This window comes from Bufo gargarizans, chromosome 4, assembly GCF_014858855.1.
Source record: "Bufo gargarizans isolate SCDJY-AF-19 chromosome 4, ASM1485885v1, whole genome shotgun sequence".
In the NCBI taxonomy this organism is placed as follows: domain Eukaryota; kingdom Metazoa; phylum Chordata; class Amphibia; order Anura; family Bufonidae; genus Bufo; species Bufo gargarizans.
The window spans coordinates 418081765-418215245 of record NC_058083.1 but is presented as its reverse complement, the minus strand read 5'-3'; the positions used below and the strand labels follow the sequence as shown (position 1 = coordinate 418215245).

At 44.6% G+C, this 133481-nt stretch overlaps 3 protein-coding genes and 2 non-coding genes across 6 annotated transcripts in view; 3 read left to right on the top strand and 2 right to left on the bottom strand.

The window, feature by feature from the left end:
- Positions 1 to 12595, top strand: part of TCP1 (t-complex 1) — a 15669-nt gene extending 3074 nt beyond the window's left edge. The window contains exons 3-12 of the mRNA XM_044291439.1: positions 1722 to 1850; positions 2605 to 2702; positions 5604 to 5714; positions 6335 to 6516; positions 6675 to 6801; positions 7454 to 7629; positions 7909 to 8032; positions 8535 to 8727; positions 10276 to 10439; positions 12244 to 12595. Of these exons, the coding sequence (XP_044147374.1) occupies positions 1722 to 1850; positions 2605 to 2702; positions 5604 to 5714; positions 6335 to 6516; positions 6675 to 6801; positions 7454 to 7629; positions 7909 to 8032; positions 8535 to 8727; positions 10276 to 10439; positions 12244 to 12457 (1518 nt within the window). The 3' untranslated portion in view covers positions 12458 to 12595. The remainder of the gene's footprint in view (positions 1 to 1721; positions 1851 to 2604; positions 2703 to 5603; positions 5715 to 6334; positions 6517 to 6674; positions 6802 to 7453; positions 7630 to 7908; positions 8033 to 8534; positions 8728 to 10275; positions 10440 to 12243) is intronic.
- LOC122937048 lies at positions 1228 to 1363 on the top strand. The gene has a single exon (XR_006389470.1). It is a non-coding gene; the product is annotated as a small nucleolar RNA SNORA29 (small nucleolar RNA).
- On the top strand, positions 2955 to 3088 carry LOC122937049. The gene has a single exon (XR_006389471.1). It is a non-coding gene; the product is annotated as a small nucleolar RNA SNORA29 (small nucleolar RNA).
- Positions 12596 to 13400: 805 nt separating the features above from the next.
- On the bottom strand, positions 13401 to 35274 carry ACAT2 (acetyl-CoA acetyltransferase 2). The gene is made up of 9 exons (XM_044289534.1): positions 35142 to 35274; positions 30138 to 30272; positions 29185 to 29366; positions 27219 to 27336; positions 26979 to 27122; positions 26048 to 26170; positions 24628 to 24782; positions 16731 to 16841; positions 13401 to 14858 (listed from the first exon to the last, which is right to left on the bottom strand). The coding sequence occupies exons 1-9, from the start codon at positions 35194 to 35196 to the stop codon at positions 14685 to 14687; spliced, it is 1197 nt and encodes a 398-aa protein (XP_044145469.1). The 5' UTR covers positions 35197 to 35274; the 3' UTR covers positions 13401 to 14684.
- A 35301-nt stretch (positions 35275 to 70575) lies between these two features.
- LOC122936329 (WT1 associated protein) lies at positions 70576 to 125908 on the bottom strand. Of its 2 annotated transcripts, XM_044292477.1 has the most exons (8): positions 125635 to 125908; positions 107043 to 107078; positions 106879 to 106934; positions 105065 to 105123; positions 94334 to 94461; positions 91053 to 91231; positions 75797 to 75951; positions 70576 to 71781 (listed from the first exon to the last, which is right to left on the bottom strand). In XM_044292477.1, exons 2-8 carry the CDS (start codon positions 107070 to 107072, stop codon positions 71207 to 71209), a joined length of 1182 nt encoding a protein of 393 aa, XP_044148412.1. In that variant the 5' UTR covers positions 107073 to 107078; positions 125635 to 125908; the 3' UTR covers positions 70576 to 71206. The 2 variants fall into 2 exon arrangements, 1 of the variants encoding a protein (XP_044148412.1); XR_006388915.1 differs by lacking the exon at positions 70576 to 71781 and having other exon boundaries at positions 75818 to 75951; positions 89810 to 91231; positions 125635 to 125893.
- Between the last annotated feature and the right edge of the window lie 7573 nt (positions 125909 to 133481).

Here is a 133481-nt window from a genome sequence, read left to right as displayed (position 1 = left end):
ACTCACCTTACCACCTGCTGAGGGTCCCATCTGCGCTGCTCCCAGTCCCCTGTCGACCAGAAATGTGACGTCCCATCCCTGGTTACAGTCACTGATGAAGCCATTCACTGGCCTCAGTGATGACATGTCCCAAAGGCCTCATGCACACGGCCGTTGCGTGTTTTGTGGATCCGCGTTTTGCGGACCGCAAAACACAGATGGCGTCCGTGTGCATTCTGCAATTTGTGGAACAGCGCGGACAGCCTTTGATATACCTTCCTATTCTTGTCCGCAAAGCGCGGACAAGAATAGGATGGGTTTTTTTTTTTTTTTTTTTTTTTTTTTTGCAGACCATGCAACGGATACTGACAGCACACAGAGTGCTGTCTGCATCTTTTGCGGCCCTTTTGAAGTGAATGGGTCCGCATCCAAGCCACCAAAACTGCAGCTCCGATGTGGACCAAAACGGCCGTGTGCATGAGGCCAAAGTAGAAGGTGACCACAGTCACGTTCTGATTGTAGACCTGTGGCTGCATTGGTGAATGTAACCACAGAGGTTAGTGACTGCAGTGGTCTTGTGACCAAAAATAGTTTCCCGTCCCTCTTGGCCCACAGGGGACCGATGGGAGCTGTGGTGCTTGAACGCAGGGCATCTGGAAAGGTGAGCGAGATTTTTGACAACAGCTTTTTTTTTTTTTTTTTTTTTTTTTTTTTTTTTCTGGCAAGACAACCCAATTGAATTTATTGGTTTTGTATTAAAGAGGACCTTCCATGGGTCCAGACATTATAAACTAAGTATCAGGATATGTAGGGGATAGTGCAGGGATCTAACTGCACTTACTATTTTTTCTGGGCACCTCTCCGTTCGCCTGCTGTGGCCCCCAGTTGTATTCTCCCGCCTGGTATGCTAATTTTAGCATCGGAGCAATGAGGAGGAGACTCAGACTTTCTCCATGGGCGTCTCCTTCTCCCTGGCTGTGACGCTCTCCGCTGCGATTGGTCAGCTGACATCCAGGGTGAAGGAGAAGCCCATTGAGAAACGGCGCCATCTCCTCCTCCCTGTACTGATGCTGAACTTAGCATACCAGGCGGGAGAATACAACGTGGGGCCACAGCGGGCGAATGGAGCGAAGCCCAGAAAAAATAGAAAAAAAAGTGCAGTTAGATCCCTACATATCCTGATACTTATTTCATGATGTCTGGACCCATGGAAGGTCCTCTTTAAAATCTTGCACTGTCAGTGTATGCAGCCCCATTTTAGTACCACGTCTTCTTTTCTCAGAATAAGTGGCTATGCTAATGGGGTAGAGAAGCAGCTGCTATTGTCTGAAGTGGGAATGTGTGTCGGTCACCTTCTCCTAATGAAATGGCAGAACATTCTTCTTTCTCTGACTTTTTTTATTTATTTTTGGTGGTTGCTGTCACACTAAAAAAAGTGTATGTAGGGCATTTTATAATTTCATCTGACCGCGGTGGGTTTAGCTACAAAATAAAAGCCAATAAAGTTTTTCTTTCAGAATATTGGCGCCGAAATTCTGCCAGCAACCGCATTGTTCCTGCCTCCTATTTTTTTTTTCAATGGAAGGCAGTGCTGAAGATCCCTTCTCGCCGTGGTCACAGCCGCTCAGCAATCTTCTGTGCTGCCTCCAATTGAATAGAATTGGATTATATTTCTGCAGGTTTTCTCCCTATTTGTCATGGGCTGTTCATACATTCTGTCATAGTTGCTTCCTTCATTCTAGGATGTGACTATAACAAACGATGGTGCGACCATCCTGAAGCTGTTAGAAGTGGAACATCCTGCAGCTAAAGTGCTGTGTGAACTCGCCGAACTGCAGGACAATGAAGTTGGAGATGGAACGACATCAGTTGTGAGTTTTTATTAGTTTAAAGGGGTTTCCCGGTATTTGTATATTGATGGCCTATCCACAGGAGCTCAGGCACTGGAAGTTGTCACCGGAACTCTGCACAGGTGCATCCATTGTTTAGTGCCTGCTATGCAAAAGCTTGGCATGGCTCATCTATGCCAGGCTTTAGGAAAAGCAGCACTGGTACAGAGAGGATCAGCAATGTGCAGCCACAGGGGAATCGGTACTTCTATGTGCGGTGGTGTGCTGGAGTATGGATTGAAAGCAATAGAGGCAACTGAACTTCCAGTTGCCTATATCGCATGGAAAACAACTGAAAAAAATATTTTTAGGGCATTTGCAGTAAGTTTGAACAAATTTTACAAGTTTAGGTACGATGCCCACTATGCAATGCTACAGAAGAAACGTCTAGCTGGTCTGGGTTACCCCTTAAGTCAGACCAGTTTGATGTTATGTTGATTAGCTGATCTGAAGAAGAGTTCTCCATGTCATTGGACCACATTTATCAAAATTGTCTATAAGGAAAGACTGTCCTTGCTATCGCCCAGAGACAACTCTGAACTCATGAGAAATGAAAGCCATAAATGGTTATGGGTGCCATTTAAAAAAAAAATATTTTATCTTCAAAAACCAATGCAGCAAACATGTCTCCTCCTTTTGTACTTGTGTGACGTAAGAACTTTCAGGTTTAGTTTTGCTTTCTCAGATGTTTGTGGATTCCTATAGTGAGTTTTAACCTAGTCATTTCTGTATATAGGTGATTATTGCTGCAGAGCTGCTGAAGAACGCTGATGAGCTGGTGAAGCAGAAGATCCACCCCACCTCCGTTATTGGTGGATATCGTCTGGCTTGCAAGTGGGTAGTAGCTTTACTGCCTTGACAATGCAGTGGAACATTTTCCTTAGTTCTTCAACTATTTCTGTTTTTCTGAATTCATTGTGAATGTATGAGGGGGTACATGTCGCTTGACAATTACAACAATGGTACACAGAACCCATGCTGTTTGTATGTAATGGAAACATAGATTTTTAACTAGTAACATAGGTGACCGCTTGGCTTTACATTTTATGTTTCACTTATCAGATGCTTTTATTGTAATTGAATGATGACCCCGTTTTAGTACCACTTCTTCTTTTTCTCAGAATAAGTGGCTATGCTAAGGGGGAAGAGCAGCATCTGCTATCACCTGAAGGGGAAGGCGTCTCCATCACCTTCTATATGAACTAGCAGGACAATGCTTTGTGATTTTGGACTTTTACAGATTTTCCTAAACCGGATTCGCACAGCGTGGTTTTGTCATTTGCAGGGTGGGGTGTATTTCCCCTGTAACTGGGGCTACTATGTCAGCCCCAGTTACAGGAGAAATGTATAGAGGGGGGAAAAAAGATGTTAAATGTGTATACCCAAAATCATATGTACCAATAAAAAGTTAACTCTTCCTGCAAAAAATGAGCCCCTGCACAAGATGATCGGCAGAAAAATAAGTGTTCAGAAAATAGACATATTTGATATCACTATATATAGTAGACATATTTGATATCACTGCGTCCGTAACAACCTGATCTACAAAAAATACCACATGATCTACCCTTTCAGATGAATGTTGTAAAAAAATAAAAACCGTGCCAAAACAGCCATTTTTTGGTTACCTTGCCTCACAAAAAACGTAAGAGAGCAATTAAAAATATGTACCCTGAAATAGTACCAATAAAACTGTCACCTTATCCCCTAGTTTCCAAAATGGAGTCACTTTTGGGAGTTTCTATTGTAAGGGTGCATCAAATGGGACATGGTGTCTAAAAACTAGAACAGAAAAATCTGCCCACCAAAAACCATACGTTGCTCCTTTTCTTCTGCGCCCTGCCGTGTGCCCTTACATCAGTTTACGACTACATGTGGGGTGTTTCTGTAAACCGCAGAATCGAGGTAATACATATTGAGTTTTGTTTGGCTGTTAACTAAGAAGAAATGAAAAATCTGCCAAAGTGAAATTTAGAAAGGTCATTGTCATTTCCCTTTTTTAATTCTTGTGGAACACCTAAAAGGATGTTAACAAAGTTTGTAAAATCAGTTTTGAGTAACTTGAGGGGTGTAATTTCTACAATGGGGTCCTTTATGGGTGGTTTATACTATGTAAGCCCCACAAAGTGACTTTAGACCTGGACTGGTCCTTTAAAAAGTGGTTTTTGGAAATTTTCTTAAACTTTAAGAATTGCTTCTAAAAATCTAAGCCTTCAAACGTTCTATAAAAATGACATTTACAAAATGCCAACATAAAGTAGACATATGGGCAATGTTAAGTAATAACTTTATGAGGTTTAACTTTCTGTGTTAAGAGCAGAGAAATAAAAATTTTGAAAATTGCTAACTTTTCCACTTTTGGTAAACTTGTTATTTTATAAATAAAGGTGAAAAATATTGACTCAAATTTACCACTTTCATGAAGTACAATGTGTCACGAGAAAACTGTCTCAGAATGGCTTGGATAAGTAAAAGCGTTCCAAAGTTATTGCCACATAAAGTGACACATGTCAGAATTGCAAAATTAGGCCTGGTCAGGAAGGAAGTAAATGGCCCGGATGTGAGGTGGTTAAATGCACAAATGCAAAGCCAAAAATGCCATGTAAAAACTTTTGTGAATTTGATCCACTATAGATTTTAAAGTAACATCTAGGCTAATGAAAAAATGTTTAACACCAACAGATCCTACTTGAATTTTGTGATTTTATTATTTATTTATTTTTGCTGCCAGAGGTTTTGAGTACTTTAAAGGGAACCTGTCACCGGGATTTTGGGTAAAGAGCTGAGGACATGGGTTTCTAGATGGCCGCTAGCACATCCGCAGTACCCAGTCCCCATAAGCTCTGTGTGCTTTTATTGGGGGGGGGGGGGGAAACCGATTTGATACATATGCAAATCAACATAAGAGTCATATCTTACTTGTGTGACCAGAGAAAAATTCATATTTTCAAGCTCTGACTCATCGCAGGTTAACTTGCATATGCATCAAATCGTTTTTTTTTGTTTTTACACAATAAAAGCACACGGAGCTATAGGGACTGGGTATTGCGGATGTGCTAGCGGCCATCTAGCAACCTATGTCCTCAGCTCTATACCCAAAATCCCGGTGACAGGTTCCCTTTAACAAAGCCAGAAGTGGATTTGAAAGGTATCAAAAGTATAAAGGAAGAACTTCTACTTCTCCTTCCTGCCTGATCCACTTTTGGCTTTCGCTGAAAAACCTGCAGGAAAACTGACCCAGGAAACCTACCCGACTATTAGGTCATAAAGAAAATGGTTTATAGTTAAATCCAGCCCATAATTTAAACAGTTTTTGTATTCGTGCTTTTTAAGGGGTTGCTGAGTTTTGGTAAGATATTTGATATGAGGTACAGATGTGTCAAGTTTTGCTCAGTGGGGGTCTGAGCGCTGAGTCTCTCTCGACTCGCGAGAGACCCATAGACTTCTATTGAAAGAGAGAGCATGCGATATGCAAGCACTTCTCATTCTAGTGATCCTAGGGGTCTCCGTGCTCAGAACCCCCACCAAGCGAGCGCCACCATATGGAAAGCCTTACCAAATCCAAGCGACCCTTTAAATACTTATTGAGAGATTTCAGGAATGTTAGTATAGCGCCACCTGCTTTTTCTGTGCCCACATCAGTAAATGTGCCAAGTACCTGCACATGTTCAGTCCTTGGGTATGTGAGGGATGTCATCATTTTATTAATCTAATGCTTTCTGTTCTCTCAAATAGAGAAGCTGTCCGATACATCAGTGAAAACCTCACAATTAACACGGATGAGCTTGGGAAGGACTGTCTTCTTAATGCTGCCAAGACTTCCATGTCCTCTAAAATAATTGGAGTGTATCCTTTTCCATTTGTTAGCCACGTCCTTGGATATTTGTGCTGCCTGCTTTCACAACATTCTATCTGAATGAATTTAGATGGCAGCTACGTGTAAAGTCTTGAGAAATAACTTTAGCGCTGGGGGGGTTTGATCTGAGGCTGAGAAAGGGACAAAGGTAGGGACAGTGGCAGAGTGAATGCTGGGTGGACCCCCTCTCTGGACCCTCTAGGATGAGCTTGGCTGCCATTAATGCTAAATAAAGAACTAAATATATAACATTCTTAACTTAAATATTAGACGGCTATGTGTTCAAAATAACGCCTGTACTATTTGTAATATATAGCGCAGGCTCCATTTTGTCCTGCAAAAATACAGCGCTCTAGATTATTTTTTTTAATTTAAGCGCACTTTCTGTAACTTACCCCTAAGTCACTTATATGTTTGACCAAATATAGCTATCAAATTTTTAAGTAGAAAATTTTGTATGGCCCTGAACGATGCTACAAATATCCAAATTTCCCCCAGCAGCAAATAGGTTCCTCACCCCTGCTCTAGACCGTTAACATGGCCTTGGGCTTTTGAGATGGTTTACTACTGTTGGTCTATTCATCTTCTTATCCTTGACTCCTTTGCTCAGTGACTGCGACTTCTTTGCTTCTCTAGTAGTTGATGCTGCACTTGCTGTAAAATTTGTGGATCAAAAGGGTCAAGCCCGTTACCCGATAAACTCTATTAACGTGCTGAAAGCTCATGGCCGGAGCCAGAAAGAGAGTATTCTTGTCAATGGTTACGCACTTAACTGCATTGTGGGCTCACAAGGTGAATATAGATCTATATAATCCCATGTTTACTGTTACTTTTTTATTTTTTATTTGTGCTGAATTGAATCATCTTGATTTTCGTTAATCCCTCTGTGGTCTCCCTGAATACGTTGAGAATGCAGTTTGCCTGAAACTACTTGCTTCTCTTTTTCCCAGGAATGAATAAAAGGATCACCAATGCAAAAATTGCCTGCCTGGACTTCAGCTTGCAGAAAACCAAAATGAAACTTGGCGTGCAAGTGATTATTTCAGACCCATCCAAACTGGACCAGATCAGGCAGAGGTATGCATCCCAATTTAGGATGTGTTCCTTACGATATTTTCACTCCTTTCCTTTTACAATGCCTTGTAATGTCCCATACGATTTATGCGACTAATTTGAGGTAAAGTCCTGTCTTCCCCATTTTATTTGCTGCCATACAGTATTTGTGGTGTGAGCAGTTATACGCGTGGGGTACATTATATTTGGAATTCTGCTTTAAAAGGTGACATACTATTTGGTCATCGTTGTCAGAAGGCCTACATTTATATAACTGAGAATCTGGCTACACAACGACTCAGTGTCAGGTAGGTGTGGGTCCCACCTCTGAGACCTGCTCTTGTCTCAAGAACGGGATCCCTGAGGTGAAAAGAAAGCAGCATGTGCGTGGCCACCCTCCATTCACTGCTATGGGAGTTATGAAAGTCCCATTGTGGTTTATGGAGAGCTGCGCATGCATGGTGTGCTCTCCTTCAGTCCAGGGACCCCCTTCTGGAGATGGGTGCAGGTCCCACCTCTGAGACGCACCATTATCTGACATTGATGGCATACTGCTAGGATTTACCATCAATGTTCCCAGATGGGAGTGCCCCTTTAAGGTGAATTCTAGAAGCCTAGTTAATCTTTAAAATAGAACAAAAAACAAAACGTTGAACATATTAATGTTTTGTGCTAGGGAGTCTGACATTACCAAGGAAAAGATCCAGAAGATCTTGGCGACGGGGGCCAATGTCGTCCTCACTACTGGTGGAATTGATGACATGTGTCTGAAGTATTTTGTGGATGCAGGCGCAATGGCTGTGCGAAGAGTACTGAAAAAGGATTTGAAACGTATTGCTAAAGCTACTGGTGGTGAGTGACTTCTAGATTTGAATGCCAATGGTTAACTCTAAAGTTATTTAACAGTATCTGGTGGGAGTCAGACACCTGGGACCCCCACTGATCAGCTGTTTGAGAAGGCACTGGCTCTCCTGTGAGTGCTGCGGCCTTCTCAAACATCTGATTGCTGAGCGTCCTGGGTATTGGACCCCTCCGATCAGGTACTGATGACCTAGGTCTCAGAAAACCCCTTTAAAGGCAAGTCATTGGCGTTTTTGTGGTTCCTGACTGTCCTGCACTTCCAATCAACAGCTACTGTTTGTTCAACCCTTGCAAACCTGGAGGGTGAGGAAAGCTTTGAGGCGACCATGTTGGGACAAGCTGAAGAGGTTGTACAAGAGAGGATATGTGACGATGAGCTGATTCTTGTTAAAAAGTAAGTGCCCTCTGCATTGACACGCATTCCCATTTAATTGCTGCCATGCTGTGCCATGCCATGTGCAGTTATACGCGTGGGATAAAGGAGAATCTGTCTCTGAGAAAAGGTTGAGGTTGCTCAGTGGCCTAAACCTATATAATATGGAGACTGTACATTCCTGTTTAGGTCACCGCAGAACCAGTGAGGGGTTATCTATACCAGGGATGGCCAACCTGAGGCTCTCCAGCTGTTGCAAAACTACAACTCCCAGCATGCAAAGACTGCCTACAGCTATGAGTCTACAGCAGGGCATGGTGGGAGTTGTAGTTTCACAACAGCTGGAGAGCTGCAGGTTGGCCATGCCTGAGCTATAGAAAGGATAGTATGGACCATTTGTGTATATGGACTTGAGAACTATGTTTCACATGGCTCCTCTTAGCTTTAGGGGAAATCTGAAGGAATACTTTTAGCTGTGGAAGTGATCTTTTCTCTATAAAATGTTCTAATAATTACATTATAGTACAAAGTCCCGAACATGTGCATCCATCATTCTTCGGGGTGCCAACGACTTCATGTGTGATGAGATGGAACGATCTGTCCATGATGCCCTCTGTGTAGTGAAGAGAGTTCTAGAATCAAAATCTGTGGTACCAGGAGGTGGTGCTGTGGAAGCGGCTCTATCCATTTATCTGGAGAATTATGCTACCAGCATGGTAAGGATGTATTTTTATAGAGACATTCATGCTTTAAGAATATTTTTAAATCATCTTGGCACAAATTTAGAATCCATTATCTGTATTGAAAAGTTTCTGTATGTTAATGCCGTGTTAAGGACCTCACTTTCCTGATAATTGAAGGAAAGTTTGATTGCTGCATGTAAATGAGGGGAGTTGATAGCTTCATTTACATGCAGCAATCACTTCCTCTGTATGGTGAAGAACTATCACTACGTTCCCATACAGAATCATTGTTTTGCCGGCAGCACATCCCATTTATGTAGGACGATGTGCTGACAGCAATGATTTTGTCCTGTATAATCGCCCGATGAACACTATTGCTCCTTGATCAGGTGATCAATGGCACCATTTACACAGGGCGGTTACCAGGGGACAAGGGTTCATCCCCAGTTGTTGGCGTGTGTCTGTGGAACTGTTCACAGCGCTATAGATAGAGATAATAGCAGTACACAGAAATATCACATCTATAGAAATAAACAGTATTGAACTTTCCACTTGAGAGCAAAGCAACCCATCCAATGTAACATTGTGTACAGCATATACAATAGGAATGGTCTTGCCAAGCGCTGCTGGTTGAAGTAATGTTCCAGTGATGGTACTTACCATGAAGGAGCCAACAAAAAGGACTGTCGCTATCCCTGTCAAACAGTCTCTTCCCACACCCCGAGTAACTCTGTATGGGAAGTTATGCAAGTCAATGTCCTAACAAAATTAACCTAGTCTGGCTTATAAACTTTTTTTTTTTTTTTTTTTTTTTTTTTTCTGCTGTCCTTTTGGGTTTGGATCAGGGGACTAGTTTGTATGTGTGTATAATGCTTGGAGTGCTATCATGCAGATGTGTATTGCAACATCTGGAGCTCTGTGTATGAACATGCCTATAGCAAACAGTACTGCATCTGGTGACCACTGGTTATGTGCTGCAAGATATCGGACAGACTGCTGAGACTTGTGTACTTGTGACCATTTAGTGCTGTGCTCAGAGAAGGACACTTTATTTTTTATTTTTTTATAAAAAAAAAATGAAAATTTAACTTTTCACCTTAAACAATAGAGGGTCTTGGCTTTAGTTCATATTTAGGTGAAATGCACATGTTTTAAAAGGCTACTTTCAGATCTGCGTTTTCAATTTCCGCTATTGAGATCCATCCCAGGATCTCAATAGCAGAGAAAAATGCTTGTTTTGTCCCCATTAATTGTCAGTGGGGACAGAACTGAATGGACTGCACCAGAATGCCTTCTGCTCCGTTTGGTTGTGTTCCCATGACGCACACAAGCGCAGCAAGCAGCATTTGAGTGCATCCTGGGATGCAGAGAAAGACGGATCCGTCATGGCTCACAGTGTAAGTCAATGGGGACAGATCCATTTTCTATGGCACAATGGAGTTCATGACAGATCAGTCTTGGCTGTTATAGATAATACAACCGGGTCCGTTCATAACAGATGTAAAAACGCTGGGGTGAAACTTGCTTTAACTTGACACTTTTCTGTGAATTAAACACTTGTTTTTCTACAAATATTTCCAGGGCTCCAGGGAACAATTGGCAATTGCAGAGTTTGCAAGAGCACTTCTGGTTATTCCAAAAACCCTGGCTGTGAATGCTGCACAAGACTCCACTGACCTGGTTGCCAAGCTGAGAGCGTTCCATAACGAGGCTCAAGTCAACCCAGAGCGCAAAAACCTTAAGTGGTAAGAAAAGCCATTTTCTATCATTTGTTCTGTGCAACTTTCCTGTATCCAGTCTGCAACCACTAGAAGCTGAGCCCTGTTCTCTACAGCAGGGGTAGGCAACCTCCAGCACTTCAGCTGTTGTGAAACTACAACTCCTAGCATGCATACTTGCTCTTCTAAGAATTCTCATAGAAATTAATCATGCAGCTGAAGTGCCGAAGGTTGGACCCTATGGTTTTATCCACTGCATGTGACTTTTTTATGGATGTTGTGACTGAAGGTGCATACAAAAACTTGTAGTGTTGGGTAACTTAAAATTTTTGGAAGAAACCTAAATCTGCTGTTATGTTGACTGTGGAAGATGTACTACTGTTGGCTATATTCAATAACTGTGTAGATTAATATGATGACATTTGCCCAGTTTCTCAGTTATCAGCCACTACGGGTAAGCTGAATTGGTGATCAACCTTAGCATGGCTTTTGGGCATGCAGGAATCTAGTGCAGATACTGTGGGGGGAATTTATCATAAGGGGAATATTTTAAGTCTGTTTTAGCATCCGCACTACAATAGAGATCATTTTGTATACGCTTATAAGGGTTTTCTGATACTTTTCAGAGGATAGCTCATCAGTATTAAAATATCTGATCGGTGGGGGTCCGATACCTGGGATCCCTGCTGATCAGCTGTTTGATACTGCACTCATGTGAGCGTCGTGGCCTTCATTCTGCTCGCTACGTTGTATAGCGGCTGTGTTTGGTATCGCAGCTCAGCCACATTCACTGATATTGGACTAAGCTGTAACTAGGCCATGTGACCGATGGCCTAGGAAAAGCTGGAGAAGGCCATGTTGCACACAGGAACGCCTTTTTTTTATGGTATGGACATTTTTGGTCACGGTGATACCCAAGTTGTTCTTTTTACATTCTAGGGGGGGGGGGGGGGGGTGAATTAACTTTTTTTTTTTAAGCTTATTTGAGCCTACAAAATCCACTTTTTTTTTTTTTTTATCCATTATTTGTATAGAATTGCTTATTTATGTTGGCCTGCCGACTGCTGGCCAAAATAAGAATTGCAGCTTTAATGCCCTGGGTCTCAGCGACCCAGTGCATTGAAATCAATTACCAGCATCCTCCTCGGCCACAGAAGATGCAGAGAAGTTCAGAAGCGTGAGCTTCCGGGCATTTCCCTCTTTACATGCCGTGAACAAGTGAGATCACTGCATCTAAAGGCTTCAATGGCTACGATCGACAATATTGGCGGTCGTGGTCATTAGCTGCTGGCCATGACGCCCACTGCATGCGTGAGTGGGCCCTATGTTAAAACTTTGCTCCAGCGCCGTACATGTATGGCACTGGTAGCAAAGGGGTTAAGGATCTACACCCACTCGAGACCCAGTATAAGTGTTATCCCCTTTTGTATAGTCTAAATAATGGGACCCCACTACAGATGCCAGGTATTGAGCTTATGTTTGCTCATGGTTCACCTCTGCTGCAATCATGGATAATTACCTGCAGAAGTGGGTGAGCAGGACATTAAAGCTGGGTTTACATTTTTTCTGGAGCTAAACCCAGAGTAAATTAAAGTGACAAGGTAGTAAGTACATGTCATTTTATACTTACCCTTCAGGATCCAAATCTGGTTTTGCCTCAAAAACAAATGGGGGAAACCCAGCCTGTTTTGTGTCTATCACATAAAACAAAACTGCAGTTTTTCTGCTCTGCCAATGCTGCCCTTGGCATGAAAAACCCAGCACAAGTGTTGGGTGGCCCTCGGTTTATGTCAGTAAAGTGAAGGGTTGATTTTTTTTTTTTTTTTTGCAGGATTGGTCTCGATTTGGTGAATGGAAAGCCAAGGGATAACAAACAAGCTGGGGTCTTTGAACCCACTGTTGTAAAGACAAAAAGCCTGAAGTTTGCAACAGAAGCTGCAATTACAATCCTGCGAATTGATGATCTCATCAAATTGCATCCAGAGAGTAAAGAGGAGAAGGGCAAATATCACGAAGCAGTGCAATCTGGATCAATTGAATGCTAATGTGTCACAGAAACTGTGTTTTTTTTTTTTTGTATTACTGTAACTTATAACTAGTAACTCATTGTTTATCTTGCACTTTTTGGTCTTGTACCAAAACCCATCACCGAAACACTTAATAAAAGTAAAGTGTGAGCTCTTTTCCTGACTTCCATTATTGAATAGAAACCTAAGGCAATTGTGCTGAGAACAACTGGCTTAAGACTCTGCTCCCATGATAGTGTTTTTTACATGTGAAAATGAAACTGCTCTGTGGCTGCAATGACTAATCTTTTAGAGCAGGCATGCTCAACCTGCGGCCCTCCAGCTGTTGCAAAACTACAACTCCCGGCATGCCTTAGGCTACTTTTCACACCTGCGTATAGGTGTGGATCCGTCTGGTGTCTGCACATACAGATCCGCACCTATAATGTAAATGCTAGTATCTGTTCAGAATGGATCTGTTTGCATTACTCTGTAAAAAAATAAAAATAAGTCAGCCTTTTGGTGTCCGCCTCCAGAGCGGAACGGAGCCAAACTGATGCATTCTGAATGGATCCTTATCCATTTAGAATGCATTGGGGCTAAACTGATCTGTTTTGGGCCGCTTGTGAGAGCCTTGAAACGGATCTCACAGGCGGACCCTGAAACGCCAGTGTGAAAGTAGCCTACAGCCATCAGCAGGGCATGGTGGGAGTTGTAGTTATAAGACAGCTGGAGGGCTGCAGGTTGAGCATCCCTGTTTTAGAGTATAGTCAGTGGGCACCCAGTATGGTAGTTGTGTAGAATTGCTCTATTTGGGTTGGCATGTGACAAGTGTAGAATTCTACAGATTTTTGCATTTGATGACATAAAATTCAGAGAGCCAATAATAAGTACAACATATACTTCTCCCTAGCTTAAAAAAAAAAGCCACATGAAGGAATCTTGAGTCTTGCACCAGTAAACACAGATTGAACAGAAGACGTTGGTGTAACACTTTTTATTAAAACAAAAATTAATACAAAGACACTGAGCTGTGAAACCTACAAATGTAGGAGATTTGTGCGTTTGGCTTTACTCAGACGGCCATAATGTGGGCACATTTTTGGAATCCATGTTATAGCTTTAAATCCCGACTGAACCACAGGTCTTACGGCCCACACTACCTGCATCATAAGGGATGCTGTACGTTCAGTTCTTTTGGAACCTTGGTCGGGCAAGACTTGTGGCTGTAATATGGACACTAAAATGCGCCCGCTTCATTGCCGTCTGAATGAGGAGTTAATCTGCTATCTCTGTTCATCATTTGAGACCCTGTTTACAGCACGTTGTGGATCTTCCCTTGGCATTTATGCCTTAAACAGCTCCTGGCATACACTCCACTGTATCCATATAGGGTTCCTTCACCGAACATAGAATTACTTTCAGACAGGCCAGCAGATATGGGTATAATAGACTATGCTAAACAGACACTTATGCTGTATAAATGTACACCTTTATGGTATGTTTTTTCCTATGGGTGATTTTATCCCACTTTGCCTATACCTGCACTATACTGTCAAGTATACACCAAAGAGGGTGAAAAACAGGGTCTTAAGTGAAAATGCCCTAGATAACTGAACATGTCACCCATACATTTAGACTTGTAATCTGAATGCTATGTGCGCCTTTTATGTTTTGTCAGCATTCTCAGTGTAAGGCTGGGTTCACAAGAGTCTGATGCAGATTTTCTGCATTGTACAGTACCAGTAAAATAAGTGAGATTTTAGCAATTTTTATTCTCATGGCAGAAAAAAATCTGCAACAGAAACTGATCTATAGTGCAGTTCTTAAATCTGCAGCATGTCCGTTCACACTGCGGATTACAAGCAGAAATGCTGTGGAAAGTTTGCAGCGACTTGTGAACTCAGCCTAAGGCCCCCATGGTCGTGCGATCTTTTTGCAGAACGGAAGTACGGGACAGAAGCGCACTGTAGGGTTCCATTCCGGATTTGCTCACGGAACAGCACCCGTGTATTGGGATGGGGGGGTACAAATGAGGTGATCACTTGTGCTAAAACATCTTACACCGATGGTGCAGTTCATTAGGTAAACTATTAAATGTAGTACTGATTCAAAATTAAAAAGGAAACTGCATGAAATAAGTGGAGGCTAAAAGCTGATAATCTGAGGAATGTATTTTTTTCTTTAGTCACTTATGTTCCATAGGAACAAGTGCTTTCTGAAGGGTCTATAATGAGCACTCTGTGACCCAGAATATTGAAATTAACTAACTTGTCCTTTCCACACACATTGCTATTCCCATACCACCACCAATACACAAGGAAGCAACTCCTTTCTTCCCACCAGTTCTTTCTAGAGCATAAAGAAGAGTGACCAGAATACGACAGCCGGACATTCCAAGAGGGTGGCCGAGTGCTATAGCTCCTCCTTGGATGTTAACCTGTAAATGAAACAAAATCATGTAACTGAAGGGTACAGGGCTACATACTGTATCTTGAAGTACTTAGTTATTACCCCAACATTGCAACTAGATCTGAATGCAGAGTTTTATTAAAAACAGGTTAATTCCTATCAGTAGAAAAAGTTTTTCTACTTTGACATAGGGTGTAAATAAAAGGTGGTTGTCAGTGTGCGCATTGAGGACCCACCCAAGCTTGTATAAATGTGGGTCTTTATGCAGAAGATATGGTCCTATTTCTTGCTGATCCAGACCTTTCATTGCAAAGAGCACTGTATATAATTTGAACAATTTAACCTCAAGATTAGTTTGGGGGGGGAATAAAATAAAAATCACATACCCTTAAGCTGGCCATACATTTGAGATTATGATCGCTCAGTTGTCCATGGCATGCGCAGCCGCCCTCCATTCATGTTCTATGGGGCCAGCAAAAAGCGCTGGCTCTGCCATTTCCGTTGGCCCCATAGAAATGAATGGGAGCTGGGGGCTGCGCATGTGCGGTACACTCCCATTCACTTCTATGGGGAGCAAGCTTGGTGGTGGCCAGACTGGAGTCCTCCAGCCACCACCTTACTGGGACCCGCCCGGATAAGACAATGGAGGCATAGCCTAGTGATATGCCCCCATTGTCCATGATGAGACAACCCCCTTTAAAGGGAAGAGTATCCTCGCTACCTTTTAAATCTAACTTTATACTACAGCAAGCTAGACAATTCACCCTTCCTAACTATATGCTGTTCCAATATATTCAGTTGTGACATGCTTATCAATCAGTTTGGTTCCCATGCCATTTCATGCCAAGAGTAGAATCTCACATATATGCTGACACTAGACAGCATATGTGAGATTGACAGTGCTGACATAGTCGCTTTCGCTCCTGAATCAAAGCAATAACTGCATTAAAGAAGAAGGGCTAATGGAAGACCCTGAGGTATACTCAGCAAGCGAAAAGGAATACAACCCGGCAAGCAGAACCCTGAACTGTCCCAGACTTAAAATTGTCATGACCGTGGTGAACCCGTAAGTGGAGCCCAGGAGCGTATGTCAGGACAAAGGGGTAACCAAAGAAGCTCTGGTGAGCTGGACATATTGAGATATGGAATAGCGACCCCTTCTACCGCAGGCCAGGTGGAGTAAGATGAAGCCCTCTAGGAGCAGTAGTTAGTAGATGGTAATCCCATTCTCCTCAGCAAAACCTGTAGAAAATAAGGCAGGTCTTGTCTGCCTCCTACAACCACTAGACTAAGGCCCCATGCACACGGCCGTGTGCGGGCCGTGGAACCGCGGCCTGGATCCCTCCTGAGAGCAGGAGCGCACGGCGTCACTGGTTGCTATGACGCCGTGCGCTCCCTGCTGCCACCGCAATACAGTAATGCACTGGTATGATCTATACCAGTGTATTACTGTACTGTGCCGGCAGCAGGGAGCGCACGGCGTCATAGCAACCAGTGACGCCGTGCGCTCCTGCTCTCAGGAGGGATCCAGGCCGCGGTTCCACGGCCGTGTGCATGGGGCCTAAAGCCGATAAAGCTAGTGTCTGTGGAGAGGGTATAGCCCACCTGGAGCCAACTTCTTTTTTATTTCTAGTGTCAACCTCCTATGGGCATAATCCCCAATTATATTAACAAGAAATGTTCTTTACTGTATATTCTCGTGCAGTTTGTTCCACAAAAATATTTTCCAGAATAAAAAAAAAGTGGTTTTCAAGGGCTTCTATTGAGATTTGTTAATAGAAATGTGACAGCATATAAATCAATGGTATTTTGATAGGAATGTGGTCTGTACGTATTAAGACTACACTGCATTTCTACCTTTAGATATTAAAATGCTTTCCATTATATATAAAAGACTAACCTTTTCGGGGTTCAGTCCTAGCTCTTTAACAATTGCTAAGGCTTGAGCTGCAAAAGCTTCATTTATTTCGAATACATCCACCTCATCGAGGCTCCATCCTGCCTTTTCAACCTGCAAGATACAACATGAAAGTCTGTCAATTTGATGAATGTCAAGAATATACCGTAATCTTGACAGCTATGGGTACAATCGTAAAACCACAAGTTGTTGCACAAGGCTGGGACACAGATTCCATCAAAAACACCAAAGTAATGCTACAAGCCAGGAGCCGTGCTGAGCAGGGAAGAGCAGTTCTGTGGCCACTTCTGGGTCAATAGAGGTCAGACCCCCACTGATATAAAGTGGTGTCATATCACTAGTATAAGCCAACACTTTATGATGATGGGAATACCCCTTTAATGAGAACCTGTCGCCATGAAAACTCAAGGCAGGATGAGCTGAGCAGATTGTAATTGATACGTTTGAATCTCTGTGCTTTTTGAGATCTGTTGCCCAAGTGAGCTATGTTTATCAGTGACTGACATCTATATATGTATACACACTTAAAAGGGGCTGGCCCATCTTACATATCCTAGCAACATGCCATCGATATGCCACCAATGTCAGATAAGTACGGGGCCTTACAAAGTGATTGAGAACGCAACTCTCAAGCGCAGCATGCTTTCTATTCACTTCTATAGAAGTCTTGAAAAGGCCCAGTTCGAGAGATAGCTGTGTGTCTCACTGGACCTCCACCTGTCTGACAAAGGTGGCACATCCTAACAACATGCCATCGATGTGTGAGATGGGCCAAGCCCTAAACAATGGCCAACAATCAGGGCAATTATCTGGATGGAGCATACCTAGGATCACCAGCACTCATTTACGATAATTGCCCTGTGTAAAGGTGCCACCAATCACCCAGTGAAAAGAGTAAAAGCTAGTTCATTGGGTCAGGTCATCGCTGATGTGGTCACCTAAATAAATGTTTCAGTTCAGCCGACTTTGCTGTGTAAACAGGCATCTGCTGTCCAGAAACAATGATCCTCTATGGGGACTAGCAATCTCTAGATTGCTGCGTGTATATGCAGCTCTCACCTCCTCTGAAGAGCAGGTGATTATCTGGAAGAAACCATTCTTTCCTGATAATTGCCTGTTGCGTCGGCCCATGTAAGAGAACCTTAAAGGGGTTGTCTCACCTCAGCATATGACATTTATCATGTAGAGAAAATTAATACTAATGTATAGCGATTGTCCATATTGCCTTCTTTGCTGGCTGGATTCATTTTTCCATCACGTTATACACTGCTCGTTTCCATGGTTATGACCACTGTGCAATCCAGCAGTGGTGGCCGTGCTTGCACAGTATAGAAAAAAGCTCTGGCTTATGTGCTCTCCCACGATCCCAGCCACCAGAGAGGCCATGGCTTTTTCCTATAGCGTGCAAGCACAACCACCACTGATGGATTGCAGGGTGGTCTGTAACCATGGAAACCAGCAGTGTATAACAGTGATGGAAAAATGAATCCAGCCAGCAAAGGAGGCAATATGGACAATAACATTATATTAGTAAGTGCCTTGTATTAACTTTCTCTACTTGATAAATGCCGTTTGCTGAAGTGAGACAAGCGCTAACACAGCGAGTGCTATCGATCACTAATCAGGCTGCCCACGTGGGCAACAGAACAGAGATTTGAATATATGAATTACAGGTTTTGCTGAAACTTTTCCCACAAAACTAGATAGAAATCTGCTCAGCTCCGCCTGCTCTGCGACAGGTTCTCTTTAACAGTAATGTACTCAAACGGGTGACATTGTGGCTCATTGACTCATTTGCTGTACACATATGCACGACAGAGCTGAATTTTTGCTCCTGAAGTTACAAGAAGTTTTTAACTCTCAATATCAGAATAAGGGTCCATTCACACGTCCGTTTTTTCTTTCCTGATCTGTTCCGTTTTTTGCGGAACAGATCAGGACCTATTCATTTTAAACGTTCCGCATGTCCGTTTAAATATAAAACATGTCCTATTATGTTCCTGAAAAATCGGATCCTGGTACAATGCAAAGTCAATGGTTCCGCAAAAAACGGAAGACATTCGGATGTGATTCCGTATGTCTTCCGTTTTTTGCGGAATCCGTTCCTGGAAACACATAGCAAATATTTTTTATTTTTTTTATTTTTTCAAAGAAATCCAAACAACTTTATTTGATTATTGAAATGTATACATGTTTCAGTTTTTTGCGGATCCGCAAAAAACGGATGACATACGGAAACATTTTCAGGAACAACGGATCCGCAAAAAAACGGACCGAAATTCGGATTATAGAAAAATACTGACGTGTGAATGTAGCCTTAAGGTGACTGCGTGGAGCCTCCATGACCAGTTTTATCACAGGCCAATTATTAGAGCATTATCAGGAAGGAGTGTTCCTAGGAATGTTTGTTCCGGATAACAGCCCTGTGTTAAAGTGCCACAGATGAATGAGCAAACACTCATTAAATCGGGTGAAAGTACTGTTCATGCTGCACTGCACCCTAAATCACTGGGTAACATATTGTCCTGTGTGAACGTTGGTCTGCTGCCCAGAAACAATGAGGATGATGGGGATGAACAACAGCAGAGCCCCATAGAGCAGAGGTGATTGCTGCATGTAAATGCAGCTCTCATCTCCTCTCATGATCAGGCAATTATTAGAAACAAATTATTCACTCACAACAATTGCCTGGTCATTAAACCTATGTAAAGGGACATTAAGCCGCAGCACGGACAAATGTTGATTTTGATAAACCCCTGTAAACATTCCCTTTAAATCAACAATTTGATTACAGAAATCTCACGCCTTTCAGCTTTCGGCGCAGGTGCGGTGAGGGAAAGACACTCGCAGGCTGCCAGCTTCCTCATCGCGCCTATGCCAAATACTGAACGGCGCAAGATTTCACCAGAGCACATGGCTGGCAGACAGATGTGAGCGCTGCCTGGCCCTGTCAATCAGGACTTGGAGGGAGGCGACAAAGGTGGGAGAACGGAGCCTCTAGGAGCAGGAACCCCCCCCCCCCCCCTTCTCCTAGAGGCTAATTAGCATATTATAAAAGTTAGATTTCTGGCGTAACGGGGGCATAGATAAAAAGTAGCAATAGGCTAGTTAGGTTTAGCTGACATTAGTGAGTGGCAAATTTGAGTCAATATGTTTCACCTTTATTTATAATAAAAATAAAAATAAATAAATGTATTTTTAAATTTGCAATTTTCAAAATTTTTATTTCTCTGCATACCTCACAAAATAGTTATTACTTTACATTCCCCATATGTCTACTTTATGTTGGCATCATTTTGAAAATGTCATTTTTTTTTTTAGGACAGTAGAAGTAGACAGTAAGATTAGAATTTTAGAAGCAATTCTTAAAGTTAAGAAAATTTCCAAAACCCACTTTTTTAAGGGCAAGTTCAGTTATGAATTCACTTTGTGGGCCTTACATGGTAGAAACCACCCAAAAATAACCCCATTTTAGAAACTACACCCCTCACGTTATTCAAGACTGATTTTACAAACGTTGTTAACCCCTTTACGTGCTCTACAAGAATTAAAGGAAAATGGAGATGACATTTCAAAATGTAACTTTTTTGGCAGATTTTCCATTTTAATTTTTTTTTTCCTGTAGCACAGCAAGGGTTAACAGCCAAACTAAACTCAATATCCATTACCCAGATTGTGCAGTTTACATATTTTACTGGAAAATGTCACTTTAGGCCCAAGTTTTTCATTATCACAAGGGGTAACAGGAAAAAGTCACCACAGAATTTGTTACCCATTTTCTCCTGAATACAGCAACCCCTCATATGTGGTTGTTGACTGCTACATGGGCGTACGGCAGAGCTTAGAACAGATGGAGCACAATATGGTTTTTGGAGGCCAGGTTTCACTGGAATAATTTTCAGGCGCTGTGTCACATTTGAAGTTACCCTGAGGTATCCCAAAATGTAACCCCATTTTGGAAACTACACCCCTAAAGTATTTATCTAGGGGTGTAGTTGGGATATTATTTTACGGTATTCATCTAGAGGCATAATGCGAATTTATTTTTACATTTTGGAGTTTGTCTAATTTTCCAAATTATAATTGGCTAATAATATAATGAAATGTCAAGTGTTAAAAAACTGTGGATTGACAGTGATGACTTCTCCCTAGCCAGTATAGTACAGAGCCGCGAACGCGCACGTCGGCTCTGTACTATACAGGCCAGGAATAAGTCACCATGGCGCATGCGTGGCGGCGTGCGTGTTCAGGGCGGCCGGGAGAAAATCTTCAGTCTTCTGCGCAAGCGCGGCCCGGCGATAATGTCAATCAAGCCCAGCCAAATCCAGGAAGTGAACGTCGCGCTGGACGCAGGTAAGATTAAAAACTGATGATGGGAATACCCCTTTAATTGATCTATATATATTATATATATATATATATATATATATATATATATATATATTAGTCTCCGACCGTATCCCATTCTTGTAACAGAAACTACATATTTCTTCGGCTCTGCTTTTTTCACAGTAGGGGGCACCTCTGATGGGAAATGTTGCCCTAGGATGACTAGATGACGCTATCCCACCACTATCCTGGCGCTGCTCTCCAAATATTAAAATTTTTAATGATTTGTTCTTGAAATTTAAGATATGTTCATCGGTTTCCTGCTTTTTGGAACATGACAAAAGAATTATACAGGGCTACTTGCGTCAGGTGGGCTGCAAGTTTCTTATACCAAATGCGGGATTTCTGACCGTGCTATAGGGCTGCTGCAATTGGTCTGCAAGGTCCACCCCACCCATATATTTATTGTAATCCTGTATGCAGACAGGCTTACAGATGGTGGTATTTGTGCCGCGCACAGGAACAGGGCTGTTACTTTCTGGATGTATAGAGGTCATTATGAAGACATCTTTTTTGTCTCAATATTTTACAATTAGGATGTCCCCATTACAAAGGCCCTTTATTTCCCCAGACTTAACATTTTTGGTTCACAAAATGCTTGGCCAGGCCTCTTTGATTGCGGTGTATGGTGCCACATGCCACTGTCTTTCTGACTGAAAGGCACCTGAAAAGGGGTACACTGGTGTAATAATTGTCGATGTACAAGTGGTAACCCTTATCTAAAACAGGGTGCAAAAGATCCCACACTATTTTAACTGCCATATTGAGGGAAGGGGGGGGGGCATCTTTGCCTTCATACACTCAAAATTTATAAATGTAGCTAGATTTGCTCTCACAGAGCTTATACATTTTTAGCCCAAATCGTGCCCTCTTCCTTGTCAAATATTGGCGAAATTGAAGCCTGCCTTTAAAAAAAAAAAAAAAAAGGACAAGTGACTCGTCCATAGCAATGGGGCGTAGGACTCTTTAAATTTTTTATTTCAATAATTTATAAGGGGCCTAATTTTATAAAGCCTGTCATGGCTAGCGTCATCACGTGGGGGGCACGAAATGAAGAAATCGCAGGATTGTCATTACTTCCCTGTACATGGGGGGGTATCATACAACACATCATATGACCAATAAGATCTCAGTGTTTTTTTTTTGAGACCCATATTTAGAAGGAGGCCCCAAAATTTTAAAATGTCCACCACAACAACAGGGCACCATATGCCATTCTTGCCGTAATATGAGTTGGGGTGACTTGTGATGAATTGAGCAGAGTATAAATTGGTCTGCTCAACCATCAAATTTACCAGTTCTTCACCCCTGCAGCAAGTTGATTTTTACCTTAATTTTTTTCAATACCCAGAGGCTGTGGAGTGGGGGGGGGGGGGGGGGGGTGGCCTAACTGGAATGGGGGCATGGCTTAGCAGGACCTGCAGGCAGGGTTTTTAAGTCCGTCTTTTGAGGGTGGCCTGAATGGCCACCCTACCTGCCCCCTGAACTGTGACCTCCACAACACTCCGCTCCCTTAACAGTGTCATCCACAGCACCCTGCCCCTTTAAATTTGACCTGCAGCAGGGAAGAAAAATGGCTGGGTTGTTATGGAAACCTGGTGTAAAACTGTGTATGTGGAGTCTAAGGACCTGTGAGGTTCTATTGGCTGATAAGGGACATCTGACCGTGTTTATCGCAGTAGGGATATGAAGTTAGGATATGAAGAGAAAGACCTGCAGGCTTCTATTGGCTAATGTAGGTCATGTGATGTGCCATATTTGCATTTTTGGGGAATCTCTCAGGAACGGTATGTTCTAGAGAGCTGAGACCCGGTCTAAAACCTTCCCGGACGCCTGATGATGTACCTGTTTGCCAAATTTCATGATTCTTAATGCGACAGTGCAGATATATATATATATATATATATATATATATATATATACACACACATATATATACACACACAGCTTTATATAAAATAGAATGAATATATATATTTATTTTTTTGTAGATTTTTACATTTTTACCCTACCCTAACACTACTCCGGACTAATTAAAATATATATATATTATTTTTGTATATTTTTCTTTTTTTTTTCAAACGCCTAACTCTAACACTAGTCCAAACTATTTCTAATATATATATATATATATATATATATATATATATATATATATATATATATATATATATATATATATATATATATATATTTTATATATTTTTTTATTTTTATTTTTTAACAAATGCCTAACTCTAACCTTAACTATTTCAAGCTATCTGGCTAGCTATTTTATATAAAAAAAAAAAACAAAAAACAAACAAAAAAAAAAAACAACATACTAAAGTTCTGTGGGGAGGAAGGGGTGTCAGGGGAAGGGAGTGTGTTTGGATCACTGTCGGGTGTTGGTGGCACTTTTGGGCACTCTGACAGGACACCAGAACAGCGCAGCTCCGATCTCCTGAAGGGTAACTGTCAGAATAAGGAGATCGGAGCTGTGCTGGACGATTCTTGCCTGCAGGGCAGGACGCACTGCGATTGGTCAGTCAATCACTTCGATCGGAAAGCAGGGACCGCGGTGATTGGTCCCCTGACGGGTGCATAGACAGCTCTGCTGTCGGTGACACCCGTTTAGATGCCGGTGTCACCGCAACTTGCGGTGACACTTTCATCTCATGACGTACTGTGCACGTCATGATGCGGTAACCAACACCATATCATGACGTACACAGTATGTCATTAGTCACTAAGGGGTTAAATGCAACTTATCCTCTATCCACAGGATGGGGGATAAGTGTTTGATTGGCGGTGGTACGACCGCTGGGGCCCCCACTGATCATGAGAACGGGGACCCATACTCCCTGTTTGAAATGAGCTGCCGTCACATGTGCACACTGCCACTGCATCCAAATCTATGTCATGTAGTTGAATGAAGCGGTGTACACACCTGTGAACGCAGCTCCATTCAAATGGGTGAGAATTGGCCCCCATTCTTGTGAGCAACAGGGTCCCCAGTAATCGGACCTCCACTGATTAGATACTTGTCCCTTATCCTGTGGATAAGGGATACAGTGTCTTCATAACCCCTTTAAAAAGGAGCCCGTTACATATAACATGATGTCTGAGACAGCAGACAGGTTACAGAGCAGAAGGGGCTGAGCAGATTAATATATACTTTTATAGGAAAGAATTCAATAAAAAAAAAATTGTATTTTATTCATTAACATTTCTGCTAATTTGGGGCTTTGACGTCAAGTAGGCGGTCCCATCAGTGATTGACAGCTATCTCTGTATACACAGCCATAGGGGGGGGGAAGGCTGTCAATCACTGATAGGACCGACTCCTTGACTTCAAATCCAGAATAAACAGGAATTTAAATGTGTGAAATACAATAAATCTATATATCATTCTACTCAGCTCCTCCTGCTCTTTATCATGCTGCCTGCAGATTACACAGAATTTTGATGACGACAGGTTCCCTTTATATGAGTCACTAGAGAAACTTACAGCTTTTCTAATAGCAGGAATTGGACCAACTCCCATAACCGATGGATCCAAGCCAGCCTGAGCAGTGCAGACTATCTGTGCCAAGGGTGTGAGGTGCCTGCGCTGTGCTTCGGATTTCTTCATCAGAACAACTGCAGCAGCTCCATCATTGATACCTGAGAAGAATGCGGATTTTATTATTAATCGCCCTTATTTATAAAAACTATAAGGATATTCTATCGTTATTACATGATGCATCCACAGTACTGCAGATATCAGCCATCTCTTAGGACCCATTATTTTTATGTCATTCTGAATCAATAGCAATGGTAAGATGCTATGTTACTGATCTACATGCTGATTTTGGGGCTCTCTCTGTTGCAGGTAATCAATAAAAAAAAAGATCCCATTAGCAGTAGAAGATATTACCAGCACCACAGGGAATTTATAAACAGGATATCAGTTGAAATTCTCCCGGCTCTGCTGCTCTACATTTGTATTAACTTCATTAATAAGTATTATAATCATTATATATAAAAATAAAATAAAAACACCTCTCCAGGCCAGGTACTGTCTATACCCATTTAGTATCCAGACTTTAGAAGTCAGCAGTGCCTCTAATCAGGAATTGTGCTCCTTTCCATCAGCCACCTAATGACAATCGCAACTTCCACACGTCGGTTTATTTACTGCTACTGTATACAGCTGTACATAGATCTGACTTGATGGCTAGTGGAAGATGTGGGCTACAGTAATTACACCAAGGAAATACATAATAAGTGTTCTGCATATGCACATTCTGTGCGATATGGCATCGGACATATTCCTATGGGATGGCCTGAAATCACATGTTGGAGTTTGTGCAATAATCACATAAAACCTACTGAAAATCGGACTTACCCACAGGGGTATTCCCCGGTGGGCCCCTAGTCTCCCACCCCCTGCACAAATGGCACATAACACATTAGATTTACTGCACTCCATACATATATTCAATGTACAGCACCTCAACTAGCTTATGTCCATATAAAAAAAACTAATTAGATTATTTATTATATTTGAATGTATCTGTACGGTGGGCCCCCAAAATACATTTTACTGGTGGGCCCTAGGTACCCCAGTCCGACATTGACTGCACCTAGTAAAATCGCATGTGGATTCGCTGTTTGAACCTGCGTAAGACTGCAGTGCGATCACAAGCTTTTAAGGTATGTCCACGTGAGAAGGATATGTTGTGGATTTGAGCGTGGCAATTTTACAAAGTTTTACAGTACCAGCCAAGTGGAGGAAATTTTAAAGAAATCTCGATTTGTGCTGTGGATTTCACCCTTTGTAAAGCATGTAAAAAAGACTTTGGTTTTGTATTGTCTCTTTCTGAACCTTCCAATACCACAGTATACCAATATCTGGGGTCAGAACTGCTATTGACAACACTACAAACCTGAGGCATTAGCTGGCGTTACAGTACCAGTCCCGTCCTTCACAAAATAGGGTTTCAGTTTTGCCACTCCTTCTAAACTGCTGCCATGTCGAGGAAACTCGTCTGTTGTTACAGTCACAGGACCTGGTTAACATGAAATTTAGTTAATACAGACGGATTTCTTAAGCGGCATTTACACATTTTGCAAATTCACTATTTTTTTTTATTGAGTTTTTACAAAATCAAAGACACTTTAAAGGGCATCTGTCAGCAGTTTTGTACCTATGGAACTGGCTGACCTGTTGCATGTGCAATTGGTAGCTGAAGGCATCTGTGTTGGTCCTATGTGCCTACATTGCTGAGAAAAAAAATTATGCTTTAATATATGCAAATGAGACTCTAGGAGCAACGGGGGTGTTACTGTTACGCCTAAAGGCTTTGCTCTCTCTGCAACTGCCCTGCCCTCTGCACTTTGATTGACAGGGCCACATGCAAGGACGTTTTCAGTACCTGTCCCTGTCAAAGTACAGGGGGTGCGGCAGTTACAGAATGAGAGCAGAGTCTCATTTGCAAATATTAAAACTTCATATTTCTCAGCAATGCGGGCACATATGAACATGGGATCAACATAGATGCCTTCAGCTGCCAAGCGCACATGTAACAGGTCAGTCAGTTTCATAGGTAAAAATCTGCTGACAGATGCAGTCTAAAGGGTCTATTCACACGTCCGTATGTGTTTTGCGGATCCGCAAAACACGGACACCGGCAATGTGCATTCCGCATTTTGCAGACCGCACATCGCCGGCACTCTCATAGAAAATGCCTTTTCTTGTCCGCAATTGCAAACTTGCGGAACGGATGCGGACGTGTGAATGGACCCTAAAGAAGCAGGATATACTGGGCATACAGTTATGGAATGATATCACTATGACACATCTGATTTATACTATACCTTTTCTTGAGGGAACCTCTACAGGCACAATCTCTTTGTCAAAATACCCAGATTTTTGGGCAGTTTCAGTCCTATTCTGTGACTGGACTGCAAGCCGGTCCTGCTCCTCTCTGGAGATATTCCACTGCTTGGCCACATTTTCAGCTACAAAGACAAGATTGGTAAAGATAAGTATACAAATGAAAGACTACATGGATAAGTTGGAGAATATGTCGGCAGTTTACAGTACTATAGTCTTACCAGTTACTCCCATGTGATACTTGTAAAATGCATCATTAAGACCATCACAAAGAATACTGTCCTGCAAGGAGACATCTCCGGCTTTCACACCTGTTCGCATGTAGACTAAATGAGGAGCCTGAAAGCAAAGTTATACAGAAATAAAAGAACACGTTGAGATGATAGACTAAAGGAGATGACATAGTGTGCGCCTTTAAGCATTAAGTAACCCTTACTATGGACACTGTTTCTGCCACTGTCTCCAGTTGGTTTCTGCACTTCCTACATCAGGAGTCCACACACTACACTTTTGTGCCATATAACCTTCAACCACACCTAAAAATGACCATACTAGCGTTGTGAAGATAGTCAGAGGGATAGCGTTTGGCCAATTAAGTATCTGACTAACAGCCATATTATGTGTAGGCACAATCTTTCTCTCCCAGGTCTGTCATACGTCTAGTAATGGTCAACTGGTAGAAGTATATTCCTGTTGTAGTCACTTACAGCATATTCACAGGATATTTAGTAAATGTATGATAGATGCCCATCCCACCTGTGGGCCTGCTCCTATTTTGAATCCCTCAACCTGCCTAGTGAGGTGGCAATTTGTCGTATTGAAGTTGATAATAAATGGAGAGGTAGCCGTGCTCAAGTATAGCCACCTCTACAAAAGGTCTCTGCCTGGATGCGGCCGACTCACTAGGGAGAACGGGAGACCCCTATTCTGGAGTTAAGTGCAGGTCCCAGAGGTGGTGACATTTATGGGAATACACCTGTAATTACTGGTGGGAATAGCACCACATGAGTAAGTCTCTTTTGTGAAAGATTATAATCAGTGAACAGACTGGGTCCCTGGTGCTGAAAAAACTCTAAGGCCCCTTGCACACAGGCGTCACAGATTTTATCCGGATGCGTTGCGGGTGCAAACCCGCGCGAGTAGGCACGCAATTTCAGTCAGTTTTGTCTGCGATTGTGTTCCATTGTTCAGTTTTTTATGTGCGAATGCAATGCGTTTTGCATGCGCATGACAAAAAACTGAATTTGGTACCCAGACCCGATCCCGGACTGGGTTAGGCGTTCTGTTGATTTTATTATTTTCCCTTCTAACATGGTTATAAGGGAAAATAATAGCATTCTTAATACAGAATGCTAACTAAAATGTCCATTGAGGAGTAAAAAAAAAAAAAAATTATAATAATAAAATCACCTCATCCACTTGATCATGCAGCCGGTATCGTCTTTTTTCTTCTTCCTGCAGGACCTGCAAAAGGACCTTCGATGACATCATCGCGCTCACCACGTGGTGAGTGCAGTGACATCAGCACAGGTCCTGCTGAATGAAGATAGAAGGACCTTCCATCTTCATTCAGCAGGACCTGCACTGATGTCACCGCGCTCACCATGTGGTGAGCGCGATGAGGTCATTGAAGGTCCTTTTGCAGATCCTGCAGGATATAAGAATGCACCACAAAATCCGCAACAGAGGCATACTTTCTGTGGATTTGGTTGCAAAAGCTCACATAGGATCTAAGTCTATGAAGAAATTTCCCCAAATCCACATTGCATATCGAAAACACCGCAGAAACTTTCCATAACAGAAAAATTCTGTTCCATATCTGAACCATGCATGGCTAAGGATCCTCCTCCCTGCCCACAAAAATACATGGTGGAAATTTCTGGAGCAAATTTGAGGGGACATTTTCCTGTTCCAGTTTTAAGTCCAGTGGGAAAACAGCTTTGGATGGTGATCCAACATTTTGATATACTAGTCAGCTAATTTATGCTGTACTGTTTAACCACACCTGTCCTACAGTGCTGTCGATCACAAAAGTCACTTAATACACCCATATTTATAATGATGTGCAAAGCTTACAACCTTGCACTTTGATGTGGCTAAACAGCTTTTTATACATATTTAATATCTGAAGCAGTTTACAGGATTGGACATGTTTCCTCAATGCTCTGAATATCACAATGTTCTTACCTGGCTCATGTTCTCCATACCACCAGCCACCACTATGTCAGATTCCCCAGTTAATATAGACTGGGCGCCAAGGCTAACTGCCTTTAACCCTGACCCACAGATCATCTGGCAGCTCCAGGCTGGAATCGAGTAGGGAATTCCCGCACCCACACTGGCTTGTCGTGTAGGGTTCTGTCCCGTACCTACAATGTAGAACAAAACAATAAGACAAGCAAACAGATGAAAATAGGAGAAAAAATTTCACCCCAATTAGTTGCAGACTGCTGCTAATCTTTTAGTGAAAGCTCACAGATTTAATTATTGTGAGGAAGTCCCTGCAGCTTTATTTAATTTAATGGAATCATAGGTGCGCATCAAAAACTCAAACCGCGTCTGGCACTGTATTATGGATGTGTACTACATGGATCCATTAAACCGCCACATGCTTAAAGGGGTTATCCAGGAATTTGATATTCTCAGGACAGGTCATCAATATCAGCTAGGCGGGGGTGTCGGGAGCCAGACAAGCTGTTTGAAAAGGCTGCCGAGCTCCAATTAGTGCTGCGTCTCCTCACAGGTTACCAAGCACAGCGCCATCCATCGGATAGCACTGCAGCTCAGGGCCATTTGCTTGAATGGGACTAGCCTGCGCCTAGGCCTTGTGACCGTTGTACAGTCACTATGCGCTCTTAAAACAGCTGATTGGCGGAGATGCCAGGAGCCGTACCTCCACCGATCTGATATTGATGATCTAGCCTGAAGATAGGCCATCAATATCAAATTCCCGGATAACCCCTTTAAGTCCTGACCCTTATGAACTGTGTATGCCTGAAAATGTCCTGATGGAGGCAGTGACTGATGAGATGAAAAACCAGAATGCTGGTCCTGACTGGGAAAATCTTTACGTGGTTGGACAGCTTTTGCCATCGTTCATCACCATCCAGATAATAACCCTTTGATATTCAGTCTCTTACCTCCAGTTAAAACATGACCAAATATTACTTCCGAGATCTCATCAGTATTAACGCTGGATCTCTTCAGAGCCTCCTTGATCACAACTGCGCCCAGGGTGTGAACAGGTAAAGTTGACAGGGCTCCATTGAATACACCTATTGATGAAATTTACATCATTATCAACATAGAATTATACCATTGTTCATGAATTCAGTCCAGATAAAGTGGTTTTTTTTTTTTACCTAAAACCCAACATTTTGACTTTAATAATCATTATCAGCCCATTATCAAATCATCATATGATTCTTCTATTACATGAGAATCCATGAGCACGGTATACAACTGCAAGGCAAACATCTGCCATGTCAGGATTGACGTCTGTACATATCGTGAGAATTCCCCATCATATAGGCGTGCTGTGAACAGAGCCTTAAGGTAGGTTCACATGGAGTTTTTGGGAGGAGGCTCGCAGACAGATTTGGCAGATTGTATTTTCCCCAAAAAAAATAATAATAAAAGGAAGGACTTCTACTTCTCCTTCCTGCTGGATCCACTTCTGGTTTAGGCCGAATGCACACATCCGTAGTTTTCCCGGCCTGGCATCCTGCTGACAGCAGGAATGCACGGCGTCATTGGTTTTGCGTTTCATGCCGCCGCTGCACTACAGTAATACACTTGTATGATCTATACGAGTGTATTACTGTAGTGCAGCGGCGGCATGAAGCGCACGGCGTCATAGCAACCAATGACGCCGTGCGCTCCTGCTCTCAGCAGGAATCCTGGCCGTGTTACCATGGACCGCTCTCGGCTGCAGAACATGGCTGTGTGCATGAGGCCTAAGGGTTGATTCACACGATAGTATGGTCGCTGTGCCTGTGCGGTGGACCGCAAACAGTGGTTCATAATGCACGGGCACCAGCCACGTGAATCCCGTATTGCATTGTGGACTCACTGGGTTGAATGGGTCAGTGATCTGCAAAATACACTCCCAAGCGGCGAACACAGTGCAAAAATATTGTCTCATGGGCATAAAAAAATTGCAAAAAGTTTTTGTTTTTTTTTCCCACCAAACAGTGGCGAGGCACCTTTAATAAATGACCCCCACTTTGTTTTCCCAAGCGAGAGCAATTCTCATAGCACTACAAGGAGACATTTTATCAGCCGCTTGCAGATGCTGCCAACATAATACAAGTGGAGTTGATGGTAGTCTGTATTCTGTAAATGGACTGCCCACTGTATGTTATATGTCTCGTGATAACCATACATGCAAGTAGCAGAAATCTCCAAAATGGCCCTATTAACCCTTTACACAGCATGTCCTTTTGAACTATGACCAATGATCTGAGGTCTAAAGTCTCAAAGGATCTGGATCATTGTTATCAGTACAGCTGGAGACAAGTGGTTTAGGTCAATAATTGCTCTAATTTGTAAATTAAGTCAAACTGCTAATGGGGAGTCCTGTATATGACGTGGTCCGGCCACGGTTCCGCATGTCGATTACCTTTAAATGCCAGCCTGCACCTGTACTTGATAAATGAAATAACAGCAAGTACAAGTGCAGTCCGGCAGTTACCAGTAATCTGCATGTGGGTCCCATGTTCAGACCACACCATGCACAGGCACTTATTTGTCATAGTTATTTTAAATTCTAATAACAGAGACATTGTGGGGCTTTAGGCTTATTTCACACGAGCGATACACAATGAGGGCTCATGCACACGGCCGTAGCCTGTTTTGCAGTCTACTAATTGCGGATCCGCAAAACACAGATACAGGCTGTGTGCATTCTGCATTTTGTGGAACAGAATTTTCTCTATAGAACAGTCCTATCCTTGTCTGTAAAATGGACAAGAATAGGACACACTCCATTTTTTTTTTTGCAGGTCCCGTGGAAAGGACATACGGATGTGGACAGCACAGGGTGCTGCCCGCATCTTTTGCAGACCCACTAAAGCGAATGGGTCCGCATCCGACCTGCACAAAATGCGGATCAGATGCAGAAAAAGAATACGTTCATGAGCCTTGAGTCAGGGTCTGTGTTCAGTGTTTTCCTTGCAAACGCAATCAGTTTTTGATGCGTTTTTCAAGCACGTGAAGACAAACTGAAGTATAACAATCTACATCTCCTAGCCACCATCAGTGAAAAAGGTCCTGCATCCGGATGGATGAATGGAGCAGTCGTTGTACAATGTAAGGTGAGCTGAGAGATGGCGGCGCCGCTACTGCAAGCACCAACCCATCCGCCGATCAGCAGTAAAAAAAAAAAAGTCTCTGAAAACCCCTTTAACGTATACACAACATATATATGCTAAATAGATATCTAAGCTGCACACGATCGGGACTGCGCGCGGATTTGTGTGCGGAGAATCAGCACCGTAGGTCATGTACATTGTATTCTATGAGAATTTGAAATCCTCAATGCCGCAGCATGTCGATTTATTTTATTTTTCCTGATCGGATTTTCTTCATTTACTTTGTAAAATCCGCACCAATTGATGCGGTTTCTCCGCACATGAATCCTGAACGCGTGCATGTACCATAGGTTTTTTGCTGGACTCATGGAAAACTGTAGTGTACTCTGTACAACACTTTGGCATCTTGTTTTTTCCCCGAAGTGATATGTTAGTGGGCAGAAATTTGATGTGGGCAGAAATTTGATGTGAGCAGCCTGTAAAACAGTCAGGCTCATAGATATGAAAGTAATGGGTGTTTTACTCAATGAACCGTATAACCTGCCCCTCTAACCGTCCAGGAATTTGGGAACTATGACCTGCAGGTAAAGTTACACAACTAGTTTGTTACTTGGTAAATATTTGTTCGTCAGGGTTTAATAGTATGATAAGAAGGGCTGTGTAAGGACAGGGCTGTGTAAGGACAACGAGCCGCACGAATCACTCCGCTCCTGCTCATCATTGCACTACCCCGTGCAGCCACTGACACTAGAGACGTGCGCGATCGTTCTACGCCCACAGCCAATCAGAACGCGAGTAAAGAACGTGTCAGCGCAGTGACCAATCATTAAGCCACTACCAGATATGGTTCTACGCCAAGCAGCCAATCAGCAGCAGAGGTGAGAAAAGCTGACTGACTGCGGTTGCGGCTCCTCCCTTAACGCCACATCTAGTGACTGAACATTCATGAGCCCCGCCCCCTGTGCGAGAGCAAACATAACCCGCCTATTTACTATCCTGATCCGCCCGTTCAGTGCTAAGGGCTGCACCTCATACACAGTGTACGTACAAATGCAGACACTGTAGTAATACAAGCGACTGTACTGTACTCACTATAATACAAGCATATAAATACAGGTGACTGTACCCACTATAGTAATACTACAAGCATATAAATACAGGTGACTGTACCCACTATAGTAATACTACAAGCATATAAATACAGGTGACTGTACTCACTATAGTAATAATACAAGCATATAAATACAGATGACTGTACTCACTATAGTAATACTACAAGCTTATAAATACAGGTGACTGTACCCACTATAGTAATACTACAAGCTTATAAATACAGGTGACTGTACCCACTATAGTAATACTACAAGCTTATAAATACAGGTGACTGTACTCACTATAGTAATAATACAAGCTTATAAATACATGCAGCTACTCACTATAGTAACAAGCAGCCATATAAATACAGGCGACCATACCCACTTAGAGTAATACTCAAGCTTATAAATACAGGCGACTGCACTGACTACAGCAATACTAATCATCAGCTTCATGTCAATAGACTGGTAGATAGAAAATCTGTAGGTATTACAGAAAGTAATTCTAGAACCGTCTGATGAGCAATTCTTCATTTTCATGGCTGTGAGGGGCATAGCGTATTCACAAAGCTATTATTACACAGATGTGTGCAAAATAAGTGATATTCTTGTTTCCATGACAACGTATATCCATCAACAGCGCAGAAAAAAATAATAGGTGTTTATGATAATAGTGGTTTAGACTAGGTGACTGAAATGCTGTGAGTTTACCATCATGGCAGCCCACCTGCAGCATCGTGCGGTACTAGCAACGTGAAGGAGATTAGAAGGGTACATGCACATGTCCAGGATTCATGTGCGGAGAATCCGCGGGTGTTCGCAGGCAAATCTGTGCGGTGAAGCCGCATCAATTGGTGCAGATTTTACTAAGTGAATGAAGAAAATCCGGTCAGGAAAAATAAAATAAATTGACATGCTGCGGATTTTTAAATCCGCATCGTGTGCATTGAGAATTTCAGATTCTCATAGAATACAATGTACATGACCTACGGTGCGGATTTTCCGTGCGGAGAATCCGCACGCAATCCTGATCGTGTGCATTTAGCCTAAGAAATCTCATCCGCACGCTGCATTGGAAAAAATAAATAAAAAATGGCAGTGTAAATTGACCTGCGGTGCGGATTAGAAATCTACAGTGTCAGTTTGTGCAGTTGAATTCACACTTTGAAATGGAGCGGGTGACATCCCAGTGTCCGTCAGATGCTTCTGGCTGGAGGATTTCCACAGGAATATGCCTTTAACAAGTCATCAGACACCACATGTGCCCATGTTAAAATAACGTACACCGCGCAGTATAGTTTTCTTACTGGATGCCGCTGTATAGAACAGCAAAGTCTGCTGCACTGTCCAAAGCAGTAAAAAACAGGTAAACCCCAGCGAATACCACCAACAGGAGACCCCTAACATCAGTGTAATGGGGGTCTAGGAGTCTATATAAAAGGTACACCGCAGAGGCAGCGTAAAAAGCCCCTTATACAAAGCAATCACTAATGTCGCTATACTTCTGCATGCACATATCAATGATTGTGGTGATTTCATGTGACTCACAACTAGTAAATTCACTAGGGCCGTCATTATAAATACTTGTTCGCTGCGTGCAAATGGACCTCAACCTGTGCACTTTGGGGGAAAACAGAGGTAAAACAGCATTGCAATGAGTATTTCAGTATGACAGGCTGCAGGAGCGCACAGCCTAGAGGAAATAGTGGGTGTAACAATTAGATCACTACAATCTTACCTATGGGAGTGCGGACGGCTGACACAATCACCACCGGATCCTGTGCTGAACTCATCTTCCAGGCTGATGTTCTCCGCTCTGCACACACACTGCTACTGACACTGGCTCTGCCTCACTCTGCATTAAGTCTCTGTGTCTTCCTGGATGACAGGGCGGCTGCTGAAAAAAAGATAACTGCTCCATCTACTGGCTTGGAGGAGATATTGTTGCTTTTTTTTTTCTAATCCTGAAAATGCCAGGATGTTTTCTTCACATTTACACCCAGCCTTAAAAAAATATAATAATAATAATAATAATGTTTTTGATACAGTTTTTTTTTTTTTTTTTTGCCAAAGCTAGAAGTGGATCAGCAGGGAAGAGAAGCATAAGTCCTTCCTTCCTTCCTTTATATTCCTTATCTGGGTACATAACAATCTGATGCGCGAACACCAGGCAATCATGTAGCGCAGGGATGCCCAACCTGCGGCCCTCCAGATGTTGCAAAACTACAACTCCCAGCATGCCTTGACAGCCTACAGCTATCAGTCTACAGCAGTAGCTGGTCGGTGGTCACAGGTCCCTGTCCCCAATTCAACTGTATCACCATCCTCAGGACAGTGATACAGTTAAAGGGGTTGGCCACTTTCTCGCTAGTTTTGACCAATGTGTATGTAAGGGTACTTTCACACTAGCGTTTTTCTTTTTCGGCACTGAGTTCCGTCATAGGAGCTCTATTAGTGCTGGATCCGGCATTAAAAGTACCGGAATGCCGGATCCGTCCTTCCGGTCTGTGCATAGCAGTAAAAATGTGAAAACAAATAGAAACGTATGACAAACGGAGAGACGGATCCGTTCTTGCAATGCATTTGTGATCCGGATCCGTCTACAAATGCTGTCCATTTACATGCAGATTGCCTGATCCAGCAGGCAGTTCCGGCGATGGAACTGCTTGCCGGATCACTCTGCCGCAAGTGTGAAAGTAGCCCAAGATGACTATATGACACTTACTAATATAGCCTTTGTTGATTTTCTGTTCCGTTTGCATTATTTAATAAATCATGTCCCATTGTTGGGCAAATCTTCTGTAAGATCCTCACCTGTCTCGCACTCCGGTGTGACCAAAAAGGGTCCTCGAGGAGCGGCGGGACAGGTTACGCGTGTCTCCACTGATACACCAGATCCGACCCCTTTGCGAACCAACGCGGGATGCATTCGCATGTGCGACGGAGGGGAAGACTGGGAACAGGTTGGTCGGGCTAGTGGCAGTACGCCGCGGCCGGGCTTGTCTCCGGTACCTCTTGCGGATTCCACTTCGGTGTCCATGTCGACGCGCTCGCGTACTCTCGCTGAGCCTGTCGGGCATCTGCGTGTACGCTCGAGAATGGGATCACAAGGGGATGTGTGGTCGCGCGTACATGTGACTGAAGGTTGCCTGGACTCCGTCCTTTCCAGTGGGACCGGGAATCCCTCGTTACCAGTGAAGTTTGCCTGGACTTTATTTTCTTTTGAATAAACCCCTTGCTTCATCTACACTGGTCTGTTTCGTTGGTGCCTTGCATTACATCTTCTGTTTTGTCCACACAGGAGACCTGTCCATAAGATGGCCGCTAATGGAGGGTCATGCGACCAGGCAAAAAAAACTCCAGACATATCACTCAAATACACCACATCTACCATCTGCGCTTGCAATGTTGAGAATTTAGTGCAGGTGTAGGGAATTTGAATGGAGGATATGGAGGGATTTGTCTGGTCACATGATCCTCCATCAGCAGCCATTTTATGGACAGGATCTCTGTGTGGTCAGCACAAAAGACTTGACCAATAAGGAAAAATACCTTATGAAATATGAGAAATGGCAAAGAATATAAAAAAACTTTATTTTGGTCAACTTACAAACACATTGTTCAAGAGTAGCCAGAAAGTCGCCAAACCCTTTAAAATATTAGGACATGGTACATAGGACATAGGATTTAATAGCTCCCTGCCCTGACGTTCCCCCTCATAGGCTACAGGCCACTTGGCCCAGGAGATCACAAATAAATGACTTTATAACAACCGCCTGTGCCGGGTCTCAAGCAGTGGCATGGCACAACTAATTGCAACTGCCTGTGCCACACAGGAGACATGATGACATCATTGCGACAGTCTGTGCTGGGACGCAGGTGCACCAGTCCACAGGCTGGCAGAAGCCTGAGGCCTGCACTGCAGACATTGCATTGAACGGGACTCAGATTATTAGATTTTTTTATTACTTGCCCATTTTGGGAGCACTATAGGGCATTACTGGGGGCATTTTTAACCCTATTCCGACATGCGCTGTACATATATGAAGTTCCTGCATTGTGGCGTACATGTTGGCACAGGAGCTGTCTTTGTTTTATCGAGGCAGCAACCTGGCTGCCAGCTTTGGAGATAACCCTCATGCCAGACGTTTAGCCCCTTTGATGCAGCGGTCAATACTGACTGCCGCATCTAAAAGGCTTAGAGAGGGAGGGAGCTCCCATTCTCACTCCATTGACTTTTCACAATTTGATAACGGGGTGCCAATGGTTGCTATAGCATCCTGAGGTCTTACAGCTATGGAATCCTATCAGCCACAGGCAGGGTCTCATAGACGAATTGTTCATGTAAAGGCTGTTTCGCACAAGTGTGTGCAGTCCGGAAATCACGCTCCATGTGTGAGTGTGATCCACCATTCTGGACACTGCATTAGGACTCATGTGGCAGCCTTGCCCATGCTGAGTGCTGGAAGTTGAGGTTCGCAAAGCAAGGGCACCCGCTGCCTGCAGACGCAGACCCAATCACTTGAATGGGGTCCGTGATCCGCATCCGATGGTCCCTAATGCTTTTGTGGGCTTCCGTTCGGTGCCTCCGTTCCGCACCTCATCTTCCAGATAAAATGAAACGGTGCACACATGGCCGGTGCATGTATATTGCGGACCTGCTGTTTGCGGGCCGCAATACGGACACGGCTGGCACACGTTCAGCTGCATGATCCCCTTATACTGATTTATAACACTATGTGCCTCTGTATGACCTTCCTTTTACAGGATCATACTGACATAAAGCTGTCACTATGATTCTGCACACAGCATTAAAAAACATGATAATGCTGTGCGCTCCTGCAAGACGAGCAGTGTCCAAAACGAAGGATCATGCTCACACACGGAGCGTGATTTCTGTCACCTGAAAAATGGGTATTAAGCTGGCTGACATTAGCGATGTGCTAATGTCAGCTGAACATAACTATATTAATGCCATCTCACTGCCTGAAGCCTTTATTGAGAAAACCAAACTTTTATAATATGCTAATTAGCCTCTAGTTCTCCCACCTCTGGCCATACCCTGCTACACTAGATTTACAGGGGCAGGCATAGTTGGTCTCCTACCTCCAGCCGTGTCTGCAGTGTAAATATCGCGCCGTTCATTATTCGGCGCAGGCACAGTGAGGAAGTCATCAGCTGCCGAGCGTCCTTCCCTCACTGCGCTTGCGCCGAATACTGAATGGCGCGATATTTACACTGCAGACACTGCCGGCGAGAGTAGAGCAGCGCTGCCCTGACCCTGTCAATCAAGAGAAGAAGGGCGTGAAAAGAGGAGGGAAAGGGTCCGTATGATTTTTACGGATCCACGGATACATGGATCGGATCCACATACGGACGTCTGAATGGAGCCTTACAGGGGGCTGATCAATGACAGGGGGGTGATCACCTCATATACACTCCCTGATCACCCCCTGTCATTGATCACCCCCCCTGTAAGGCTCCATTCAGACATCCGTATGTGTTTTGCGGATCTGATCCATGTATCCGTGGATCCGTAAAAATCATAAGGACGTCTGAATGGAGCCTTACAGGGGGGTGATCAATGACAGGGGGGTGATCAGGGAGTCTATATGGGTGATCACCCCCCTGTCATTGATCACCCCCCCCTGTAAGGCTCCATTCAGAAAATTTTTTGGGCCAAGTTAGCGGAAATTGTTTTTTTTTTTTTCTTACAAAGTCTCATATTCCACTAACTTGTGTCAAAAAATAAAATCTCACATGAACTCACCATACCCCTCACGGAATCGAAATGCGTAACATTTTTTAGACATTTATATTCCAGACTTCTTCTCACGCTTTAGGGCCCCTAAAATGCCAGGGCAGTATAAATACCCCACATGTGACCCCATTTCGGAAAGAAGACACCCCAAGGTATTCCGTGAGGGGCATATTGAGTCCATGAAAGATTAAAATTTCCGCTAACTTGTGCCCCCCAAAAAAAAATTCTATGAACTCGCCATGCCCCTCATTGAATACCTTGGGGTGTCTTCTTTCCAAAATGGGGTCACATGTGGGGTATTTATACTGCCCTGGCTTTTTAGGGGCCCTAAAGTGTGAGAAGAAGTCTGGGATCCAAATGTCCTCCTAAAAGGAATTTGGGCCCCTTTGCGCATCTAGGCTGCAAAAAAGTGTCACACATGTGGTATCGCTGTACTCAGAAGAAGTTGGGGAATGTGTTTTGGGGTGTCATTTTACATATACCCATGCTGGGTGAGATAAATATCTTGGTCAAATGCCAACTTTGTATAAAAAAATGGGAAAAGTTGTCTTTTGCCAAGATATTTCTCTCACCCAGCATGGGTATATGTAAAATGACACCCCAAAACACATTCCCCAACTTCTCCTGAGTACGGCGATACCACATGTGTGACACTTTTTTGCCGCCTAGGTGGGCAAAGGGGCACACATTCCAAAGAGCACCTTTCGGATTTAACAGGGCATTTTTTACACATTTTGATTTCAAACTACTTACCACACATTAGGGCCCCTAGAATGCCAGGGCAGTATATCTACCCCACAAGTGACCCCATTTTGGAAAGAAGACACCCCAAGGTATTTTGTGATGGGCATAGTGAGTTCATGGAAGTTTTTATTTTTTGTCACAAGTTAGTGGAATATGAGACTTTGTAAGAAAAAAAAAAAATATCTGCATTTTCCGCTAACTTGTGACAAAAAATAAAAAGTTCTATGCACTCACTATGCCCATCAGTGAATACCTTAGGGTGTCTACTTTCCGAAATGGGGTCATTTGTGGGGTGTTTGTACTGTCTGGGCATTGTAGAATCTCAGGAAACATGACAGGTGCTCAGAAAGTCAGAGCTGCTTCAAAAAGCGGAAATTCACATTTTTGTACCATAGTTTGTAAACGCTATAACTTTTACCCAAACCATTTTTTTGACCCAAACATTTTTTTTTTTATCAAAGACATGTAGAACAATAAATTTAGCGAAAAATGTATATATGGATGTCATTTTTTTTTGCAAAATTTTACAACTGAAAGTGAAAAATGTCATTTTTTGCAAAAAAAAGTTAAATTTCGATTAACAAAAAAGTAAAAATGTCAGCAGCAATTAAATACCACCAAATGAAAGCTCTATTAGTGATAAGAAAAGGAGGTAAAATTCATTTGGGTGGTAAGTTGCATGACCGAGCAATAAACGGTGAAAGTAGTGTAGTGCAGAAGTGTAAAAAGTGGCCTGGTCATTAAGGGGGTTTCAGCTAGCGGGGTTGAAGTGGTTAAAGGGGTTGTGCAGTTTGTTTAAACTGATGATCTATCCTCTGGATAAATCATCAGCATCTGATCGGCGGGGGTCCGATACCCGGGACCCCCGCCGATCAGCTGTTTGAGAAGGTAGCGGCCTTCTCACTGTTTACCGCAGGCCTAGTGACGTCACGACTTGTATCAACTGGCCTGGGCGCGGCTAAACTCCATTCAAGTGAACAGAGCTTAGCGCCGCCCAGGCCAGTTGATACGAGTCGTGACGTCACTAGGCCTGCGGTAAACAGTGAGAAGGCCGCAGCGCTCCTGGAGCGCCACTGCCTTCTCAAACAGCTGATCGGAGGGGGTCCCGGGTGAAGGACCCCCGCCGATCAGATGCTGATGATCTATCTAGAGCAGGCATCCTCAAACTGCGGCCCTCCAGCTGTTGTAAAACTACAACTCCCACAATGCCCTGCTGTAGGCTGATACCTGTAGGCTGTTCGGGCATGCTGGGAGTTGTAGTTTTGCAACAGCTGGAGGGCCGCAGTTTGAGAATGCCTGATCTAGAGGATAGATCATCAGTTTAAACAAACTTCAGAACCCCTTTAGAAGAAGGTCTTAGAGGTGGCAGCTATTTATAATCTCCTTTGCTCACTTGCTGCAATGCTGAGTTGGTCTGAGTCATCAGTGCTCTCAACGCCATCTCGGGAGACTTCGGCTTTGAGCTTGGAGTCTTCTGCTGAAGGAACCTGTGGAGGTCAGATGGGTTTTTATGATGATGCTGGGATCCCAGGATGGTCTGGCTTCCTTTCCTTGCCATATTTGCTCTGGAATCTCGATCTACGGATCATCTAGCTCACGTCAATAAATCTCTGGCTATCATAGATCAGGAAAACAAGCCGAAGACAAATTGTTCGCATCAAAGGCTTGCTTCAATCCTGGTGTTCTGATTCTTTACAGAAAGTGGCTCTAGACGTCTTCACATAGCTTCTTGGAGCGGATGCAGCACAGGGGATTACAATTGAGGTCCCTTAGGTCTAAGCCATTTCCATCAGAGACCCCTCAAGATGTGATATTTGGATACAGCCAAGATCTTAAAGACCGCAAGAGAAAAGGCCCCTGTGACATATGCCTGTTCAGAGCTTGCTCTCTATGAAGACACAGCACCACAGCACCTCCTAGAGCAGCTACACCTGAAGAACATAGCTTACTCCTGGCTGTATTAGTTCGGCCTCTCAATTTCACACAATGGTTGGCGTTTGAGAGTTCATACCCCAGAAAACCTTACCAAAGTGTGGTCGGTGCTGGCTATAGCTCTCACCCTACCTAACTTGCCTAGACAGGAGCAGTGTCAGCCAGTCCCCAAAGGCAAGCATCAGCGGTCAGGAACCCACATGCCTCCAGTCACTTTCGACCCAGCCTGAACTGGACATCGACTGTTTCCTAGGACATTTCCCATATGGCCTGGGAGTGTCACACCCTCTGCGGTTACTTTGAGCGCCCCTGCATCCAAGGTTCATACTTCAACTGTTCTTGATTATTTTTCTTTTTCCTTATGAGAGGTCCCCTTATTTCCTCTCTCTTTTTCCTTATTTTTATCCTTTTTATATTAGTCTTCAGAGACTTTGTACTACACTGTTTATAATACTCACCATGTCATCAGGTTATGTTACCAGAGACCAGATCTCTGGAGTTCTCTATCCACTGCTCCAAGTTAAGAGGGCAGTGGCTACCTTTTATTATTATTCAGATAAAGCACATTGAGAGGTTGTGTAAAGGAAGAATATTAATCACCAATATTATGCGAATATCAATAATTAATATTCCTAAATAGAAGGAGCCGTCTAGTGAAGACTCCGCCTATTTATGCCTTTATATAATAACACAATACTTTCGCTATACTTCACACTAATCACTACATTAGCTGCATGCACCTTACTGAACTAACTATCGCCAATAACTACACGTTACACAGATAGTTACAAGTAATACAGTATTTATTACTTACAATACACTACGCACGCAATACACTAACAATACAGCACTAAATATACAATCCTAAACTACACTACACATTCCCAATTCCACCCATAAACTATCTATACAATTTCACACATACAAGTTTTATTAACAACCCACCCCACCTGACTAATTCTATCCCTATGGGGTGCGACGAGGGTAAACGGTGGTCTTACAGGGGTAAGCCAACCACAAACACAAAGGGTTAACAATGGGGAGCTGTACAGCAATGCAGGGGTATTAATACTCTGTAAGTGTACAGTGAGGAGGGGGTGTGTGGCAGGGTTAAGCAGGGGATGCCACTAGGAATCAGGGACACAGCAGGGGTTAAGGGGTATGGTCACCAGAGGGGATATCTAGGGACTCAGGGGTATGAATACCAGCAGGGGAGCTGGAACAACGGGTTAACAGGGAATCAGGGGTGGTAGGATCAGGACAGGGAACAGGGGTGGTAGGATTTGAAACAAGGGTATCAGGGTAGGTAGGATCGGGGACAGTGAGGGTTAACAAGGGGAAAACGTTGGTGGGATAGTGGAAGGAAAATAAGGGGGTGATACTTAGTAATATGCTAGTTCGTCCAGGGGTTATGCTCGTTCGTCTTGGGGTGGTCTGCTCCTTCTCACAATGGGGCGGCACGGCTCTTCTGCCTAGTGCTGGGGCCGCCGGATATTTATGTCCGGCGGCCCGCACTGCCGCACCGCCCACAAGGTGACGCGCGCGCACCACCATTGGAGACACGAGGGCCGGCGCAGTGAGATGACGTCTTTGATCTCCCGCCTGTGGCACTCTGCATTCCGGCCAGCGAGATGTTAATTTCGCTGCCGGAATGCGCATAATAGAAGGCGGGGAGGCTTCTCCACTTCTTCTATCATGTGTAATTATCTCCAGCAGCGCTGGGGATAATTACAACAAAGGGCTCAGATTCTATTGAACCTGAGTCCTTTGTAGTCATCAGGATGACCGGACCTTAGTTCGGTCATTCTGATGTAATTAACCAGATTGTATCTGTGTGAATGTTTGGGGGACATTCACACCGATACACCTGGTTTCATGTATGGGGGGGGGGGGGGGACACATAATTTATTCTAAGGGGGATTATATGGACGTGGGGCCATATATGAGTATATATATACAGGGAGTGCAGAATTATTAGGCAAAGGAGTATTTTGACCACATCATCCTCTTTATGCATGTTGTCTTACTCCAAGCTGTATAGGCTCGAAAGCCTACTACCAATTAAGCATATTAGGTGATGTGCATCTCTGTAATGAGAAGGGGTGTGGTCTAATGACATCAACACCCTATATCAGGTGTGCATAATTATTAGGCAACTTCCTTTCCTTTGGCAAAATGGGTCAAAAGAAGGACTTGACAGGCTCAGAAAAGGCAAAAATAGTGAGATATCTTGCAGAGGGATGCAGCACTCTTAAAATTGCAAAGCTTCTGAAGCGTGATCATCAAACAATCAAGCGTTTCATTCAAAATAGTCAACAGGGTCGCAAGAAGCGTGTGGAAAAACCAAGGCGCAAAATAACTGCCCATGAACTGAGAAAAGTCAAGCGTGCAGCTGCCAAGATGCCACTTGCCACCAGTTTGGCCATATTTCAGAGCTGCAACATCACTGGAGTGCCCAAAAGCACAAGGTGTGCAATACTCAGAGACATGGCCAAGGTAAGAAAGGCTGAAAGACGACCACCACTGAACAAGACACACAAGCTGAAACGTCAAGACTGGGCCAAGAAATATCTCAAGACTGATGAAATGAGAGTGAGTCTTGATGGGCCAGATGGATGGGCCCGTGGCTGGATTGGTAAAGGGCAGAGAGCTCCAGTCCGACTCAGACGCCAGCAAGGTGGAGGTGGAGTACTGGTTTGGGCTGGTATCATCAAAGATGAGCTTGTGGGGTCTTTTCGGGTTGAGGATGGAGTCAAGCTCAACTCCCAGTCCTACTGCCAGTTTCTGGAAGACACCTTCTTCAAGCAGTGGTACAGGAAGAAGTCTGCATCCTTCAAGAAAAACATGATTTTCATGCAGGACAATGCTCCATCACACGCGTCCAAGTACTCCACAGCGTGGCTGGCAAGAAAGGGTATAAAATAAGAAAATCTAATGACATGGCCTCCTTGTTCACCTGATCTGAACCCCATTGAGAACCTGTGGTCCATCATCAAATGTGAGATTTACAAGGAGGGAAAACAGTACACCTCTCTGAACAGTGTCTGGGAGGCTGTGGTTGCTGCTGCACGCAATGTTGATGGTGAACAGATCAAAACACTGACAGAATCCATGGATGGCAGGCTTTTGAGTGTCCTTGCAAAGAAAGGTGGCTATATTGGTCACTGATTTGTTTTTGTTTTGTTTTTGAATGTCAGAAATGTATATTTGTGAATGTTGAGATGTTATATTGGTTTCACTGGTAAAAATAAATAATTGAAATGGGTATATATTTGTTTTTTGTTAAGTTGCCTAATAATTATGCACAGTAATAGTCACCTGCACACACAGATATCCCCCTAAAATAGCTAAAACTAAAAACAAACTAAAAACTACTTCCAAAAATATTCAGCTTTGATATTAATGAGTTTTTTGGGTTCATTGAGAACATGGTTGTTGTTCAATAATAAAATTAATCCTCAAAAATACAACTTGCCTAATAATTCTGCACTCCCTGTATTGTCAGTATGGTCATCTGACTAAGTATGCCTGCTACTAGATTCGATCACACTACTGCCGTGACAGGCTGCGCGCTTGCCTGTATTGTATCGGCACTGTGTCTTACATTACTTCTATATTCATAGGCCACAGTGATTACTGTTTAAAATCCGAGCTTCACGCAGTAATCACTGTGGCCTATGAATATAGAAGTAATGTAAGACACAGTGCCGATACAATACAGGCAAGCGCGCAGCCTGTCACGGCAGTAGTGTGATCGAATCTAGTAGCAGGCATACTTAGTCAGATGACCATACTGACAATATGCCCTAGGTGACATATAAAGGCCAGTGATACTGGAAATTTTAAACCACTACCTGTCACTTATATAAATTTTACTATCTATAATTAATAAAAGTTAAGTCTTAGGATTTTGGTAGGTGCAGGATTAATAGGTGTTAAGTAGTCCCGAAGGACATTATAGTAGTGAGTTGTTGTATAACACACCGTATCCTTGCACCTAAAGGGAAAGTTTAGAAATTGAATTTCTCCCCCATGGCACATCATAATCCCCCCCCCCCCCCCGGCCATCCCTCTCCCCATGTCACAGACTACAGGCATTGTCCCCCCTCTCCATTTATGATTGTTGTTTGTGTTTTTTTTTTTTTTTAAACACATTTATGCTGTGCACTTTGGTGCTAATGCGCTCATCAGTGATCACCTACCCACCTGTGGCTGTGTGTGAGTCAGACTCACAGACCTCCTGGCCTGACCCCGTGACCGTGTTTCCGGGCCCTGTGAGTGAGGGCCGGGGCCGCACGGCGCACGCAGGCTAGGGTAAGTGGCTGCCGGCGCTGCGGCTCAACTCACAAGTAAGTGATTTCTTAAACAAAAAGCTACATTTTCCACCCTCCCCCAGGGTGCGCCCTAAGGCAGACGCTTGGTCTGCCTCATGGTAGCACCGGCACTGACAGTAGTCATGCTTACTCAGCCTCCAAGGGGGTGTCTTAAGATATTCATAATTCTATCCCCTTTGTATTGAAACGGCAATATACTAACATGGAAGGGACTCCTATTGGTCAAAGGTGAGATTGGTTCACAGATGTACACCCTAGCTAATCTCTATGCACCCAATTCAGGTCAAGTCCCTTGCCTGCTGAAAACCTTAGAGACACTACAACTGTTTGCAGAAGGCGCTGTAATTTTGGGTACTGATTTGATTACATTGAACTCTCCATAGAATATTCTATGAAAAATCCCATGTTTCCAAGATATTGGTAAGTAAGTTACAGGACAAGGTTCATCATCTGCATTTAGTGGACATCTGGAGATCTTGCAACCCATCCGAGATTATACTTTCCATTCTGTCGTTCACAATTCTTTTCAACGCCTAGATTATATTTTTGTTTCAGCACCTGCCCTTTCTCTTTTTTCTTCAGCACATATAAGTTCAGTTACTGTTTTAGACCACGCTCTGCAATATATCGCCTTTATCAACTCCCCCGAGGAGAATGCATCTGGCAGCTTAATGAATCCATACTCATCTTGGATACTCATCGGTCCTATATTAGACAACATCTTCAATCATTCTTTGAGCAAAACGCCTCCCTACAGGTTACGCCGTCCTTGCTTTGGGAGACCCATAAAGCTTATCTCCGAGGTGTATTTGTAGATTTGGCAACAAGTGTTAAGAAGGAAAGACAGCAGAAGATTTACTCCTTACTGGACCAAATAGAGAATCTTAAAGGGGTTGTCCGAGTTATTTTTTTTTTTGTTCTTTCTGTGTTCCTAACTAGGCAAATATAACAGCTTTCCAATTAACTCACTATCTCTAGTGGCTGGTTTCTCAGATTTCACTGAGGGTCACATGACCTGTGATGTCAGCTTCTCTCCCTGCTCTGATAAACTTCATTTACAAGCCTGTAAACGAGACGTCACTGTGCTGGCCACGCCCCCCCCCCCCCCCACTGCCGTCTGCTCTCTCTCCTAGGATTCTTAACTCCTTCAGCTGCACACAATGGGTATCTGCAGCAGTGACAATTCTAAACACAGGAGCTGAAGGACTAGAGAGAGCATTGCACAAGAAGGTAGGGGGAAGATCCTGTGTGTATTAGCAGTGTCATTATACAGCTGGGACTTGTAGTTCTACACATACAACATGCTGCAGAGTCTCCCAGCAGACAGACATGTCACTCAGGGCAGCTCTTGTATTCACTCCCTTAGCAGTGCAGGGGGAGGGGCAGAGATTGTTTTTATTGCATGTAAACAAAGGGCCAGAAAAGAACCAGGGACATGAGGAAATATATATATATTTTTTTTTGCATAAAACTTGCTTAGCTGAGTTATATATTGCTGCCCATCAGATTTTCAGTGCTATATATTTTTTTTTTCATAACTCGGACAACCCCTTTAATAAAGAATCCTGCTCACAGGAAAGACAAAAAGATCTTTTGTCATTAAAGGATAACTGTCATATTTTTTTATTTATTTGCTAGTTTATTAGAGCTAGGCATGTATACCTGAGTCAGTCTGTCAATAATTGCCAAAAGATCTGTAATTACTTTATAATAACAGCTTTCATTAATGTCCTCTGTCCCTTTCCACTGCTCCCTTAAAAGACCATCGCTATGGCTCACCTGTCTCCGGCTAGGAAGACAGAGGGGCGGTACTACATGCCTGCATTAGGCTTCAGAGTGAGGAGGCGTGTCTCTCAGTAATCCAATCTGATTGGCTGGCAGGAATCTGCTGGCTACAGCAAGTTTGTATTTGACCTGAGGGGAGGCAGTTTTGGTCTCAGAGAACTATCAGAGGAGCCATCTTGAGAAGATCCTCATAATATAGGATTCAAAACAGCCCTAACTAAGGGGAAAACTCAAGAAAAACAGTGGTAAGTGAAGAAACTAAAGATTGCTTTATGCATAAACAGCTTAAACAAATATTGAACCTTCATCAGACTAGACAATATTTATACTTCAGACATAGGCTATATGCTCATGGAGATAAGGTAGGTAAACTTATGTCCTACAGTGCCTTGCAAAAGTATTCACTCCCCTTGACTTTTTTCGTATTTTGATGCCTCACAACCTGGAATTAACATGGATTATTTGAGGATTTACATCATTTAATTTACAGAAGATGCCCACAACTTTGAAGATGTTTTTTTTTTTTTCATTGTGTAGCAAACAACAAATAGGACAAAATAACAGAAAAAGTCAATGTGCATAACTATTCACCCCCCTAAAGTCAATACTTTATAGAACCACCTTTTGCGGCAATCACAGCTCCAAGTCTCCATGAACTTGCCACATCTTACCACTGGGATTTTTGCCCCTTCCTCCTTGCAAAACTGCTCTAGCTCCTTCAAGTTGGATGGTCTGCGCTTGTGAACAGCAATCTTTAAGTCTGACTACAGATTTACTGACTACATTTACATGTTTCCCCTTAAACCACTCAAGTGTTGCTTTAGCAGTGTGTTTGGGGTCATTGTCCGGCTGGAAGGAGAACCTCTGTCCTAGCCTCAAATCACGCACAGAGTGGTACAGGTTTTGTTCAAGAATATCCCTGTATTTAGCACCAATCATCTTTCCATCAACTCATGACCAGTTTCCCAGTTCCGGCTGCTGAAAAACATCCCCACAGCATGATGCTGCCACCACCATGTTTCACTGTGTGGATGGTGTTCTTGGGTGATGTGATGTGTTGGGTTTGCGCCAGACATAGCGTTTTCTTTGATGGCTGAAAAGTTCAATTTTAGTCTCTTCAGACCAGAGCACCTTCCCTCATATATTTTGGGAGTCTCTCACATGCCTTTTCGCAAACTCACAATGTGCCATTTTGTTTTTAGCTGAAATTAATGGCTTTCTTCTGGCCACTCTGCCATAAAGCCCAACTCTGTGGAGCGTACAGCTTATTGTCATCCTATGCATAGGTACTCCAGTCTCTGCTGTGGAACTCTGCAGCTCCTCCAGGGTTACCTTTGGTCTCTGTGCTGCCTCTCGGATTAATTCTGCCCTTGCCCGGTCCGTGGGCAGCCATCTTTTGGGAGGTTTGCTGTTGTGCCATGTTCTTTCCATTTGTTATGATAAATTTATTGGTGCTCCTGGGGATGATCAAAGATTTGGATATTTTTTTTATAACCTAACCATGACTTGTACTTCTCAACAACATTGTGCCTTAGGCTACTTTCACACTTGCGTTCAGGGTTCCGCTTGTGAGTTCCGTTTAAAGGCTCTCACAAGCGGCCCCGAACGGATCCGTACATCCCCAATGCATTCTGAGTGGATAAGGATCCGCTCAGAATGCATCAGTATGGCTCCGTTTCGCCTCTGTTCCATTCAGGAGGCGGACACCCAAACGCTGCTTGCAGCGTTTTGGTGTCCACCTGGCCGTGCAAAGCCAAACGGATCCGTCCAGACTTACAATGTAAGTAAATGGGGACGGATCTGTTTGACGTTGACACAATATGGTGCAATTTCAAACGGATCCGTCCCCCATTGACTTTCAATGCAAAGTCAGGACGGATCCGTCTAACTAACAATTAGACTTAGATTTTTTTCAGAAATATAATGCAGACGGATCTGTTCTGAACGGATACCATCGCTGGCATTATAGGTACGGATGCGTCTGTGCAGATACCAGATGGATCTGCTCCGAACGCAAGTGTGAAAGTAGCCTTACTTGTTTGGAGAGTTCCTTGGTCTTCATGGCAGTGTTTGGTTAGTGATGCCTCTTGCTTAGGTGTTGCAGCCTCTGGGGCCTTTTAAAAAAGGTGTGTATATGTAATGACAGGTCATGTGACAATTAGATTGCACATAGGTGGATATCATTTCACTAATTATGTGGCTTCTGAAGGTAATTGGTTGCACCAGAACTTTTTAAGGCCTTCCTAACAAAGGGGGTGGACATACGCACATGCCAATTTTCAGTTTTTTATTTCTAAACAATAGTTTTATTTATATATTTTTCTCATTTCACTTCACCAACTTAGACTATTGTGTTCTTATCCATCACATAAAATTCAGATGAACAAAACATTGAACTTAAGGCTGTAATGTAAAAAATAAACAAAAAAAGTCAAGGGGGGTGAATACTTTTGCAAGGCACTGTATTTTATTAAAAAGACAAGGACCAAGAGTTATATACATAACATCAAAGGGAGCTAGGGAGTTTTACATAGACAGACAGCAGATATTGCTAAGGCTTTCCACTCGTATTATTATTCTGGGTGATATAATTTACAGGCAACCCCTGAACCTTCTCTCCAAACCCACATAAAGTCCTTTATGGATTCTCTCCGTCTCCCAACCGTATCCCCAACTTCTAGCCTCTTAACCCCAGTTACAGTACATGAACTATGATCCATTCTACACCGTTTTCCCCCAGGTAAAATCCCAGGACCTGATGGACACCCCCTTTTGTATTTCCATAAGTTTGAGGATGTGTTAGTACCCCACTTAGTCACCCTTTGTAATCATTTACTCCAGGGAAAGAGGGAACCTCTTTACGGAATCCAAAGAGGCACATATCACATTAATCCATGAGAGTGGGAAAGATCATGTGTAAGTTATCGTCCCATCTCCCTTCTGAACCTTGATTTAAAGGTGTGGGTTAAATTGCTGGCAGTCCGTATTAGCTCTCTACTCCCCCATCTAATCGGGTGTAGTTTACTAAAAGGGGTTCCACACTAGAGCCTCTACAGTTCTCATTTATTCTTGAGCCCTGACGTATGTTCAGTCAAAAGACTAGGGTCACACATAGGGTGTTTCTAAAATGAGGATGTATAGCATAATAAAAAGGCTTGCTTTTCACACTGGCACATGATGGGCACAACATATTGAGCACTGAAATGGCATAACTGGAAAAATTCCAATTTTCACCATAAAACTTTTTTTCTTTGCATTACCATATTCTGATACTCAACTTTTTTGTATTACCCTCTATAAAGGCTTTTGTGCATGGAATGTAGCAGGTATTCCATGCAAAATAAGGGGTGGACATACAGAAAAATGCCTCTCATTGTTTTTAATGAGATTGTACTGCCATACATTCCCACGTATATGTCCTTTTTCAGTGCAGTGTCCACACAAACCCCACTCTTGGTTTAGCCCTATTCTTGAGCTGCACAAATTCTCTGGAATGTGATACCACAGGCCTATCACTTTCCCTTGTTTTATCCTCTTTATATTGTAAGGGTATTTTTAAGTACTCATTGGTTCTGTCTCCCTTTAATTTTGTTTAATACCCTGTGTAATAGTTTACAAGTATTCCTTGTAATAAAGTAGGTTAGAAATAGTACCCATCCCCCATTGTGCTGATAAGAAAACATTCCTGAGTGATCTCAGAGACAGGCGTGAATATCAGTGGTGCATTACAATAGGGACGTTCGGGTCGGCAGCCCCGGGCCCAGCACCGCTGGGGGGCCCAACGCTGACCCGAACGCCCACATACTGCGGCAGGGCACGGGAGCGCATAGCTCCCTGCCCCGTCGCCGATCACCGCCATAGGCTTCAGGCCTTGTAGGCCTGAGGCCTATGCGGTAGTGAAATCCCGGCGCAGGCGTGCGTGATGACGTCATCGTGCGCCTGTGCCGGGACGCAGCACTGTGACGCGCCTGACTTATCCCGCCTTCCTCTGCGAGCAAGCGCCTGGCCCTGGACATAGGTGAGTATTTATCTTTTCATTTTTTGTTCATTTTTTTATTTCATGTGCCTACTTGGGGGGGGGGACGGACACAGGAGGACCTATTAGGGAAGATAAATCGATTACATGTGGGGGCTGTATGGGGCCAAATTATTATGGGAGGGAATACTATGTGGGGGAAAATTACTAGATGGGGCAGTGTGGGGGCAAATTGCTGTGTGGGGGCAAATTATTATGAGAGGGAATACTATGTGGGGGCAAATTACAATGTGGGGGAAATTATTATGAGAGGGACTACTATGTGGGGGCAAATTACTAGATGGGGCAGTGTGGGGGTAAATTATTATGGGAGGGACTACTATGTGGGGGCAAATTTCTATATGGGGCAGTGTGGGGGAAATTATTGTGTAGGGATAATTGCTATGTGGGGACAGTGTAGGGATAATTGCTATGTGGGGACAGTGTGGAGAAATTGCTATGTGGGGAAATTGCTATGTGGGGACTGTGTGGGGAAATTGCTATGTGGGGACAAATTACTATATGGAGCAGTGTGGGGGCAAATTACTATGTGGGGAAAACTATTGTGTGGGGGCAGTGTGTGGTAATTTCTATGTGGGGACAGTGTGGGGTAATTGCTATGTGGGGGCAGTGTGGGGTAATTGCTATGTGGGGGCAGTGTGGGGTAATTGCTATGTGGGGGCAGTGTGGGGAAATTGCTATGTGGGGACAAATTACTAGATGGGGCAGTGTGGCAAATTACTATGTGGGGGAAACTATTGTGTGGAGGCAGTGTGGGGGAAATTGCCATGTGGGGACAGTGTGGGGGAAATTGCCATGTGGGGACAGTGTGGGGTCATTTCTATGTGGGGACAGTGTGGGGTCATTTCTATGTGGGGACAGTGTGGGGTAATTGCTATGTGGGGACAGTGTGGGGTAATTGCTATGTGGAGGCAAATTACTATGGGGGGGCAAATTACTATGTAGGGGCAGTGTGGGGAAAACTATTGTGTGGGGGCAAATTATTATGAGAGGGAATACTATGTGGGGACAAATTACTAGATGGGGCAGTGTGGGGGCAAATTATTATGAGAGGGACTACTATGTGGGGGAAAATTACTAGATGGGGCAGTGTGGGGGCAAATTGCTATGTGGGGGCAGTGTGGGGAAATTGCTATGTGGGGACAAATTACTAGATGGGGCAGTGTGGGGGCAAATTACTATGTGGGAGAAACTATTGTGTGGGGGCAGTGTGGGGGAAATTGCCATGTGGGGACTGTGGGGTAATTTCTATGTGGGGACAGTGTGGGGTAATTGCTATGTGGGGACAGTGTGGGGTAATTGCTGTGTGGGGACAGTGTGGGGTAATTGCTGTGTGGGGACAGTGTGGGGAAAACTATTGTGTGGGAACAGTGTGGGGAAATTGCTATGTGGGGGCAAATTACTATGTGGGGTTAGTGTGGTGTAAATTACTATGTGGGAACAGTGTGGGGAAATTGCTATGTGGGGGCAAATTACTATGTGGGGTTAGTGTGGTGTAAATTACTATGTGGGGGCAGTGTGGTGTAAATTACTATGTGGGGGCAGTGTGGTGGAAATTACTATGTGGGAGCAGTGTGGTGGAAATTACTATGTGGGGGCAGTGTGGTGGAAATGACTATGTGGGGGCAGTGTGGTGGAAATTACTATGTGGGGGCAGTGTGGGGCAAATTACTATGTGGGGGCAGTGTGGGGCACATTACTATGTGGGGGCAGTGTGGGGCAAATTACTATGTGGGGATTACTATGTGGGGGCAGTGTGGTGGAAATTACTATATGGGGGTGTTGCTATTGGGGAGGCACTGTAGGGGCAATTCTATTATTTCTGGGGACACTATACAGGGATTATTACCTGGAGCACAATATAGGGTGTTATTATTACTGGGGGGTAATTTATCAAACTGGTGTAATGCAGAACTGGCTTAGTTGCCCATAGCAGCCAATCAGATTCCACCTTTCATATTTGACAGCTCTTTTGGAAATCCAGTTCTACTTTACACCAGTTTGATAAATTACCTCAATTATATCAGGGTCACTATTTTTTCAGCAGTTCCTGGGGCATTGGGGAGCACAACGGGCACAGTATTGGGGGTGGCAGGATGACACTGTGGGGACACCAGGATGAGGAGGTTGATGGAAAAATTGAGAAATCTAACGTGTCTGTGTTACAAACTGTAGAGACGAGATGCGGCTAAAAGAATTTGCCATGGTGGTCTGGGTCAAATGGAGGAGAAGAGGAAAGAGAAGGTCTACATGACAGGAGATGTCACTGGATGTAACAGGTATGTGGTACTGTATTCTCCTCCATGTCTTTTTTTATTACAATTATATGTATTTTAAATTTGACAACCAAATTTTTCAGTTTAGGACCCAATTTGGGGTATTTTTTATTTTTTTCTGAAGATGTCATATGGCCTAAGAAGAGACTGTTGCGCCCATGAAGCACCGCAGCCTCTTCATATAAAAAAAACTAAAAACTAAACTAAAATGGAGGGGGGGGGGGGCCCAAGTTGGGTAGACAGCCCCAGGCCTATCATGCACTTAATCCGCCCCTGGGCGTGATGCACACTGGAGGAAGGGTTGATGAGAATAAGTGTGGTCTGCACTAACAAATTTATTGGGATTTGACCACATACTTCATCCTAGGTAGGATGTAAGTATTGTTTGCTCTAGGTCTTGTATACCCTGGGGTGTCGGTCATGTGTTATAACGTGGTAGACAGGCATGTGTTATAGAATGGCCGACCGGAGCCCTATCCCATATTTAGGCGAGTGTGATTATTTACATTTTACTATTCTGTATGTGATTTCTCAGTTTTATCTTATATTTAATCACTTAAAGGGATTCTGTCACCTCCCCTAAGCCAAAAAACAATTTTAAAGCAGCCATGAAGCACAGCTTACCTGGATTAGGCTGTGCTCTTTTATCTTGCAATCCGTCCAGCAGTTACTGCAAAAAACGACTTTTATTCATATGCAAATGTGTCCTGAAGGTGCCCAGAGGGGCGTTTTGTTCTTCTTAGAGAGCCCAGTACCGCCCCTCTTACAGTGCCCAGCCCGCCTTCCTTGCACTGTCTAACCGCCCCCAGCCTGCCACAGCCTCTCCTCCCTCTCCTCCCCCTCCCTCACGCCGAACGAACTTTTGCACAGGCGCAGTACCCACTGAGGGCTGCGCCTGTGCGATAAGCAGGAGACTGAGGGCAGGAGCTTCATCCTCGTCACTGGGCATGCGCCGAGCCCAGTGACGTCCGATGCTCGCTCTTCCCTGCTGACTGAGGCCCTCTGGGCACCTTCAGGACACATTTGCAAATGAATAAAAGTCATTTTTTGCAGTAACTGCTGGACGGATTGCAAGATAAAAGAGCACAGCCTAATCCAGGTAAGCTGTGCTTCATGGCTGTTTTAAAATCGTTTTTTGGCTTAGGGGAGGTGACAGAATCCCTTTAATAAACATATTTATTCACCAAGCCCGTATAAGCTTATTTATTCTCAAATCTGTTGAATTCACGTTACGTTACACTCTTTCCCCCATTATACATTATTCCTTATGACCTAATCTTTTTCTGTCAGCAGTTTTAGGGTCCATTCACACGGCCGTATTTTCGATCCACATCCAATAGGGCTGCAAACGATCTGTATGTCCATTCAACAGCCCTGCAGATTTTTTTTTTTTTGTACTCACCGTAAAGTTTGTTTCTAGTTCAGTTCATTGAGGGACACAGCACCATGGGTATATGCCCAGCTACCACCAGGAGGCGGCACTAGATATAAAAAAGGTTGGCTCCGCCCAGGTGGCTATACCCTCTCCACAGACACTAGGCTAATCAGTTTGTACCAATAGCAGTAGGAAAGAGAAACAAAAGCAAAGAACCAACATGTCCTGGACCGGGGAAGAAAGAAGAGCAGCAGCCCGGTGACCGAAAGAGAATGAAAACAATGGGTAGGATCTGTGTCCCCCAATGAATTTAACGAGAAACAAACTTTACGGTGAGTACAAAAATCCAATTTTCTCGCTAATGTCATTGGGGGACACAGCACCATGGGACGTCCCAAAGCAGTCCCCGAGGGTTGGAAGGAAATCTCATGCAAAAATTTGGGCTCACAGGTGCAGGAGAACCAGGTGACCCAAAAAGACCAAGAGGGCATAGCATGAAATGGTAGATCGAAAACTAAGGAAGTGAGCAGAGAAGCTCCAGGACCAGGAAGAGTCCAAAAAAAAAAAATTATGGCCGACCTCCAGGATCCAAAGGACAAGTGCCTGGGAAATAAAGGCCATATGCAAGAAAAGAACAAGGGGAAACACCCAGCTCCACCCAAGGTGGAAGAAATAAGCTAGAGAATAAGGAGCAGGGCTAGATGTCCTGCGCAAGAACCAAGAGTTGAACAAGTGCGCACTAGAGAGCCTGAGGAAGGATCTGGAAGAGCCAACTCCCCCTGAAGAAACAGGAGAGCAGCACAACCGGAAAGCATCTGTTGGTAATGACCTAGCGCTCTGCATATAAAAGTATGCTCCAGGAGGAGAATCTATAAGAGGACAGACCCAACAAGAAAAATTAGACTATGAGGGGACCAGGGGGGAGAGAAAATGCCTGGGGACAGGAGCAGTCCTGAACCGGAAAAAACTTCCTGGAGACAAGCTAAAGGAAGACCCACAGGACCACCCCTCAGCAAAAGGGAGGCGATACCATAAGGCCTGGAAGCAACGGAACCCGACCAGTAAGAGGATCCGGCGAGGAAAAAAGTCTAAATTGTCTCAGACCAAAAACATAGCCTGTCCGTGGCAAACACCATGTGAAGGCCAGGGTAAGCACTGGAGGCTGAATGATTGAAAGAATAGCAAAGGCAGGTGGGAAAAGAGAAACACCCTAGGAGAAGGTGGAAACCCCCATTCTGCCAGAGAAAGCAGCCATCCTCTGAGGGATGAGGGGGTCCTCAGTAATGGCCAGGAGAAGGGAACGTAAAAACATGCGTCCCGTACAAAGCGAGAATCGAGCCTCAGAAAAACTGGAACAAAACATCACTGTGAAATGTAAGACCAGAGAATCCCTGGCCACATGAAGCCTCAGGAAAAAAGGAACCAGTTGCAGGCCCTGGTGATACAAGTGGAGACACACTCGTCTAGGGTAGAGCGATATACCGGTATCCACGATATACCGCAATATTAAACCGCGGCGATATCACCGTTTCTGAAAAATTGCGGTATTTAATGACATCATAGGAGTGGTCGCATGTGTGCTGACCTACTTCTAAAATGTCCGATTCCACCTGCTTATGTTCCCCGGTCACTGGCCTCTGCCTCCTGCATTACTACTAGCACGCGGAGGGCTGAACCTGGCTGCAGGGACGAGCAGGCTTTTTTTTTTCACTTTATATAAACCTGTCATATACTGCCGAACAAGTCTGGTGCTTCGCAGCCGCCGCCTTTCACCTTGCTATGCTCCTCCTCTGCTTCTGGTCAGTGCAGTAGTTTGAGTGATATATGACTAGAACTCGGTGGGACCTAACAAATAGACTTTTCTCTGACCCATGGGGCAGCCAACATATAAAGCAGTAAGTGCGATTGCTGCCACCTGCTGCAACTTTACCAAGACTTTGTATTAAAGAGGACCTTTCATGGGTCCAAAGAATATGAACTTAGTAACAGGCTACATAGAGCGGCGCCCACGAATCTAAGTGCACTTACTATTATTCCTGGGAGCCGCTCCATTCGTCCGCTGTGGCCCCCGGTATTTTCAACATTCAGAGCAAGGAGGAGGAGACGCCAGTGCCTCTCCTTCTCCCTGACAGCGCTGTCCAATCCAATGTGTGATCAAATGCGTGCTTAAGTTGAAGTTTTTTTTTCTCCCCGGCTCTGAGCTCTGCGCTGTGATTGGTCAGCGCTGCTGTCAGGGAGGAGAGACACTGGCTTCTCCTCCTACTTGCACTGAATGTTGAGATATTACCGGGGGCCACAGCGGACGATCGGAGCGGCGCCCAGGAATAATAGTAAGTGCACTTAGATCCCTGGGCGCCGCTCTATGCAGCCTGCTACTAAGTTCATATTCTTTGAACCCATGAAAGGTCCTCTTTAATATGTGTCACCAACGCATGTGTCTTCACTCCAGTGTCCACCTGTGATGTGATACGTATATAAATAGAGACGTCACTGTGTACATACATGACGTGTATAACTGTATATATCGTGTGTACTGGGCTCCGGTAGACTGATGGTTTACATTGATGGTGTTTTCTGTGTTTTCATCTGCGTCGCCCTTTGTGACAGACAGCCCACTACTGACTGCTAGCATAACCCCTGGCTATTTCACTACTCCTTCAGTTAATGACTGCAGTCACTGTCCATTGGGGTGATTTATAGGGGTAGGAGAACTTCATATTTGAAGTCAGCTTCCTCATGTACTGCTATTTTGGAGGTGGAGAGTGACATCACCACAGAATGACCCCCCCCCCCTCCCCCATACCAGTTGTCACTCCTAGCCCATGCAGTTAGATAGATCGTAAGAGGCTTCCTTACACTACCACACACCGCCCCATACAGTATAATGTCTCCTTGTGGCCCACCACCCCATAGATTAAAACGTCTCCTTGTGGCTGCCCCATACAGTGCAACGCCTCCTTGTGGCTGCCCCATACAGTGCAACGTCTTCTTGTGGCTGCCCCATACAGTGTAACGTCTCCTTGTGGCCCCCATACAGTATAATGTCTCCTTGTGGCTGCCCCATACAGTGTAATGTCTCCTTGTGGCTGCCCCATACAGTATAATGTCTCCTTTTGGCCCCAAGTGTTTTTTTTTCTGATAAATGGGTATTTATCACGATATATATCGTTATCGTGATAACTTTCTTAATATCGTGGGAATATTTTTGATATCGCCCAACCCTACACTCAGATATTGGAGTAGAAGAGAGAGGACTCCAAACAGCCTAATGGCTACAGCACTTGGAGATGGTACAGGTACTTTACCTAAAAAGGGAGTAATACGGCTGTGTAGTGCACACTAAGGCCAGACAGGTGTAATGGCTACAACATCTGGAGATAGTACAGGTACTCCCCCTCTGCATGGTGCACACTAGAACCAGACCGGTGCAATGGCTGCAGCATCTGAAGATGTCCATCAAAAAAACTACCAGACCGCATAAATTATAAGTAGATTTAATAACAAATTACATACAGTACAATCCATACATAAAGAACAAGTGCAGGGAAGGGCAGGATCCTTAGGAGGAAGACACAGGGACAGTGATTAAACATAACATCCACATTAAACGACAATAAAGTGCAAGTGCATAGTGCCAAGTTTGTCAAACGAATAATACTCAGAATCAGTTACCCATGTGTGCTTACTCAAGGATGGCGCCAGCCCCAATGCGCGTAGGGCTAGATTCCCTATGGCCTGGGACAGAGAAGGGACCTACCGTATTCAGAAAGGGGGGGGGGGGGCAGCGAGCCCTGGCACTGTGCACAAACAGGGTCAGGCTGACTGCATGGCGACTTTCTACAGCAACAGGCGCACAAAAAATCAGCGGTGACCCCGAAGGTGGGCTGGGAATGGGGGACTTCTCAGCATTGCCAGCCTGGAAGCCGGAAAAAAAGAGAAAGTCAGCTGGAGGCTGTCCTACCGGACCCCAGGTGCTGTGTTCCCAAGGGGGTGCTGCAGCAGGCACAGAAGCGTGCAGAAAGTCTGTATAGGATGATTGATGCTGGCAAGATGGAGACCCTGAAGCTGGAGTTCAGTGAAAATTTCACCCAAAGGGCTAAAGCCCGGGTTTGAACGAGATGGGGGGGTAGGGCCCTCACTCTTGACTGAAGTGTTTATTATTCGTCACTATGCAAAGTCTGATTTTGCTTGTACCTGTACCTTCTGAATTATAAAGTGCTGCGGAATATGTTGGCACTATAAAAGATTGTTCTTAAATCATTTTGCTTAACTAGTCAGAAATTTGCTCCAGTACTTTTTAACATAAGGATAGTAGTCTACTGGCAAAATCAAAGCTGTGATCTGGTTGCTAACACTGGCTTAAAGGGGTATTCCCATCTTCTGTTTTAATACTTACCTTCGTCCAGCGCGACGTCCACTTCCTGGATTCGGCCGCGCTTGCGCAGAAGACTGAAGTTTTTCTTCCGGCCGGGCAATGTCCTGAATGCGCACGCCACGCATGCGCCATGGTGACTTATTCCTGGCCTGTATAGTACAGAGCCAGCGTGCGCGTTCCCGGCTCTGTCCCGAAGTCATCATGGCGCATGCGTGGCTGCGTGCGCGTTTAGGACATTGCGTGGCCCGGCCAGGAGAGAATCTTCAGTCTTCTGCGCAAGCGCGGCCCAGCGGGATTCGACAGGAGAGGTGGCCGTAACCAGGGGAGAGGAAAGACAACATCAGGTAAGAGGGGATTTGTTTTCTGAAAAAGGGTGGGAATTGGGTAATAAAATGTATTTAGAAAAATGATCACTGTCTAATCATTAACAGATTTAACAGTGATCATTAAGATGGTTGTACCCCTTTAATTAGAATACTGTTTATCCATGTAGGCCATTGTCTTCCTGTCATAGAGATGTCCCCTATAAACCCTACTACCAGGACACCTTGGCATGATCGCAAGGGGAGGCATACAGTTATTTAGAGTCAATGGGATTTTTGTTTAGACAAAGTCATCCAGAAATTGTAAGCTCTTGTGAGCAGGGCCCTCACTCCTAGTGTTTCAGTTGTATACTAGCCAGTTACATTGTTATGTCTTTTTTTTTTTTTGTACATGAACCATCTGAATTGTAAAACGCTGTTGGATATGGTGAAGCTATATAAATAAAGATCATTATCCAGGGGCGGAATTGGTGGCATAGCAGCATGACGTAGCTACGTGGGCGTGCTTCGTGCCTCTCCTCCACCCTCCTGCCCTCCCTTTGTGGCGTCCTGCGCTGAACTCGTAACCCTAGACGGGCCTGCAAATCCGTGTCCGCTGATGTGGGCATAGGCTCCCAGAAACGTTTGTAGCTGTGTGGAGAAGCCTGAAAAAGCGCTCGAGAGGACGGGACAGGTGTGCTTTCTGTGTCGGGAACCCTGGCTGCGGATAAAGATCAGCTGCTAAGAAGGATTGGCAACGGAGTATCAGCGATGTATGCGGAACAACAGTATGCTTACTGCCCGGGTGACGTCGGAGGGTCGCTCTGGTAGTGCTACACCTGGAAGATCCTGTCGCCCCCTCGACTCTGCTTTTGGGAACCTGCTGCACGCTGGAGGTGTTCCGTACTACAGAGACGCCTGAGCTTCAAACTGCCCGTAGCAAGTAGCCCGGATACCTTTGGGCCGAAGACTAAACTTTCCCTCCGCCCTACTGGTCTGTTTTGTACTCCTGCTAACTCACTAACACGTATATACAGAGCCAGTGATGAGGTCGGGATAGGGTATAATCCGGAAAATGGAATGTGGCTTATCTGGACCTATCTAGCATACTAACTTTTCGGCATATAAACTTTTTGAATCTTGGCTCTAATATTTGACCGGGATATCATCGCGTCCACGGACCTATTAACTTGCATCCTTGGTATCAACAGCTTGTGTGTACGGTTGTTTTTTTATGTTGTACGGTGGCGAGTTCTACTACTCTGCCTTGCTTGTGGTCCTATGCACTACTGCACTAAAAAAATTGGGATCCTCCTCTGGTCGGCATATACACTGGCGTGGGAGGGAGAGTGGCCACGGTTGTTGTCATGGGGTAAAGGACGATCACCCTATAAAACTCAAATTAAATGCATCAAAGTTTTAACATGGAACTAACGAGGGCTAGGGGATAAAACTAAGAAGATCATTGCTTTTTATTTGATTTCTAGACATCTCCCCGCAATTGTCGGTTTGCTTGAAACCCATGCTTCTTTGGAGATTCCGTTATATTTGAAGAAAAAATGGGCAAAACATCAATTCCACTCTTGTTTATCCTTGTATTCCCATGGGGTTAGTGTATATGTGCATAAAGGTGTAGACTATGAACCGCTGGAACATCAGATTGATAGTGATGGCAGATTTGTTTTCCTATATGGCCAGTGGAATGGTCGGATTTGTATATTGGCTTTTTTATATATCCCTACACCATTTGCCATGGCAGTTCTTAATCAATTGGCTACATTTATACATAATAGAGAGCGGTGTCCTGTATTAGTATCGGGGGATTTTAATTGTGTAATGGACCCCAAAATGGACAGAGTCTCCAATGTTACTAAATATAACGGGATTCAGGTAAAACATTCATTACTCCATGGGTTTTGTCAGGAAATGGGGCTAATAGACATTTGGCAGGATATATATGGCAACAGGAAGGTATACTCATGTAATAGCAATACATATAAGGCTATGTCAAGGACTGACCTAGCACTGGCCAATAGCGATATGATAGTTTCAATGTCCAAAATGAAATAGGAGGTACACGGAATATCGGATCATTCGCCGATTTTGATAGTTAAGGAGAGGGATCAAAACACAAGTGTTAGACCATTCAGACTTAATCCACATTGGATATCCATTATAAAAGATCATGACATGATCCGTAAGGAAATATCCCAATTTTGGACACAAAATATAGGATCAACCCATATTCATTTTGTGTGGGAAGCGATGAAAGCGTTTCTTTGCGGCCTGTACTATAGTGCAATTAGAGTAAAAAGATCTGAGTTTTTCAAGGAAGAGAAAGGTTTGGAGGAGGACCTAAAACATTTGGAGGTAACCCTTATACAAAACAATGATGAGTGTAGTCGGGCCCAGCTTAAAATAGCTAAACACAAATATACAAACTTCATAATGAACAAGGCAAAAAAACTAGTCGTTTTTCCAAGGCTATGACTACTATAGTGAGGCCGGCAAACCAGGTAAAGTATTAGCCTCGATAATTATAATCAAAGATGCTGCAATAAAATTAGACAGATCCAAACAAGTGATGGGCAGATAACGGACCATCCGGAGGAAAACGAGGGAGAATTTGTTAAATACTTTAACTCCTTATATAGATCCGAGATAAACGACAAAGCGGCACTTATTGAGCGCTATTTGCAGCAGACAAAAATCCCCTCACTTTCAGAGCAGGAGTCAGCGACCTAGAATTCCCCAATCCCGTTGAGTGAGCTGCAAGAGGTGGTATCCGGGGTTCAGGAATCGCCGGGGTTGGATGGTCTCCTGTTTGACATATATGTGTCATGGGGAGGTCCTTCTGTCAAGGCTATTGCAGGTATTAAATGAGTCCGGCCTGTGGGGAAATTGCCTCCATCGTTAATGGAGGCTGTCATCACGTTAATTTTGAAAAAAGGGAAAGATGGGAATAACGTGGAGTCATATCGACCCATATCGTTACTTAATACAGACTATAAGATAGTCGCCAAACTGCTAGCAAACCGACTAAAAAGAGCAATGAAGGGGCTAGTGCACGCAGCTCAGACAGGGATCATTCCCAGGCGGCAGATTCAGACTAATATACGTAGAACATTTCTAAACATACAGATTGGGGGGGGGGGGGGGGGGAGACGCTCCATCCTGTCTTTAGATGCCGCTAAGGCCTTTGACAGGGTGGAGTGGTCCTTCCTCTGGCAGACTATGCATAGGATGAATCTTGGAAACAGCTTTATAGATTTGATTCGATTGTTGTATTGTCGGCCAACTGTGAGAGTCAATATCAATGGGGTAATTTCTCCCGCAGCGTGATACTCGACAGGGTTGTCCCCTCTCCCTCTTCGCAATCTTCATGGAACCCCTTGCTTGCAGAATTTGATCGGATGACGGGATTTAGAGGAAATGGGGTAAAAGATAAGATCAGTTTATATGTGGATGACATTTTGCTGCATCTGCATGACGGCTGGAGAAGTGTTACCGCGTCATTCAGATAATTGATGAGTTTAGTCAGCTGGCGGGTTATGAGAAACTGGTCTAAATCCGTCCTTTGAATCACAGTGCCCCACAAAGAGACATCAAAGTGAAGGTATTATCGCCGTCGGATCATATGGAATATCTGGGGATAAAGATTGGTGGGCACCTACGCGACCATATTGGACTAAATGTCATCCCTATGATAAACAAAATAAAGGAGAAGGTGCGGGTCTGGCAGAAACGGCCCCTTTCACAGGCTAACAGAATTGCATTGGTCAAAATGATTTTGCTGCCGCTGATATTGTATGTGGTCAGCACCTGCCCCTTTTGGATTAAAGATAATTTCTTCAACTTGTTGGAGAGATTGATTAACGATCTGATATGGGGCAGAAAATGATGATTACACTTACCGGTAATGGGAATTTCCTGACCCCACGACAGCACCTTAGAGAGATGGCTCCGCCCCAGGACAGGAGACCTGCAGCATAAAAAGGTGGAGCCGCTCTCCCACCTCAGTGAGTTTCCAGAGCATGAGAGGGACTCCCCTTACGTTAGTTTAGTTCTTACACATTTTTTATTTTTGCAACACCCGTGAACACACAGCCCTTCACCAAGAGGGAGGGAATAAAGAGGTGCTGTCATGGGGTCAGGAAAATCCGATTACCGGTAAGTGTAATCATCATTTTTCCCCTCCCCCACGACAGCACCTTAGAGAGAGATTTCAGAGATCATCCTCAGGGTGGGTGACAGTACTCAAGACCTTTGTGCCAAAGAGAAGGTCAGAAATAGAGTCAAGCTGAAGCCTATAGTGCTTATAGAAAGTGGACGGAGAAGACCAGGTGGCAGCCCGACAGATCTGTTCAATAGATACGCTGGCTCTCTCTGCCCAAGAAGTGGACACTGCCCTTGTGGAGTGAGCCCTCACAGAAACAGGGGGAGACACACCGGACACTGAATACGCCAAGGATATAGCTTCTCTGATCCAGTGGGCAATAGATGCCTTAGAGGCTGTATTACCTTTTCTAGCCCCACCGAACAGAACAAATAAGGCGGAAGATTTTCTCCAGTCTTTAGTCACATCCAGGTACTGCAAAATACACCTCCTGACATCAAGGGAATGCAGCTCCTTCTCTCTGTCATCTTTTGGTTCTGAAAAGAAAGCTGGAAGAACTACCTCCTGAGCCCTATTTGTCCTAGAAGGAACCTTCGGCATAAAACCAGGATCTGGTCTGAGAACTACCCTGTCTTCTCTGATGGACATAAAAGGGGGGTTAATGGAGAGGGCCTGAATCTCCCCAACCCTCCTGGCTGACGTTAAGGCTACCAGCAAAACTAGCTTAAGGGAAAGCACTTTAACTGAGCAAGAGACTAGAGGTTCAAAGGGATGTCTGGTAAAGGCATGTTACACTAAGTTAAGGTCCCAGGGAGGAAATCTAGGGCCTGTTACTGGCGTAATCCTATCTACTGCCTTAAAAAACCAAGGGTCCATGGCTAAACTCCTTCTCCCTAAGACCGACAAAGCTGACACCTGCACCTTTAGTGTACTTTTTGCCAACCCGAGGGACAATCCCCTCTGTAAAAAATCCAACACCTGAACCACTGGCCAGGAAACCCCTTCTGCGCCTATAAAGGACAGGAACTTTCTCCAGACCCGCACATAGATAATGTTCGTCACCTCCTTCCTACTTAGAGTGGAAATAACCTCCTTTGAGAATCCCTGACTAGCTAAAAATTACCTCTCAAATTCCACGCCGAAAGATGTAGAGACTACTTCCGGGTGGAACACTGGACCCTGCGACAACAGGTCCGGAATTCCTGGCAGGATCCACGGATCCGAAACTGACATGGCTCTCAACAGGGAAAACCACGCCCTCTTCGGCCAGAAGGGAGCTATCAGAATTACTCTTGCCCCTTCGTATCTGATCTTCCTTATCACTAGCGGAATCAACTGTAGCGGGGGAAAGGCATAACCTAGAGGAAAGTCCCATCTCTGGAGGAAGGCGTCCACCCAAGATGGGCACTCCTCTGGAAGGATTTTTGTACCTTTCTGTTCTCCCTTGTGGCGAACATGTCTACTGAAGGCAGACCCCATAAATCTACTATCTGGGAGAAAATCTCTGGATTCAGTGACCACTCCCCCTGACGTAACCTGTGGCGACTCAAGAAGTCCGCTCGAGAATTCTCGACCCCTCTTATATGAATGACAGAGAGATAAAGCACTCTCCCCTCTATCTCCTCAAAAATCCATCATGGTGTCATTGCTTTCCCTGGTTTCCCGCACGAGCTGTGGTTGATCTAAACAAAAAACCTTTACTTCCGGATCTAGGCCTTGCTCCCTGCTCTCTGTCCCTCGTCTGCTTCTTATTTTGAAATCTTGACGGGTTCCGAAAGGGCCGTATATGCTGCTTGAACTGAGTGAATGACTCCTGGGGAAATTTTTTCTTCCTATCTGCTGCTTTTTCGAGTAAAGAGTCAAGTTCAGACCCGAAAAGAAACTGGCCATCACAGGGGATGCTACATAGTGTCAGCTTGGACGGCATATCTCCCCCTTTCCAATTTTTAAGCCACAAAGCACATTGCACAGAATTGGAAAGGGATGCGGACCTTGCTTCCAGCCTCACCGCGTCAACCGAGGCATCCGCAATAAAGTCTGCGGCCTTCTGGAAAGTGGGTATAGACGCTAACAACTGCTCTCTAGGGCATTTATCCCTAATCTGCCCCTCCAGCCTATCTAACCACAGTGACATAGACCTCGCAACAACAGTGGCAGCTATACTAGGCCTGAAAGCAGCCGCAGAAGATTCCCACGAATTCTTAAGGGAAGAATCTATTCTCTTATCTAAGGGGTCCCTTAAAAATCCCATATCCTCAAAAGGCAGGGAGTATCTTTTAGAAATGGTTACATCCAGTTTTGGGGCCTTGTCCCAAGATGTAGAAGCCTCTTCCTCAAAGGGGTACTTCCGTTTAAAGGTCTTAGAAATAAATGGCTTTTTATCTCGCCTTTTCCACTCTTTCTCCATCACCGCTGAAACAGATCTATGGACAGGGAAACATCTACGCTTCCTTTCCCTAAGCCCCTCAAACACGACATCTTCTACAGATCTATCCTCTCTGGTATCCTCCAACTCCAGGGTAGATCGGATAACTTAACAATTTGTCCGTATCGTCTGCTGGAAATAGGAACTTCCCTTCTTTTGCGTTATCTTCAGAAGAGGAGGAATCAGAGTCCTCATCCCTGGAGAGAGATTCACCATCTTCTGATTCCACGTCAGACTCCTGCCTCACCGCTCTTCTCCTCTTCCTACCGGCTTTCAGGGAATTTTTAACTTCGGACATAATAGATTTGAGATCTTTCAGAAGACTCTGAGTCTCCTCAGCCACCGTCTTCTCAATGCACTGCTGACAAAGCTTCTTAGTGTAAGAAGAAGACAGCGAGCACTTGCAGATAGGGCATTCCTTGTTCTTTTTCTTGGCCACCACCTTCCTAGGCACCGTCTAATAAAAAGGAACATACCCAAATCTAAGGAAACAGCCTAACCCTTTAAGGACCAAGATTAGGACTCAATACCGGCGGCAGGATCTCAATATCTGCACTTTCAGACCTCCTCTCTTCATCCATAATAGAAGGTAAACCTGCACTGATAAAACATTGGCAAAGTTACCCTCTGCCACCAAGTGCTCCTCTCACCTGAGAGATACACAGCTTCCTGCAGACCCACCACGCCACAGATACCACTGGAACAGAACCTGGTCCACCTTTCCTCTGGCACCCTGAATTCAGTCACCGGGGATCCAAATAACCCAAGAGCACTCATACCTGAATAGGGCTTTTTAAAACTGCCGGGATGCCGAACTTCCGGTCACCTGACCGGAAGCGCACGGCCGTGGAACGCACTTCCTGTTTGGACGCCATTATCCAGCGTCTACACCCGGTGGCGTCCCTGCAGCATCTTGGCGCCTTCTGGCCACACTCCATCCGTTGGTGCGGTCCTCCTCGCCTGAGGGACCGTCACCTTCTGCCCCTGTGGACCGGAATCTCCGTCACCTCCATCCTGCCACCCGACACCTGTGGGTGAGGAATGACCAGGCAGGTACAACTCGCCGCCGCTGACCCTCCGGCATCTACCGGGACTTCCAGGTCAGGACGACCAACTGCAGGCTCCCGTACCAGGACAGGAAACCTCACTGAGGTGGGAGAGCTGCTCCACCTTTTTATGCTGCAGGTTTTCTGTCCTGGGGCAGAGCTATCTCGCTAAGGTGCTTTCGTGGGGGAGGGGAAAAAAGGATGCAAATCAAACTAAGATATCTGTGGTTAGCTGAAATTGATGGTGGCCTTCGCTTATCATATTTCTAGGGATTCTATTTGTGTTCACAACTACAATGGTGTATTAATTACGGGGAAAGTTGCCTGATATCGTACCTCACTGAAAAACATAATCGCTCCATACAGAACATATTTAGCATACTTGAATCCGGCTGCTTAGAAGGCAGGGAAAATACCTGCCCTATAAGTATAATGCTCCAGAAAGTATGGAATAAGATAAAGGTAATTTTGAAGGCTACATATGCCTTACATTTTACCCCTCTTTGGGACAATACATTCTTAAAAAGGAGTTTCTGGCACTAAATGAAAATAATTACTGGAGTAGGAGAGTTATCACTAAGGTGTCCCACATTTACACATTAGGTAAATTAAAACCCATGAAGGAACTGTTCCATGACACGTCCACTACGGCTTTAAAGAGGACCTTTCATGGGTCCAAAGAATATGAACTTAGTAGCAGGCTACATAGAGCGGCGCCCAGGGATCTAAGTGCACTTACTATTATTCCTGGGCGCCGCTCCGTTCGCCGGCTGTGGCCCCCGGTAATTTCTCAACATTTGGTGCAAGTAGGAGGAAAAGCCAGTGTCTCTCCTCCCTGACAGCAGCGCTGTCAAATCACAGCGCAGAGCTCAGAGCCAGGGAGAAAAAGAAAAAAAAAAAGTTCTTAAGCATGCATTTGATCACACTAGTAATAAAATTGCCACGCAAGTTACGCAAACAAACACTTTTAGATTTTTGTTAGGCTACTTTCACACTAGTGTTGCTTAAACCCGGCGTTCAATTCCGACACCGGAACTGCCTGCCGGATCCGGAAAAACGTGTGAAAACGGATTACATTTGAATCCTGATCAGGATTTTGAAAAAAATGCATTGGAAAAAAACGGATCCGCCATTTATGGACTTTAATCTTTTTTTCACATTTTTCGGGTTTAACATGCAAAAACCGGATCCGGTTTGACTGAACACACGGCGCCGGATCCGGCGTTAATGCAAGTCAATGGGAAAAAGACCGGATCCGGCGTTCAGTCAAAGTGTTCAGGATTTTTGGCCGGAGGTAAAAATACAACATGCTACGGTTTTCTGAAAAGCCTGATCAGTCAAAAAGACTGAACTGAAGACATCCTGAACGGATTACTCTCCATTCAGAATGCATTAGGATAAAACTGATCAGTTCTTTTCCGGATTTGAGCCCCTAGGACGGAACTCCGCGCCGGAAAAGAAAAAAACTCTAGTGTGAAAGTACCCTTACACGTCATTTTGCAATAAACTCAAAATGTCACAAATATACACCAGACTACAAAAAGAATTAGTAAAGGTCACAAAAATTAAAAGTGTGGGAAAATGGGAAGCGGATTTAGGGATAAGTAATTCACGTCAGTGGGGAGAAGTCTATCAAAACATTAAAAAAGCCTCGCTCTTCAGTCAACATAGGCTGATACAGTATAAAATTGTACATCGGTTATACCACACTCCGGCGCTCCTCTCTAGAATGTACAAGAACAAGAAGAAATAATTTTGTTGCCTGAAGTGTCTAAGTCCGGAAGCTGGATACATTCATCTGTTATGGAGTTGTCTGGCCATTAACAGCTTTTGGCAAAGTATATTTCAGGCAATAAGGTTAAGATCTACAACAAATTTAGAACCCTCGATTTGGAGTTTGCCATATTGGGTATACTTCCCCCGGATTGTAAAAATAGGATTTCAAAAAGTGAATTCCTCCGGTGGTTGAAGGGGCTATTATTGGCCATTGTTTTGAGCCTTAGGAGCTGGGGTCTGGAGAAGCCCCCCGCCGTGGAAAAATGGAAAAGATATATGCGCAGAATAAATGAATTTAAAGGTATTAAATATAAAGAGGTAAAGCAACAGAATCTATGGGAAAAGATCTGGATGGGTGGAATTGATAAGGTTGTGTCGGTATGGAGCCCCCTTATGCGGATTAGATTACAAAATAGGTTGGGATTGCCCAGTTCCATGGATGACAACCGTGGCAGGTGGGGGGAATGGGATATGAGTATTTTTTCTATGTAGCTGAGATTTCAATTTCTTAGCATTCTGTTTTTTGTTTGTGTTTTTTTTTTTCTTTTGGCTGTCTCTTGGTCCTTATGTTTTTTTGTGTCTTGTGATATACATATGTAGACATTGAGATGTCTTGTACTTTCATAATGTTATTGTCTCCTCCTGTTTTTTTGGGGGGGAGAAAACAAAGAAATAAAAAAAAAAAATGATTATCCAGAAGGATGTGGTTTTATTCACACAAGAATGCATCATGTGGCAATAGCGGCAGGGTGACAAATTGCTACGCTTGATTCCAACATTTAAACAAGTTCCCATTTGTCTCTGTGAGGGCTACAGCTTTGTAAACCGTATCACCAATATCAATTTAGTGTTCCCTTATGGTGAAAACATGGTCAGTAAAAGACGACATTATTAAAAAAAGAAATCTTTATTTTGGTTTGGTCAGTACAGGCAAGGTAATATTGGAGTCACAGGATCATATGCATAAACAAGGTACAACTGTCTGGAAAACTGTATAACTGCACGCCAGTGTCAAACATTCAGCCATCTAAAGAAAGGATAGTATGTACAGTTATTTTCCTGAAGGAGAAATTAAAATGTACTTCAACACAAAGGACCAGAGACCTTTTGGTGATTAAGCAATGTTACCAGGCGTACTTGGCAGTCTTGCTCACACAGTACGATGAAAAAATGGTGATGAAGAGACGGTAGAAATCCCACTACACAGCAAAGGTTTAAGATATTAGCAGTTGTACAGACATCATTGATGAGAAGAATTTACAAAGTCAAATTTTCCAACTTTTATATATCTTACATAAAAATAATTGTCTACATGTCAATGTTTGCAACTGTCCATGTAATTAACTGTTAAAATGACCAAACTGATATTACATTAAGCAACAATGAAAAACAAAACTTAGAAAGGCAAAATTATGACAAAATATACACTATTCCTGGACAGTATGAACTGTGAAATTAAACGACTTTTATTCATAGAAAAAAAAAAAACCAAAAAAAAAAAACAAGGTCTTTTCTTCCTTTACAAAACAGATCCCTGTACATTTGCTCCAGAGTCCAAGCCATTCTGAATGTGGCGGGAGCTCACAGTTCTGTTGCCTTTCACGCTCCTTGGTTTCTCCTCCTGAGAGTCATGATTGGAGTCTGTATCATTAGAGTGGTGAGTGAGAGAGTTCTCACTTCCAGTAGGTGAGTCTACACTCTCATACCCCGTACTAAGCTGATTTAAGTAGCTTGACCCCCCTCTACCAGTTCTCTCCTCTGAGTGGTTGGACAGCTTTTCCTCATTCACAGGAGACCCAGGAAAGTCGTCTTCTGCACTACTCCCCTCCCTATAAAGCGCTGCAGAGTTGTGACTTCTCTGATGGGAAGAGCCACCGTTGCTTGGTCCATTTGCCACCCGGGTGCAGTCTTTGCTCACGGTCTCTCCCTCTTCTTTGATCTCTGTTGGAGTCCTGTTAGCAGAAACTTGAGACTGTTGTAGTTGGAGCTGAGAGAGCTGTTGGCGGGATTCTTTTAATTGCTGTTGAAGAACTAAGATGGTACTTTGCATGCCTTCCACTTCCTCGTCTAGCTGAATGATAAAGTCATTTAGCTCTGTTGAATAAAATAACCAACAAAAATTGAAAATGCGGTAACACAAACAATAAGTAGTAACAAAGACCCTGCTGATTCTTCATTTAGTAAAAGCGGACAACACACCATGTATTGTATTACTTAACAGACCACTGAAAGTGTTCTCTCAAAAACTGTATTTTAACCACTTCAGTCCCCCTAGCTTAAACCCCCTTAATGACCAGACCACTTTTTATAATTCTGCACTACATTACTTTTTATACAACTTACCACCCAAATGAATTTTACGTCCTTTTCTTCTCGCTAATAGAGCTTTCATTTGGCAGTATTTCATTGCTGCTGACATTTTAACTTTTTTTGATATTAATCAAAATCGAAATTTTGGGGGGAAAAATTTACATTTTTCACCTTGTTGTAAATTTTTTCAAATAAAACTACATTTCCATATACATTTTTCGCTAAATTTATTGTTCTACATGTCTGATTAAAAAAAATGCAATAAAGTGTATATTTTATTTATTGGTTTGGGTAAAAGTTATAGCGTTTACAAACTATGGTGCAAAAAAATTTATTTACGCACTTTGACTTTCTGAGCACCTGTCATGTTTCCTAAGGTTCTACAATGCCCAGACAGTAGAAACACCCCACAAATGACCCATTTTGGAAAGTAAACACCCTAAGGTATTCGCTGATGCGCATAGTGAGTTCATAGAACTTTTTATTTTTTGTCCCAAGTTAGCGGAAATGGAATTGTTTTTTTTTTTTTTCTTACAAAGTCTCATATTCCACTAACTTGTGACAAAAAATAAAATTTTACATGAACGCGCCATGCCCCTCACGAAATACCTTGGGGTGTCTCCTTTCCAAAATGGGGTCACTTGTGAGGTATTTATACTGCCCTGGCATTTTAGGGGACCTAAAGCGTGAGAAGTAGTTTGGAATCCAAATGCGTAAAAAATGCCCTGTGAAATCCTAAAAGTACTCATTGGAATTTGGGCCCCTTTGCGCATCTTGGCTGCAAAAAAGTGTCACACATGTGGTATCGCCGTACTCAGGAGAAGTAGGGCAGTGTGTTTTGGGGTGTCTTTTTTACATATACCCATGCTGGGCGAGATAAATATATCTCTGTAAAAGACAACTTTTCCAATTTTTTTATATTTCTCTCACCCAGCATGGGTATATGTAAAAATACAGCCCAAACCACATTGCCCTACTTCTCCCGAGTATGGCGATACCACATGTGACACTTTTTTGCAGCCTAGGTGCGCAAAGGGGCCCAAATTCCAATGAGTACCTTTAGGATTTCACAGGGCATTTTTACGCATTTGGATTCCGTGAGGGGCATGGTGAGTTCATGTAAGATTTCATTTTTTTGTCAATGAGGAACAACCCGGCCGCCCGCAGGACGCATCCCTGCGTTAGGCGGTCGGGAGAAGGTTAAATATATATCTCCACAACAAAACTGGAGAAAATGTTTTCTTATTTCAAGTGATAAGTCAATATACAGAAATAGACACTTGTTACTACTACTCTAGTTGCTAGGTACATGTGTCCTATCATGTAGAACATGGATGACAAGCTCTCCTTAGCCACGCTTAGTTAGTGCTTTGCCAAGAAGACACCCTGTTTTCTTTCACTAAAAGTATATTACAATAAATGTATAACATCCCTGTACCTACAATATATTAAAGGCAAACTGGAACAAGTTATACTTTATTTCTAAGGAAATTCCTTTTGTTAGGGTACTTTCACACTGTTAAAGTTTTCCGGTATGGAGTTCTGTCCTAGGGGCTCAATACCGGAAAAAAACGCTTCAGTTTTATCCTAATGCATTCTGAATGGAGAGCAATCCGTTCAATATGCATCAGGATACTTGCCGGATCTGGCATTAATTTCCATTGAAATGTGTTAATGCCGGATCCGGTACCAAGTGTTCTGGAAAAACGGATTTGGCTTCCCCTTAAAAATGCGGGGGAAAAAATACCAGATCCATTTTTCAAGATGACACCGAAGAGACGGATCCAGTGTTTAATGCATTTGTTGGCATCCAGATCCAGAAATAAATGCTATCCGTTTGCATACGGATTTCCAGACGACAGGCAGTTTCGGCAACTGAACTGCCTGCTGGAATCCTCTAACGCAAGTGTGAAAATTTCCTTACTCTGCAAAGGTTAAAGAGGACCTGTCACAGGTTCTGACAGTATCAATACCTAGCACTGTAGGGAGTGTTTACTAGAGGTCATAATGTTGTGGAATACCACTCAGAAAACACACTCTTCAGGAAGAAAAAGGTTTATTGCGGCTAGCCGGGAGCATTAACAGCTTAAATGGCACAAAGGAAAATGCTCAAAAGGGGAGAGGCCCACACTTATCTTATACACATAACCATTCTAAACTTTACATACTTGTCTTATCCTCATTGGATAGGTTAAACTCCCTCTACAACCCCATTGGACATCTCCATGCATGGACAATACGTGCTTGCTTCATGGTTCTTCTTGGCCAACATCTGTTATTCATTACCAATGCATGCTTTATTCTGTCTAAACTTTAGCCTCTCACCCAAGTGAGCGCCCCCCACCTTAGGAATGTGTACACACACACACACACACACACAATTTGGGAATGTAGTGTCCAGCATAATCAGGCGGCATTATGCTATATATTTTTCATTTTCTCCCTCAAATACTGCTAATTTTTGTACTGATATGCTGCTCCATTGCAGCGTTGTGCCCCCCATTCCATTTTAGCTCCCTGTACGCTAATCAATAGCATTAATACAGGGAGGAGGAGACTGACATGTTTTGCGTTCTCCCTGGCTGTGAACTGTCCAATCGCAGCAGACTGCGTTACAGCCAGGGAGAAGGTGAGGTGTTTTTGCTCAATGGCTGTGATGCAATCCGCTGTGATGGACTGTGCAACAGCCAGGGAGAAGGATATACCCACTGAAAAACGTGGCTGTCTCCTCCTCCCTGTACCGATGCTATTGATTAGCATACAGGACGCCTAAACAGAACGGGGGCACAGCCCCTCAGCAGAGCAGAGTATCGGTATAAAATTAGCGATATGACATCTAGTACACATGCCCTACTGTGCCAGGTATTGATATTGTAATGTCAAAACAGGTGAAAGGTCCTCTTTAACTCCCTGTTAACTGCATCAATATGCCCAGTGCAGGCATACTACACATTGAAAGAACGCTGCAGAGTTATGTACAGGCTAGTGGACTCCATAACAGCATTTGTTCTGCTCTCAAGCAAAAAATGAATACAATTTAAGCAAAAAAATCCAATTTGTAGTGGTAAAACCAAGAACTAGTTATATAATTTCTTCTAATACTGTGGTTCGGAATAGTATCAAGGAATGTAATTTGACCAATTCCCGTTGAAAAAAATGTTTTTTAATGAAACATTCTACGCCTTTAATTAACCTAATAGTTAATTCACGCTAAAAAGAGGCAGCTCCCATTCAGGAAGCCACTGCAGAACCCAAGCATGCTACAAAATGCACCTGGAGGTGCAGCACATTTATACATTAAATAGAAGCCCATTCGTTTTGTGTTCCCCACCCCCCCTATGATTATGTTGGGCAGTTGATTAATCCCTGGAGGTCACCCTGTTATAAGCCTATTTCAGTCAATTCTTTTATAGAGGCCTTATGTAAAAGTCACATTCCTGTTGCTCCTCTGCTCTAGATGAAGATCATGACTGCTTGCAGCAGGAACAATTTAGGCTAGGTCTACACGACGACAATAAGTCGCACGCCACATAGGGCACAACTACACTGCAACGTGTCACGCGACATTAATGTCACGCAGCAATTTTAATAATTTTAAAATCTTGAATGGGTTTTTTGCGACGGTTGTGTCACAGCATGTCGCGTGTCTCAGTGCGACAAATGTCATCATGTAGACCTAGCCTTAGAGGGAATTGAATAGATTAATGCAGTTCTCTTGTGTAACTCCAAACCAATGGGTAGATGTGAAACTAGACAAATAAATTGCAGTTCTCAACACATTTGTAATCACAGGCCTTACCATCCTGACTGCTTTTAAGTTCCTCACTATATTTCTTCTGCAAAGCCAACTCTGCCTCAAGTTGAGCAATACGACCTTGGGACAGCTGCCTTCCCAGCTCTTGATTCTCCTGGATAAGCATTCGACACTTCGCCATTAGTTTTTTGCCTGTTTGGCTGTAAAGGCAAAAAGGGGTTTCTTCATCAAAACAAATGCATAGTAATTAAAATGACATGCTATTTTACCAATTAGCCTAGATTAAGAAAAAAAATTGACAGCATTTCCCAATATGAAACCTGCAGTTTCTGTTACATTTACCCAAGATCTCCTCCAGAACCTGGAGTCCTTCATATTTACTTGCACAATCAATCCCATTTGTATCTCCAAACGAAAAGAACCAACTTTCCAAACACTATCAAGAGCAAATGTACAGTCAGATGACTAAACAAGCAGTGTAAAGTGATAAATGCCACATCCCCATGGGTTAGAGTTATCATACGAGTAAAATAGATGTTTGCGCAGTAGGTAGGGCTACACAGGGACTTGTCGCCGTTTGCCATAGGACCCTAGTGTCTCTCCACTCCATGTACCTAATGATGGTGCACTGGTTGGTTGTTTTGAGGGCTCAACGTTGCCACCACTGCAACATGACAGCTGGCGAAAAACCAAACCCATTGAAATTCTGTGCAACTGGCACTGTAACATTAAAAACGTACGCTTATTTCACATGGGTGAATTGTCTGTCATTTGTTTCTTAATTTCAATGGGTTATATGCACACGAGCATTATTTTTCCACTGACTCCATTCAAAAAAATAAAACACACAACATAAAATTTAAAAAGTTCTATCTTCATCCATTTTTCACAGAGGACTGGTCTATTTAGGTCAATGGATCAGTGAAAATAATACTGACAGCCGACGCATGGCATCCAAATGCAACGGATGCGACCCTGATGGGAAAAAACAAACACTGAAAGCAATCTCAGACATAAGTGATTCTACTTACATGTAGAGCCATCAGTTTTTCACTGAACAGACACTGACACATTCCATATTGTGAAAAAGCCCTTAAAAGTGATTTAAAAAAAATAAAGATTGCATTTTATATTGGGCTAAACATTTTTTTTTTTTTATTGGTCTTTAAACATTTTCTGCATTTTTTGTGCTGCATGGTTTTCATTTCAGCCTAGCTGTAGTTTCAGGCTACATTCACACGCAAAACACGGATACCAGCCCATGTGCGTTATGCAATTTGCAGACCACACATGCCGCGGCGACGCCATCATAGAAAATGCCTATTCTTGTCCGCAATTGTGGACAAGAATAGAACATGTTCTATTTTTTTTTTTTTGCGGGGCCACGGCACGGAGAAATGGATGCGGACAGCACACAGAAATAAATGGTTCCGCAAAATTGCAGAACGAATGCGGACTCATTCATACGGTCGTATGAATGTAGCCTCACACTGAGCCATCATTTGCTCTTATGAACGCTATGTATAGTCCTTGTGTCTGAATTCCTGGCGGCTCATAAACAAGGGTTATAGGTAAATTTTTCAAGCTGATAAGAATGTGGCTTAAGGCCGCTTTCAGACAAGCGTATTTAAATCAGTCAGCATTCTGGCTCAGTATCCTGATGATATAACATCAGTATTGTCATCAGGACTTCCTTTAGGATTTACATGCGTATTTTTTCCTAAAATATTTATGCACTGCACATACTGTAATGTGCGGCTTTGGAAACAAATCTGCACAAAACTCAGACATGCTGCATATTTCAAATGCTGACAGAAATACGCCCATGTGAGTAGCTCTATTCATATTCATTAACATTAGCAGTGGATTCCGAAACCTAAAATCTAGACTATATATGCATTGCAAATGCGCTCGTCTGAAAGCGGCCTAAATTAGCGTTTATGAGCTGTCAGGAATTCATGATGGTTGAGTGAGAAACTGGAACAAAAGATCTAGTTAGGCTGAGATCTAACTCAATAGTATAAAAACTGCAGAATATTTTTTAATAAACAATAAATTTTTTTTATATATTTAAAATGTTTCCCTGAAGGTATTCATAGCCTTTAAAGTGTTTGTGTCAATTCAGCAAATTGCACTAATCATGTAGACAAAATTAATACAAGGCATTTGTAATGTATTATCCATATTGCCTCCTTTACAGGCTTGATCCATTTTTCCCCATCACCGCTGCTCTCTGCTGTAATTGGATCGCATACTGAGCGGGAAAACTACAGGGGGTCATCAGCGGGGGTACGCCGCAAGTAATGGTATTTATCTTTAACAACATAAAACTATGAAAGGTCTTCTTTAAACAAAGGAAGCAATATGGACAATCACAATACATTAGTATACAATTTTTAACATGTGTGTTGGTGTGTCTAATAAACTTTATATATTTTTTAACATTGACTTATTGTTGGATGTGCAGTCATGGGGTGGTTCTTGTGACTCTTTCTTGGGTCAGGTGATTTGTTATATGCTTTTTTCACCACTCTTTGCACTCCTTGCATTATTTGGTGTGCCCCCTGTTTCCTTAAAACATTAGTAAGTGCCTTGTATTACCTTGCCGAAGTGACACAACCCCTTTAATAATGGTTTAGGGCAAGAAGGCGACTTCTAGCCCAACAATAAACAACGTACCATGTATTTTAAAGGTCCATGTGCAATGCAAATACAATCTCAACTACATCAAGTGAACTGCAATCATATTTCTGTTTAGGTAACATTTGGAGTTTGTCAATCAAACCTTTTAGACAATAGATAAGGGAGTGTTGACATCTGTGCTGGAGGCTGCACCAGGACAAAATAGCGCAGCATGCTGTTCTACTTTGGTAAAATGATAGACACCATTACAGTCAATAGGATGTTTGTCATCTGACAAAACGGAAATAATCAGATGTGAATAAGCCCTTTCTTATATCCAATCTCAGATTAGACTAAAAAAGTATGACAAAATTTTTTTTGCCATGTAAACAAAGCATAAAAAGGAGCATGAAAAAGCATCCCAGCTCTGAGTGGTTCTTGAATTTACTTGAATAGCTGCTTTGACTGTCCTAAAAGGTAGCTCCAAAGTAGTCACCACTTATGGTAATTTCTCTCTCTTGCAGAACAGTGTATTCTGTCCTCTGCTGAGGCACCATGTTGGAGGTGAGGTAAAGACATTCACACTATTTCTATCAGTTCTCCAGCCAGAGGTACAACTTAGAGTTGTGATGGCTAACCTCCGGCACTACAGCTGTGGTAAAACTACGACTACCAAGATGCACACTTACTTGGCTGTTCGTAGTTTCACCACAGCCGGAGTGCCAGAGGTTTAGGGGGTAGAAACACTGTATGAAAGTGGAACATGAAGTAAATCGCTCCTCTTTCCTCTAGCATCACCCAGTTTGTCAAAACCACAATCTCCATATGCAAATCATTTCTAGATTAGAAGTAATCAGGAAATATTTTTTAAAACTTTTTTTTTGCAGAAATGAGTACATATTTAATAGTATTTTGCCAAAGTTGGCGCAGAGGTTTTCTTCTTGTACCACCCCCTACCTTATGACCTACTAGGTACATGGTGAATAGCTACCACTGAAAAATTACCCGCCAGTTCTCTAAACTAGAAAGAGTCCATGATCAGCCAGCGCTCGCTTCCAACAGTAACAGGTGAACGCTGGGCAAATTCTCAAATATAAAAGTAGTGCTGAGGAGACACCGTTACACAGTTTAACTTGTTACAATGTTTTCATACTGCTTAACATATTAAAACTTTCAGTAAACCACAATAGGGTCACTTTCACACGGCAGCAAGGCTGGGTCCAAAACAACAAGAGGTTCAAATCTTTTCACTACATTTTATCCTCTATGTCATGGGTGTCAAACACAAGGCCCGCCAGACCTAGTCATGTGGCCCGCGTAGCCGCCGCCGGCCTTCACCTTTTATTCTCGCTTTTTTTTTTTGACACAAGAAAGCCGCCTCTTCAGTGCATGCGCGGCAGCATACAAGCCAGAGAACGTCTGCCCTCTAGCGGCGCCGGCCGTTCTACACAGGAAACCTCCACTTTCAGGGGTGTGGAATTCCTATCGCCCGACGCCCGGGACATGCAGTTCCGGGCGCCGGGCAAGTCGTTTGAACAGTTGTTTAGCCCTGTGCGGGCAAGTAGCAGGGACATGTCGGTTGGGCAGTAATAGGAGCGGTCATATGCTAGCTGCGAGCTGACCGCTCCTACATCTATGTCAGCCTGCCCCTGCATCGTGCATATGAGTACCGTACATATCACTTCCTGCAGGCGGCACCCACTCCTCCCGGCTCCTGTATCGAAGTCTCCGCCCACCTGCCAGCACAGGAGCGCACAGTAAGTCAGCACACAGTCTCCAGAGACTGAGTAATTGCAGGCCAAGATGGGAGAAGAGGAGTGAGAGACCCCACGGCCCCCTGCAGATGAGCGGTCCTCCCGGAGCCTGTCCACATCGCAGCTCCCGGCCTGACCTGCAAGCGCTGACTGGGGTCACATAGCATTATACTGATTTATGATGCTATGTAACCCTTACAGTTCTGGAATGTGTTGGATAACACTGACAGCATTATGTCAGTGTTATCCAACACATTCCAGAACTGTAAGGGTTACATAGCATCATAAATCAGTATAATGCTATGTGACCCCAGTCAGTGCTTGCAGGTCAGGCCGGGAGCTGCGATGTGGACAGGCTCCGGGAGGAACGCTCATCTGCAGGGGTGTCAGAAATAAAGGTTGTGCTGTCTGTCTTCTGAGCCTCTGGCCCTGCCTGCAATCTGCACTGCACGTGGCACTTGATAAACTATAATGTCTCCCTGTTGCCCCCATACAGTATAACGTCTCCTTGTGGCTGCCCCCATACAGTATAACGTCTCCTTGTGGCCGCCATACAGTATAACGTCACCTTGGGGCTGCCCCCGCACAGTATAACGTCACCCTGTGGCCCCTGCCCCCATACAGTATACAACCAGATACATCCTACAGATACAACCGGCCCTTTGAGGGTGACCAAACTGCTGATGCGGCCCCCGATGAATTTGAGTTTGACACCCCTGCTCTACGTCCTGCTTACAGCAGGGCATGAAGGGAGTTGTAGTTTTACAACAGCTGGAGGGCCGCAGGTTGAGCATCCCTGCTCTATAGGGAAGGAATGGATGCGGAGGGCAAGAATAAGCAGTTCTATGGGGGTGCCGGCCAAGTGTATTGCAGATCCCCAATGCACTACGGACGTGTGAACGGACCCTAAGGATTCCATGGTTGCCACATAATGCTTGTGGCTATAAAGGCGAGGAAGCAGACAAACACAGCTCCTATAGGTTTCAATTGAAGCCAGACAGCAGCTCAGCATGTAGTTCAGCCCCATTTAAGTGGAGTGGGTCAGATGCAGTTAACTTAGAAAGGGGATGTTTTATGCGCGTTTTTTTTAATAGTGAACGCGCGTTTGAGTGATTGACAGCAGTGTTGTCCAAAGAGTCTATGGCCCAAACGCGCCAAAAAAAGCTCCTGTACTTGTTTGAGCGTCGGGCGTTTTACAGCGCGATCGTACGCACTGTAAAACGCCCAGGTGTGAACCCTTCCCATAGGGAATCATTGGTTCTTGCCTGTTGTGCGTTTTACAGCGCGTAGGAACGCGCTGTAAAACGCTCAGGTGTGAACCCAGCGTAAAGGTTTGGCATACCCTAGTGACATAACGTTACATGATGGGAATACCCCTTTAATTCTTTTTACAAACCTTTCCTCAAATGATGGCAGCCAGGCTGAACAGAGAAAACATGAGTAGCTAACAGTCAAGAAAACCCTTAAGCAAATAAATGAAAGCAGCTACATTACTGAAGAGATCTGTCGTGATCTTGGCAATGACTACTGGCCAGGTGGCTATCAAACAGCGTTATTGCAAAATGATTCTCTGCCACTGCGGTCAATGGGTCACGTGACTAAAAGGGGGGGGGGGGGGTGTGATATCACACGGTGGCAGCCACTTAACTCCTGTACAAGTGGGGACCAGAGCGCATCAATGGCAGCAAGGTAAATGAGCCAGAACCCAATGTCAGGAAGTAGGTAAGTATGCTTCCCCCAGCGAGGTGGTGGGGTCTGGCAGAAAGGACTCCAAAGCTGAACAAAAGATTTAAAGTGCAACTCACAAACATTTTTATGTGTAGAGGAAGCGAGATGTATATTGAAGACAGCTCACTGTTACCTGTAGAGGAAGTCTCCTCAGCCTGCCTGCTGCTTATATACATAACCTTCCCAATGATCGCCTGTCTCTTCTCCATCCATGTCTTGGTGGCTACCATAGTTCATTAGTGAGAGCACTGGGAGATAGACTACAAATCAGTGCGGAAAGAATGGTTAGGAAGACTGGGAGAAAGCGTTTTACTGCACATGGGTATACAGGCCGCAGAAGGGTGACTGGAGCCAGGTTCTAAATGCAACAAATTTTTGTGTGTACAGTACTGCTGAAAACGAAATTTCCTTATCAACGCACACTTAGAAAAGTTCAAAGTAAGTGTTTTTTTTTTTTTTTTTATAAAAGTGAATAAAATACGTTCAAGTAGATTAAAATCCTTCTAATCACTCCCCCTACACATTAAAGAAGTTGAAGTGACAGGTACACTTTAAAACATTTCTTACATAAGAACTCCCATTTATCTCATCTGCCATAAAGCAATGCACAACCTACTGCATTGTCTTTACGGATAAAGAAAGTGTGTGTCTCTAATATGGCCAGAAGTTTTAAAAAATATTTAACAAACTCTTGTTTCGTCTTGTTTAGGCAGGAGGGGCAAGGTGAATACATTTACTAAAAATTACATCAGAAATTAGTCTACCCTCACAGCATGTAGATTAAAATTTTTGGCTTGAGGACAAGCAAAAATGTGCCAAATTTATTTTGAGGTGTGTACCCTTTAGGAATCTTTCACATGGGCGTTGCGGGAAAATGCACGATTTTCCCGCGCAAGTGCAAAGAGTCTTAATTCGTTTTGCACACGCGTGAGAAAAATTGGCATATTTGGTACGCAGACCCGAACTGGTTTGGGATTGGTGTTGTGTAGATTTTATTATTTTCCCTTATAACATGGTTATAAGGGAAAATAATAGCATTCTGAATACAGAATGCATAGTAAATTAGGGATGGAGGGGTTACATTTTTATTTTATTTTTTTAACCCCTCCATCCCCAATTTACTTTGCATCCTGTATAAAGAATGCTATTATTTTCCCTTATAAACATGTTATAAGGGAAAATAAAGTTCGGGTCTCTGTCCCGATAGTCACCTAGCAACCAGGCGTGAAAATCACGCCGCATCCATACTTGCTTGAGGATGCTTGCAATTTTCACGCAGCCCCATTCACTTCTAATCACTGAAAATCACAGCTAATGTGCACAGCCCCATTGCAGTAAATGGGTCCGGATTCAATTTAGAAAACTGAAGACATTTAAAATGCCAGCTTTTTTATATTGTATATACAGGCTTTTTTAATTGTGTTTATTTAGCATAATTTTGTATATGTGCTTTTCCTAGTATTTTTGGAGTCCAAGGCCTTGTTCACATTTCCGTGTTAGTTTGACGTCCGTAGAAAATCTTTACTCATTTCATCCGTCTTTAGTCCATGTGTCTATTTTTTCCCCCTCTGTGTGTCATCCATATTCTATGGACACTACTCTGAAAATTAATTTCCAAAAGCATCTCCAACCAGTGGTTAGTGAAACACTGACAAAACATGAATGACATCCATGTTGTCAGTTTTTTTTCTTTTTACTGACCCGTAGACTTCAATAGGCAAGTTTGGTCTGCATCACCGACCAAAGTAGTAGTGAACATCTCCATTTTTCAACTAACCCACAATCTTTGGGAAAACCACAGATATGTGAACAATCAAAGGGTACATGTGCTGTCCATGGGAAATGTGGACAGCACACGTTTGTGAAAAAACTCCTATTAAAAATGGCAGGAAAAAAAAAAAACCACTAAGGGTCTAGCATCTACTTATCCATAAACATACTTTCTAAACTCTGGTTTGAAACTTTCACGCAAATTAGCAAATAGATTAGGCATAAAGACAAATATTACGACAGATTAGATTAATTTACAGTAGTCTGGTTTTGGTTAAACAAAATAATCAGTTAATAGTCAGATGTTTTTACATGTTGTGGTCATACTGAGATTCTTACGAAAACTCGCTGCCTATAATTTATATGAATGCAGAATTTAACCAGGAAAAATGTCAACTGTGCAGTTACAACCAAGAACGTCACATGGTTATCATAATGAAATCCATGTTTCATAGCCTATACCCCAAGTGTTCCCCAGGCTGTGACTCAAGTTGTTGCAAAACTACAGTGCCACATGAGGATCAAAAACACTTCTACACCCCACTGACCAGCTCGCCTCCATCAATAGTATGACAAGAACTAGCAAGTGGATTTTTTTAATTTTATTTTTATTACCCACAAGTCACAACAGATGCTGGAAGTGGTCCCCGTTCACTTCTAAGCATCCTTGGGCAGGTCAGATTATGTTGACTGATACATGTTGCAGCTCTTCAACATTGATGTTGCAGAAGAAAAAGAAAAAACATCCTGCTTTTTCCAACCAGATGGGGCAACTTGCTGCACATCACAGAACTCACTGGCCGGGTTCATGAACTGTTTACGGAGGAGCAAACTGTGAGCAAGGGGTTATGGCCATCACGTTCCCCAGACTTGTCCACATGCAATTTTATCTGTGGGGAAATTTAAAACAAAGTGTTCGCTAACAATCCACATCCCCGGATGAACTCAAGGGAAACATCACAAACACCATCCGCAACATCAGCCAACATAATCCGACCTGCCCAAGGATGCATAGACATGAACGGGGAGCACTTTCAGCATCTTTTGTGACTTCTGGGTAATAAAAAAAATAAAATACAAACCTTGCTTATTCATCTTGTTATACTATCACTGGAGGCAGATTACTTTTTCGTGGGCTACCCCATATTTACTCCATTATGTAGAATTTTTTTTATCAGTGTTAGTATTTTATGTTTCTTTCCATAAGGTTGTATTTATGTTTTGGCTGGAAAAACTCAGTTTGGAATCTGCAGAAACAGCAATTTCTTAAGTAACAAGCTGTACAGAAGTGTTTGACCCTCCAATAACCACGAACATCTTCTATTGGACACGCTAGTGCACGGATGGGCAAGTTGCGGCTCTCCAGCTGTTGTAAAACTACAACTCCAAGTATGCCCGGTCAGCCTACAGCAGGGCATGATGGGATTTGTAGTTTTACAAAAAGCTGAGAGCCGCAGTTTGCCCATACCTGCATAGTGGAAGTCTTACTCCGGATAAACATGCAGATGGGCTGCAGCAACCATCACCTCCAAGTAGTCTAGAAATGTACAATTACAATGCAATAGCGGCAAATATATTTCTATTTTGTACATAAGTGAAGACCATAAGAGGGCCCAGTACATTTAATACTCACCTTCACGTCTTGTGAATGTATAAAGATGAAGCGGCAGCTTTATACAAAGGGCAACCTAGTATTACACTTTTTACTTGCAGCTTTTACCACATGAAAGACTTACTTGATTCTTTAGAAAAAGTTATGTCTTTTTAAATTGGTGAAGTAGCTTTAAACCTTATGCAAGTGCCTCTAACAAGGGACATGGCATTTATGACTTTACAAGCACATGTGCTGGCAGAGGATCTTACTGTGAATCCTAAAAAAGCTAGAAAATAGTGCATCAATATTCTAGAACAGTTAAATATGGTTCAGTTTTTGCACATAACTTTAGTATATTGGTAGCTGTCAAATTACCAGACAAGTAGACACATTAGAAATACATTTTACACCCATGGATAGACCATGTATCATACAAATTGAGCTCAGAATAGGATATTAAAGAATTATTCCCATTTTGACCATTAATGGTTCAGAGTAGAGTGCTTTTTGTTTGTAACAGCCATTGTGATTGGATTCATTTTTCCATCACATTATACACTGCTCGTTGTCATGGTTACGACCACCCTGCAATCCAGCAGCAATGGCTGTGCTTGAACACTATAGGAAAAAGCACCAGCCTCTCTTGGGTTTGGGAGCGCAATTAGCCAAGCAACTGTTCTATAGTGTGCAAGCATGACCATCACTGCTGGATTGCAGGGTGGTTGTAATCATGACAACGAGCAGTGTATAATGTGATGGAAAAATGAATCCAGTCAAAGGAAGCAATATGGACAATAACAATGGCTGTTAGAAACAAAAATCACTCTGCTCTGAACCATTAATGGTCAAAATGGGAATAACCCTTTAATATCATATTCTGAGCTCAATTGCATGATACAGAGCTCCAAATCCCCTACTTTTATAACATACAATAGGTGTCAGATAACTGTGTACCCCGAGTAGCTGTACTGCGTTGTCAGCCAATTACTGTCCTGAGGTGAATCCACAGGAAATATCACCTAGAATGCATTGAGGATACTAGCTGGCAATGCTATACTGTAAATCTGCGTAACTTAATTATAAAAACAATAAGCCTCGTTAAGATTGTTCGGTTCTCAGAAACGAACGCCACTACGAACACTAAGCCAGTTCTACTTCACACCAGTTTGATAAATGACCCCCCAAATGCCCTACTGTAGGTCTGTCGGTGAAACTGGGCAAAAGCTTAGAACAAGAATGAGCTCTCATCGCCAAACAAAGGAGGAAAGATCTGCCTTTACCTAAACACTTTTGCAGCCATGACCACAACAGCACAGACGTTAAAGGATCAATACTAAAAGGGAATTTCAAATCTCAGAAGGACAAGAGGATCTGGGAATGCCCGTCTACATCTCAAAGAAAGTGCCCCTCTGACCTCTTGGGTTCATCGCATTCACACTTGCGTTTTTCTTTTCCGGCATAGAGTTCCGTCACAGGGGCTCTATACCGGAAAAGAACTGATCAAGAATATCCCCATGCATTTTGAATAGAGAGTAATCCGTTCAGGATGCATCAGGATGTCTTCAGTTCAGTCATTTTGACTCATCAGGCAAAAAGAGAAAACCGTAGCATGCTACGGTTTTATCTCTGGCGAAAAAACAAAACAAAAAAAAAAAACTGAAGACTTGCCTGAATGCTGGATCCGGCATTTCTTTCCATAGGAATGTATTAGTGCCGGATCCGGCATTCAAAATACCGGAATGCCGGATCAGTCCTTATGGTCTGCGTATGCGCAGACCTTTAAAAATGAGAAGAAAAAATACCGGATCCGTTTTGCCTGACGACACCGGAAAAACAGATCCGGTATTGCAATGCATTTTTCTGTCAGAAAAATGACATTCGTTTGCATACAGTTTGCCTGATCAGGCAGGCAGTTCAGGCAACGGAAAGTACCCTTAGCTATATCCTTATCTATAATCGCTACAACTGTTTGTTTCCCCCACTCATTGATCCGCTTTACATCACTTGTCCCATCTACCGCATTATTCCTAAGTACTTTGGTGTATAAATACGTGAATTTTCAGATATGGTCCTACAAGATGCCTAACGAATAGGCCCAAGTCTCGATGCTTGTAATTGTGTCATCTTTTTAATTGGCCATTAAAAGGTATCAACCATTCAGGAATCAAATAAATATTTTTTTTTCTTATCCTCCAACCTTGCCACTAGAAATCCCAAGGCACGCAGATTTAGGCTACTTTCACACTGGTGTTTTAGCTTTCCGTTTGGGAGAGGGCTCTCACAAGCGGTCCAATCCGGATCAGTTTTGCCCTAATGCATTCTGAAAGGAAGAGGATCCGCTCAGAATGCATCAGTTTGCCTCCGTTCAGTCACCATTCTGCCCTGGAGGTGGACACCAAAATGCTGGCTGCAGAATTTTGCTGTCCGTCTGACGAAGCAGAGCCAAACGGATCCGTCCTGGCACACAATGTAAGTCAATGGGGACGGATTTGTTTTCTCTGACAATAGAAAAATTCCCCCACTGACTTTCAATGGTGTTCGAGATGGATCAGTCATGGCTATAGAAGACATAATACAACCGGATCTGTTCATGACGAAAGCATGTGGTTGTATTATTGTAACAGAAGCGATATTGCAAATCCATGACGGATCCGCAAAAAACGCTAGTATGAAAGCTGCCTTATTCGTTAAAGCATAGTATTGCACCATGTCTTGGTTATCCCTTCAGAAAATACAGGAATAAGGGTCCATTTACACGTCCGCAATTTCGTTCCGCATTTTGTGGAACGGAATTGCGGACCCATTTATTTCTATGGTGCTGCCCGGATCAAGAATTGCGGATCCGCACTTCCTGGTCCGCAATTCCGTTCCCGAAAAAAATTAGAACATGTCCTATTCTTGTCCGCAATTGCGGACAAGAATAGGCATTTTCTATTAAGTGCCGGCGATGTGCAGTCCGCAAAATGCGGAACGCACATCGCCGATTTCCGATTTGCGGATCCGCAAAACACACACGGACGTGTGAATGGACCCTAAACTGACAACTTAGAGCCACTATTGCAGCTTGTCAATGGAGAGTTCCTGCACAACTCTACCAGTACCAGTGTCGACACTAAGGAAATGCCTCGCTTCCAAGGTGTCAATTTATTCATATATTTCAAAGAGGGGGAAAAAAAAAACAGACATGGTACAATGCAGAGATCCAAGACAAGGAGATTCTGCATTTTATTTGACAGGAGAGGTAACTGGTAATCTTTACCACATGACTATCACATAACATATGACTTTTTATCCCTATGATGCTGCAAGTTCAGTTCAGTTAAACCTGCGACTGGGATGACACGCACAGGTAATAGACACAATAAGTAACCAAAAAATGCTACATATCACATTTCCAGTCTGGCAGGGATGGGAGCCACATCACTGGAAAAGGAAAATCGGAGTGTTTTTTTTAAACCATGTCCTATACCAGGGATCAGCAACCTTCGGCACTCCAGCTGTTCAGAAACTACAACTCCCAGAATACTCCTTTCTCTTCTATGGGAGTTACAAGTACAGCCACGTAAGTGTACATGCTGGGAGTTATAGTTTCACAGCAGCTGGAGTGCCAAAAGGTTGCTGATCCCTGTCCTATACCCTGTAAATATTTTCATTTACAACCATCCCCCCCAACCAACTCTCTATGTAATGTTCTGGACACCCCTACACTGTACAGAGACTTATTTTTTGTTAATTTACCATTTTCTGCCATAAGGTAATTAACTGTAAGTACAGCAGACAAAATTGAGAAGTGCAACAAAGCAAAAAATATTAAGTCCTGACCCATTCAACATTTACTACCCAGCCTGATGTACTGGGGGAAGAGGAATCACTCACCTGCTCTGTTACCTTCAGTGATCTTCCAGTCCTTGCCCTTTTAACTTTCGGTCAGACTAGGCCATGTTGTTCGCTGCTGCAGCTGCTGACAAACCTTAGTGGTGATATGTCCCCAAGAGGCACATCACTGTTGGGTCATGTGCCCCTTGGGGACATTTCGCCACTGAGGCTGGTTGTTGGCTGCAGCATCACACATGATCCAGTCTTTATGGAAGCTTACAGAACAAGGAACGGAAGATCATTGAAGCAAACCAGGGAACCAAGCAGATTGGCAGAAAGCTGGCAAGTATGAATTTTAAAAGGGGGGGGAGGACTTAGAAAAAGCTGGACAGTCCCTTTAAGACATAAGATAGTTTGCAGTCAAACAAATATTCATCTGGTACCCATCTTCCCCAGTAAGCATGACTATCCAGCTCGGCTGAACCGGTATGTTATTTTTATAAGAGGCAAGCAGTGTATTGGGCTGAGCACCAGGAAGTCGCATTGTTGACCAAGTTCAGTAGCCAATAAAAAGGTATGTTGCAATATAAAGCATTGTTTCTAAAAACTGGAAATACAACCCCCAAAAAACACATCTGCATGAAACTAGGACCAGAAACGGTGCTCGGATGTTGAAATAAGTATATCCTGGTTTACCAAGGGAAAGAAACACAGTAATTAAGAAACATTGATCATTTACTTATCGATCTAAAACATTACATCTAAAATAAATACCTGGTATATATCTCTAAAAAAACACAGGAAAAACACTGATTTCAGGTAACCGAGATCTTCACAGAAGATATTTGATTAGATCATAACAATCCCTTAAATTCCTGGCAATGCACCAGAAAAAAAGTTTGTGCAATCCAAGGGGGGAATTTTTTTTAAATGTAACTCTTTTGTGGCAAACGAACTTAAAGTGCATTTTTGCCAATTGTCTTTCTTGGCAGCATCTGAAGCAGAAAAGCACACAAAATACCAAAAAAAAAAAAAAAACAGTACTAAAACGTCTAAAGAAAAGCGCACAAGATGGTAATACCAGCAGGCCTAATATTTCTGTAGAAATGTATGCCATGTTATTTCCGATCTAATTGACTTGCTTCTTTGCTGCAGTTATTTGCTAACCCTTGCAATAACAGTCACATTGCATGACATGATTCCTCAGCCAAGCTCATTTCACATGGAGGTGCATAAAACTCCATATTTTGTGCCCGTAGGAATACCACACATCAGATAAGTGCCCTTTAAACAAATACCAGCCTTGCTATAAAGCACAATAAATGGTAGCTGGTTGTTCAAAAGCAAACACTACTCTGGTGTCAGGATATTGTGTCAAAAACTATCAATAGGCAACCCCTTAAAAACAAAGATCACCTCAAGTTTCAGATTGGGCTCAGCAGTTCATTGAACAATCATGAAGTCCAGAGTCTTACTTGAATATGCGGGCTTAAAATGTCTATAAGTCATTAGGCTCATTGTAAAGAGCAATGAACATTCCACCTTTTACGGTAATTTTACATGTTCAATTACATGATTTATGGCAAAAGGAAAAAAAAAGAAAAAAGAAAAAGAAAACCCCCAAAACTAAGTTCTCTCCTCCATAAATGGACACTGACACAATGTGCCAGACTCGTTTTTTCTGCCTGTATTTTCTTCAATCAGAACCATTTTTGAAAGTGTCTAAGTGTTCTAGAAAATGGGGACACTGCCGGATGCGGCCTCTTCTTCGGAATAGTCCGATGCTCTCAGGCCTCTGAAGCAAATGAAGGGAGGAAAATAAAAAGCTGAAATACAAGGTTCATCTGATAAGTTTTACATTAAGCATTACAAGCTGGACAGTGTAAGAAAGTGGCTTTTTTTGGCTCACAGAGTCTGAGTCTTGGTGTGCAAAACGAGTACTTGGCCATCCCACCATAGCACTCTCGCAGTGGGATTGTCAGGGAAGTCTTGACTGGGGAGTATTTGGTTTGTTTACCTATCAGGCGTAAATTTCCAGGCACTCAGTTCATTTTGGGCTTGTTCCAGTTTGTCTTTAGTCTGTTCCAGTTCACCTTTCATTTTGAGGAAAAACAAGTTGATGGCTGGGTCAACCAAAGTTGTTCTCAGCTGGGCAACACTTGGCTGCTGGACTTGCTTGAGATGCTGAATCTGGTTCTGGACAAGAGGAGCCAAGAGAAACAATTACCAGATTGTCAGGCAAAGGAGGAAACAGATCTCAAGTTCCACCATAGGGCAACCTGAGAAATATCATTGTGTGTTAATAACTAGTTGGTAAGCTCAGTTTAGAAATCCCTTGCACAAGAAAAAAAGCCAATATATTTCTATTTGAACTAAATATTTTCTTTTTTAGAGCAAACAGGGCCCAAATGGAGGCTGAAAAGGACATGTCCAAGAGGGAACTGTGAGAACTTGTAGGTTTCAATAACTGATAAAAACAGGCCACACTCCCAGATATCCACTGATCTGATCTTCTGAATGTTGGATAAAATCATCTTTAACCTAAGATGCAAATTAAGTTATTATGACAGCCCATGATCTTTGAAGGCTCTCAGGCAGATGCTCTCAGGCAGATGATGGCAAACTGCATGTTAAGCAATGTCTGTGGCAGAGCTAAATAGGAAGCCTGTCAAAACAAAATCATCACAGAAAAGCATTTTATTTACCCGAATTTCACTCTACAAAAGATCCTCCCCCTCCCCCCCATTTCAAATATATGAATGGAAAATGTAATGGTGACACTAAAAAATAAATAAATAAAAATTGTTCTGCAAAAACAATCTGTCATCCAGCTATGTAAACAGAAAGGTGAAAATATTATGGCTCTTATGGCAGGAGGAAAACACAAACACATGCAAATTAGCTGGGACCTATATAGCTAGTGTGTATGGGGGGCCTCTTGGACTCCACTCCAACTGCAGACAGTGAAGCGAGTTAAAGGGAACCTGTCATGTGGATATTTGATTATAATCTAACTAATTATATACAAATCATTAACTACTAAAAAGTGCCTTAGATGAATTCACTTACTGGTGTGACAGATGGTTACCTCATAATATACACACAAAGATGCCGCATGTTAATGAGCCGATTTGAGTCCAGCGTATATTTAATTTAGAGCTATAGCCACTCCCCGCCCACCTGCTGCTGATTCATATGGAAAAAAAATGTCAATTAGCAGCAGGTGGGTGGGGAGAGTCAGGAGCTCAAATATTCAGGACTCATCATTATGAGCTGGAGCTTTTCAATACAAGATGTTGGCAGATTGACTGGGTCAATTAAAGAAAGTGACCCAGCATTTTACTAAGAGAATCAGTCACTTATTTATGTTGCCCTTAGGACACCATAAAATTGGTGACCGGTTCCCTTTAAGTATCGAGCAGTTGGATTTCAACAGGAGTCTTGCAGCAACTTCATCCTCTCTCCCCAATCAGAACATATGCATGCTCAACCAAGCCAAGCTTGCATTGGTATAGGAAGGTCAGGAGACACAACTGAACTGCCAGCTATCTAATGTGTATGGCCAGCTTTAGACCTTAGTGGTCCTGTTTCTTAAATAAACTAGGGCTGCAACGCTTAATTGACGTTATTGATAAAAATTTGTCAATGGGATTAGTTGACGAATCTGGTTATCGAATAAAAATCGGCCGATTCGTTGCTATGCGGGCGGTCAGGTGATATGCCTGCGGATCCCGTAGATCCCGCAGTTAAATGGAATCTGTCACATAGTTTTACCCTATAAAGCTGCGGACATGCAGATAGATCTCTGCAATATACCTCTCCCATAGCTCTGAGTGGTTTTATTTAGTTTAAAAAATGATTTTATAGATATGTAAATTAACCAAGTATGGTGCCCAAGGCGTGGTTACTCATGGTTAAGGAGCCCAGCCACGCCTCCTGTGAAGGAGCCCAGCACCGCCTGCATCCAGGAATCTCCTCCTTGCTCACAAAGTTACAATGCCGTAATCTCACGATGCGCGAGCTAGCGCATGCACAGTGCCGGCAAAGTGTTAGTTCCCTTTGCTGGCATCAGCCTCAGTGAACAAACTGCGCATGCGCTAGCTCGCGCATCGCGAGATTACGGCACTGTGACTTTGTGAGCAAGGAGGAGATTCCTGGATGCAGGCGGTGCTGGGCTCCTTAACCATGAGTAACCACGCCTTGGGCACCAAACTTGATTAATTTACATATCATTTTTTAAACTAAATAAAACCGCTCAGAGCTATGGGAGAGGTATATTGCAGAGATCTATCTGCATGTCCGCAGCTCTATAGGGTAAAACTGGGTGACAAATTCCCTTTAAGTCCCTGACCCTTGACTTTCAGTCCCACCCTCCTCTGACCCTCTGCTCACCAATTAAGTGTTCTAACAAAAATCCTTACTTTGTGAAAATACCTTACCCCTCGTGACTTCCAGGGGTGTGCGCCTCAACTAACTTCCGGGGGCGCGCGCCTCAGCGCAAGTGCACTACCACGGCACTGGTAAGGTAAAATTAAAAGGGAGCGCTGACTCACGGACACCACACATGCGCCCTCAGGGGTAAGGAGATCTGACGGTCTTTTCTCTTTACCCTCACACTGCGTGCCACCTGACGAGCTACGTTGTGCGCATGTTTATGGAGCCTCAGCCCGCCCTGGAGGACCTCACACGTACAACGCTAAGTCCGCCTGCCGTCGGTAGGCCAGTTGCCCACTGTATATAATGTGCTCTGCTAAGGGCTCATGCTGCCACTGTTACTGCCGCATTGCCACAGTGTCCAAGGGCTTTGCACATAGCTATACACATGGGGGTATGTGCAAAGCATTGCACCCTAGTGTCTGTGTCTATAGTACAGACACTATGCAATGCTCTTCCCAGTGTGCACATAACCCCATGTGTATAGTAGGAATGTACATACTAGGATATACAGACTAGTTTCATTAAAATGAAAATAAGCCCCTCCCTCAATAAAAATGAGTCCCCCTTTTCCTATTGTATTTTTATATAATTAATGTCATTTTTATAATTCCGTAACTTCTAAAATTGTTTTAATATAGCCTTTGACAAAAATTACGTGAAAAATTATGCACATTTTGGTGTGCCCCCCCCCCCCCAAAAAATAAAAAATTAATTGACAACTAATCAATTACTCAAACAATCGTTAGCTACAGCTCTAAATAAAAACAATCTTAAAAGAACCCCCTTTAACATAAAAATGTCATCACAGTAATCATATTTCAAGTGATTAAAGAGTTGTATGGAAATGCATTGAGAACTAACCGTGCATTCCTGCATCTCCTGCTCCTTAGTGGCCAATCGCATGACTAATATGTTCTCCCTTCTGGCGGACTCCTGCTGCTGCTGTTTTAGTTTCTCTTCAGATTCTCGAAGGCCGGTTACATCATTAGCTGCAGAGAGAATTTCCAAAAACATGAGACTGATGTTTGCAATATAAATAAAATGGCAAAAGCTAAAATACCTGACCCAATGGAACAATACAAATGTACTTTTTGTTTGGTAACCTGTTGAAAGAGTAAAAGGGGTATTCCAGGGACCCCATCGATCAGAGGAATAAGGACCCCATGAAAGCCCCCTGAAATGAACAGAGTGGCCAGTCGGTCATGCGCACAGCTGCTCTATTTCTATGGGAGTTCTGGAGATAGCCAAGTACAAAGCTTGGCCATCTCCGATGCCCATAGAGAATAAATAGAGCAGCAAAATGGAGAAATGGGACCCCCTGTTCTCATAATCAGTGGGGGTCTCAGTGGTTGGACCCACAGCAATCAGCCATCTTTTCTCCTATCCTGTGGATAGGGGATAAGTTAAACTTGGCACAACCCATTTAAAACAAAAACAACTCAAAATACAGCATGCACTTAGTATAGCATTTACAAATGGAGAAAGACTAGAAGAAAAACTTGATAAAAAAAAAGTGCAAAAACATTTATTGTGGCAGTTTGAGGTGGGGGAGCACATAATTCACAAACACACAAAATGGGTGTGGTAGCCTATGGGATGAGGATTAATACAGAAATTGTGAACTTTGCTGCAATCTACATAAGGCCTACTGTGGATTCTAAAATCTGCAACATGTGAAAAGGACTCTGTAAGCTCAGCGTACTGTACTTTATTGTACACTGTCTACGCGGAATCTAAATGTAAACTAGGCCTACTCCAAGAAGGATCAGTGTTCTGTTAGTCTATGTGAGCATCCCTGTATATGACCATAGGTGCCCTGTGTAATTATTGAATTCAGGTGTTTCAGTCACCTCCATCATACACAGGTCCATATAATAAAGCACATAACCAAGATTCAGAAGAGATGATGCAGCCTTGGAAGGCACACTTGTAAATCGGCTGACCACCTCTATTTTGGCAGCTATGGACATGCACCTAATTCATAATATATTTATGCTAATTTACAAGGGGAAAAAGGCATCTGCTGGAGGCGACCACAGGTGAATGTATTAGTTTTAGAAAAGTCTTTCACTGTCACCGCTCATGACATGTCTGTTTTAATAGCTACAGTACCATACATTCCCCATGTAACAACAATCCCAGAACATCTATTCTTATGAGTATGATGTACCATTACTTTATTATTTCTACTAGAAGTTATGAATGAATTGCTAGCAGTCTGCAGTTAGGCCTCTTTCACATGAGTGTCACGTGTGAGGGCCGGATAGGATGCAGGTGCATCGCGGGAAAACGCTTGATTTTTCCATGCAAGTGCAAAGGGTTTTAACGCGTTTTGCACACGCCATGTTTGGTACCCAGACCCGAACCTGGACTTCTTCACAGAAGTTCGGGTTTGGGTTAGGTGTTGTGTAGATTTTATTATTTTCCCTTATAACATGGTTATAAGGGAAAATAATAGCATTCTTAAAACAGAATGTTTAGCAAAATAAGGATGTAGGGGTTAAAAAAAAAAAATTACATGAAATGTAACTCGCCTCATCCACTTGTTCGTGCTGCCCGACTTCTCTTCTGTCTTCTTTGATGCCCAGGAGGAAAAGGACCTTTGGTGACATCACTGAACTCATCACATGGTCCATCACCATGGTGATGGATCATGTGATGAGCGCAGTGACATCACCAAAGGTCCTTTCCTCCCAGCCCATCAAAGAAGAAAGAGAAGCCGGGCAGCGCGAACAATTGGATGAGGTAAAATAATTTTTAACCCCTCCATCCCCAATTTACTTAGCATTCTGTATTAAGAATGCTATTATTTTCCCTTATAACCATGTTATAAAGTTAAATAATAATGATCAGGACTGCATCCTGATCATCTCCTAGCAACCATGCATGAAAATCGCACCGCATCCGCACTTGCTTGCGATTTTTACGCAGCCCCATTCACTTCTATGGGGTCTGCGTTGCGTGAAAAAACACACAATATAGAGTATGCTGGGATTTTCATGCAACACACAAGCGATGCGAGAAAATCACCGCTCATGTGCACAGCCCCATAGAAGTGAATGGGTCTGGATTCAGTGCGCGTGCAATGCATTCACCTCACACACTGCACCTGCGCGGAAATCTGAACCCTTAGGCCTCTTTCACACAGGCGAGAGGGATGTTACCAGTTGGGGTTGTTAACCTGCAGTCTGAAAATGGCAGCACTGATTGGATAGTCAGTCTGTGCAGGTACACACCCCTAACTGTACCCTTACTGTAGACTTCTAGCAATTTAGTCCTAATTTCTAGTTGACATAATACAATAATGGTACATCCTAGAGCAATAAGACGACATGCTCCAAACTTATTACATGTGGAATGCCTGTACTGTAGATATTGAAACAGACATGTCAGGAGCAGTGACAGATCCTCTTAAGAGAATACAAGGATCAATCGACACCGATAATGACGGTGTATCCGAAGAGTAGACCGTGAATATTGTGACCTTGGACAACACCATTAAGTTCACAATTCTGTACTGATAAATTGTTTAAAGGGGTTGTGCAACCCTCCCCCACACTTTACCAGACCTGTAAGGAGAAGATGACTTACCTGCTTCCGGCACTGGCTCCCTGCGCCTTTCCCTACAGGCCTGCTGCGATGCTCCACTGGGTTCCCTTGATGTACACATCCGGTTTGACATTGCTACAGCCAATCACTGGCCACGGAAGACTGGATCCTCTTGTGTAATGTGACCATTTTTATGACGCTGGGGAGTCGGCCACCAAACGGGTAAGCAACTGACTGTGGCGATGTCAAACCAGATGTTTACGGTGAGGGAGCCAGGTGGAGCATTGCAGTCCTGGAAGAGAAGGAGCAGGGAGCCAGTCATCTTCCCTTTACAGGTCCTGTAAGGTGGACAACCCCTTTAAATGTTATAACTCGCATATCACCTATCCAGATAAGTGATAAATAACTACTGGAACCCCCACAAGTAAAAAGTTCCTGCTCTGTGAAACCACCAATTAATTCACTGTCCTTGGGAATGTGAATATGCCATAAATCAGGAATGCTCAACCTGTGGCCCTCCAGCTGTTGTAAAACTACAACTCCCACAATGCCCTTCTGTAGGATGATAGTTGTATATTTTCAGGGAATGATGGCAGTTGTAGTTTTTCAACACCTGGAGGGCCGCAGGTTGAGCATGCCTGCCATAAATGACTCTTTCAGGATTAACGCTTTAAAGTGGGTTGGCTACTTTAAAGTGGCACTGTACTTTCAGTAAGCTTTTGATAGGTCATAGGGACATATCAAAAATTTAGATAGGTGGCGGTCTGAGTGCAGAGAACCCCACGATCTCTAGAACCCGCTCTCTCCTCGCTGCACAAGATGGGCCCATAGACATTCTATTGAATCCATCTTGCTTCCTGTCCAGCAGAGAGGAGAGAGAATGCACGTCTCTCCCCTCATTCTTGAGATCAGTGGGGGTCTCAGATTTCCACCGATCTAAACTTCTTATATGTCCCTATGAAATACTGAAAGTACAGTGCCAAGATCATTTTTAAAAGGGTTTTCCAATCCCTATAATGACCCCCCCCCCCCCCCCCCCCCCCCCCCCCCCCCCATGCCTGAGCCCCTCATATATAATATACTAACCTGCTCCCCGGAACCCGCGTCGCTCTGGTTCCCTGCACTGCCACCGCTGCATCTGCCAGAGTCAGCCAACAGCAGGCCGCATCGGGGACTAGTCTCCCTAGCATTGCGGGCAATGGGGAGATGCAGAGGCGGCCATACAGGGATCTGGATCAACGAGGGTGCAGGGAATCAGGTAAGTATAAGACCTGGGTATTTGGGGGGGGATTTTAGGGGTTGGAAAACCCCTTAAATTGTGCTGTAAATGGCATTATAAGGCACTTACTAATTTATTTTTCTCAAGGGATCAGCCGTAATATCTGCCTCTGTAGAGCTCTACCCCATAACAATGCCATGGCACGGGACACTACATTGTTAGGGAAGGGGGGGGGGGGATGTAGCGAGTTACTGTACCCATTACAGAAGATAAGGAAATTTTTGGCCTGAAGTGATATGCATGGATTCCCAATATAGGAGGGCAGAGAAGGAATCATGCGGACACCGTTTTAACTGTACATCCCAACATTCACATTAATATTAGAAAAACCCTCCCAAAAATGTCATTTTTTTATTCTACATTTTGAATTTATGCCTGAAGTAAATATAGTATGAGCACAACTTAAAGGGAACCTGTCACTGGGATTTTGTGTATAGAGCTGAGGACATGGGTTGCTAGATGGCCGCTAGCACATCCGCAATATCCAGTCCCCGTAGCTCTGTGTGCTTTTATTGTGTAAAAAAACCGATTTGATACATATGCAAATTAACCTGAGATGAGTCCTGCACGTGAGATAAGTCAGGGACAGGACTCATCTCAAGTTAATTTGCATATGTATCAAATCGTTTTTGTTTTTTTACACAATAAAAGCACACAGAGCTACGGGGACTGGGTATTGCGGATATGCTAGCGGCGATCTAGCAACTAATGTCCTCAGCTCTATACCCCAAATCCTGGTGATGGGTTCCCTTTAAGCTACTTTCACACTAGCGTTCGGGGCTCCACTTGTGAGTTCCGTTTGAAGGCTCTCACAAGCGGCCCCGAACGCATCCGTATGGCCCCAATGCATTCTGAGTGGATGCGGATCCGCTCAGAATGCCTCAGTCTGGCACAGTTTGGCCTCCACTCCGTTTAGCAGGCGGACACCCGAACGCTGCTTGCCGGAGCCAAACAAAGTTTGAAGTTGACACAATATGGCTCAATTTCAAACGGATCCGTCCCCCATTGACTTTCAATCTAAAGTCTGGACGGATCCGTCTGACTAACTTTCATACTTAGAATTTTTTCAGAAATATAATGCAGACGGATCCGTTCTGAACGGATCCCATCGTCTGCATTATAGGAGCGGACGGATCCGCTCTGAACGCAAGTGTGAAAGTAGCTTTAGGTGAATTAAGTGCATTTTAACCCCTTTGTCACCTAATTTTGCCTTAAAGGGGTTGTGCAGGCAGTATTTATTGATGACCTATCCTCAGGATAGCTATTCAATATCTGATAGACAGGGCTCTGACACCCGGCACCCCTGCCGATCAGCTGTTTGAAGAGGAGGCAGTGCTCCATGCAAGCTCTGCTTCCTCTTTATTACAATGCATGCCGTCTCCCTTGCAGTGGTGGTGCAATGTAATTACAAGTACTTGCTTCATTCAAATGAATAGACTGAGTACTTGTAATTACACTGCTCCTCTGAGACTTCCAAGATGACGGGCAGTGTAACGGAAAGGAAGCAGAGCTTGCATGGAGCGCCGCCTCCTCTTTAAACAGCTGATCGTTGGGAGTTCCAGACCCACACTGATCATATATTGAGGTCTTATCCCAAGTATAGGTCATCAATAAATATTGCCTGCACAACTAACAATTTTTTCTTCAATTTAGCTGTATAAAGACCTTGAATTTTTTTTGCGGTCTTTTATTTAAATAATTTTGAGGTACATATAAAATATTAAATGAGTTATGTTATTTTTAGGGATGAAGATTAAAAAACACACAAACAGCAATTTCAACATTATTTTGTGAGATTTATTTTTATGGCATTCAATGTGCGGTGTAATATGTGGGTCGGACAATTACAATGATGCCAATTTTTCATAGCTTTTAGCATGAGAAAGGCTCTAGTTCTGAGCCGAAACGTTGCGCTGCCCACATGGGTGAATAAAAGGTGATTGTTTATTCATTTATTTCCTGGAGTGCTGCCTATTTTTGTATTGAAAGGACTGCTTATCCTTTGGGCCATGCACCCTTCCATTGATTGAATCCTCTGTGCCGCCTTATTTTTCTATATATATCCATTTATTTTTTTAACGGATACGGAGAAGTAAATAACCGCCAAGCCAGGAAAAATACCCTAAACCAATTTCAGTGCTGCCCCTGTGCCATTAAAGGGGTTGTCCGGGTTCAGAGCTGAACCCGGACATACCCTTATTTTCACCCCGGCAGCCCTCCTGAGCCTGGCATCGGAGCATCTCATACTCCGATGCGCTCCTGTGCCCTGCGCTAGATCGCGCAGGGCACAGGCTCTTGTGTTTACAATAACACACTGCCGGGCGGTAACTTCCGCCCAGCAGTGTGTTCGGTGACGTCACCGGCTCTGAGGGGCGGGCTTTAGCTCTGCCCTAGCCGTTTTACTGGCTAGGGCAGAGCCAAATCCCGCCCATCAGTGCCGGTGACGTCACCGGGGTTCCTGTCAGCCCCATAGAGAGCCCCGGTACGTCACCGGAACTCAGAAAAATGCCTTTGCCCTGCGCGATTTAGCGCAGGGCAAAGGAGAGCATCGGAGCATGAACTGCTCCGATGCTCATGTCAGGGGGGCTGCCGGGGGGGAAATGGAGGGCTGTCCAGGTTCAGCTCTGAACCTGGACAACCCCTTTAAGCCCTATGCAGGAGCCCTACTTACCCTGGTTTGCAAATGAGTTTCTTGGTGACAGTGAGTGAACAGGTCTGTGAGAAGTCAATTTCATAGATATATAAAAAGGAAGATGTATTGGATTCCTCTCTAGTAATAATTGCTATTACTGTAGGGTATTGGGTATCGCTAGAAAAACGGTCTGCAAATTGTATGATAAAGATCTGGTATGGACAGGATAGGGGCAATGTAAAAAGGAAACTTTATTGTTTATACTCACTCAGTCTCTTACACAATATTCCTTACAGGCCTCTACTGCTATGGTGTCTCATCCACAACAATCCACATTCCCTCACACAAGTTTAAAGGCACAGAGCATGGTACATCACCCAACATGACGCGCCATCATGGGTACAAATGCTGGTAGATATAATAGCATGCATAAATATAACATGGCATTCTGTCACGTTTAGGGTTGTTTTGTTACCAAAACTTTGATTCGGTTTCGATACCATAAAAAAGTATTGCGATACTAGATACCATGCAATAAAATAAATAAAGCTGTGTGCATTTTATGGAACGTCCGGCCCATAATCGAACAGTCCTATCCTTTTTTTTTGGGAGGGCGACACAAGCAGGCTAAAAAGAAATGGCGAATTGCATGGTTTTTATTTATTTTTCTGTTACACCGCATATTTTTTTATTTTATGCACTTATATAGTGCGGACATATTCCGCAGCACTTTACAGACATTAGCCTCACAATCTAAGATCCCTATCAATATGTCTTTGGAGTGTGGGAAGAAACCAGAGAACATACAAACTCCATGCAGATGTTGTCCATGGTCAGATTCGAACCAGCGCTGCAAGACACCAGTGCTAACCAATGAGCCACCGTGCTGCCCGTAGGAGATTTTAATAGTTTTCAGACGTGGCAATATGCAATATTTATTTTTTGTTTATATATATTCTGCCGCCTGTATCTGTGATGTATTAAACGTCAGTTATCATTGGTGGCGCAGTGCGCCCACCCCTCCTCTTCGTTCCCATTGGAGGCAGCAGCGGCACAGGGGGGAGGGGAGAGAGAGACTCCTTCCTTCTCTCCATGCTGCTGAGGGAACATGGCTGCGCCGAGAGCAGCGCGATCCATGTTCTCCGATACTGAGCTGTGCAGCAGCACAGCCCAGTATCGTTAAAAGGCAAATCCCGACAAAAGTATCGATTGGGTATCGAAAATTCAACACATTGTAAAAAATATTTTTTTTAAAAAGGTGCTCAAGCCCTTTAAGTAGGATTTAGAAATCATTAGGATTAAATAAAATAAAAAAATAAACACTTACACGAGGTGCTCATTTTTTCCAATGCTCCCTGATGCACTCCTGTCTGACATATGACAGATCCAGCATAACACCATGAATTCCACACAATGCCAGAAAGGAAAGCTTAAAAGGGGCATTATCATCTTAATGATCACTGTTAAATCTGTTAATGATTTAACAGTGATCATTTTTCTAAATATATTTCATTAACAAATCCCCACCCCTTAGAAAAAAATAAACCTATACTTACCTGACTGTTGTCTTTCCACTTCCCTGGTTACGGACATACGTATACTGGATACGTATACTATACTGGCCAGGAAGAAGTCACCAGGGCGCATGCGTGGACTCTGTGTGCGCGTTCAGTATAGCGCGCGGCCCGGCCGGGAGAAGACATCAATCAAGATGGAGTCCGCCCCCTGCCGAGTGCCGAAACCAGGAAGTGGATGGCGCGCCGGGAGCAGGTAAGTATAAACCTGCGTGTTGAGAAAACCCCTTTACTGCAGACCATGTTAACATTTTGAGACAACAGTATACAAAGAAGGCACGCCAGGGTCCTGGGTGAATCTGACCAAGGACAACATCTGCATGGGGTTTGTATGTTCTCTCCATGTTTGTGTCCTCCGGGTTTTCCGATTTCCTCCCACACTCCAAAGACATACTGATAGGGACCTTAGATTGTGAGCCCCATTGGGGACAGTTGGATGCTAAAGTCTGTAAAGTATTGCAGAATATAGTAGTGCTATACAAGTACTGTATTTTTCGGATGGCACCGCCATGTGGGGGAAGGAATCTGTGGATGGCACCGCCGCGCGCGCGGGGGGAGGAAATCTGTGGCTGGCAATGCCATGTGGGGAGGGGGGGGGGAATTGCGTCTTATGAGGCGAAATATACGGAAAATAAATAAACTAATAGGGTTCAGGCAAGCAGCTTTAAAGAGGTTATCCAGTAAAAGATATTTATGACATCCTCGGGATAGGTCATCAGTATCAGATATGCGGGGGTGCGACACCCAGGACCCCTACCCAGCTGTTAGAAGAGGCCTTGAGCACCATAGCCTCTTTCTAAGCCAATGACATCACTGTACATCAGTCACATGGCCTAGTTGCAGCTCAGCCCCATTTAAGTCAATGGGGCTGAGCCTCAATACAAAGCACAGCCACTATATGATGTATGGCCCTGTCCTTGGAAAGCTGCCAGGAGCAGGCATCACTCACCTGAGCTCTGGTGAGAGCAGTGGCTCTCTGAAAAAGCTGACCGGCAGGGATGCCGGGACCACACTGATGTGATAACAGTGACCTATCCTGAGGATCCGTAGGATAGGTAATAATTATCATTTCCTAGATAACCCTTTAAAGGACACACCTACTTTCCTAGGAAAAAACATATGCAGGTTCTGCATCCAATTCAAACAGCAACATTTTGAACAGGAACAAGGGGGAGACTAAATTTTACGCTTGTTTTTTAAATATCCTGCAGTGCTGGAGGATACAACAAATTTATAGCAATGCAGAGACCTCATCATAAATTATGCGCACCTTCAGCGGTCCATGTGCCAGAGTGAAATCTATTGCTCATATGAAGATAAATAAGCAGAACCACTGGTCTCGCCCACTCCCCACGCACCTTTTCAGAGAAAGGCAAGGTCGGCACATAATTTGTTGCAAGTAGCATTCAAACACTTTTCTGCCTAAGGGCTCATGCCCACAAACGTAAAGGCTCTGTGCCCGTGCTGAGGACCGCAAATTGTGGTATGCAATGCATGGGCACCGACCATGGGGTAGCCGCATGCGGATCCATTCACTTGGAAGGGGTCCGCAATCCGCACTGCAAAAAAACAGTAGTGCGTGCAATACTTTTATGCGGTGCGGAGGGACAGCCAGAAACACCACGGAAGCACTCCGTAGTGCTTCCTTGAAATTCTGATCCGTGCTTCCGCACCCCATCTCTGGATTTCTGGACCTATTCAAGTGAATGGGTCCGCATCTGTGATGCGGAATGCACATGGCTTGTGACCAGTGTATTGCGGAACAGCCATATGCGGTCCGCAGCATGGGCACGAGATCATAAATCTTCCCCAAAGTGTTAGAGGACCCGTCACCAGAAAATACTATACAATCTGAAAGCACCATATTTTAGAGCAGGAAAAGTTGAGCAGATTGATATAACAATTTTACAATGGAACTCAATGGTGAACAGATGCCACTGTACGGCATCAGTCTGAAAAACGTGATATAAATGTATAAGGCTGGATTGACATCTCTGCTTTTTTACCTACTGTGCATGAAATTGGTAGAGGAGGGAGAGGTTATCAGTGATTGATTGCAGTGTGTGTATAAGTCTACATGGAGAGATAGCCGTCAGTCACTGATTACACCTCCCCTCCTGTACCAATAGCTCTTCACAGGATGTGAAAATAACCAAAGATATGAAAGTATAAATTACAGGTTTTACTGAATCTTCTCTCACAAATATATAAATCTGCCCAGCTCCTCCTACTCTATAACATGCTGCTTTCAGTTTGCATTGCATTTTGAGTTTGCATTGCATTTTGTAGTGACAGGTCCTCTTTAACAGGTGTTAATGCTGACACACGCATAATATATATAAAAATAAAAATCAATTAGCACCGTAACACAGGCAAGTATTGTAACAATTACAAAATACAAGTTTTAAATGAAAACATATTTCTGTATATACAGCAAAATAAAGTTATGTTTTCAGTTCTATTGGAAAAATGCACTTTCAAACCAAATGAATGATAATATTCATGAAAAACAGGGAGAGAAAAAAGTGAATCTCAATACTTTTGAATGACAGACTTACAATTCAGATCAGTGTACTTGTTCTCAAGAGCTTGAACATAAGCTTCATATTGCTTCCATCTAAAACAAAACAATATATGTTTTACCAAAAGGCATTAACACATTCATGCTTCCTTTGGCATAAATGATAGCTTGCCACTATGGCCTCATTCACACGACTGTATTTTGAGTTTGCGACCGATTTACATTTTTTGCGGATTGCACATGGACCCATTCTTTGCAGAAAATGTTGAGAGCACACAAAGGTCATCCATGTGCTGTCCGCATCCATGCAGCAGTTCTGCAAATTCCAGACACTAATACCCATTTCTATAATGGAGACTGAGGAAAGTGCTGGTTGAACACAGCCAGTATTTGCATTTTAAAGGGGTTGTCTCATGTCAGACAATGGGGGAATATCGCCCGCTGTGGGACCTGGGAGCCCCTAAAGTGGTGGAGGGCGCAATGCGCATGGGCAGCCACCCTCCATTCATTTCTACTGGACCGTCGAAAATACCTGAGCCCAAAGTAGTGAATGGAAGCAGTGGACGGTCATGCGTGGTGTGCGCCCATTCACTTTTATGGGGAGAGCGTTTGGTGGTAGCTGGAGCGGAATCCTTCAGCCACCACTTTGTGGGGCTCCGTTTACAGCTGGAACTGGCACCTATCAAACAATGGGGCATATCCTAGCAATACATCCCCACTGAGATGAGACAACCCCTTTAAAAGATCTGCGGACCACAAAATGGCAATTTGCATGAATCCTAAAGCACAAGCAAAGTGGTATACTTATTTTGTTACCATGTTCAGTCCAATTAATAAAATAAGGCAAGGCACAAGTATTAAAAACTCTATAATCATCAAGTTACCCATCACATTACTAGACCTCAACGTTCAAGGGTACTAGAATTTAAGATTAAAGGGAATCTGTGACCATGATTTTGGTCCATTTTCTACAGCAATACATGAGTAGTATTGCAGAAATGGAGTCAGATATCTATTTTTAATTTCCTACTGCCCCCCATTCTCCTGCTGGCATAGCTCAGAGCTCCATTGAAATAAAGTGTCAGGACTGCAGTGCATGTACACAAGGCCTCTTCATTATGTCAGCACAGCTCTCCAGACTGTATTTCAGTGCAGCTTTGAGCGCTGACAGTCACACTCTGTATTACTGTACAGAGTAATGCAGATTCCCATGAAATTTTTTTACACCTATGGCCTTAAAGGAGTAAAGCATAATAAAATATTTGACCAAATAAGGCTACTTTCACACTAGCGGTCGGGTGTCCGCTTGTGAGCTCCATTTGAAGGGGCTCACAAGCGGCCCTGAACGCATCCGTCCAGCCCTAAAGCATTCTGAGTGGACGCGGATCCGCTCAGAATGCATCAGTCTGGCAGCGTTTAGCCTCCGCTCCGCTCAGCAAGCGGACACCTGAACGCTGCTTGCAGCGTTCGGGTGTCCGCCTGGCCGTGCGGAGGCAAGCTGATCCGTCCAGACTTACAATGCAAGTCAATGGGGACGGATCCGTTTGAAGATGACACAATATGGCTCAATCTTCAAACGGATCCGTCCCCCATTGACTTTCAATGTAAAGTCTGGACGGATCCGTTCAGGCTACTTTCACACTTAGAATTTTTTTTTTACAATATAATGCAGACGGATCCGTTCTGAACGGATCCACCGTCTGCATTATATGAGCGGATCCGTCTCAGACGGATCCGCTCTGAACGCAAGTGTGAAAGTAGCCTAAAAATGTGGGTGGAAATATGCAAGTTTAATAGTATCTAACAGTTAAACTGTATATACAAAACCTTGTTTTTTTTTATATTTCATACCTTTGAAGGAGTTCTTCCCTTGGCAAGACTTTAAAATCTGCTTCACTGAGCCGAACCTGCACAAAGCCAAATGTAAAGTTTAATTACAAAACCAAAAATACTGCAAAAAGAAAACATGAAGAAAAATTACTTGCAGAGTGAAAATGTAAAAAATTTGGGCTAACCTTTTTTGGAAGTGGTTCTTCGTTGGTCATTGTGACCTATAAAATAAGAAACATTTCAAATGACTTAACCTTGTGTTAAAAAGACATGATCCACCCAGTAACAATACAACCAGACCAACATTCAGCAGATGTGCATCCAGAAGAAGGGCAGAGGACAAGGCTTTCTAATGTATTTCAATAAATCACAGCGCCCCCCATTCGTCAATAGGGGACCAGCAAAGCTAAATTCTGACCCCTCTGCCCTCCATACAAGGAAGTGATTTTTATCTAAAATCTCAGTGGCATAACACTGTATTGAGAGGCACCAAAATGATGATCTACGACAACTCACAGAGGGATGGTCAAGGTGGTCATTTTTATACTGCTGTAGTCTGGCTCAGCCACGATGCAAAATGGCAGCCTGGTTTTGCCCGTCAACTCAGTATATTATCACACAATACCAAATGTACCTATTGCACTTTAATGATGGAACAGAATTGAAATGCTACAATTTTATTCTCACACAGTGTAAGTAACAGATCTGAGGGAAAAAGCTGGTAAATTAGTCGTATGTTCTACAGTAAGGCTGTATCATGGGAAAACCTTGTTTATCTGAGAGGATGCAGTCATCTGTGTGTTGAGCATCTGCATGCCAGCTGTACCATCTAATTAGGAAGGCAATGAAAGATTTCCATAATCTGAACCTACCACATTCACTTAGAAAACATGCAGAAGCTTGCTTTTTCAGTGGTAAATCTTTTTAAAGGGTATTCTAGTGGCATAATTTTAAATAAAAAGAGGTTGGAAAGGGTTAACCAACAGTTCGTAGTTAACCTTACCGATCCTCCGCTGCTGAATGGTTGCCACTACTCCCCAATTACTGTGCTCGGTCTTGGCACACCAGAAATGGCTTGGGCTGGCTGAGGCGGGTCACCGCAGGAAATTGTGAACAGTAAGCACCAGAGGATCGGTAAAGCAAGTCCTCACCGTTTGTTATTTTAGTCCTCTCCAACCTCATTTTTAACGTTAAGCCACCTTAATATCCTGTTAAACTGGAGGTATTTTGCTTAAAAGGGACACCGTCACCTGGATTTTACTTACTGAGCTAACATCACCACATCAGTCTACACAATATACAATATATACTAGTATTACTGCCCTGTGTCTTTTATTTGGTCTATAAAGTCGGTTTTATTAATATGTAAAGTACCTCAATAAGGAGTCCAAGGGGGCGTCCCTCCGGCAGTTTGAGCCCAGAAGCTCCCATTACTTCGGAGCCCAGCGCCAACGTAATGTTTGTGCAGCTGGCGCATGCGCAATGAGTTTTGGGAGACCGATGTCAGGAGGCCCTAACAGTGTATGGAGCCAGAAATGTAAAGCTCTGTTCACTGTGTGATGCAATTCGGGGTAGTGCAGCTCAGCACCCATTCACTTGTTGGGTGTTGAAGCCCCACCCTTATGATATTGATGACCTGTTGTGAGGATGGGGCATCTGTATCTAGAACAGGGATTAGCAACCTCCAGGACTCCAGCTGTTCCAAAACTACAACTCCCAGAATGCTTCATTCACTTCTGTGGGGGTTAAAAGAACAGCCGAGCAGGTTTGCAAGCTGGGAGTTGCTGAAGTGCCGGAGGTTGCTGATCCTTGATCTAGAACCTGGACAAGTTGAACAACCCCTTTAACTATGAACAATATTTGAGGGACAACTAGGCTTGAGCAGTAAACCGGTGTCCACGATATACCGCTGTATTAAGAAACGGCGATATCCCAGTTTCTAAATAAGCGCGATATTTGGTGACATCACAGGCGCGGTCATATGCGTGCTGACCGCTTTTAAATCTGTCAGCCCGCCCCTACATCGTGCATATGCGTACCGTACACATTACTTCCTGCAGTGGCCGCCCCCGGCTCCTCCTCGCTCCCATATTCAAGTCTCCGCCCACTGGCCGAGCACAGGAGCAATGCGCGCAAAGTCAGTCAGCAATCTGTGTCCAAGCCAAGGCGGGGGAAGAGGAGTGAGAGACCCTAATGGCCCAGGGGTCAGAAATAAAGGTTGGACTGTATGTCTTCTGCGGCCCTGGCCCTGCCTGCAAGCTGCACTGCACATGGTGAAGACATTATTATACTGATGGTGGAGGGGTTACAAATTGTTGTCCCATACAGTATAATGTCACCTTGTGGCCCCCTTACAGTACTGTGGCTGCCTCCATACAGTGTAAGGTCTCCCTTGTGGCAGCAGCCACAAGGAGACGTTACACTGCACGGGGGCAGCCACAAGGAGACGTTACACTGCACGGGAGCCACCAAGTGACATACTGTATGTACTGTTAGTAACCCCTCCACCATCAGTATAATTATGTCTTGTGGCCCCCATACAGTAATGTCGTCTTGTTGCTCCTGTATGGATGCCATCACCATGTGAAGTGCAGCTTGCAGGCAGGGCCAGGGACGCAGAAGACAGACAGTCCAACCTTTATTTCTAACACCTGGGCCATTAGGGTCTCTCACTCCTCTTCCCCCGCCTTGGCTTGGACACGGATTGCTGACTGACTTTGCGCGCATCGCTCCTGTGCTCGGCCAGTGGGCGGAGACATGAATATGGGAGCGAGAAGGAGCAGGGGGCGGCCGCTGCAGGAAGTAATGAGTACGGTACGCATATGCACGATGTAGGGGCGGACTGACACAGATTTAGAAGCGGTCAACACGCATATGACGTCACCAAATACTGCAGGGATATCGCCGTTTCTTAATACCACGGTATATCGTGGACACCAGTTTACCGCTCAACCCCAGTTGTCCCTCAAATATTGTTCATAGTTAAAGGGGTTGTTCAACTTGTACAGGTTCTGGACAAGGATCAGCAACCTCTGGCACTTCAGCAACTCCCAGCTTGCAAACCTGCTCGGCTGTTCGTCTAACTCCCACAGAAGTGAATGAAGCATTCTGGGAGTTGTAGTTTCTGAACAGCTGGAGTCCTGGAGGTTGCTAATCCCTGTTCTAGATACAGATGCCCCATCCTCACAACAGGTCATCAATATCATAAAGGGTGGGGGTTCGACAGCCAACAAGTAAATGGGTGCTGAGCTGCACTACCCCGAATTGCATCACACAGTGAACAGAGCTTTACATTTCTGGCGCCATACACTGTTAGGGCCTCCTGACATCGGCCTTACAAAACTCATTGCGCATGCGCCAGCTGCACAAACATTATGTTGGCGCTGAGCAGTGAATAAATTAGCAGTGGAGTGGTGCTGAGCTCCGAAGTAATGGGAGCTGCTGGGCTCCAACTGCCGGAGGGACTCCCCCTTGGGCTCCTTATTGAGGTACTTTACATAGTAATAAAACTGACTTTATAGACCAAATAAAAGACACAGGGCAGTAATACTAGTATATATTGTAGAGACTGATGTGGTGATGTTATTAGCTCAGTAAGTAAAATCCAGGCGACAGTGTCCCTTTAAAGAAACACTCTCAAAAACGTATTCTTTGACCTGTTAGAAAGATACATGATGTAAACTGTAGTAAAGGTGATTTTCTTACCAGAGACTGTATTTGTAGGTTATCCCCCGCTTCTGATCTTCAGCTGTGTTATGTGACCAGCATCTTCCAATTAACACAGCATCCTATGTGTGGACAGGAAGCCCATTTTTCTATGTATTCCTATGGGAGCCCCATAGTCTGTCAGTATCATAGGAATGACTTTCTGCCCTCATGACACAGCTGAGGATCAGAAGGGGGTTATAGCTCACAAATACAGTCATTGATAAGATTACCTACCGTCTCTACAGTTTACATCATGTACCTTTCTAACAGGTCACAGTATAACATTTTGTGGGAGTGCTACTTTAGAGCATCAGTCACTTAATGAGAAACTAAGGCTACAATGGGCAAATACATGCACTGTTTTGGGCTGTACCATATGCTGAATTTAAAGGTGTTTTCCGGGCTTTCCTATATTGAAGACCTATCTTCAGGATAGGTCATCGATATCAGTTTGGCGGGGGTCCGACACCCGACCAGCTGTATGAGGAGACAGTGCATAGACAGACAGCATCAGTGAACAGGAAGAGAGAAGGGAGATGGCATTGCCATTGTGGGGGTGCCAGACTCCCGCCGATCTAATATTAATGATCTATCCTGAGGATAGGCCAACAATATAGGAGAGCCCGGAGAACCCCTTTAAATCTAACATGCAAAGCTATAGAGTAGTGGTCTGCAATGTGCCTTACTAGCTGATGGAAAATGAGACTTTCGGTGTACCCTGACCGCCAACAACTTGGGAGCTACAGTAGCATATAAAGTAGACCTTGTACACCAGTGCAGTGACAGGTCAGACTGCCAGAGGTGTGCCCCATCACCAGCAGGCCTCCGATATTAAAGGCTTCTTGTTCTGCAAGGGTTGCATAATACAAGGGCGTCTAGGCATGAACATACAGAATGGACAACCTTTGGTCAGCATCTTTACGAAGCACCATATTTATAAGTGGCTTCGTACAAATTACTTGCAGTGAAAATTATAATGTGATTGGTAATTACTCATATGAGCTCAGATATATCCATTTATTTTTTTACTGATAGATGCTCTTTGAATACTGGGAATATTAATGGTTCGATTAAAGACAACCTGTCACCACAAAATGCAATAGTACCTGAAAGCAGCACGGTTTCGATCAGAAGCCGAGCAGTTTTGTGTGAAAGGATTCAGTAAAACCTTTCATTTATATAGTTGTATCTTAGTTTTTTTCCACCTCCTGTGAACAGCTATTGGTACAGGAGGGGGTGTTATCAGTGACTGACCGCTCTCTGTATGCACACATACACACAATGCTATCAATCATTGATAACACCTCCCTTCTGTACCAATAGCTGTTCACAGGAGGTGGAAACAACAAAAGATAAATGTTTAAATTACAAGGTTTACAGAATTTTTTCCCACATAACTAAATATCAATCTGCTCAGCTTCTCCTCTATAACATGCTGCTTTTAGATCGTACTGCATTTTTTGGCGACACCACGTCGCTGCTGCACAGCTTTTTCTTGCCTTGTATAATGGTAATAATGAAGTCAGCATATAAAAAGCTCCTGATATCAACCCACTCTGCTTGATTTTGGTGCAACAGAAATGATTTAATTTAAAAATTACAATAAAAGGGTATGTACAGTTCATGTGCTGGCCTTCAAGTACAGTATATCTTTTCTTAAAATAAACATGATCAAAACATGATAGGTGAGAGTCCCACCTCTGGGTCCAGCACCTACAACAAGAACTGAGCAGGGAGAGCTGTGCCTGGAGAACCCCAGATTTCCCGGGGTCAGTTCACCACCAAGCAATGCTCCCCTATTAGTGAATGAGGGCGCACTGCGCACACGCGGCCCCTGCTCCCATTCCTTTCTAAGGGGCAGACTGAAATAGCCGAGCCAATGCTCGGCTATTTTCGGAAACCCCATGAGCACTGCGCCCTCTGTTCATTTCCCGGCTCCGTTCTCATTGTAGGTGGCAAAACCCCTTTAAATGGGTTGTCCAACTTGTCCAGGTTCTAGATCAGGGATCAGCAACCTCCGCCACTCCAGCAACTCCCAGCATGCAAACCTGCTCGGCTGTTCTTCTAACCCCCACAGAAGTGAATGAAGCATTCTGGGAGTTGTAGTTTCTGAACAGCTGGAGTCCTGGAGGTAGCGAATCCCTGTTCTAGATACAGATGCCCCATCCTTACAATAGGTCATCAATCTCATAAGGGTGGGGGTTCGACACCCAACAAGTGAATGGGAGCTGAGCTGCAGTAACCTGGCCCCGAATTACATCACAGTGAACAGAGCTTTACATTTCTGGCTCCATACACTGTTAGGCTGAGTTCACACGAGCGTGACAGATTTGGTCCGGATGCGTTCAGTTAAACTCGCACCATTTTGCAAGCAAGTTCAGTCAGTTTTGGCTGCAATTGCGTTTAGTTGTTCAGTTTTTTCCGCGCGGGTGCAATGCGTTTTGATGCGTTTTTCACGCGCGTGATAAAAAACTGAAGGTTTACAAACAACATCTCCTAGCAACCATCAGTGAAAAACGCATTGCATCCGCTTGCAGATGCAATGCGTTATTAACGCAGCCCCATTCACTTCTATGGAGCCAGGGCTGCGTGAAAAACGCAGAATATAGAACATGAACATGCTGCGATTTTAAAGCAGTTTATGGGTGTGTGTGTGTGTGTGTGTGTTATATATAAATAAAACACACATACACACACCATATGAAAGTACTGCTTCCCAATGAATGAAAGGCTGTTTTGTAGCCGATTTTGAGCCAGAAACGCTACAAAATCAGCGCCAAAAAACTCAGCACTAACCCATAGTGCTGCTAATATGCAATTAAGGTACATCCTCTCCATTCAGTTGAATGGCTGTAATTACACTGCACGGACGCTACAATGTAGACAGCATGCAGCTCCCACAAGCACCACAGCAGGAGTCAGACCTGCACCTATCTGATATTGACCATCCATCCTGAGGGTCGGTGTTCCTTTACTTTTGACTAGGTGAAGCTACTGGCTTTAAATCTCCTTGTTTCAGCGAATCCGTGTCCTGCACATATACATGCTGAATAATGTCCTGTGTAGAATAGGGGTGTCTAGGGAGGCACAATATCAGCATCCCCACCTATCATACCGTATAAAACAGCTGTGTTTTGCAGATAGAGCGGAGGAAGGTTTGCTGACAGCTTTTACTGCAATTACTGCACTATGTGAACAGTGATTTAGAGATGGGGAGCCTCCTGCACAGATCTGAGGACTCCTAGATCAGGCACTGGATGGTGCTGCCTCCTATTATCACTGCTCTGGAGAACATAGCAGTTTTTAGAGGTCCCCTTCTTCACCTCCTTCCAGCGGGGCTGCTGTGTGCTGGTTGAGCAGTGTATACACACTAAAGAGCCTTTTACACGGCCGAGAATTCGTCAGATAATTGCCAAGCCTTCATAGGAATGCTCCTTAGAGATTATCTGGCGGTGTAAAGGTGCTGTGAAAAGCTCGTTCGCAGGGTAATAGGATTGTTAGTGCAGGGGACTAAATCCTTTGACAGTAGCAGACTGTGCTGTGTAAACATGCTCTGCTGCCGGCAAACAGTGTGTATGGGGACAAACGATGACATTACCGATTGAACCTCTCCCTATTGTGGAGATCGCTGCATGTAAATATGGCGGCTTCCTTCACTGACAGACAGGTGATTGCTGGGAAGGAACGCTAGGTCTCTCCTCTGCGTGGCACTGCTGATGAGGTCTGTAGCGCACAAATGGAGGACAGACTCAATACAGGACTGCTCTCTAAGGAGATTCAACACCAAGCATAAGGCCACGTTCACACCTCCGGCACGCTCTGGAGCTCAGCTGATCCGACATTGCTGGATTCAACAGATCACCGCCGGACAGTTGCATGCAGTGGTTCTGAATACAGCCGACAGTCGTAACATCTTGACAGAGATGTGAACACGGCCAAAGCCACATTCAAGACATTGCAGGCCACCAGAATCCTACTCCCAAAACAATGGGTGGATATCTGGCATGGATACATTCCTTTGTCAAATCCAAAGGCTTGTTGGAAAGTCAGATTTTGACACAAGGAGCCACTTCCAAGCTGTGGGGCCAGCAGATCTGCGACAGATCATCATGTGTGGACATTCCCCTATTCTACCCGCACACACTGCAGATTACACACATTTTTTGTCACAGATTTTCATGCGGAAAGATCTGTGTAACACAGTACCAGCAAAGTGAATGAGATTTAAGGCTGGTTTCACACGGGCGTTGCAAATTGGGGCCGGATGCGTTCAGAGTGCGTTCAGTGAAACTCGCACTATTTTGCAAGCAAGTTCAGTCAGTTTTTGTCTGCGATTGCGTTCAGTTGTTTCCGCGCGGGTGCAATGCGGTTTTCACGCGCGTGATAAAAAAACTGAATGTTTACAAACATCTCTTAGCAACCATCAGTGAAAAACTCATCACACCCGCACTTGCTTGCGGATGCAATGCATTTTTTAAGCAGCCCCATTCACTTCTATAGGGACAGGGCTGCGTGAAAAACGCTGAATATATAACATGCTGCGATTTTCACACAACGCAGAACTGATGCGTGAAAAACAACGCTCATGTGCACAGACCCATTGAAATGAATGGGTCAGGATTCAGTGCGGGTGCTATGCGTTCACGTCACGCATTGCACCCGCGCGGAAATCACGCTCGTGTGAAAGGGACCCAACACTTATGAACACTTCATGGATATTTTCCATGTGGATTTTCAAATCCCCAACAGGTTTGTGTGATTCTGCACCTTATATATAGATCTTTTCTCCATAGACTTCAATAGGGTTGTTGACAGACAGAAAATCCACGATTTAGGAGTGGATTTCATGTGGCTTTTCTGCGTACAACTCCGCACCGTATACAGCTAAGGCTACTTTCACACTCGGGTTATGGGCGGATGCGTCATGGATCTGCAAAAACTGATCCGTTACAATAATACAACCGCATGCATCCGTCATGAACCGATACGGTTGTATTATGTCTTCTTTAGCAGGGCTCCAGATGGCGACCAAAACGGTCACCAATGCACCTTAAAATTTGCAGATGGCGACAAGACTTTTCAGCCTAAGTTCTCTTCAGTAGCACAGTGGAGAAGGAAGGAGTCCCTCCCTCTCCACTGTGACGTGGCTGCCATTACCACCAATAGGGAGATAGCAGGGAGGAGGAGGGGAGGAGCTGTCGCCACTGCGCCACCAATAAATGTAAAACATAAGTATAGGCAGCGTATCAGACCTGGCCTCAATAACAGGGCATGCGATCCGCGGCAATTAACCCCTCAGGTGCCACATCTGAGGGGTTAATTTCCACGCATCGCATGCGCTATTATTGAGGTTGGGTGCCAGGTCTGTTATACCGCTGCAGACAATTGTATAACGCTGGGTTCACACCTGAGCGTTTTACAGCGCGTTCGTACGCGCTGTAAAACGACCGACGCCCCAAGAAGTACATGAGCTTCTTTGGGGCGTCTTGTCGCGCGTTCCCATACATAGACTTTCGGGAACGCGCTACGATGGGCGTTCGCTTGTCTCTGTATGCGCGATTGCAAACGCCAGTACAATCGCGCATACAGAGCGCTCCATCGCGAACGCTCAGGTGTGAACCCAGCGTAAAAGGAGTTAAAGAGGACCTTTCATGGGTCCAAAGAATATGAACTTAGTAGCAGGCTGCATAGAGCGGCGCCCAGGGATCTAAGTGCACTTACTATTATTCCTGGGCGCTGCTCCGTTCACCCGCTGTGGCCCCCGGTATTTTCAACATTCAGAGCAAGGAGGAGGAGACCCCAGTGTCTCTCCGTCTCCATGACAGCAGCGCTGTCCAATCAGAGCGAGGAAGTTTTGATTGGACAACGCTGCTGTAAGGGAAAAGGAGAGACACTGGCGACTCCTCCTCCTTGCTCTGAATGTTGAAAATACCGGGGGCCACAGCGGGTGAACGGAGCAGCGCCCAGGAATAATAGTAAGTGCACTTAGATCCCTGGGCGCCGCTCTATGCAGCCTGCTACTAAGTTCATATTCTTTGGACCCACGAAAGGTCCTCTTTAATTACATTCATGGGTGGCGCAGTGCGCCCTCCCAAAGCCACCCCCCCCCATTATACTATCACTGGCCACAGGCCCCCCTCCTCATTGTTATATGGTGGCCACAGGGTCCAATCCCCTCCATTGGTGGCAGATTAGGCTACTTTCACACTTGCGTTCAGAGCGGATCCGTCTGGGATCTGCACAGACGGATCCGCTCATATAATGCAGACGATGGGATCCGTTCAGAACGGATCCGTCTGCATTATGTTTTAGAAAAAATGCTAAGTGTGAAAGTAGCTCAGAAGGATACGTCCAGACTTTACATTGAAAGTCAATGGGGAACGGATCCGTTTGAAATTGAGCCTTATTGTGTCAACTTCAAACGGATCCGTCCCCATTGACTTACATTGTAAGTCTGGACGGATCCGTTTGCCTCCGCACGGCCAGGTGGACACGCGAATGCTGCAAGCAGCATTCAGGTGTCCGCCTGCTGAGCAGAGGCCAAACGCTGCCAGACTGATGCATTCTGAGCAGATCCACTCAGAATGCATTGGGGCCGTACAGATGCGTTTGGGGCCGCTTGTGAGAGCCTTCAAAACGGAACTCACAAGCAGAGCCCGAACGCTAATGTGAAAGTAGCCTTACACTGCTGGGGCTCAGATCGTTACCATGGCAACCAGGACGCTACTAAACGCCAGTGTGAAAGTAGCCTAAAGTACATCCACATGTGACCGACATGCTGCAGATTAGGGCTGAAACGATTATTCGAATAACTCGATTAAATTGAGTCAAAAAATTCATCGATGCAGTTTCCCTGCATCGAGGAATCGTTTACATCACGTGATCACGGAGCGGGAGTGAAATTAAGCGTCTCACTCACCGCTTCCGTGTCCTCCGGAGGCCAGAGAGGCAGGACTGAGCCGGCCGGCACAGCTGAGGGAGGAGGAGGGAGTCTCTCCCTCCCCACTGTGCGCGGCTGCCGCTGAAGACCAATGAGGACAGAGTAGGAGGAGGAGGGACTGTGGCCACTGCGCCACCAATGAATGTGCTGGCCATATCCCACAGGGTCCCCCTCCCCCCCCCCCATCATTGGTGGCAGTGTCAGTTCCGATCGGAGTCCCAGCAGTGTAATGCTGGGGCTCCGATCGGTTACCCATGGCAGCCAGGACGCTACTGAAGTCCTGGCTGCCATGGTATGTTAGTGAGCAGAGAGCAGCGCATTATACTCACGTGCGCTGTGGCCGCCGGTCGCTCCTTCTTCTGTCTGTGCGGCGGATTGCTAATGCTTACAGCATTAGCAATGCGCCGCACAGACCTATGAGAAGGAGCGACCGCCGGCCACAGCGCACGCGAGTATAATGCGCTGCTCTCTGCTCACTAACATACCATGGCAGCCAGGAACTGACACTGCCACCAATGATGGGGGGGAGGAGGGGGACCCTGTGGCCACTGCCACCAATGATTAATACTGGGGAGGGACGGAGGTAGGGGGTTGCGTTACCAGAGGGGGCAGGCAGATCAGAGGCTGGGGGGGGAGGCAGATCAGAGGCTGGGGGGGGGGGGGGAGGCAGATCAGAGGCTGGGGGGGGGGGGGGGGAGGCAGATCAGAGGCTGGGGGGGGGGGGAGGCAGATCAGAGGCTGGGGGGGGGGGGGGAGGCAGATCAGAGGCTGGGGGGGGGGGGAGGCAGATCAGAGGCTGGGGGGGGGGGAGGCAGATCAGAGGCTGGGGGGGGGGGAGGCAGATCAGAGGCTGGGGGGGGGGGAGGCAGATCAGAGGCTGGGGGGGGGGAGGCAGATCAGAGGCTGGGGGGGGGGGAGGCAGATCAGAGGCTGGGGGGGGGGGAGGCAGATCAGAGGCTGGGGGGGGGGGGAGGCAGATCAGAGGCTGGGGGGGGGGGGGAGGCAGATCAGAGGCTGGGGGGGGGGGGAGGCAGATCAGAGGCTGGGGGGGGGGGGAGGCAGATCAGAGGCTGGGGGGGGGGGGAGGCAGATCAGAGGCTGGGGGGGGGGGGAGGCAGATCAGAGGCTGGGGGGGGGGGAGGCAGATCAGAGGCTGGGGGGGGGGGGGAGGCAGATCAGAGGCTGGGGGGGGGGAGGCAGATCAGAGGCTGGGGGGGGGGGGAGGCAGATCAGAGGCTGGGGGGGGGGGGAGGCAGATCAGAGGCTGGGGGGGGGGGAGGCAGATCAGAGGCTGGGGGGGGGGGAGGCAGATCAGAGGCTGGGGGGGGGGGGAGTGAGGCAGATCAGAGGCTGGGGGGGGGGAGGCAGATCAGAGGCTGGGGGGGGGAGGCAGATCAGAGGCTGGGGGGGGGGAGGCAGATCAGAGGCTGGGGGGGGGGAGGCAGATCAGAGGCTGGGGGGGGGAGGCAGATCAGAGGCTGGGGGGGGGAGGCAGATCAGAGGCTGGGGGGGGGGAGGCAGATCAGAGGCTGGGGGGGGGGAGGCAGATCAGAGGCTGGGGGGGGGGAGGCAGATCAGAGGCTGGGGGGGGGGGAGGCAGATCAGAGGCTGGGGGGGGGGGAGGCAGATCAGAGGCTGGGGGGGGGGGGAGGCAGATCAGAGGCTGGGGGGGGGGGGAGGCAGATCAGAGGCTGGGGGGGGGAGGCAGATCAGAGGCTGGGGGGGGAGGCAGATCAGAGGCTGGGGGGGAGGCAGATCAGAGGCTGGGGGGGAGGGGGCAGATCAGAGGCTGGGGGGGGGGCAGATCAGAGGCTGCTGGGGGGGGGCAGATCAGAGGCTGGGGGGGGGGCAGATCAGAGGCTGGGGGGGGGGAGGCAGATCAGAGGCTGGGGGGGGGAGGCAGATCAGAGGCTGGGGGGGGGAGGCAGATCAGAGGCTGGGGGGGGGGAGGCAGATCAGAGGCTGGGGGGGGGAGGCAGATCAGAGGCTGGGGGGGGAGAGGCAGATCAGAGGCTGGGGGGGGGAGGCAGATCAGAGGCTGGGGGGGGGAGGCAGATCAGAGGCTGGGGGGGGAGGCAGATCAGAGGCTGGGGGGGGAGGCAGATCAGAGGCTGGGGGGGAGGCAGATCAGAGGCTGGGGGGGGAGGCAGATCAGAGGCTGGGGGGGAGGCAGATCAGAGGCTGGGGGGGGAGCAGATCAGAGGCTGGGGGGGGGGGGAGGCAGATCAGAGGCTGGGGGGGGGGGAGGCAGATCAGAGGCTGGGGGGGGGGGGGCAGATCAGAGGCTGGGGGGGGGGCAGATCAGAGGCTGGGGGGGGGGGGGAGGCAGATCAGAGGCTGGGGGGGGGGAGGCAGATCAGAGGCTGGGGGGGGGGGGGAGGCAGATCAGAGGCTGGGGGGGGGAGGCAGATCAGAGGCTGGGGGGGGAGGCAGATCAGAGGCTGGGGGGGGGAGGCAGATCAGAGGCTGGGGGGGGGAGGCAGATCAGAGGCTGGGGGGGGGGAGGCAGATCAGAGGCTGGGGGGGGGGAGGCAGATCAGAGGCTGGGGGGGGGGAGGCAGATCAGAGGCTGGGGGGGGGAGGCAGATCAGAGGCTGGGGGGGGGGAGGCAGATCAGAGGCTGGGGGGGGGGAGGCAGATCAGAGGCTGGGGGGGGGGGAGGCAGATCAGAGGCTGGGGGGGGGAGGCAGATCAGAGGCTGGGGGGGGGAGGCAGATCAGAGGCTGGGGGGGGGGAGGCAGATCAGAGGCTGGGGGGGGGGAGGCAGATCAGAGGCTGGGGGGGGGGGAGGCAAATCAGAGGCTGGGGGGGGGGAGGCAAATCAGAGGCTGGGGGGGGGAGGCAGATCAGAGGCTGGGGGGGGGGAGGCAGATCAGAGGCTGGGGGGGGGGAGGCAGATCAGAGGCTGGGGGGGGGGAGGCAGATCAGAGGCTGGGGGGGGAGGCAGATCAGAGGCTGGGGGGGGAGGCAGATCAGAGGCTGGGGGGGGGGAGGCAGATCAGAGGCTGGGGGGGGGAGGCAGATCAGAGGCTGGGGGGGGGAGGCAGATCAGAGGCTGGGGGGGGGGGGCAGATCAGAGGCTGGGGGGGGAGGCAGATCAGAGGCTGGGGGGGGGAGGCAGATCAGAGGCTGGGGGGGGAGGCAGATCAGAGGCTGGGGGGGGAGGCAGATCAGAGGCTGGGGGGGGGAGGCAGATCAGAGGCTGGGGGGGAGGCAGATCAGAGGCTGGGGGGGGGGGAGGCAGATGGAGAGAGAGTGGTTAATGGAGGCTGCAAGCACCACCTTGGCATGTATAAAGTTATTGGTTCAGAGAGGGGTTAATGAAGGCACCTCCAAGGTGCTTTCATTAACCTCTTCAAACCAATAACTTTATACATGCCTAATGCCAAGGTGCTTCCATTAACCCCTCCAAACCCAATGGGCATGTATAAAGTTATTGGTTTGGAGGGGTTAATGGAAGCACCTTGGCATTAGGCATGTATAAAGTTATTAACCCCTTCAAACCAATAACTTTATACATACCTAATTAAGTACGTTATTTTAAGTAGCTTTTTCTTATTAGATTACGCGATGAATCGAGAAATATAATCGATAGAATACTCGATTACAAAAATATTTGTTTACTGCAGCCCTACTGCAGATTGTCTGTAGTGTTCCTGCTTGACATCCACAGCAGAAGAAAATAAAAAGGCCTTAAATGGTGCTGATGTGATGCAGATTTCACTCCTCCATGGCAAAAGGTGAAATCTGCGGCATATACTGACATGCTGCAGATTAAATGGGTTGTTCAGCCCTGGTGAGAGTTTATGCTGACCCATCAGCGTGGCCAGACCTGTGGTGGTAATCATTCTTCGGGTACTTTCACACTAGCGTCTGTATGCAAACAGATACCATTTGCAGACGGATCAGTGTCACAAATGTATTGCAATACCGGATCCGTCTTTCCGGTTGTCATCCAGAAAAACAGATCCGGTATTTTTCTTTTTCACATTTTAAAAAAAGGTCTGCGCATGAGCCAACCGCAAAACAGGATCCGTTTATCCGGAACACTTCGGGCCGGATACGGCATTAATGCATTTCAATTAGGTGTGCACCGAAATTCCGGCAGCCGAAAATGAGCCTAATCCATTTCGGCCGATATTTGTACATATCGGCAGAAAATAGCGGGGCGGGACTGGGAGGAGGAGCTGGGGGCCGGTGCGTTCACTGTGCTCCGGCCCCCAGCTCCAGTAGTTATAAAATGTGTACAATTAATAAGGATTCTATTCATGAGGCCCCCTCTGCAGTAGAACATTCAATATAGCCACATCCTACTCACAGGGCTGTTATCTTAATGCTGGCCGGCCGTGCAGATGAGCGGCAGCGTCACGACTGACGTCATGTGCCCGGCCTACTTTCTGAATGAAGGAGGCGGCGCAGGCATGTGACGTCAGTCGTGACGCTGCTGCTCGTCTGCCCGGCCGGCCAGCATTAAGAGGAATGAGAGTGTATGAGGAAGCACCATGTTATATAATATGATTTATTAAATTCATGAAAAAGAATTATTAATAAAATCATTAAAAAAAAAGTATTTTAAAAGTATTTGGGCAAAAAGGCAGTTTCGGTTTCGGTCAAGGGGCATCCTGAATTTTCGGTTTCGGACCAGAATTTTCATTTCGGTGCACCCCTAATTCAATGTAAAATAATGCCGGCAAGTGTTCAAGAATTTTGGATGGAGAAAATACCTCAGCATGTTGCAGTATTTTCTCCATCCAAAAACCGTACAGTGACTGAACTGAAAACATCCTGATGTATACTGGACGGATTGCTCTCCATTCAGAATGCATGGGGATAAAACAGATCAGTTTTTTTCCGGTATTGAGCCCCTAGGATGGAACTTAATGCCAGAAAAGAATAACGTTAGTGTGAAAGTACCCTTACCAGATCCCTGCCCATTTGCTCTGCAGATCCCACGTCTCCTCACATCAAGATCCGTTGTGACTTCTGCAGCCAACGACTGACGGGACAGAAATTAAGCCGAAACTCAGTGGCGGGATATGAAGAAATGCCCACTAAGGGTGAACAACCCTTTGAAAATACAGGAAATACAGATTTTTTTCTTATTGTTTTTAAAAGTGTCTGCAGTCTTGCCTGCTTCCCACTGTGTCTATGCTCCGGTCCCTGGAGTGTTTACATGTGGCACTGCAAGGGCACGGTCATATGCTCTGCTGAAGCCAATGACTGGCTTCAGTGGTGATGTGCTTCTTCTGACCACATCACTGCTGAAGCCAGTCATTAGCTGCAGCAGAGCACATGACCGTGCCCATACAAACACTCCAGGGACCGGAATATGGACACAGCAGAGGAACTGTAGAAGACCAAATTGGTAAGGAGCAGGTAGATATGAATCTTCTGCTTATGGGGGCAGGTTGTGAACGCTTAATAAAATAAAAATCAGTATTTCTGGAGAACCCCTTTAAGGCTGGGACATAACAGCGACTAAAGGGGATCTAATGATTGTCAATGGTTTTGCAAATCACAAAAAATACAGAGCTGGTATATTGTGTTACAGGTCACACTCGACTTTTATTCTACTGACTTTAAAGTAAGTCGTGTGACTCGCCTGTCACTGAGCTGTGATATTACAGCCAAATCACAGCTCGAAAAATAGTTGCACAACAGCAAGACACACGTGAACGTGTAGCCCAGCCTTACATCTGCAGCCCAGCACAATTTCCTCAGTTTTTTTTTTTTACTCCCGTTGTGGATACTGATTTGGCACATGAGAATCAGCAACAGCAATCTTACGCATTTTACGTCACGTGTGGCTTTCCTTGATATGTGTAGCCGATTGATTTTCCTGCAAATTGGGCTATGTGATGCCTCAGCGCAGCGTGCGACCCTGACCTCGACAGTCACATGATCAATTACAACATTTGCACTCATGTTTAACTCTTTCATGCCCAGCGCCACCTGCTTCTTTTAGCAGACACCCGTGGCTCATGTCCGCAATTGGCAGTAATGCCGATCGCAGACATTTAACCCCTCAGATGCTGTGGTCAATCCTGACCACGGCATCTGAGCACGCTGAAACCGAAAGTGGTCACTTTCAGTTGTGCTCCGGCTCCCCCGTGTGGCAATCGGAGGAGTCGGAGCATGTATGCAGCAGCTCCTGTCTTTATAAAAGACAGGAGGTTGTTGCATAGTATTTCCTATGGAGCCGTTGCCTGTAATAGGGCTCCATAGGAAAGTAGTGAAATCATCATAGACTTCAATGCATATGTGCTCAGATGATTGCATGTTATATTTCCTTATGGGAACTATAAAAAAAGTGTTAAAAAAATTAAAAAGTTTAAATAAAAAAAACACAAATTAAAATCACCCACCTTTTCCCCAAATATAAAAAATAAATAAAAAAAATAATAATAAATGGGTGTCGCAATCTGCTTAAACGCCCATAGTATAAAAATATATTCCCCATACGGATTCGTACTGACCTGTAGAATGAAAGTAACCGGTCAGTTTTTTCGTACATCGAACGTTGTAAATAAAAAAAAAAACGTAAAACTGGTGTAAAAACTGTTTTTTTGCAATTTCACCCCATTTGGAATTTTTTTTCCCTGCTTCCCACTACATCATGTGCAATATTAGGCTACTTTCACACTAGCGTTCTGCTGTCCGCTCGTGAGCTCCGTTTGAAGGAGCTCACGAGCGGAGCAGAACGCTTCCGTCCAGCCCTGATGCAGTCTGAATGGATGCGGATCCGCTCAGACTGCATCAGTCTGGCGGCGTTCAGCCTCCGCTCCGCTCGCCTCCGCACGGCCAGGCGGACAGCTGAACGCTGCTTGCCGTGCGGATCCGTCCAGACTTACAATGTAAGTCAATGGGAACGGATCCGCTTGAAGATGACACCATATGGCTCAATCTTCAAGCGGATCCGTCCCCCATTGACTTTAGTCTGAACGGATCCGCTCAGGCTACTTTCGCACTTAGAAATTTTTCTAAGTTATTAATGCAGACGGATCCGTACTGAACGGAGCCTCCGTCTGCATTAATATGATCGGATCCGTTCAGAACGGATCCGATCAAACGCAAGTGTGAAAGTAGCCTTAAATGGTGGCGTTGGAAAATACGACTTGTCCTGCAAAAAAACAAGCCCTCATATGGCTATGTGAACAGACAAATGAAAAGGTTATGGCTCTGGGAAGGCAGGGAGCCCAAAATGAAAATGCAAAAAAAGGGTTAAGGGCGAGTTCACACGACAGTGCCGTGTTTTACGGTCGGCAAGACACGGATGCAGCCTGTTTGCGTTCTGCAATTTGTGGAATGGAACAGGTGGGCCATTATGGAAGGCCTATTCTTGCCTGTCATTGCGCTCAAGAATAGGACATACTCTATTATTTGCCGGGCCACGGAACAGAAGAACGGATGCGTACCAATTCATACGGTCGTGCGAATGAGACCTAAATCCGTCTACTAAACCAGCTAAATGAAACCACTTTTACCAGGAAGACATTTGTACATATTGGCCAACTGTACCACAGACTGGTGTGTTCAATAGGGACAATCGCGGCCATCGGCACAGTCCATGACAGGGGGGCAGACCGGTCAGTCATGGACGTCAATGACACTACACTCATCCTTCCTGTGTATGGCCAGCACCTCCCATACAGAAGCCCTCCACCAGTCTGCACCCACCCCCTCCCCCTCTATAACGTACATTTCCAGCATCCCACAAATCCGAGGTTTCTGATACTGCACTTAGAAACCTCCCCATAATTACCATACTACGCTACCTAAAAGAAATCACTTCATACGGCTTCGAAACTGAGGTGAAAGTAAAGCCAGCCCGTGTATTTACACAGTGCGTACAGGAAGCGCCTTCCTCCCAGAGCCGCACACGGCCGTCACCTCAGGATTCCCGCTCCTGCCTCACACCACATTCCCGCCTCACTGGAAACTATCTTCAGCTCGAGGTCAGGAACATGGAGGCCGCAAACCCTTCCGCTCCGCCATCTTTAACCCTCAGACATGACAAACAGCAAACTGTAGGCCCGCGCAGGCGGAAGGGAAAACGTTACCTCAGACAGTCTCCCCTCAAACTAGCGGGGGGCGAGGGAAAGCGGCAGGCGCCGCGGACGGACTCTTACCTGCAGCCCGGGCTGCTGTCCTCACCGTCCGCTCAGGAAAGTTACCGGCGAATGCTATGTCGTCGTTGGTTTTCTTGTGTGCGGTTCGGTCCTGTATCCCCGCGGTTCTTGCTCGGTCACACGCACTCAGTTTCCCGCTCTTGGCTGATTCCCCCTTTTTCCCCTCCGCGCTGCTGCTTCTTCGTAGCGAATCCGACACAAAATGGCGGCGGAGGAGGAGGAAATGAATCTTGCAGCCAGCCTCCGTGTTACCCGCTGACACACCCCCGGCCTCTCACAGGAACCAAAAGCAAATCCTCAAGGTCTTGGTCGAGAGTGTGCGCCGAGTACGTTGCGTTGTCTCTAGGGAAGATCGACCACGGTGGATAATTGTGCATGGGCGGCAGAAATGTCACTTCTCTGTGAAGTTTATTACAGAAATGACTGGGCCAGCAGTAGCCAAGGTCGTTCGCTTCGCCTGCTTTCCAAAGATAATGGGACTGTCCACATATTTGTAGGTGGCAGTGCCCTCACCTGTACATTTCCTGACTAATTGACTTTGTCCTGTTGTGTGTCTAATTGCTGGTTTTAATGCCTTCCTCTTAGCTGCCAGTTTTGGGGGTGACATTACCCGTCCCCACTACCTTTTCGAGAGCCACAAGAGCCCTTTCACATATTGGGGGACATTTGTCATCTCACTGAGCCACTTTCTGTGGTGTAAAAAAAAAAGTTGCAAACACTGTGTTTGCAACTTGCGACAAACTTAGTCAAGTGGCGTTTCTACGTTTCCCTCACCGCATTCTGAGAAGGGCTGGGCAGGCGTGTAGTTAAAGGCTCATGGGCCGCCCTTCACGTAGCCTTCGTGCTGCCTGAGGCAAAAATTGAAACGTCACCCCACACACACATACCCCATGCCAAATTCATGACCCTTTCCTCCATCCAACCAGCATGCACTTTCTATAATAATGGTGTCTACTAGGGCTGCATGATATGGGAATTTTGTGCGATTGCGATTAGGGCCCTAAAAATTGCGATAACGATATGCGATGCAATATTTTAAGGGAATTGTGCTAGAGGTGTATTTGTTTGGATTTTCAAGGCAAAAGCACACAGGAATTACTGGTAATGCAGAAATGTAGTTATGCTTAGCTCAAGAACTGAAATGCAGTGTTTTTCAAAATAAAACATCTTTTACTAAATTAAATAACATTTGCGTTACTGCAAAAGTACAAAATACAAAACTTGCCATTCTCTTAATAGCACTGCACAGAACAGATAAATAAAATAGAATAAATAAAAGAACATTTGTTCATTAAAATAACGACTTGCCTCCAGCCCCTCCTCCCTCCCCATACTGTAACTGATGTATTGCCGGCCGCGCTGTGCAGCATAGCGGCCGGCGATACATCCGTGTCAGCCACGTAAAAAGTCAACCATCACTTTATAAGGCGCACTGCCATTTTCCCCCCACTTTTGGGGGGAAAAAAAGTTTGTCTTATAAAGCGAAAAATATGGTAATATAATTGCAGCATTTTGGGGTCGGCCAATTGGCGATTGCGATATGGCGATTAATTGCGATTGCTTTGGCGATATATTGTGCAGGCCTAGTGTCTACTTATGTGGCACAAGGGTCTTTGGGGCTCCTGGGCGCTGTAGCGACTGCTACCTCTGCACCCCCTATAGTTACGCCCCTGGTGGCAGGGCCCAGACACTTTTATCTTATTTGCGCCTGTTTTCAGGCACAAATGAAGACAGAAGTCTTCGGCACCTCTGAGCTGCTCAGGCACAAACTTAAAAAAATAAATACATTTTGGCTGCATTTTTATAAACTCCTAAGGGCTCAGCTACATGACATTTTATCATAATGATAGTCAATGGTGTTTCAACCCATGTTGGATTTTTATGCGACTGTTGCAGTGCGACACCATTCACTGTCATTACAAAAAAGGTCACGCAACATAAATGTCAAGCAACACATGTCACAGTGTAGCTGTACCCTTTTTGTCACACGAAAAATGTGTAACCGTAAACAACGCATAAAGCCGTACATGTACAGCATTAGGCTACATGCACACGACTGTATGTGTTTTGCAGTCCGCAAATTACGGACCCGCAAAAAAAAAAAACAGATGCCATCCGTATGAAATGAATGGGTCCGCATTCTATCCCCCCAAAAAAAACAGAACGGACACGGAAACAAACAACGTGTTTGTGTGCATGTAGCCTTATGCACAGGGAATTGTATGGAGCGGGCTGCCGCAATGACCAGGATTGGGGCCTGGTTGCCATGGTAAGGTTAGTTTCACGTCTGCGGTATGTGTTCCGGCATAGAACAGCCTGCTGGAATTCTCCGGATTCAGCACTGCCGAATGAAAACAGAATGCTCGGAGATCTGTCCACTTTTTTGGCAAAAATGCAGAGAATTGGCCGGACACAAACCGCTGCACTGTAAGGATTGTGTCCGGCCGATTCCAGACATTTCCTGCTGTATCTCCGTGATGCAGATGTGAAATTAGTAGGGATGAGTGAACTTCCATTTTTGAAGTTTGAGTTGACGCTGAATTGCGCTATGGATTCCTTTACCACGATATAATGCAATTCAAAGATGGAATGGAGACGATCAGCTGAGGTGTTATGGAAGCCCAGGGTGCTCTGATAGAAACCTTCTGCATTGATGGTTCTGGTGTCATTCATCTTCCTCTTGACAATATCCCATAGATGCTCTAAGGCCTCTTTCACACTTGCGTTGTCCGGATCCGGCGTGTACTCCACTTGCCGGAATTACACGCCGGATCCGGAAAAACACAAGTGTACTGAAAGCATTTGAAGACGGATCCGTCTTAAATGCTTTCAGTGTTACTATGGCAGCCAGGACGCTATTAAAGTCCTGGTTGCCATAGTAGGAGCGGGGGAGCGGTATACTTACAGTCCGCGCGGCTCCCGGAGCGCTCCAGAGTGACGTCAGAGCGCCCCATGCGCATGGATGACATGCCATGCGATCACGTGATCCATGCGCTTGGGGCGCCCTGACGTCACTCTGGAGCGCCCCGGGAGCCGCACGGATGGTAAGTATGCTACTCCCCCGCTCCCCACTACACTTTACCATGGCTGCCGGGACTTTAGCGTCCCGGAAGCCATGGTAACCACTCTAAAAAAGCTAAACGTCGGATCCGGCAATGCGCCGAAACGACGTTTAGCTTAAGGCCGGATCCAGATCAATGCCTTTCAATGGGCATTAATTCCGGATCCGGCCTTGCGGCAAGTCTTCAGGATTTTTGGCCGGAGCAAAAAGCGCAGCATGCTGCGGTATTTTCTCCGGCCAAAAAACGTTCTGTTCCGGAACTGAAGACATCCTGATGCATCCTGAACGGATTTCACTCCATTCAGAATGCATTAGGATAAAACTGATCAGGATTCTTCCGGCATAGAGCCCCGACGACGGAACTCTATGCCGGAAGACAAGAACGCAAGTGTGAAAGAGCCCTAAGTCAGGCGAGTTTTCTGGCCAATCAAGCACAGTGATACCATGCTTATTTAACCAGGTATTGGTACTTTTGGCAGTGTGGGCAGGTGCCAAGTCCTGCTGGAAAATGAAATCAGTATCTCCATAACACTGATATAACACTGTGGACCAACACCAGCAGATGACATGGCTACCCAAACAATCACTGATTGTGGAAACTTCACACTGGACCTCAAGAAAATTGGATTGTGTGCCTCTCCACTTTTCCTCCAGACTCTGGAACCTTGATTTCCAAATGAAATACAAAATTTACTTTCATCTAAAAACAGGACTTTGGATCACTGAGCAACAGTCCAGTCCTTTTAATCCTTAACCCAAGAAAGGCGCTTCTGTCATTTTCTCTGGGTCATGAGTGACTTGACAAAAGGAACATGACAGTTGCAGACCATGTCCTGGATATGTCTGTGTGTGGTGACTCTTTAAGCACAGACTCCTGCCACAGTCTGTCTACTTGAATGGCCTTTTCTTCACAATCCTTTCAAGGTCTGCGGATGTCTCTGTTGCTTGAGCATCTTTTTATACCACACTTTTTCCTTTTACTCATCTTTCATTAATAGTTTGGCTACAGCAATCTGTGAACAGCCAGCTTCTTTGGCCTCATGCACACGGCCGTTGTGCAGTCGTTCCGTGTATTGGAGACAGCAATTTGCGGTCCCCAATGCACGGGCAACATCCATGCGGCGGCTGGGACGGATCAAGACCCATTCAACTTGAATGGGTCCGTGATCCGTCCGCATCGTGAAAAAATAGAACAAGTTCCTTGGAAGCACTCCGTTCCGCCCCGCATCTCCCGGATTGCGAAACCATTCAAGTGAATGGGTCCGCATCCTTGATGCAGGGTGCACACGGTCAGTGCCCGTGTATTGTGGACCCGCCGTAAGCGGCCACAATATGGCAACGGCCGTGTGCATGAGGCCTTTAGCAATGACTTCTGGACAACTGTGAAGTCAGCAGTCTTCCCTATGATTGTGCAGCCTACTGAACCAGACTGAGGGACCATTTCTATCCCTAGCGATTTTCTATTTTTGCATTTTCATTTCTCGCTCCCTGCGTTCCCAGAGCCATAACTTTATTATTTTTCTGTTCACATAGACAATTTAGGGCTTGTTTTTTGCAGGACAAGTTTTACTTTCTAATGGCCATTTATTATTTCATACAACTTAGTGGGAAGCTGGTAAGAAATTCCAAATGGGATAAAAGTGGGGGGAAAAACAACACAGTTTTATGGGTTTTGTTTCTAAGGCATTCAGGAGGTCGGGAAGAGGTTAAAGGCTTAGGAAACCTTTGCAGGTGTTTTGTGTTGATTATCTGATTAGAGTGTGAGACCATGTGTCTACAATATTGAAATTTTACACAATATTCAAATTTTCTAAGATACTGACTTTTGGGTTTTCATCATCAACATTAAAATAAATAAGCAAATGAATATACAGGTGAAACTCGAAAAATTAGAATATCATACAAAAGTTTGTTTATTTTAGTAATGCAACTTAAAATTAGTATATTTTGAAAAGGTTCAGTATTCTAGGCTTAAAGTGTCACACTCTAGTCAGCTAATGCAGTGTTTCCCAACCAGCGTGCCTCCAGCTGTTGCAAAACTACAACTCCCAGCAGTCCGGGCATGCTGGGAGTTGTAGTTTTGCAACAGCTGGAGGCACGCTGGTTGGAAAACACTGATTAATGAATCCATACCCCCTAAACAAAGGGTACTTGAGTTTGTGACTTCGGGGTTTTTATAAGCTGTAAGCCATAATCATCCAAATTATAACAAATAAAGGCTTGAAATATCTCGCTTTGCATGTAATGAGTCTATTTCATATGTTAGTTTCACCTTTTAAAGGAAACCTGTCACCGGGATTTTGTATATAGAGCTGAGGACATGGGTTGCTAGATGGCCGCTAGCACATTGCAATACCCACTCCCCATAGCTCTGTGTGTCTCGCGATGCGTGCTGGCATCAGCCTCAGGGAAGGAACTGCGCATGTGCTAGCTCGGGCATGGCGAGATTACGGCGCTCTAGCTTTCTGACGTCGGGTAGCAAGGAGGACATTCTGAGGATGCGGGGCGGTGCTGGGGCTCCTTCACGCTGGACTCATCTCATGGACAGGACTCATCTCAGGTTCATTTGCATATGTATAAAATTGTTTTTTTACACAATAAAAGCACACAGAGCTATGGGGATTGCTCACATAGGACACATGTTAAAAATCACATGGAAATAACGTGTGCCAGCCCTTAACAAGGTGCTACAGGGACCAGGCTGGAAGGCATGCAGTGTGCAGGGCTGGAAGGAAACCATAGAGTGGATTCCAGGAAGGACGATGCCTGCAAGGACAGAGCCCAGGACCATGGCAGTGAATGGGAAGACACTGACAACATATCACCACAGCTACCTGTAGATTTTTAATTAGGGGTGCACCAAAATGAAAATTCTGGTCCGAAACCGAAAATTCAGGATGCCCTTGACCGAAACTGCCTTTTTGCCCAAATACTTTTAACCACTTAAGGACCACAGGTTTATACCCCCCTAGTGACCAGGCCCTTTTTTACAAATCGGCACTCCACAACTTTAGCGGTTTATTGCTCGGTCATGCAACTTACCACCCAAATGAATTTTACCTCCTTTTCTTCTCACTAATGGAGCTTTCATTTGGTGGTATTTTATTGCCGCTGACATTTTTACTTTTTTTGTTATTAATCGAAATTTAACGATTTTTTTTGCAAAAAAATGACATTTTTCACTTTCAGCTGTAAAATTTTGCAAAAAAAACGACATCCATATATACATTTTTCGCCAAATTTATTGTTCTACATGTCTTTGATAAAAAAAAATGTTTGGGCAAAAAAAAAATGGTTTGGGTAAAAGTTATAGCATTTGCAAACTATGGTACAAAAATGTGAATTTCCGCTTTTTGAAACAGCTCTGACTTTCTGAGCACCTGTCATGTTTCCTGAGGTTCTACAATGCCCAAACAGTAGAAAACCCCCACAAATGACCCCATTTCGGAAAGTAGACACCCTAAGGTATTCGCTGATGGGCATAGTGAGTTCATAGAACTTTTTATTTTTTGTCACAAGTTAGCGGAAAATGATGATGATTTTTTTTTTTTTTTTTTTTTCTTACAAAGTCTCATATTCCACTAACTTGCGACAAAAAATAAAAAATTCTAAAAACTTGCCATGCCCCTCACGGAATACCTTGGGGTGTCTTCTTTCCAAAATGGGGTCACTTGTGGGGTAGTTATACTGCCCTGGCAATTTAGGGGCCCAAATGTGTGAGAAGAACTTTGCAATCAAAATGTGTAAAAAATGACCGGTGAAATCCAAAAGGTGCACTTTGGAATATGTGCCCCTTTGCCCACCTTGGCTGCAAAAAAGTGTCACACATCTGGTATCGCCGTACTCAGGAGAAGTTGGGGAATGTGTTTTGGGGTGTCATTTTACATATACCCATGCTGGGTGAGAAAAATATCTTGGTCAAATGCCAACTTTGTATAAAAAAATGGGAAAAGTTGTCTTTTGCCAAGATATTTCTCTCACCCAGCATGGGTATATGTAAAATGACACCCCAAAACACATTCCCCAACTTCTCCTGAGTACGGCGATACCACATGTGTGACACTTTTTTGCTGCCAAGGTGGGCAAAGGGGCACATATTCCAAAGTGCACCTTTCAGATTTTGCAGGCCATTTTTTACACATTTTGATTGCAAGGTACTTCTCACACATTTGGGCCCCTAAATTGCCAGGGCAGTATAACTACGCCACAAGTGACCCAATTTTGGAAAGAAGACACCCCAAGGTATTCCGTGAGGGGCATGGCGAGTTCCTAGAATTTTTTATTTTTTGTCACAAGTTAGCGGAAAATGATGATTTTTTATTTTTTATCTTTTTTCCTTACAAAGTCTCATATTCCACTAACTTGCGACAAAAAATAAAAAATTCTAGGAACTCGCCATGCCCCTCACGGAATACCTTGGGGTGTCTTCTTTCCAAAATGGGGTCACTTGTGGGGTAGTTATACTGCCCTGGCAATTTAGGGGCCCAAATGTGTGAGAAGTACTTTGCAATCAAAATGTGTAAAAAATGGCCGGTGAAATCCGAAAGGTGCACTTTGGAATATGTGCCCCTTTGCCCACCTTGGCATCAAAAAAGTGTCACACATCTGGTATCGCCGTACTCAGGAGAAGTTGGGGAATGTGTTTTGGGGTATCATTTTACATATACCCATGCTGGGTGAGAGAAATATCTTGGCAAAAGACAACTTTTCCCATTTTTTTATACAAAGTTGGCATTTGACCAAGATATTTTTGTCACCCAGCATGGGTATATGTAAAATGACACCC

Excerpts from the sequence above, each read along its gene's own strand:
- LOC122936329 (XM_044292477.1), bottom strand. The coding sequence starts at position 107,072 with ATGACCAACGAAGAACCACTTCCAAAAAAG. Across the intron at positions 106,935-107,042 it reads AAGAACCACTTCCAAAAAAG|GTTCGGCTCAGTGAAGCAGA; the intron begins GTTAGCCCAAAT and ends GGCTTTGTGCAG. Across the intron at positions 94,462-105,064 it reads CAAGTACACTGATCTGAATT|CTAATGATGTAACCGGCCTT; the intron begins GTAAGTCTGTCA and ends TTCTCTCTGCAG.
- ACAT2 (XM_044289534.1), bottom strand. The coding sequence starts at position 35,196 with ATGAGTTCAGCACAGGATCCGGTGGTGATTGTGTCAGCCGTCCGCACT. Across the intron at positions 30,273-35,141 it reads AGCCGTCCGCACTCCCATAG|GTGTATTCAATGGAGCCCTG; the intron begins GTAAGATTGTAG and ends TTTCATCAATAG. Across the intron at positions 26,171-26,978 it reads AGAGGTTCCCTCAAGAAAAG|GTCCTGTGACTGTAACAACA; the intron begins GTATAGTATAAA and ends CATGTTAACCAG.